At 47.4% G+C, this 142214-nt stretch overlaps 4 protein-coding genes, 1 long non-coding RNA gene and 1 other non-coding gene across 12 annotated transcripts in view; 4 read left to right on the top strand and 2 right to left on the bottom strand.

The window, feature by feature from the left end:
• ror1 (receptor tyrosine kinase-like orphan receptor 1) overlaps positions 1-14042 on the top strand; it is an 80580-nt gene extending 66538 nt beyond the window's left edge. Inside the window, exons 5-9 of the mRNA XM_023794354.2 lie at positions 4476-4603; positions 6018-6335; positions 6733-6978; positions 7904-8118; positions 11167-14042. Of these exons, the coding sequence (XP_023650122.2) occupies positions 4476-4603; positions 6018-6335; positions 6733-6978; positions 7904-8118; positions 11167-12594 (2335 nt within the window). The 3' untranslated portion in view covers positions 12595-14042. The remainder of the gene's footprint in view (positions 1-4475; positions 4604-6017; positions 6336-6732; positions 6979-7903; positions 8119-11166) is intronic.
• A 2721-nt stretch (positions 14043-16763) lies between these two features.
• LOC111834929 (uncharacterized) lies at positions 16764-21345 on the top strand. 5 transcript variants are annotated; one of them, XR_002836106.2, is made up of 4 exons: positions 16764-16882; positions 16977-17240; positions 17373-17511; positions 20723-21345. It is a non-coding gene; the product is annotated as an uncharacterized lncRNA (long non-coding RNA). The 5 variants fall into 5 exon arrangements; XR_002836107.2 differs by lacking the exon at positions 20723-21345 and adding an exon at positions 17668-18640; XR_002836105.2 differs by lacking the exon at positions 20723-21345 and adding an exon at positions 17668-18640 and having other exon boundaries at positions 17373-17580.
• A 13224-nt stretch (positions 21346-34569) lies between these two features.
• On the top strand, positions 34570-87002 carry cachd1 (cache domain containing 1). 3 transcript variants are annotated; one of them, XR_002836111.2, is made up of 27 exons: positions 34570-35229; positions 55128-55190; positions 59243-59391; positions 63448-63554; positions 67708-67834; positions 68791-68935; positions 69689-69911; positions 70539-70688; positions 72306-72539; positions 72938-73087; positions 73851-73974; positions 74300-74417; positions 74643-74811; positions 75502-75644; positions 75887-76068; positions 76417-76527; positions 77258-77380; positions 78600-78699; positions 78843-78959; positions 79307-79467; positions 80159-80245; positions 80616-80732; positions 81202-81353; positions 82025-82186; positions 82614-82691; positions 83197-83294; positions 84968-85108. XR_002836111.2 is itself a non-coding variant. In XM_023794794.2 (27 exons), the coding sequence occupies exons 1-27, from the start codon at positions 35020-35022 to the stop codon at positions 85207-85209; spliced, it is 3840 nt and encodes a 1279-aa protein (XP_023650562.1). In that variant the 5' UTR covers positions 34570-35019; the 3' UTR covers positions 85210-87002. The 3 variants fall into 3 exon arrangements, 2 of the variants coding, with proteins under 2 accessions (XP_023650562.1, XP_023650561.1); XM_023794794.2 differs by having other exon boundaries at positions 69689-69905; positions 83193-83294; positions 84968-87002; XM_023794793.2 differs by having other exon boundaries at positions 34577-35229; positions 83193-83294; positions 84968-87002.
• Positions 87003-88132: 1130 nt separating this feature from the next.
• On the bottom strand, positions 88133-88218 carry trnay-gua (transfer RNA tyrosine (anticodon GUA)). The gene is given in 2 exon segments: positions 88133-88168; positions 88182-88218. It is a non-coding gene; the product is annotated as a tRNA-Tyr (tRNA).
• Positions 88219-89280: 1062 nt separating this feature from the next.
• On the top strand, positions 89281-119806 carry raver2 (ribonucleoprotein, PTB-binding 2). Its single transcript, XM_072700130.1, has 16 exons — positions 89281-90784; positions 98560-98626; positions 104519-104988; positions 108785-108976; positions 110388-110514; positions 111014-111096; positions 111467-111556; positions 112146-112257; positions 112834-113057; positions 113255-113366; positions 113913-114067; positions 114713-114811; positions 114889-114942; positions 115260-115379; positions 115990-116205; positions 117276-119806. Exons 1-16 carry the CDS (start codon positions 90296-90298, stop codon positions 117402-117404), a joined length of 2739 nt encoding a protein of 912 aa, XP_072556231.1. The 5' UTR covers positions 89281-90295; the 3' UTR covers positions 117405-119806.
• jak1 (Janus kinase 1) lies at positions 119633-139140 on the bottom strand. Its single transcript, XM_072700129.1, has 24 exons — positions 138914-139140; positions 132786-132988; positions 132029-132152; positions 129332-129464; positions 129072-129235; positions 128633-128966; positions 128319-128495; positions 127728-127885; positions 127465-127579; positions 126788-126986; positions 125177-125286; positions 124930-125085; positions 124762-124849; positions 124365-124492; positions 124056-124191; positions 123693-123844; positions 123019-123169; positions 122533-122621; positions 122260-122452; positions 122044-122168; positions 121590-121762; positions 121111-121228; positions 120643-120753; positions 119633-120551 (listed from the first exon to the last, which is right to left on the bottom strand). The coding sequence occupies exons 2-24, from the start codon at positions 132961-132963 to the stop codon at positions 120450-120452; spliced, it is 3414 nt and encodes a 1137-aa protein (XP_072556230.1). The 5' UTR covers positions 132964-132988; positions 138914-139140; the 3' UTR covers positions 119633-120449.
• Between the last annotated feature and the right edge of the window lie 3074 nt (positions 139141-142214).

Here is a 142214-nt window from a genome sequence, read left to right as displayed (position 1 = left end):
CCCCCCCCCCCCCCATCAGAACCCATCAGCATACCATTGCACCTCACCTAAATTATACAGCTGTCATGTTTCTACCTCTCCATCGCTGTAATGTTATTTATTTGTTTGTTTATGTTATTTATCTGGTGGGGGGGTATTCTATTGGGGGTAATTTATACTTATAATGTAACTGGACAGTCTCCGGGGGATCAGTAAAGTTTTATCTTGCCTCGTGGTCATCTGAATTTACTGCCCACTCCCCAAGAAAGAAACTCCACACGAAAAGCCTAACCCCCTCCCCCACCCGCTTATATCATCTTCTCAACTCATCCTTTGTTTGCTTAATCAGCACTTCCTTCTGAATTCGTTTCCATGAACTACAACCTGTCGAAAACCAAGACATATTTCCACATCAGTCACTGGAGGCCTGACATTTTGAGATAAAACTGTAAATACGACCAAAAGATGTAAAAGGTTTTTCTCTGTTTTTGTGTGAATAAATTACAGCCATTTCTCATTAGCTGTAGGGGAACTGCAGGCCATAAATTCATTTTTATTGGAAGATCCCAGGCCATATTTTCTGGGTCCCCATTGGATAGATGACATGATACCTACAAAAATGTATTTGTGTCCAGCTGAAGTCAGTTTTTAATAGTTATGGGCTCACAGGCTTGCAGTTTCCTGTTTTTTTGTTTTGTTTTATTAGGATGGTTAATGGTTGAGTCTGTTGGGAATGGGTTGCATCCAGAACTCAGTTTAGAAGCTGACCCACAAATTTCACTCACAGAGGGCTCACTGGTAGGATAAAAGGAATGATTTAGCAGTCCGAGGCTTTGGTGTGACTGTACTCACTCCCGGAACATGCTATGCTAATTGTGGTAGCTATCCAGCTTGAGAACTACTCAAGACAGTGAACCTTCTATAGAAATCAGTGTGTTCCAACTGCAGCCATTGGATGGGCTAACTGAGAGTTGTAGCTCTTGTAGAAGGAATAGCTCCCCATCGAACTGGAACTGATAGGTAATAGCTTGACAGCTTGTGGGAGTTTTAGTTACACAAAAATGTTCTCAGGGCAGAATGAGAAATGGTTCAGAGTAATAGCCAATTAGATCTTGGTAAGATGTCATATCAACCAATCAAATATCTTGGTCCTGCCTCCTCTAGTTGCTTGGACTCACCTCCTCTATAATCTGATTGGTTATCTCTCTGAACCAATCATTTTTCGTTCTGTCCACAGAACATTATTGTGTAAATAAAATTCTCATGAGCAGCTTGACGCTCCTGACCTGTGAATGAATCAGCTTCATGTTTCCAAGGGTGGAGTCACCCAGGTCAGTGGCTCCACAGAGGTGCAGTGCTGTGTGGGAGCTGCTGAGAATGGAGAATATCATCCAACACCATCCATCTGTGAGGGTCTTACTCTACACGAAATCTTAGTGGTCTCAGAGCGTTAAATCCGTTATAATCAGCGTGGTTTTGGTGGTTCATTAGTGTTCACTGCCATTGTCATTAGTGACAAGTGAAAAAGTAAATAGTGTATGGTCAGCATAAATAGTGTATGGTCAGCATAAATAGTGTATGGTCAGCATAAATAGAAGCAGTACATGCAGGGTGAGATTTCAGGAGCAGACGGAACACAAATCATTCCTGTTCTGGGAATTTTAGGGCACCCCAGAGATGACCTCTGCAGGTGAAGCATGCTGGAGCCCCCCACCCCCTTTACATCTCCATTAGGCAGGTCTGCTGCCCGCGCTGCTTTGGGGACATGAGGAACCGCAATTTACACGCCTTCCTTAATGCTTATGGAAGAGTCCAGTCAGCCTGCAGACACCTGACGCGATCTGGCACATGGGGGCCATTGTTCTGAATGCCTGTCATCTGTGATCTCAGGAATATGAGCAGATGAATGCAAAGGAGAGGCAGCTTGGGGGATGTGGCAGGGCTGGTATCTATTATGGATGGGGGTTGAGGGGGGGGCTTGGTGATCTAAATGGGAAAAACAATTACCAAAACAAACCAAAAACAGTGGGGGGGGGGGGGCTGAGGTACAGCTCACTGCCTGGGTGATCGGGACCTGCTAAGCTATTGCCCAGTCTGGGCTTAGTGGGTGGGGGGCCGGGGGGGGCAGTTATATGCATAACTGGAGAAACATGCAGCAGGTGGGAGGATAATCACTGAAAACCACACACTCCTCCCCTCACCCCCGAAGGGAACAATGCCGGCATGGTTTGGAAATGCTAAAAAAACAGCTTTTAAATCCTCATTACTATTTGATTTGTGGTTCCATAGTAAAATGTAATATCACAGCTAAATCGTTCTTAAGGAAAAAATGGTGTAACACACAGGCAGATGCTGGTCTACATTAGTGAGTAATCATGTGACTATTTCTCTATGTGGCCGTTGTTATTTTGCTTCTGTGAATAAGGTGTGAAGCTGTGATGATTGGCTCACACCATGGTGGACGACAGTCAATCATGACTGTCTCCCCGCCCCATTAAGCTTCAGTTGGTTGCTAGGCTCATTCGTCAAATGTGACAGGGCAAATCAGAGTACAGGGGGTGGAGCTCAGTCCCAGGCCCCGGGCCCGTCACCGTGCAGCCCTCTGGGCCCGCCCACCTACCCACAACCCCCTGGAGAGCATGGGCTGTGTTTTCCCCGGATGACGGGATCATAAATCTGCCGAGGTTTATCTTCGGTCCATTAGCAGGGGCCGGGCCTTAAGTGCTCACAGCTGTAGCTTTTATAGAACCCCCTTCCACTACCACCCCAACTAAGGACCAAGGTCAAGGATGGAGACTTTGCTAGAGCTCAGGGAGAAGCTAGACAGGAGGAAGAGTGAGGAGGCTTCTGGGTACGTGGACCTACTGTTTTTTTAATCTGATCCGGAGGGGTTCTTTTCACCTGGTCTACAAAACCCCCCTCCCTAACAGTTGGCCACAACTCTGCATTCACGGGTGACTGTTATCGCCACACCTGTGGCTGTGATGCAGCCTCTGTGGGGCTGTCTGGATGACACTGTCTCTCTCCCTCGATGGCACCCGGCAGAGTGTCCGGGCCGGGTCCCGCCTGCCTGCCGCACAGACTGGCTGCCCAGGTCTCGTTCTCCTCATTTATGAGTGATGAGTCGCACACCGGTGTATTTTCACACCATTTTCTCTACTCATTTTTAGGCAGCGCTTCTATGGGCTGTTGATGTGTGACTCAGCGGGTTAGTGTTGGTGATCGGAAGGTAGCCGGTTCAAATCCCAGCAGCAGTATAGAGTCATTTCTCTGTTGGGACCTTGAGAATGACCCTTAGCTTCAGGCATTGGCTGACTCTGCTTTTGCAAAAGTGTATTTCACTTTGGGGGAAAAAAAACATAAAAAGAGCAACCAGATCTTCTGATTGCAGACACAGACGTCATAGTATCAGAGTGCTGCGGGTGTTTCTGCAGCATGGTGAGACAGATCCAGGCATTGGCTAAGTGATTATAGAAAACGGAATGCCAGATAAAAAGCACCCGGACCCCTATATTAAGTAAGGCAAAATAGAACAAATTAACAGGACCCCAGTGAAAGCTATTGTTTGCTCCTAATTTTTTACCCTTAATCCACTTGCTGTTTGCCCACATCCCTTTTTTCTGCCCTGATGGAAAAGGAGTTTTGTGTTACCTTGTGGATTTTATTTCATTTTGAGATTGCAAGTATCAGGGGTGTCACTGAAGATTTATGAAAAGGGGGGCTTAAGCCTTTACTGGGGGGGGGGTCTGATGAAAACGTATATTAGTGAAAATGAAAGACTTTAAATTAATTAGTGCAGTTTTTTTTTGGGGGGGGGGGGGGGCTAAAGATCATTTTTGGGGGGGTAAAGCTCCATGAAAACAGCCCTAGCAATGGGGCTGGTATGTATGGTTACAGCTCTGACTCATCTATCAAAACACACATGTGCTCGTTTGGAGGTGATCTGTCATAAATAAATCAGACCCCGGCCTGGAGTTTCATTCAGAAAAACCTGCCTGTTCACAGTTTCCCTCGTCTCCAGGGGAATGGGAGTCACGTGATTTCTGAGTGACGCTTCCGATGAGTTCAGTCAGTCGCTGATAAAGGCTCCGGCATGAGTGTTACGGTTGCACATGTATGTTGTGGCATGTTTAATTTGCTGCCCCGCTGCAGAATCTGTGAAATTACAGGTAATGACAAGCTCCTTCGAAAAATCAAAGCAGTCTGTAATTCTGCGCGAATGGTAAGACAGCACAATGGGACCTTGTTTTTTTCGGATCGGAATAATTATATCATTGGGAGGCGTAAGAATGCAGAATGAATCTTCCCTGAGCAGATGGGAGCTGGGCATGCTGATATCTGCTGCGGCAGCCTGTGGAATCGGCAGCTCCAGCCGCACGCAACTAATGTGGCTACACCTACTGCCCTCTAGTGGCCATCTTGTGAATTACAAGCATTCAGCAGCACGAGCTCACTTCTTGACTTCCTCCCCGTCCACCTTTCTGTGCCTCCTCCAGGGACGAGTATGATGAGGAGGGCTTCTGCCAGCCTTACAGGGGCATCGCATGTGCCCGCTTCATTGGCAACCGCAGCATCTTCGTGGACTCTCTGCAGATGCAGGGCGAGATTGAGACTCAGATCACAGGTATCGGTGTTCCAACGTTTCACCCCTCATTCAAACCCCCAGCTTCCATATGGGCTCATTGCCTGACCCTTGACATGCCTTTAATCACGATAAATATAAAATGGCAAGTTAATCAGCTCATGATACTTCTGGAATCATCTTCACCCCAGACACATGTTCATGACGTACCTTCGTATTAACCTTCGGGCAGATGATGTGAACTCTGGCCAGGTTCAGCAGATGGCTGGAGGCGTACTGTCTCATGGTATGGCTCACACATGTGGCCAACATTGTCTGGTAGTGTCTTTGTTCACCAGACGGTGGCTGAAGATTTTGAAAAGAAGATTATAGATTCGTAAACAAACCACACATGCAGGATTCTATCATCTTAACAGTTCCCTCTTGACTGATGTGTGAGGATTTGTTACTGCAGACACACATCCATCCAATATAAACGATGTTGGAAACTGTTTTGATTGGTGAATTTTGGTAAACCACAAGGCAGAGATCTTCACAAGTCACAAAATTAGAGTCCGAGTCAAGTCAGAAGTCTCCTCCGTGGTTCCAGTTTGACATTATTATTTATCAAAAATTTACCCGCCTATTTGTTTTTCTTTCTGTTAGTAACTGAAGCGACTAATCACCACTTGAACAAAAACTGCATGTCTCATAGTTGCTTAGGCTTATATACATGTAATCGCTATTTCATATGTCTTTGAAGCAGTTAAATTTTTGTAAGAACATGTAGGTTTCAAAATTAATACTTTCTGAAAAATAACATTATGATGAAGACTAGTGGCAAAACAGAAAGAGCGTGTTGTTTATTGGTATCGCCTGGCATCACGCTTCTCCGGCTCCAGTTCCTACCCAGATAGCATCATGTTATTGTTTCAACGTTGAATTATAGTTAAATGCGTTGGATTATGGTCAGTGTTAAATTATCAACGTTGAAACCGAATTAATTTTTGGTCAGATTTTCAATATTGAAAAATTGATGGTGGCAAAACCTTGATTCAATGTTCATATAAAGTGAAAGATTGAAGATCAACGTTGTTTCAACCTTTTTGTCTGATATGGAATCAGTGTCATTTCAACATGTGTGTGTTATCTGGGTACGCTTCGTGCACAACTGCACACCCTGATGTGTTTAACAACTTTACACCCTTTGGAGAGAGTTGTGCACTCAATGCTTCATGTGTAGAAATTTCAACAGAGCCTTAAAGACTCTTATTGTTCATGAGTCATTATCAAACAGTAGGAGTCGAGTCTGAGTAAAATAATGACTAGATGCACGTCTAGTCGGAAGTCAATTTAAGAGCAACTGGAGTGCAAGTTGAGTCCGAGTCGCAAACTCGAGAGTCCCCATCTCAGCCACACGGTGAATCCTTGTAACCTGTGAAGCTTGCTCACCTCCTCCCTTCCCTGCATCCCACAGCGGCCTTCACCATGATTGGCTCCCTGAACCACCTATCGGATCGCTGCTCGCAGTTCGCCATCCCCTCGCTGTGTCACTTTGCCTTCCCGGCGTGTGACCGGAGCTCGGGGGTGGACCGGCCGCGTGACCTCTGCCGGGACGAGTGCGAGATCCTGGAGAATGACCTGTGCAAGACGGAGTACATCATCGCCCGCTCGAACCCCGCCATCCTCAAACGGCTCAAGCTGCCCAACTGTGAGGACCTACCCCCCCCCGACAGCCCCGAGGCGGGGCGCTGCATGAGAATCGGCGTCCCGCTTGCCGAGCCCATCAACAAGAGTAAGCCCCACCCCCTCCCCACCCATCTGGTCCAGCAGAAGATCGGAGACATCCCATCTTCGGTGTCCCCCTGATGTGTCCCTTTTGCTGTGTAGGATAGGCTCCATGCCTTCCCTGTTAATCTCTACCAGTAAAGTGGTTGGGAGATGGACGAATGGATAGTTGGTTGGATATAGGCAGTGCCAGTCATCCCAGTAGTTAACATAGGCGGCCGCCTAGAGCAGCGTCTTCTGAGGAGACGTTGACTTTGCCAGCCGATTTCACTTTGTCTCAGATGGTGGTCTGGCTCGCCTTGGGTGTCACATGAGCTTTGAACAGTCCTGGATGTAGCAAAGCGTTTGTTATCCTGTTTACAGAAGCTTATATTTGCTATATGTTTATTTTCTGTTCCTATCAGACCACAAGTGCTTCAACAGCAGCGGTGTGGACTACCGGGGGACGGTCAGTGTGACCAAGTCCGGTCGCCAGTGCCAGCCCTGGAACTCCCAGTATCCCCACAGTCACACGTACCTGGCGGTTCGCTACCCGGAGCTGAACGGAGGCCACTCCTACTGCCGGAACCCGGGCAGCAAGCAGGAGGCGCCCTGGTGCTTCACCCTGGACGAGGGTGTTCTCATGGAGCTCTGTGACATCCCTATGTGTGGTGAGTCCTGCTCATGTTCTCCTGCCAATAACAGCCCATGGCACTGTAGTATCAAGGCCTGAATCAGAGTAGCAGCCAACAGTACTGTAGTTTGGAGGCCTGAATCACAGTACCATAGTATGAAGGCCTGAATCTCAGTTCCAGCCATAAGTACCATAGTATGAAGGCCTGAATCACAGTATCAGCCCCTCGTACCATAGTATCAAGGTCTGAATCACAGTACCAACCCATAGTGCCATAGTATCAAGGTCTGAATCACAGTACCAGCCCACAGTACTGTAGTATGAAGGCCTGAATCATCGTACCAGCCAACCATACTGAAGTTTGAAGGCCTGAATCACAGTACCATAGTATGAAGGCCTGAATCTCAGTTCCAGCCAACAGTGCCATAGTATCAAGGTCTGAATCACAGTACCAGCCCAGAGTACTGTAGTATGAAGGCCTGAATCACAATAACAGTCCACAGTACTGTAATATACAGGTCTTTCTCATTCCACTGACCCATAGATAGTTCAGAATTTGGAGCAGACAGAAACACGTGTAGTTTTAGATTTATTCTGATCACAGTGTGCTGTACCTGCCGGGCCTTCGAAACTCCGTTATAAATTACTGTAACAAGGTAAGGCTCTGTTTAATACATAAACGGCATTGTACATTCCTGTTTCCTTGGCGAAACCCAGCTGATACTCACTACTTCAAATATTTACTTTCTGTATATATAAAAATTGCGAAAAAAATCTGGCAGGAAAATTATTTTTTAAAAAAGGCAGGACAAACTGATTTACTGCGTAGCCTTTCAGAGAATTTGCCAAGTCCCGCAGTAAAATAATCTGTCTGATGGTATCGTAGTTTCCATCATGACTTCTTTCATGTTTCAAGAGAAAAGCACTCAATGACCTAATGCTGTGTTACGTGTCCCGGTCAGACTCAAAGGAGAACCGGGGAAAGGGCAGCATGGAGATCCTCTACATCCTGGTCCCAAGTGTGGCCATCCCCTTGGCCATCGCCCTCCTCTTCTTCTTCATCTGCGTATGCCGTAACAATCAGAAGGCTTCGCGGCCGGCTGCTGCCCGCCAACCCAAGCCTGTCAGGGGCCAGAACGTGGAGATGTCAATGTTCAGCACCGCCTACAAGCCCAAGGTGAGAGTGGTACACTGATCACCGGGGAGAGAACGGTCGATTAACAATCGACGAAGGGTCAAGAGGTGCTCGAATCAATTGACAGCCAGCACAGGGTCAACAGATGGTCCACACAGTCAACAAGCAGTTCCACTCACTGGTAACTTGAGAACTTCTCCCAGATTCATTGGACTAAACGGTGTGGCATTCTATAGGGAATTCCATACTCTTTGTTTAAAAATCATTCTGCATTTTGCAGATGTTACATAGAGCTGGTCAGCCACTCATTAGTTCCATTCACACATAAGACTGATGTGGTTCCATGTCTGACTGGTGTTTTTTTCCATGAGTAATTGGCTGATCCAGAGTATTAAGGAACCAAATGGCTGCACGTCTCATGGTGTCAACATGTGGATATAGCAAAAAAACTCAGGAATCACTGATGCAGTAACCATCCCATAGTGTCTGGGTTCCTTCCACACAGTGGGGCTCGTATGCTGCACCGTCTGACCCTAAATCCCGACCATGGCCGTCCATCCCAACCACAACAAATGACAGGCAGAGAGGAAGAGGAAGGTGCATTCTTCAGTCTCAGACTTCTGCGAGAACCTCTTTGGAGGCTCAGGAGTGTCCTGATCCAGCCCTGTAACCAGCCGCCGGGTCACTAAAGCTCGTTTTAATAACCAGTCGAGGCAAACATCCACCTTATTTACTTGTCAGGTCCATGATGACGTCTATCCATTGCATTTTGCTATTTTTCCCGGAGCATTTTAGAACCGCTGAACCCAACAAGCAGAGGGTGGTCTTATGCCATCAGGGGGCCGGGGGTTTATTTAGGTGAACAGCAATATGAGAAAATGATTCACACAGAGTCCTGCTCGTACTTTCGTTGGTGATCAGTCAGCAGGTACTCCGGCAGCTTCCCGGGCACCGCGGCCTGCTCTTCTCCGGCCCCGTGTCACCTTGATCAAGCGGGCGCCAGCTCCGGGTCATTTGAAGGTCGTCGGTTATGACGGCCGTTTGGCCGAGAGCGAAGGCGGCTCAGCGCAGGGCCCAGGATGCATCCCGTAACGCGAAACATCTGTCCTTCCTCAGAGGGGCCCACTCCGCCAAGCGCCGCTTCTGTCAGGAATTTAATTTCCCCTCCAGGGGTCAGTGCCCCCCCCCATCCCAGGCAACCTTTCATCTCCGGATCCTTCCGTCCATGGCTCCCAGATTACGTCTGCAGATTACCGAGGCGGCTCGCATGAAGGTCCACCTGGAGCCTCCTGGAATGATCAGGACACCAAAAGCTCTGAGATTATGAAGCACCCACAGAGCAGGTTTCATTAACCCTCACGTCATCTTGGTTCATTCTGCTTAAACTCCGGCTAGAAAAACACCCCCAAAAATGCTGAAAACCTCCCCAGTTTTCATGTTTTCTCTGTTAGTCCTACATAGTTAGAACTTTAACAATTAAGCTTGAAATTCAGTTTGTTTTTATATAGAAACAAAACAGTTGTGCCATGGTACTTGACAAGAGTGTGTGGCGATCCATTAGCACATCTTTTACACAAAATGATTCAGTTAAACCTAATTTGAAAAACAAATTCAAAACTCACTCATTCTACCAGGTACATGGACAGGATAGGTTTGTAAATAAGTACTATTTCTGTAGACTTAATGATTTTAGGAAATTTAATGAAAGTTCTTCGTGGAATATATGAAGTATGAGTGAGTTTCGGTTTTTAACACTGTGACATATGAAGAAGCACTGGCAGTCTCAATCTCAAAAACAACAAAAAATGGACTGAGTTTCAGAAATTTGCTCTTCGATTATATGTAAAGTTTTCCAAAAAACAGTTTTTTTGTATGTCTGTTAGCCTCCTAGTCATGTATTCCTCATTTTCCAGTTTGACATATGAAAGAAATGAAGATTTTATACATGAAATTGTCCATCACTGTCTGAGGACATCGTATTAAGGATAGTGCACCACCAAACCTTTGACAAGAAATTAAACTTTCATCTTGAAAGGAGAAATACTGTCTAGTTCAACAATAGAACATTCTGAGCTTAACTGCAATCAAGGAATCATGAAAACAGGAAGTTGGGCTTTTCTTAGGGCGACACAAGGGGGCAGTATAGCTGGACATGCAGTTTGAGAAGGTGCTGCACCAGATGATTTGCTGCCCAGGGGAGGAGAGGCTCAAGCTCTGTTTGAATCTACTCCCAGTTTAGAAGTGCTGGTTTCATGTTTGCCAGCTGCTACTTTTTCCACACCAGTCACTGGAGGAAATTAATGCCTCCTTTTCTTGGAAGCTGAATATGTTTTTGCTTGTGCCTAAGGGCGTTTCGCCCCGCTGGCCTTTTGCGGTGTGTAAACACAGACCCCATCCCCCTGTTATATTAGGCTGCTGTCCGACCTCTTATGCGCACGGGGAGCGTTCGAGGGCCGCGATCCCGCTGCGCCTGCAGTACGTTGACGCCCCTAGGAGAGGCTGGAGCGTGGAGCCGTCAAATGCATGTCAGTCAGAAGACAAATGGTGTCCACCAGTGTTATTCTTCTGAAGTGTGCCTGTAATTCTGTAATGATGATGTATTATTTGTCGCTCCTTGGCAGCGGGGGGCGCCATTAGCACAGTAATGGCGGTGCTCAATAGCGCGGCGCCCAGCGGCGGGCGAGCCGTGCTGTTCAGGCTGGCAGGGGAGCACAGCAAGCCAGAGCCAGAGCCCCCCCCCCCCACTCTCTCACCCTCTCCCACTCTGTATCTCCCTCTCATTCTCATCCATTCTCTCTCTCTGTTTCTCCTTCTCTTGTCTTTCTCCACCTCATTCTGTCTCTTTCCCTCTGTATCACAATCTCCCTCTTTCCCATCCTTTCTACCTCCCTCTTTCACCCCTACTGTTCTCTATCCCTTTCTCCTGCTCATCTCTCTGTCTCTCTCTCTGTCTCTCTCTCTTTCTCTCTCTTCTTCAACCCTACTGGCCCTTTCAGTATCTTCCTCTCTCATTTTCTCCTTCTCTTTCTCACATTCCATGTTTCTCATTCTCATTCTCTCTCTCTCTCTCTCTCTCTCTCCCTCCCTCAGAGCAAAGCCAAAGAGCTCCCCCTGTCGGCTGTGCGGTTCATGGAGGAACTGGGTGAATGCGCCTTCGGCAAGATCTACAAGGGCCACCTGTACCGGCCAGGAATGGAGCATCCACAGCTGGTGGCCATCAAGACCCTGAAGGACTTCTCCAGCCCGCAGCTGTGGGGCGAGTTCCAGCAGGAGGCGTCGGTCCTGTCCGAGCTGCAGCACCCCAACGTGGTGTGCCTGCTGGGCATGGTGACGCAGGACCAGCCTGTCTGCATGCTCTTCGAGTTCCTCAACCAGGGCGACCTGCATGAGTTCCTGGTCATGCGGTCACCGCACTCAGACGTGGGCTGCAGCAGTGATGAAGACGGCACCGTCAGGTCCAGCCTGGACCATGCCGACTTCCTGCACCTGGCCGTCCAGGTGGCCGCGGGGATGGAGTACCTGGCCGGCCACTTCTTCGTCCACAAGGACCTGGCGGCCCGCAACATCCTAGTAGGCGAGCAGCTGCACGTCAAGATCTCCGACCTGGGCCTGTCACGGGAGATGTACGCCTCCGATTACTACCGCGTGCAGCCCAAATCCCTGCTGCCCATCCGCTGGATGTCCCCTGAGGCCGTCGCCTTCGGCAAGTTCACCACCGACGCAGACATCTGGGCCTTTGGCGTGCTGCTCTGGGAGATCTTCAGCTTCGGCCTGCAGCCCTATTACGGCTTCAGCAACCAGGAGGTCATGGAGATGGTGCGGAAACGCCAGCTGCTGCCTTGCCCCGAGGACTGTCCCCCTCGCATGTACGCCCTGATGACCGAGTGCTGGCAGGAGGGTCCTGCTCGCCGGCCTCGCTTCAAAGACATCCACGCCCGCCTACGCGCCTGGGAGGGCCTCTCTTCCCACGGCAGCTCCACGTCACCCTCTGGTGGCAACGCCACCACCCAGACGACCTCCCTGAGCGCCAGCCCCGTCAGCAACCTCAGCAGCCCGCGCTATGCCGGCTACATCTACCCCGCCCAAGGTTTGCCCCCAGGGCAGATTGCCGGATTTGTGGCGGCGCCCATGCCACAGAATCAGAGATTCATCCCGGTGAACGGGTACCCGATCCCTCCAGGCTACGCCGCCTTCCCCGCCGCGCACTTCCAGCCCCAGGGCCCCCCCCGGCTGCTACAACACTGCCCGCCCCCAAAAAGCCGCTCGCCCAGCAGCGCCAGCGGCTCCACCAGCACCGGTCATGTGACCAGCGTGCCGTCCACAGGCTCCGCCCACGATGCTAGCACTCCCCTTCTGTCGCACTGCATGACCCTGTCCGGCATTCCGGCCGCGGGGGCGGTGCCTGTCTTCAGTCACATGACCCAGAAGGCACTTCAGATGGACTCCACACAAGCCAGCCTGCTGGTAGACTCCACCAGACACAAGTACACTGAGTCTGTCATCACGGCCGACCTGTAAATACACCCCATTTTTTTTTAGATATTATAATTATTATTATTATTAACTGTCTTCTGTAAATACAAAGGCTGAATGAAATGCAAAGATTTATATTCAGAAATCTTTTATAATGGAAATAAACCCCAGACTGCCTTGATGGACTCTTCTTCGAGATCTTAGCCCTTCCCGTCGCTGACATGAAATGTAACCCGAGAACCGGGTTATTTACGTGACGAGAAAAAAATCACGCTGATTGCGAGAGTGACCTCTTGGCTCCTATTAAGTGCCTGGGCTTTGGTACGATCGATGAGTCTGGCTGCTCCACCAAAAACACAGAATAGCTCGCTTTTGACGGGTTTTTTTTTTATTTCCACTGGTTATTTCACATTAATGACATTTACAGTTACCGTGTGTTGTTATAATAAGAATGTAAGCAGCTGTTTCCATCCAGAAACAGTGCGAAGGTCACTTATGAGCCTTACACTGACATAAGGGTTGAATTAAGGGGGGCTGGGGGGGAGTGATGGAGATGTTTCAGTGACATGGATGCAGCAGCAATCGTAGGCCTAAATGTGCTTAATCAGCCATTTATCAGACTCTCAGTCTCTCATTCTTCCTTTTCTGGAACCAGATGTTTTATACCACTGATCTCCTTCTTTTGGCTCCATCACAGAGAGTCGAAAAATTGACACAATTCAGAATATTTTTGTTTTTGTTTAATGGTATGACACAGTCTCCTTATCATCCTGTCCACGCCCCCCCCCCCCCCTTGCTGTGTCCCCACTGGCAACTTTGATCAGGATTATAGGTTGGAAGATGGATGGACAGTTGGATGCTTCTTTTTACCTTTTAGGTGTGGGACTGAAAGATTGAACCATTTACAACAAATCCTGTAAATGTGCAAGAGGATCCGTGTAAGAAACTACATTTCATTGGTTGAATGTGTTTGTTGCTATGCAACTATTTAATACAAGGGTACAATAATCACCTGTATAGAAGACAATCATTAATGCAGCCAATTGTGAGACGCGTAACATGAGAATGAAAATATTCACAGGTCAGTCCAGAGTTTTTGGAAGATTAATACTAGGGTGACTGAATGTGTGATGTGCTCAGACAGATGCAGCTCAGTTATTTTAAATTAAAAACTTACTCTTGATGTTTTGATGGGAGCGGTTTCACTTACCCAGGTGTCTGGAGTTTTGTATTGATTTCGTGTGTTTATGCTCTAATGTTCCAGTTCAAAAACCACTCCAATACAAGAATGTGAAGCTTGGCTACTGGATATTATGACTTCTGCGAAATTTTTTTTATAGATATTCTTTAATGGGCAATTGCATAACTTTGTAAAATTCAGTTTACAAAATTACAGGAGGTTTACAGTTTCCATACTGTGTTACATGACCACAGGACTTTGATGTATTTCAGAAGGTATTTGCACAAACCTTTTGTATTGGGAAATAAATTATCAGGACTGAACCAACTGTTCACTGTGTCATTTCTGTGCTTTGATTACCTATATCAGGGTTATTCAACTCGCGGCCCTCGAGGTCCGAGCACTGCTGGTTTTCCAGCCTTCCTTTACCTGTCAGTCAGGTGTGAAGCCAATCAGAATCAGTAATTATTAAACAAATGCCTGGGAGAACTGAAAACAAGGCCTGGATTTGGAATCGAGGCCCAGAGTTGAAGAACCCTGACCTATATAATAACAATGTATACCTTCTTCCACACTGTCACAAAAAGTACCAATTTGTACCTTTGTTCATCACTGGGGCTGGACCCTCAGGGGTCTGCCAGTTGTACCCTTAGCTGTAGGTAAATACACCTTTTAGTCTAATTTAAGGTACAGAAATAGACTCTGAGGAACATACCCAAGGTACGAACAACATTAATGTACCATCAATGGTACAAAACGGTTCATCATAATCTTTATTTTAAAAGGTACAATTACCTACAGCTAAGGGTACAATTGGCAGACCCTTGAGGGTACAGCCCCAGTGACAAGCAAAGGTACAAGGTGATACCCGTTTTTCTGACAGTGTGAATTTAAGGCTCATTCCAAGTGAAAAGACCTAAGATAAGTCACACTTTCAAGGAAACAGAACAATAAATAAATAACTGCATGACAACTACAGAAAATCTTAAAGGGGCCGTGCCCCCAAATAAAATATGATGACTTTTGGGGTGGGGGATGAGCAACAAATATTCTTTTTCTAAGTAATCAGAATAGCTTTTTTGTTTTGATTCCTGTTATAAGAATCACTCTTATTACCAAATTTCAAAGTAATTCCAAAGTAAATATTTCTGGCCTTTTTTTAGGTCACCGCTTTGATTTGTGGAAATCTGAGTACTACTATACATTGGGAAGGAACAAGAGTACCCGCAATAAAATCACATAAAGCAAGAACAAACACAGACTGAACAACCCCGTCACACTGAGAAATAGAAGCGACGTTGTAGCACCTAGACATTAAGACAAAAACGTGTTAAGTGGGGGTGAAACGAGACAAAAAAAAGCAATTTATAATATTGTATTGGTGTCAAAGAAACGGGAGACCGGTAATCTGTAATACAAAGCCCCGACAGTTTAAATTCAGACAAAAAAGGATTTACCAAAGTGACACCTTTTCTTTAAAAATCTTTAAAATTTAATTTCCAAAACTATTTTTGTTGTCAAACACTGGAAATTGCTACACGTGTTGGTGAGATTAAGTGTCTGCATTTTCACAAAAAAAAAGCTTTTTCACATGTTTAATTAATTATACACAAAAATTATACGCTATTCTGCTGAGAAGAGGGCTTAATTATCTATCGCGTATTTGCTGACTTTCAGGCCGCTGAGATATGTAATTAAATATTGCTAATTGTTTGGCAAAAGGCCCTTGAGGGGATTCGTGCATAATTACAATGAAAAATGTAAATGTAACCTATCCGGTATCCAGGTATGATTCAACCTATCCGTACGTGCGGAACACAATGAAGACTAAGGGTAAGTTTAAACTTTATTTCCTAAAAGCTGCATTACTTAACGTTCAGCAGTTCAGATATACAATACTTAAAAAGGAGTTTGTTGTGCTTAATTGGCATTCATTAATAGGGCATTAATGGTGGATGGTAATCGTTGCACTGAAGGTGGGTTTTGGCTAAATAACCGCTTTAAAGACATGGTTTTTCAGTGTTTTGCTTTTTCATTAATGATTGTGTTGTTGTGCTCCTTGACATGTCCACTAGATGTCGGCAAATACTCAGTTTAGAAATCGTTCTGGTCATAGCGCTACATTGCAAATATTTTTCACCATTGTCAATCCTGTGGAAGTTAAAACACCCAAACTCAAAGAACCACTGACATGAGACGGGCCCCGATTCTATTTCACGGTTTTATTTCTTTGATCAAAGGGAGAATCTATCTCCTACATGATTTACACAATTCTTCTTATACAGTTTATTTTGGTTAGTGACGAAATACATTTCAGTGGTTAAATCCGAGTGCAATCTGTTACACCCCTGCCCTGTTCATTTCATTTGATTGGTTCCTTACTCCTTACGCGTCAATAATCGGTCCTTGAGTGCAAGGCAGGCAGTGTTTACTTAACATTTGATTATTCCTTGTTAGTTCTCCCTCAAACACACTACCTTGACCATCTGTTTGTCTAAAACATTTTGTCTCTCTTGGCTCCAACCTTGGACAGTTGCCCTAGCAACTACCATTATCTCTTCTTTCTATGCCTCCTCTGCATCCCATTTGCTCCAGCTGCAAAACATCTTCTTTTCTCAGGCCACTCTAGGTCACAGTACCCACACTTCCCTTCTTTTGCTAAAATATATTCTGGTTAATATTATTAATGGATAATTGAAGTATACATGAGAGTAAATGCAACCTAAACTACTCAAATTAAACTACTAAAGTACTAAAATGAATTTTAACCCCTCCCAGCATGATTTATCTTGCTCACACTCAGGTACAGAACACCACGTATTTCACTCCAATCAGGAAATCCCAACAAACATGCTAAACCTGAAGCACTGTTCCACTGACACCTCTAGCACAGCGTCATGCTCTGTATGCCTGTTCCCCCCGTGCCACACCTGTTCCTCGTTTAACCCTGCCTCATGTGTCAGCCCTCGTGTGGATGATCCCAGGTGCCTCTCGTCTGCTCCTCATCTGTGGTGTATGTAGTGCCTCCTCGTCCTGAGCTCCCCAGTCCAGTCATTGTATTGTTGGGTGTGTGATCCAGCTGCCTGCCTGTGCTACCCCTCTGGTTACCCTGTGCTCCCCCCTGCTCCCCCAGCCTGGTTTTGACCCCTCACGGTCTGTTTCCTTTTGCCCTTTGTATTGTGTTTTGGTTGGAACAAAGTCCCTTCCACTTTCTCTGACATCTGCCTTCGCCTCTCTCCTTCCCCAGTCGTGACACACAGGACTGATTTCTACCTTCACAGGAAGACTGGACACCATCTGCTTTGCTGTTCTGGAATCAAAGTGCTAAGACAGTAGCACAGCTGGCAGACAGCAAACCTACCATCAACGATATAGTCAGCGTGCCTTTGAAGTTGGGGAATAGATCCCCTGACCAAGTATCCCAGCCATGATCAAACAACCAGTCTTCCTTGTGGATATTCTATATTTCAGTGCTGGTCACCTCCTGGAGGTCCTGAACTGCATCGGGAACGTAAGTACTATCGAAGTGCAGACCTTCTCAGTTAACTATGGACACACTCTTAGTGTTTTGGCTCAGTAATGATATACCCAACATATTTGCAGAACCACATTATCCTCAACGTGTCTTTTCATCCTCGGGTAGCATGTCGCAGTGTCCAGGGCAGGTCCCATTCGTCTTCTTGATCAGTGGAGTTCCGGGAACAGAAGGGAAGCCTCCCCGGATGGAGGCTGCCCCAAAATTTTGGGAATGAGCCCGTTCCCTCCCGTCGTCCCAGCAGCTGGTAGGACATCACGTCTGGCCCGGCTTCGTTACAAAGCAACAGATGCACCCAGGAGTCGTTCCCTTCTAGGTTCATGGCCTGCCGCGTGGCTAGCAGAACTTGAACTATATTAAACTACTAAAACTTACTGATTTTAAACTTTTTTTTCTCTCGTAGCTGTTGCCTTCTGCACCGACACTGCGTTTGGTGGCCACAGGTTGTCCGTTCATAAAGGTGTCAACTGTGTGTCAAGCAATGTTTCTTATCGACAGTTTATCTTATCGTTTAACTTGTATATGCCGATAAGTCGATATATCGCTTATAGCCCTAATATGGACAAACTCGATGCGTTTAATATTGCATAAACATTCGCTATTGCGGTGTTGGATTAAGGAAAAGGGGCTCTAGCTGCAGCGCCTTACTGAAAACGCACGGTTATTTGATTGGATTCACAGCGCGGATTAGCATCTTCATCTGCTTCATTTCTTGGGAGATGGAAAAGCCCTAAGGCTCGTTTCACACAGTCTGGGAGTATAAACGACCAATTGTGATCTAAAAGCCGTTGTTGACAGCTGTAAGAAGCAATGGAGGGTGTTACTTTTCTATTATGTGATTGGCGGTTTGATGTGCGTGTTAGCTGGTCCGTTTGCCGCGTATTAACTATTTTGAGATAGGCAATGTGTTAAAATCGGAAATATTACTATATGTCAGTTATTTTTCGGGACACCGGGATACATAACCTGAAATCGGGACTTTCCCGGGATATCTAGTCACCCTACTAATTATATCAAGTTATCATGTCCTTTTACTTGACGTGTCTTTTATATACGTCCTGTGGTTTTTGCAATTATTGTTTCACCATGTTGGTATTCAGAAAAGCAAGGCTGTAGTAAAACTGAAGACTGAAGAAAAGAAATCAGTCTCCTTAAAACACATGACGGATGCGGGGATGCCTGGAATAAAACCGATACAGGAAAATGTCTCTGCATGATTCTGTCACAAGGGGGCAGCATCGTATCATTCAAATCCTGATCAGAATTCGTTACGCTGTTTGTTGGATGTGCGGTCAGAAGGTAATTTTTAGATGACATGAATCGTGCCAGCTAGTGTGCTCCACTTACTAAGTATGGTTATACTCGTACACACATGAATAAATTATATTAAGACAAGTGTTTTGGGTTAACGCGGAGAAAGTAGCGCTTGTTAGTCCTGTTGCTATTGATTATTATATCAATAAATACTAAAACTGAAAAATTAAACCCGCACGGAGAGTGATACATTTTTTTTTTTGCAATGCAAGTAAACATTGTAAGTTGCCCGCAGTTGCTGATAAGAGAACCATTTGATTTTTTTTTGTTGTGTTTTAGCAATTTATGGAGCTTGTTGCCAGGAAAAAAACTATTTTGAAGATGCACCTATTCGTTTATTATCCCACATCTGGAATGTTCTACATATCAGACAGTAAATCATTTCGCTCCGGGGCTGTTTGGGGATCATTGTGTCTCATGCGATCTCTAAGACGAGAATTGTGCTCTTGTAACAATTCAAGGTTGACTTAATTTTTAAAACAAACGTTGATGCCTATAAACAAATCTTGCAGTAAGTTGTGACAAATTATTAAAGATTTATAGTTATTGCAAGCACCAAGTAAACACCTGTTTCTGAACGGAAATCAAGGAAAAAGGAGCCTTCGTTGTGTAATGAGTTTTGTGGGTCACAGAGTTAATGGCTGAAATGCAGATACATGGTTTTTTAACTCTTCCACGGGTGTGCAGCCCCCCGCCGTATGTGTCAGCGCCCCTCCACCGTGACCCGAGGCCTGAGCTACGCGGGTTCTGGTGCCGCCAGGACTCCATGCGTTTCGTTTCGGAACTGGATCGCTGGGAATGGGAACGCTTCACCAACGTCCTCGGTTAGACGAAGTTAGACTTCGTAAAACGATATTGATCCATCACTCATGCGCTTACCCTGGTCAATGGTGAAACAACGTATAATTATTTAGATCTGTATTAGCATTATTTTTTTCACGCAAAATTTCTTGCGCCAAGCCAAATGTGGATTTTACCTATTTGACAGTTCTAGTGTTCCAGCTGTAGATGGCGACAGTTCAAGAGAAAAACACGAACATTTCAGACAATGGAGTGCATGCTTTGGGTGTAAGAAGAGATTGGGTTCACAGATGAGGACGTCTAACCCCCCTCCCAAGCCCCCACTCAAAATGCAGGAAGTGCTCAGACTACCTACCAGGAGTTCTGAAGCCTGAAAAATCTGATATTCCTGGACCTGCAAGCTGTTAGCTCTGGGGTGGTTCTGCACCCCGCGCAGATGTTTTCGTGAACCTTTCATTTTGGAGAGCTGGGGATGTTGGCTCTGTACTTCTTGAAAGGCTTTACTGAGGATGAACAGAAAATCATTTAGATATTAAAGACACCCCCCCCCCCCCTTCAGAGGACTGGGAGACTAATGGTGGACAGTAATGTTCTTGTAAGGTCATTTGTGTATCCATTTGTGTATTTGTCGAGACTCTGCTCAAGACTTGAGAGGGAAAGAACATAAATCCCAAAATTATTCATAAATCTTAAATTGTATACCAGTGATCTCAGGCACGTAGCCAGGCTGTAACGTCACGAATCACAAATCCCCCTTGAAGTTTGCCTCTGGATAGTGGCCCCCTGGCTTCCCCAATTAGCAGAATCTTCGGAAGGGGAGCCCCCCCCCCCGCCCCCACCCCAGCCTGTAAAATCGATATCTGCAAAATACAGCAAGATTTTGCCTTCATTCATGTCTCAGACCAATGAACTACAGTATTGATTTGACTTCGAAATTAACTCTGAACTGACAGTCATGATATTCTGAATTTTACTTTGTGCTTAAAATATTTGTACTTGCCAGTCCTGTGTGTCTCAGTGTGTGGTTTTCTCGCGTATGAGTCTGACTGATGTGGCCCAAAAGAAACCCGTAAGTCTGGCAGAAAGCTGAGTGTCCTCTTTGTCCAGTTTAACTGCATTTGTGGATATTAGTAGTGGATGCCTGGCGATCATGCAGCCTTTTTCTTTTGTGAGTGGTTACAGCACCGTATGTGTTAATGTGATTGGCTGAGAGTATAATATCGCATGGAAGAGAATAGGTGTGGGGAATTTTTTTAGGTTTGAAGGGAGATATTAGAGTTCCCTGGCTGGACTCTGTGCTGCTTTGTATTTTACTTTGATACTTTTTCTTTTGATCCTTTCAGTATTCATGGCTGGTTAACCCTTGGGAGCAGGGCATGCTGGGTATCCAGTCAAAGATGGCTCCCTCTGTATCGTGGAAGCATGGTTTTGAGCGAAGCCTTTCCGGAGAGACTGCGGAGTGGGTGAATGGGACAGCCCTTGGGGACTGGGTCGGCGATGTCAGGGCACCACGCCCAGGCCGACTGTCTCACCAGCAGAGAGTCGTACCGGAATAACTCAAAAAGGACGTAGCTTTTTGAAAGGGCGGGGAACCTAAAACCACAAGGCAAGTAAGTGGCTGTGGACCAGTGTGATTGTGAGGAGCTGGGTGGGGATTTGGGGGCAGCAGGTCGAGCCGCCAAGGATCCTGCCGCAGGCCCCCAGCAAGCCACTTTATCCGAAACCCCCCAGAAGGACACGCAGTTGTACACAAGCCCGGACTGGGCGTCGGGGGTCCTGGGGGGCTTGCCAGTGGCCTGGTCATTCAGGATCGACATTTAAATAAGCAGATAGTGATACAAACTAGATGCTTTACTGAAAAATGCACAGGCAGCCTGGTCCCCCCCCCGTGTGGCATGACATCCCCGTCACCCAAATATCGATATCACACTGACATCATGATAAATAAAACACTGTGTTTAATTTAGCTAAATGGCTCATTTTTGCTGCGTTTCTGAAATGAAATAAGGAAAAGAGAAGCTGGAATATGTTCTGAAATGACTGATATGTTCAGCACAGGGTCAGGTGACGTTAACGATCATGTGGCTTGTCACCGACGCTGCCAGTGAGGGGGGGCCGTCCAGTGTTTTAGCTTGATGTTCTCTATCCAGATGCTGATGCTGATTGGTCTTTCTTTTCACCATCCATTATTATTGGATTATATTATTGCTCATTACAAAGTTTTTGCTGGAAAACAAAAACAGTCCCGTTGCCATTACAGCAACAAAAATGAATGAAGGCTGGATCACTGGATGTTGGGTCTGTTATCAAGATTAGTGGCCTTATAGTAAGGACTGTCATTGACTCGGTGGTGCACCTCTCAAGCAAATGAGCTGCATTTGATCATTGACAAGCACGGCCTCCAAACTCACCACAAAACAAAATTATTTGCAGGGGATGCTCTCCTGGACAAGCCTCCCAATCTGGCCTTGGCTATACACAATGGCCAAAACTGCAAGCTGGTTTGAGGGAGACAAGTGTTAGCGAAAAGGCTAAGATTAATATTAATTAAACATTGATAGATAAGGAGACCTGTCCAACAGACTTCAATGCTGTGACATTTGCAGACTGCTAAATATGACACTGGAAAAACTGGCACAAAGTCTTTCTTGGTTTTTGTAGGTATTTGTAGGTATTTTGAAGATGTTTGTGGAGGAAATGTTTTATAACTTCAACTAGTCACTCTAAGAAGTAACTCTTTTTATGGTCATGTCAATAGAGGAAGTCTTTCTGAACTGAATTGCATTCCCACATTCAATGATTTACAGTGCCTTGAGTTTTCTTTTTGAAATAGCCAAGAAGGCTAAATAGGCTTTTAAAACTGGAGCCTTTCATCTGGCAGCGCGTGACTTCCAACTTTTTGTGCACTGAGTAGCGTTTGATTACTCCCCGTCCTTCGGACGTTGCAAGTGAAGTTGATTTTCCATTCGCAGACAGACCCTCCTTTTTTCAATGCGAAAATACTCATGGCTAGGCTTACGAATACTGGGGGTTAGGCTTACAAATGCTGGGGGTTAGACTTACAAATACTCGGCTATGGCCCTAAGTGATCGGATCTAATGATGCCAATGGTTCAGACCCGGATGTCTGCTGATGAGACACGACATGCAGTTACACTAGTGGCCAAAATTATGGAAACACTTCTGATTTTTAGAGATTGCAGAACTTTATTCAATTGTTGCTCCGTTTACTTATTTAATGTCCAATGTATGATATTTGTAACATTCTTTGTTTATAAACATTACAACCAGTATTTGTGTAGTAATTTTTAAAGCATGATGCCAGAAATGCAGGTGTTTCCACAATTTTGGCCACGAAGGGTAGAAGCAGGAGATGAGAAGGTAAAGGAAAGAATCGCCGGCCGACATTCAGTTTCAGGTTCCTCACACTTAAAATGAGGAAAATGCATGGCAGAGATCCTGAGGGACCTTCAAGTTTGGCAGGTCCACATCAGGTTCCTGTGTGTCCCTGCCGCTCGTAGCTGCTCAGACAATGGTCAGGAGGCAGGTTCCGTGACAGGTGATTGTAAGAGGTCGGATCTCGCAGGAGCCCACGTCCCCCTGAGGCCTGAGGAAAGGCTGGAATGGAGATGAGGGTGGATTTTGAGCTGCGCCACTCACAACTGTGATCACCAGATCCCTACCATCTGGCTGTGAGATCAACACTCATCTGGGGGGGGGGCGGACAAGATGGTTCCCTATGAGCGTCGGTCATTGAGCATGGAAAGTGACACTCAACAGCGCCCCCCTGAGTGCACTGAACTGCAAAGCCTGCTTGGTGGGATGGGGTGGGGTGGGGTCCTTTTTGCAGCTATGGCCAGATGGTTCTTCAGCTGACACTGACCGATTATGGTCAGGCCATAGAAGCAGCAAGAGAGATTAAGCAATGGGATCATGTTTTTAAATATGGAAGCAAGAACACGTTTGCTTTCCTCGTTCCAGTTCCACAGCCAGTGCAATGCAAACCCTTAAGTGCTAAAACTTTAATTAGAATATAATTTAAAGACTGAGAACATCTTAGGTTTTTTTTTTTATTTAATTAAGCATATCTAAATATGCTTGGAATACATTTTCATTAAAGTGAAATAAGTATTCATCACGAAAAATACCACTGGCTAAAAATATATATATAAAATTCACTATTTCTGCACCAGTCTGCATTCAGATATACAGCTCTGGGGAAAAAAATTGAGACCACTCTGTATTGTTGAAAAATCTGCATTTTTAAACCCTGGTTTGATCCTGGTTCTGCTAGCAGAGGCTACAATGAGCAGCAGGCTGCTTCCAGGTTCAAAGTTTCTAAGACAGCAGCACATAAGAACAAGGTGAAGCAGGAGACACTGGGAATGACCAAAATCCAGCCAAGTAGAGGGCAGAAGCAACTTTCTAATGGCAGAGATGGCCGTCAACTTATCTGGCAGTGCATCATGAATCGGAAAATGACATCAAGTGACCTTCAAAAGGAATGGGAAACAGGTGTGCAGGTGTGAATTGCACTGCTAGGATAATTCGTACAGTAACAGGTTCCTAGAAGCAGGACTGAAGTCCCATAAAGCAAGGAAGAAGTCCTTCAGCAATGAGAAACAGGGAAGAGCCAGGCTGCAGTTTGCTATAAAATGGATATTTTACACAGGCGCTTACCCATAACCTGAGAAATAAGTGAAACTAAAAATGTTGTTTTGGTCTCTTAATTTTTTCCAGGGCTGTATGCAAATTGACATCAAAATTGTTACCTTGTATGGTTTCACATCTACCCCAATTACTTAATGATGAAAAAAATTGACATGCAGAACTGCATTCTTGTTTTTTTTTCCCCGAGATTAAATTACTCTGTAAACACTAACATCTTGTTAACATTATAAGTCTGCTGCACTCAGCTTGAGCTACACCGTATGGCAAATTTTTCAGCTGATAAAAAAAATCATCTTTTTCAGAAGTTTGGCTAAATGCAGGTCCCACAATTAGAAGATAAGTTTCACAAATCAATGTGTCTATGCAGATAAAAAATGTACTGCATCCTAATGTAATATCCTGTATTTTTTACATGAAAAGGACGTTAATCAGTCATCCAGTCCTCCCTGTAATCTACTTCCTGCTGTAAAAATTTCTCTCCCCGTAGCTCCAAATCCAATTCCCTAATTTGATTGGCTGCTTGTAAGTCTGTTATGAATTATTAAAAACATGGCATCCCATTTGACTGACCTACCAATACTGTTCAGTCGTTTCTTCTGGAATTTACCAACATGCCGTCCGTAACACTTACAGTTCACTTACCTTAAACAGCGGCCTGTTTATAGTAAGTTAATCCTTTGTATTACATTGAAAACAGCACACTAAACGTGAACAGTCACCCCTTATCTATTGTTGAAATGTCCAGGGTCAGAAGAACAGGCCGACGTTGGGTCAGAAGCAGAGAAGCCGCATCTGCTTGACTATGTCTGAATCTCGAACGAGAGCGTTGACGTAAACACTCTGGTGATCAAGTGACAAGGTGATTATGAGGAGTCCCTCATGGGCTTACAGATAAATATTTATACACAGCCTAAGAACTGTGCTGACTTAACTGTGTGTCAGATGGCGTGCTTCTTCAGGAGAAACTAGATACAGTAAATGTAGAAACTGGAGTTGGTGGGTGTCTTTAATTATGGGGAATTGGGGGTCAGGAGCTTAAATGAAGCTTTGGGGAAATAGATTGGGTAGTTTGAAAAAGAGTTTCTGAGATTTATTGATCTATTTTTCATTCTTCCAAACTTAAATTTGAAAGCAATGGAAAGAAACATCCATTTAGCCTGTGTTGCTGTGGCATTTGGACCTGTTTGAAGATGCTCTGCATGGCCTCTTCAGTACATCTGTTTATCTCAAGTCGAGTGGAACTTGAAAACCACAGCGCTGCACGTTCTTGACAGGCATCAGATCCACGTGCGCAGACTAGAGTGCAAAATAACACGATCGATGGGAAAATTAGCAGAAACTCATCAAAGGAGAGGAGTTTAGACAGACACAGGTGCTCGCAAACATGTATGTTTGTTTAAAGGCATGGCAGCATAACTATACATGAAGCAGACTGAAGATGAGCCATCAATTTAGCAATGCGAGGAAACAGCTGGCCGCGTTGACCTTCCTCTTTACATACATGAATGCCACCCCACTGCCCTGCATGCGAAGAAGACCCTGTGATTGCTCACATGTTCATACCTTCCTGCCACAGAGCGAAGAGACCGCAATCTGAAAATAATGCCGCACAGATGGGCAGTTACCTTCACATCTTACGCTCCAGTCATTATACTTCCTTTTCTAGCCAGACATGCTCAGTTTTACTGTACCCCACCCCTGATCCGGAAGCTTCCTTACAACCCATCTCCATTCAAACCTGGTGCAGTGGCCACCGACACTGAAATGATAGGGGAGGGCTACTTAGCAAATGGCTCAAAAAGGCACGAATTCAACCCTCTGAACTCAGCATGCCTCTGTGTCCGGTATCCCATGATTCCGCTCTGAGACTAATCCATCTTCTGACTTGGAATGTCGGCCTAATGCTTCCCATCTGGGGGGAAAGGGCTCCGTCTCGCACCCCATGTCTGTTTCCACTCATCTCACAGATGCCCCCGTCGGGCTGAGGCCCCCAGTCTGTGGGCTGGGGGGGTCCATACGGCTGGATCACGCTGAGGGGGAGGCCGGCCTTCTGAAAGCCTGCGCTGGGTCAGTTATCCTGAACAGATCCCAGCCGTGTCCCATGTCGTGAGACCGTCACGCTGTGGATTAGCGAATCCTGCCCCTACGCCATTTCTATCTCCTCGTTTTGTCGCCTTGGCAGCAGATAAGCCCATAACCCACTCGCTACAGGGACGAGAACATATATCATACTGTCTCCTACAATGAAGTCCTCTCAGCGCAACACTGTTTATAAACTCTCCAGTACTAATGCCTTCCTTTGTGCAGTTTGGACTGTTGTGTTCTACTCCAGTGGCTCTCAACCATTTGCACCGTGACCTAATTTTTGACCACGCCAGCTCAGTCGCGACCCTCTGTCCAGCATAGGTCTAAATTAATGCTGTGATCAAGCGTGCAGTGCATTCTGCAATTTACACCAGTCAATAACTATCGCACAAATCTGATTGGATGTGCCAGTGAATTTTAAATTAAGCATCTGTGGTTAGGCTTCTTGGGTTGGTTGAATGTTCACTAGTTGTGCATATTTGCCAACCCGAGACCTGTTTATATAGGTTAACTCTAGGATCGGAGCTGGGAAATCTGATCGTGGATCAGCGTGGATCAATGCTTACTCTGTCTCGCGACCCATTCAAGAACTTGCCGCAACCCAAATTTAGGTCGCAACCCATGGGTTGACAATCACTGTTCTACTCAACTGGTTTCCATTTTAAATAGCATAAATAATTCATGCCTTAATTATTCATTATGCCCAAGTGGGCCAATATGAGGTGTTACTGGTATGCGCCGATTCTTTTTCTCCAGCATGAAAATGGGAACAAAGCAAACGAGTTTAATCCCTAAAACCTCTGTGTGAGAAGCGTCTGAATTCATTATTCTACATTCCACAGACATTTCTGCTATATAGATCATATCTAACAGCATCATTAGTGAGACCCGACTTCCATTTAAACCTAAAAGGTTCAAACCAGCCCAGACACAACCACTTTCAACCATCTGCAGGCTAAAGAATCTCTCTGTGAAGAATGACATTATGACAGAACACAAAGACAGAATATAGAATAAATAAATGAATGGATACATTCCATTGTAAGCTCACCAGAAGATATGGGGATATTCGTTTACCCAACAATTTGTAGACGGCTCAACAGGTATAGACAAGTCTTAGAGAACCTGCATCCAAGCTGTTCTGCACAATAAGCCTATTTCTGTACCCGTCATTTAAGGGAATTAAAATGTCATACTTCAGTGAAAATATCTAAAGATTACCCTTTTATTTTTCCCCTATTAATGTACTGTAAATGCCGACAGCTTGCAGCCTGTACATACATATTTTACCCTACTGTATGTTTAATTGAAGTGTTTGAACATTACTGTGTATGGAGTACCAGTCAGAGCTATTTTCCAAAGTTGAACAAACAATCACATACACATGCTCATTTTACTCCAGCTGAATGTTACTCTGTTGTACATTTGCCTTCATCCTAAAGCAGCTGTTGAGTTTGTAGCTAGGGGGGTATTCCATGAAGGAGGATTTCTTGCTTAGCCAGATAACTCCTTGGATTTAAGGCAGTCTGGGCTAAATGGACTTTATTTTCATTCCCTTTCATTTAGCCCAGACTACCTTAAATCCCACAAGTTATCTGGATAAGCAAGAAATCCTGCTTTGTGGAGCAGCCCTCAGTTGATCAATCATAGCCTTTATTATTATTATTATTATTATTATTATTATTATTGTCTTTTAAATGTCATTGCAGTGTCTTTTATTTAAATGTGTTCTTCTGCCTTTGTAAATGCACTTTGAATTGCCTTGTGTCTGAAGTGCTATATAAATGATCTTGCGTTGCCTTAGGTGATATTACCCGAGCTGTGGGTGTCCAGGTGAGTCCCAGACACATTAGGGGACACCAGGGGCAACTATTGACTAATTGACAGTTGTTCAAAGGGACACGCCTGAGGTGGTCAAAAATATGCGGGTGTATTAGACGTTTGCTGCAAATACTGGGCTGACTGGGAGAGGTTTTGAAATCACACACTTTGACAGACAATACTGTGGTTTTACACCAACATGAAGATCATGGAAACATGGTTTTCTTTGACTTTTGCACAGTTACTGCATATTCAGGCTAATCTCCGAGAGGCACTCAGCCTCAGCGCCATAAGAGGGCTGGAACCTATTACTTTATTTTCCTTGTTAATTCCCTACAAACATAAAATCCTGTTAAATGAAAACAGGGCCTTAATATCAAAGTGTGATTAAAAAGGGCCCAACCTCGCGAAGAAGAATCTTAAACAAGGTTTTCATTCCCAACAATAGGCTATTAACTCAGGCAGTGTGAAGTGTTTCAGCTTAATTGAAATGTAACTATAAATTATTCTTGGGGGGGGGGGGTACTACATAAGCTATTCTTATGTGTGAAGGAAACCATCAATGGATTTTTAATGACTTGGAAATAGCTGTGTGAACAGAAATGTTACCAGGTGCCCTGTGATGGAAGAGAAAAACGTTAAATATTTACAGTGGCTGTTTGGCTGAAGTATCCCAGTCAAAGTTAAACTGGTAACATCCTTCTCTGCATTTTAAACTGTGAAATTCTGGCCACAATACGTTCGCTTTATCTTTTAATCACCATAGTTGAGTTAGTTCAGATATGTTTAATGTTGTTCAAAGAAGAAGCTGTCTACAGGCTTTCGGGAACTGTGAAGGACTTTAAAATCGCTTTTAGAAAGAAATTCTGCATCCTCTCAGAATTCTGGTTAGGACTACACGCCCCGCAGCAGGTTCTTCATCCTCGTCCTTCAGGTGAGGCGAGTTTGTCCTGCTTCTCCATCCACCATCACTATGACTCTTGATAGTTTGATGTGCAGATGCTCAATATTAAACTAAACAAGCGCTGCATGGATTTTCAGATATTTAAACCAGGGACCCCCACCAGAGTGATCACACAAGTAAGAACAAAAGACCAGAGGGTGACTTTAATATTTTCCCCTTGCGTCCCCCTTGGGCCTCTCTCTCTTCGAATGGAGGCAGGGGGGGTAACTTTAATATTTTTCCAATGCATTAACTGGCTGGAAATTGTGACATTTTGCAAAACATCTCAACAGACCCCCTACAACTGTTCTGTGGACACTGTTGAAAACCTCAGTCAATGAGATCAGTTATCAGCGGTTCATGTTTTTCTTGTTACATTTTATTCGTAAATGAAGGCAATTGTAGCCACATTTCATATAGGCTTCTAAAGCCGAACACATTTGTTTGGTCGACTAAACTGCGAAACGTGTCCTATTCTGATGTAGCTGCGCATTGTTGACATTTTCAGGCGACCACAGGAATAATTCATCAAAGCCATTTTGCTGTTTATAAAGAATAAGCTTCGTCGCCACGCTAAATCATACCAATGTTTGTATAAAGTACATCCATCCACTCATTGCTTATGGGGAATTTTGATTCTCACTGACATTCACATTCACGGTTTTCTGTTGCCATTTATATTCTGCACGCTGATTGCTTTTAGCAATCTCTCTTTCCATTCGTTCATTTATTTATATAACATGTCAGGTACTCTTTTATGAAGACATATGATAGGAAGAACAAAACGGCCATGTGACATGGGCGTGGCCAGCTTGAGGGCCCCTGCCATCCAGAAGGGCCTGCCATCAGGGCTGGCCCAACCTTTTTTGGGGCCCTAAGCAAAATTTGAATTGGGGGCCCTTGCCCTAACACACAACACAAAGCAGATCAGATGGAGTGGCCCCTGGTGGCTGGTGGACCCTAAGCAGCTGTTTAGTTCTCTTTAGCTTTGGGTCGACCCCGCCTGCGATCATCGTCAGTGCTGGGAGGGAAAGCCAGCGGACCCCGGGCTGCAGATACGCCGCCGGCCCAGCTGCCCAGCTGAGCTCGGCGTGACCTTTCCTGTGTGCCAGGCTGCCCTAGAGGTGTAAACGTGGCTGCAGATAAACCGAGGGATGAAACCCAACGCCGGCACAGAACTGCAGCCAAAAGGACAGCTGGACGTCCGTCTGAGGATGGCGTCCATAGAGCGCCCCCTGTTGGCCTGAGATTTTGAAAAGTTTTGCGAGGCGTGAAGGTCAGCAAGGCAGGAATCGCGGTGACTCTCGAGCTGCTTCAGTGAGACTGATCAACCAGTGCCGGTTAACCGGTGATCACCAGTGTCATCTAGAGCAGCATCTTCTGAGGGGGTCCCCCCCCCCCACCACCTCAGCAGGGAGCACGTGAAGCAGCGACCAGCATCTGGCAGACACAATTAAATCTGTACAGCATAACTGATCCCTCCGCCTCCCGTAAATTTTTTCATCATGGGGGGGAGAAACACCTGGTCACTGGGATCGACTAAACACTGATCCACCGGGTGGGTGAGCGCTATCTGGAAGTTCTCGATAAAATCCTGAAGGGAAATGGATGCTTCCAGACTGGAGGGGCTCCTTGGTGCCTCAGTGGGACTGAGGACAAAACTAGGCCTGTTTGGAGGGGAATGAGGAACGAGTCCATTCTGAGGCTGCTCTCTGCTTTCTGGGTTCAAAGCTTGCAGGGGCCACTAGTGTGAGGCTCTGCTCTATTGTATCCTGCCTTATCAGCGCTGTTCAGAATGAAATGACGATTAGGGCGGCGGCATCACCCAGCTCCTCTGTCTCAGATCTTGGGCAATGTATTCCCAGTGCTGGGTTCTGTCCAAACACTCATCTTCCCATGACCCATTTATCTTCCAGAACCAGGTTGCATTTGTAGACTCACGGTTTAATTAAAATTATGCAAATGAAATAATCCTATAATTCAGACCCTTCCGCCGCTGGGCCCAGAATCAGCTCGTTGCGTGTAATTACATATTTTCTCCAGCGTGTGAAATGGCGGGCAACCCGCCTTAACGTGGCCCGTGTGAGGGCAAAGACCAGAATAATGATGACGCGTAAATATATGGCCGCATCACCTGGACGTGACGCGCACCATTTCAAATTCAAGTTTCGAGTTTTAGTCAAGACGTGCACAAACATGCACTGTAAGCCTCTGCAGTGAAATGCTTTTTTCCACCTGCTTCCTGGATAGTACCTGAAAGGAAATACGTACTACAAAAAAATGTATAAAAGACAAATAATAATTAATAAGGTGAAACTAACAATAAAAAATGTAAAATAAGACAATAAAATAAAAAGCAATGATATCAGTAACAGTAAAATGAAGATGTATATGGGATGGTATAAAGGATCCTGTTCCTTCCTTCCTGTTCCGTGATCATCAAATGGTTTTAAAATTACTTTGATATTCAATAAAGGCAAGGGTGCCATAAAGAGGGGAAATCCAGGACGATTCCGAAAAAACTCTAGCATACCTTGTAGTTGGACTGGTCTGGATTAGGGGCCTAATATGTTGTGCTTTCATAGAACCCCTGATCGGAAGTGGCACCCCTGGATAAAATGGTATATTCCTGCTTCCTGTTAAATGCAAGGAGTTACACACGAATTCAGAATTTCTTTGTATCAGCCCAGGATTGAACCTCTATACTTTCGCTGCCAGCTGTGTCCATTCCGGGGGGCGGGGCAGAATCCCGGGGGTGGGCGGGTGCAGAGGCGTCTGGGGGGGTTCATTATGGGGCAGAAGAACAGAGGGACAGATGAGAAAAATGTTGTTTGATATGGCACAGCTTCTGAAAATCCCTCCCGCTAATTAGTGTTGGGTTGGTGTGTGTGTGTGTGTGTGTGTGTGTGTGTAGGGGGGGGTGGGGGGGGTATCGTATCGAGACCATTTTAATGAGGCCTGTGAAGCGAAAGTGAGCCACAAGCTTCAGTCCAAACACACTGAGCTCTGAAGCTCAGGGAAGCTGCGCAGCTTTTTTATACAGTGTCGACCTGGCAACGAGATAATTTCCCCGTTTCTGTTCACACCGGCCCCGATAGTGGATTCCCTGGGAATAGAGCAGAGAAGGGATGTTTGGAAGTGTTTTGAAATAAAGGAGGCTTGGTGCCCCATAGCTAACCAGGCCGTTTATGCCCGCTACCCGTCACTGGTCAGTGTTTAATCCCAGTTAAAGTCAGCTTTCACCACGCTGCCGGGGACGTGAGACAGGACTGGGGAGTCCGCATTGCGTCTCAATTCTGCCATTTTCGTCCTCCTGCTCCCCCCCCCCAAATCATACTGCTACCCCTCATCCCTCTTCTGAGCCGGGGCGGAGCGGCGAGCGAGGCGAATCCCTGACGTGGAGGCGGAGCCAAGCTGCATGCATCTCTGTGGGGCTGAGTGGGGGCTAATCCCCTCATTACGGCAGCACGGCCCTGATGTGGTTCGCTAGCAGTCAGCGTCGCTCGGTCTGGCTACGCGCCGCTTAATTAGGCTGTTAACGCGTCTCTCTGAATCAGACACGGTCCTGAACGACGGACCGCTCTGAGTTTCCTCAACACCGGAGCGGGCGGCCCGGCGGCCCTCAGCTTCGCCGTCGACAGCCAGCTTCAGAAAGATGCTCCTTGTGGCACCACCTTGGCCACGCCGCTTCGCTGGCTGGCGTGCTTGAGGGTTCTGGCGGTCCAGACCCCCCCCCCAATACTGTAGCATGTGGGCCGCCTTCAGAAGCAGCTGTATGAGATCAGACACAGAGGCCCGATGGGGTGTCGGGGGCGTTGGCGGCAAGGGGGGGGGGGGGTCACGCACCGTTCAGCCAGAGCCCACATTCGAACAGTGGCTCTTTCAACTGCCCTCCTCTAAGACAGGGTGAGCGACACCCCCACTGCACACAGGTGCCCCCGGGTCTTCTGGGGGTTTGCCCCAGACACACCTCGTACTTCCTATATACCCTGCAGGCAGCGGGGGGGCTGCGTCTGCGCATCTCGCCAGCGGAGACTCTGCGTGGGATCCGCCGTGGAGGTGAAGTCGGGCTCCGAGGCAGAACCCAAAAGCCCACGTGTGACAGGAGCAGCATCCGGGTCCAGAAAAGGCATAAAAACACATGGTGTAGAAGAACAGAAGGACGAGCCGCCATCCGACACCCAGAGAGTCGCATTTTGATGCCGATTTAATCCCGCAAATTATTTCCTGTCCTGGGGGGGGAATATTTATAGCGACCCCGGTGTAAATGCAGAGTGCATGAGTCACGTAGCCGAGAATCCCGTGAAGTGACAGAGTACGGTTGGGGGGCTATGTGACTGCCGCGTGGGGGGTAAGGTCACCCCCCCCCCCCCCCCAAGGGTGCTGGATGGACGCTGGGCCTCACCATGGTTTGGATGATGCGTGCTGTCCCCCCTGCCTGGACTCTGCCCTGCAAGTCAGCTGCCCCCCCCCCCCCAGTGCATGCAATTTCCCCCATCTGTGCAGGACGTCCCTCCAGTTACTGGGCTTCTTTCTAAGAAATGAAACAGAGCTAAGAGATGTTCCACACAAACACTGCATGGTAAAAACACACTAAAGTCACTCTATTTTATGGGCCCTGGGCTACAGACCCCCTCCCGCCCTCCATGTCTTTAAACATTCAATTTAAATAAAATATATTTTACTGCGACAAATGTTTTTTCAAACATAAACATACTAGGATTACAGCAGATACCTCTTGCACATCTTAGATGTAAGAGAAATGCCAGTTTAAATGTCATATTAAACCAGTTTGACAAAGAAAGAGTGTCTGATGCCTACACAATTGAGATTATAATACCCTCACTGCTGTGTTTGAGTGATTTAAGTGGGCGGTATCTTCTGTGGGTGGGACTGGCCTGGTCTGAATCTAGGACAGAGTGACCCTTGTTGGCATCCAAGCAAAAGTCACCAGAATACAGTTTTGGCAAACACATAACCTGTTGTTTGTTACTGAGTGCTAGGTGTGTCAGAGCAATGCTAATGAGCGTCATTATACATCTCTAAATATATCCACATACAGTACATGCACAGGGCTGCTGTTTATTTTGTGTGGTTTTCCATCTGTAGCCTAAATGATCAAACACGGCATTGTGGGAATAGGATGTCATTAAGGACGACTCTAAAACACTGAAGGATCAACTTCTTCTGACATTTCATTTGGCTACCTTGAGGTTATAGAACCGGTTAGACAGAATACAGTCATTTTAAAAAAATAAATAAGGCTATTCACTGAAGTAAACTTTCTCCAGAGAATACAGTGCATAGATACAGGTCAATTAAGTTATCATGTTTTGCAGAAACAAGTTACCACTCTCAAAAACAACCTAAACTTCCCTGCTATAATTATAGGCCTATATGTGCAGAAAAAATCATTACAACTCATTATAACGCCTGTAGATAGCCTTGCGTAGTATAACTGATTACGAATCATACATCTATATTGCACTTAAAGGACGTAATATATAAAAAAATCAAAATATTCTTCAGTATCGTTTCAATACGATGCCCTCCAAAGACCTTCACCCGAGGTGTATTGTTAATCTTTCAAAGTAACAATAAGTGGTTCTGTCGTTCTTGTTAATTATTTTCCACCGTCTTCGTTGTTGTTTTATCGCAATGAAGCCGAAAATCAAGAATATCAGAGGCCATTATTTTGACTTTATACGTGGGGTCAGTAGGTGGGAAGGAGCGCGGTGAGTTTTTCTTCTTCTTGTTAAATCCCCGAGTTAAATCCCAATCCAGGTCCGGCGCGGTGTTTCGCTGCCGCGCCCCCTTTGTGATGCTCCGGGTCTGCCTGCGCTCCGAGCCGCCGCTGCCAGGGGGGTTCTCTCCTCCGTGCTTTCGCTCTCTTACGCCGCTTTAAATCATCGCTATCATTCCCCCCCCTACAATAAATGGACAACAGGAGGACGCGTTAATGCCCGCTCTCCAGCGCAAGGGAAGCAGCGCTTCGGATACCTGCTGGATTTTAGCTACAAAGTTTACAAATAGTTCGCAAGTTCCCCCCCCCCCCGCTTTCTTTCTTTTTTTTCCCAGGGCTGCCGAATTGCCAGGTTAGCCTTTAAGTGGCCGAGCCGTCATGGCGAGCCCGGCGTCGGAGGGCTCCGCGATCGCGGGCTGCAGTCGGCGGCGGAGCGGCGCCCTTCGGAGCCTCGTCGCCGTCTGCGCTCTGACCTGCTGCGGCTTTCGCTGCACGGGCGCCGCGTTTTCCATCCCGGAAGAAGCGCAAGTTTTAGCGGCGCAGATGAAGAGGCTTTCGGCGCAGGAGCTGGGGGTGTTCGCCATGCAGGTGAGGGACATGCGGCGAAACGGGAGGCTGCTTTTCTTGGGCGACAGGGACGATCACTTTTCTTGATTTTTTTTTTTTTTTTTTTTTTTTTTTAAGCAGTGGGTTATTTTATTTTAACTTTTGTTGGTCGATATCAAGATACCTGTCCGTACCTGTTTTCCTGGCTATTATAATGCAGTGGGGAAACATGCAGCAAAAGTACAAAAAGTGAAAGGGAAAGTCCATATGTAACTGTTCTTATTTTATTGATGTTTCCCACGAATAGCTATAATACTGTTCGAACCACAGGAGATCTGATATAGTGTGACGGATGGGTTTTTACTCTATTTTTTGTACTGGTGGTAATGTACCCAGCCTTTTACTGACTATAATAGGCGGCTATCAATACTGGTGATGCGATCGATGGTGTTTGATTTTTCTGGGATTCGATCCTGTAATCCCCTTTCTGCTTGTGAGATGTGGATATGTGTGTTAAACCTACCCTGTGGATTTGTCCCCTTTTGATTTTTAATTTTTAAAAATGTATTTGAGTTTTTGAATTTTTTTTCCTTAAATTTTACATTTTGACTTAAAGTGGTAAAAAATTTCAACCGCTGAATAAATCAAGGCCAATAAACGGTGCGGCTCAGAATAGACCTGTAATTTTAAAATAAAATAAAAATTTGTATACTTCAGCCTGGTCGTGTTTCACCGCAATGTTATCCCATTCATTGCTCTACACAGTGCGCTTATTGTGTGTGTGTGTGTGTGTGTGTGTGTGTGTGTTTGTGTGTGTGTGTGTGTGTGCGCGCGCGCGCGTTTTAATCCAGTACTTTTAAAAACGTGATTAACTGAACAGTACCTTTATTGTATAAGTGAGCGATTGTTTAGAAAATAAGGGAATTGTTCATTTGAACTGTAAACAGCCATAGAAGGACAAAGCAGGTAGTGTAAGATACATAAATTAGAGCAGGTATCCGAAAAGCAGTTTGCAGTGTAAACCTTCTGAGCCTGGGAAATATCTGTGTGTGTAAGGCCTCTGCAGAAAAAAAGCAGAAAGGACGATTAGAATATGAACAATATTATTTAATCGGAATCATCTGAATTTTTAGAACATTTAAAATATATTTATTTTTGCAGGACCAATAAACAAGACATGTTGCCTGTCAGTATAAGGCCTGCTTCTCCAAGTTTGGTTAGACTGCTATAATTTTAATACTTTTAATTTTTGGAAAGCAGGGCTGCTTTTAAGGTGTCAGTGGATCATCAGTGGCTTGGTTGCTATAAAATGACTGAGTCGGTAACAGAACCTTTGGCGATTCTGATGGTTCTTTGGGAGGCTTTTCCTCTCCCCTTCTGTCACTGGTTCTGAGGTTCTCCAGGCAAACGGCACTTTTTGTTATTTAGCGTTATGCGTTGTAGCTGTCTTCACACATCACGGAGATTGTGTATGCGGGGGGCGGAGGGGATGTGTGTGCAAATGGTGTTTCATCTGGAGTCTTTATCCTGCACCAGCGCTCTCTCAGAGGCCTACCCTCCTCCGTAACCTCTCTTTGTCACACTGTTGTGTCAATTCCTCCTTTTCTCGGAGGCAGGGAATGTCGTCTTCAGTGACTTATTTTTGGTTTAATTTTATTTTTCTGTGAACCAATCTGATCCCTTTTTTTGGGAAAGCAAAATATTGAAAATTGGTCATTCTCAAAGCAGACATTTTTCGAAGCGAGTGCGGAAGTGTAGTCTGTTCTGGTCAGATTTTAGGTACATCTGAAGGATTCTCTTGTTATGGTTTTAATACTGGGATCTGTGGTGTGGTGTGATGTTGTTATTTCAAGTAGCTTTTTAGTGGCGCTGGCTCGTGGTGGTTCAGTTAACTGGGCAAACTGGGAGGTGTATGTGTTTTGAATTAAATCCTGGATAATCCTTTGGATGTGACAGCCACATCATGCAGCGTTACGGGTTTCTAAAAAAAAATTTCGGGTGGATGTATGACGAGTTTCTGAGATGAAAACATACAGACCTGCGTGATCAGTTTGGCTATGAACAATTAACAAGCAAGGTGTTTTTACAGGGTAATGTGTCTCTGTTTTGCTGCTCAGTTCATGGTGCCAGGAGGTAACATTTACAGTGCTGGTTACTCATTTTGATATCTCATTTGACATTATAATTAACCAGAAAATGAAATTCTCTATGACGACGCTTAAAGCAGTGACTAAATCTCCTTCAGCTAATCTGATAGCTTGAGGTAACCAGTGTCAAGAGTGGCATGGACTGATCCTGTCTCTAATCTTTACTTTACAGTAATTCGGTTATTTTAATCGAAAGTGGAGTCTGGTTCGTCATTAGAACCGAGCTGAGGTCTCATATTTCAGCAGTAATGGTGTCTGCTATGGGATCTGTGCAGTTTTAGGCAGATCTAACTGGTGAAGAGGACCAGCCATCTTCTCATCTTCACCGTGTGACTGGTTGGTTTTGCCCCAATCACAGCAGTCTTCAGAGGCTGTCTAAATCATTTTTTTTTCTGCAGTATTATTTTGTTTTTATTAATCTTGGAAGAGCTTGACCTAAATTTTTGTAATCCCTCTCTCCCTTTCATGGTCTGGAAGTGAACCATTTGTTGGATTCGTTGCTAGGCTCGTGGCTGATGTTGCTGGTATTACATATTGTAATATTTACTCATGAATACAACTCAGATTAAATTATAGGAGTCATTTATATTTTCTAGTCTGGAACATTGCAAACTGATTGTGCTGTTTCTAGAATGGTTTATGGGATTGTCTTTACATAGTTGACTTAGTTGATGATGCATATTGTTCAATTCATTGACTATGGGAATCATCTGTTGGTTTATTTGGGTTGGTCTTTGATCTTGTGTAGGATCAGTGCTAATGGGGCTTTCCGTTGCCATGGCATTTGCTAAAATGGAGCCAAACGATTGGCCCACTTCTGAAGCTGTGGAGGGATGTGTGCTCCTTCATGGATGTTGATGGACATCCTCTCCTCCTGCTCGAAGGCCTTCCCTCCTGCTTTTTGCTGTCACTTGGCATTTCTCCTGCTGAATTTCTGCTCCCCTCAAGCAGCCCATCAACCTTCTTATGACCTTATCTTCCTGGGATTGTTCCAAGGTGTGATGACAGATGAAGTTGGGAGATCCTAGTGTTTGATCTGACTCGCTAGGTGCAGATGGCCTTTTTTAACCTTCAGCTGGACAACTGACAATTTCTGAAATTTGCTGCAGACTATGATTCTGTTTTCAGGCTGACGTTGGGACAGTGTCGTCTTGGCAAAAAGAGAGGTTCCAGTTTAATGCTGAAATGATGCATGTTTCAGTATATCTAAAGTATATCTGTTTGTGTGTGTTCAGAATTGAGTTTGAATTATATTGCCTTATAAACTGATTTAGATATAACGTTCCCTGATTGAATTGCCAACTAATTATAAAAAACAAATTATAGCTTTTTAAAACATTAAAGATTTCAGCCAGTAGAACTATTTATTGCATGATCTTTCCTTGGGAGTTTGCTTTAAGGCATGAAATGTGTCTCTGTCACAGCATGATTTACCGCTGTTTGTATAAAAAAATAATTGCAACTGAAAAAAAACTCAGCTGGGAAATTAATTCTCTTGCATGGCAAGGGTGAGAGAGGCATGTTTTCATAAGATGGCAAGGTAGTGTGGGGCAGACCTCCAGATCGTGAGGGTGTGGAGTGGCCTCGGGGCCTTCCTATTGGTTAAGGACGTGAAAGAGGAATAATGCAGTGAATACCGTTGCTCCAGATGTGCGCAAACTCTGAGATACTTCACTGTTGTCCTGCAGCTGTTTGACCTAAGTCATTGGTGGTCTGTGAGGTGATCCTCATCTCTGTCTTTGTTCCATGTTCTTCCACACCGTCACACCTTCTTCAACCTTCCTGGCTTTTTTTCTGGCAAACTTGAAATTTTTTATTTATTTCCATTTTGGCGAATCGCTGTGCAAACATGTCTTCGGCGTGCTGTTCCGGAGTTAACGATCTACGGATAACTTGCCCGTTAATCTCCTGAAAACACCCCACTTTGTAGTGATTTCGGCTGCCTCACAAAGCAAGTGGTTTCATTTTTTTTCTCTCTCTCTCCTGTGATCACTGGTAAACTTTGGAGTATGAGACACAATCCAGATTTTTCAAACTGAAATTTCCTCGTGCTGTGATCTGCCCAAACCTCTTTAAGACAAGTCTGCTTATATTTCGTGGTTCTTCTATTTGCATACGGTTTGTGTGAAATCGGAGAACAGATCGTTCTGGATGCTGACTGTATGGACGGAGTTTGTAGACGCGTGTATCTGTAACTTCCTTAATTAAACTGCCTGTGTAATTAACACAATCGGATGGCTCACTTATTTCCACGTGTTTGGGGTTGCTGATGAAGGGAGGTTTTGAGCAAATCGGGCCTTGTCTGGTCTCGGGATCTCCCTACAGGACCTTCAGCTGGGCTCAACAAGGGCTGGTATGAGCCCTTGGGGGGTTTGGTTGGTTCATAAGGCGAGCCTCTGTTTTGAAAGCAACTTGGGGAGGGGGGGGGGAATCAGTGGCTTTCGTGCTTGATTATCTGTGTTTTTTAACCCAATGAGCCCCAATCTCGCCACCCCACTGCCTTGGAGCTGGGCTGCCTGAGGCCTTCTCTCCCCTTCTGTCTCTTTCAGACCATATATATTATTTTTTACAAATATGATGTAAAGTGTAAATTTTAAACTCTGCAGTGTAAGCATGTGTAGCTAACAACTGTAAAATGACTTATTTTAATGATCAGGCCTTTGCTTTGGTGTGTGCGTGTGTGTGTGTGTATGTGTGTGTGTGTATGTGTGTGTGTGTGTGTGTGTGTGTGTGTGTGTGTGTGTGCGTGTGTGTGTTTGTGTGTGTGTGTGTGTGCGTGCGTGCGAGCGGGTTTACCTATCCTTATGGGGACATAATGTCCCCATAACGTGATAAATATCCGTTTTTTTTCCCTTATGGGGACCGGATTCCTGGTCCCCATAAGGGAAAACTCTATTTTATAAAAATCGGTGACTGCTATGAAAAAACTAAAAATGCAAAAACTCTTCTATTTTGTTAGGTTACTTATGGTTATGGTTAGGGCAAGGTGGGGGTTAAGGTTGTCATAGTTAGCGTTAGCATTTTTCCAATTGAAATGAATGAGCGGTCCCCATAAGGATATGTTTACCCTACATGTGCGTGCGTGTGTGTGTGTGGATTTGTGTCTGACACTTGTGAGTGATGTCATTGGAGGCACGCGGCCTTTAGGGTGAAGCGCTATGGTGAAGGGGTGCCGTGTTTTTATTGTCATGAATGAATGACTGGATGAATGACCAGCCCCACTGTTGGGATTCCTGGCTCTCGGAGTTTGGGCTCGGGGAGTTTTACGTGAAAGTGACGCACCCTTGTCCGAGCTTCTCATGCAATCCGAGAAGCCTTAAGAGAATCCGGAATCTTCATCCCCTTCCACTGTAAGTTCCCCCTTCCTGCTTCCACTAGCACTTCTGTAAAAACATGTGAGACTTGTGCTGCTGTTTATCCAGGAATTAATTTCTCCACATTACTTGTCTGCATTGTGGCTTTTGTGGGGGGGCAGGGGGGGGCTCTGTATGTTTCTCAGAAGTATGTTTCTTCTGCATGGCCTGCTCCTGTCGGGCCCATGCCACGCCCTGCGTTTGGAGATTTCTGGTGAAACACACATCTCCGTCTGGTGGTACCGTGTGTCTGTTTGCATTCGTTCGATCACAAACGCTAGATTCTAAATTTAAAAAATGTATCTTGAAGGTGAATATTTAGTCTGAAACTGGATCGTGTTGCGTCAACTTGATCTGCGTCTCTGGAAGGAATTCTGTTTATCCTTGGATGAAGCATGGATTCATACATGCTGATGTTAGGGTACCGCAATCAGAACTCGCTTGTTGTTTCCTCAGGGTTATGTTCTAAAGGTCTTCTGAGATGAGGACTTTTAATTAAATATATTGTTTTGACAGAAAGAGGGTCTCTTACGGCAGCCTCTGTCAGATAATTGCTATAAAGCTGAGTTGTTTTCTTTCTGGGGAATTCTGCTCTCTGGCTCACACAAAGCCTTTGTGTTTTACTTGAGCTAAAGGGCCTTTTTTTTTTTTTTTTTTTTAAATCTGAGCTGGGATCATGGCCCTTGAGGAAATGTGGGGGTGGGGGGGGGGTTCTGTCAGCAGTAACCAACTTGGGTGGCTTTGCAATGGTGGTTTGGTGGCACGAAGCTCCCTGAAACACTCCTGGCAGGTGCAAACTCGTCTCCTTCTCCCAGGCATGGGGACGTCACTCCTGTGGAGAGATCTTCCTGGAACATTCTGGAAATGTGCAGCATTTTCATTCAGAAAGTCTATTGCCTGTTCATTGGTAATGGTTGAAAAATAGTGCTAAATGTTAACCCCCCCAGTAGAAAAAAACTAAAATGGAAGTGCAAGCTACGTAGCTGTTTTAAAAACAAAGTTCCATTAGATTATTCTAGATGTGAGGTTTTTCTGTCTTGCATGTAATAATTTGATCATAGAATACTAACAAGCTGCCATGTTTTTGGTTACAAGGCTTCTGGTTCATATACTGAAACCGTCAATTCAGAGACATTGTTTGTAACTATGAATGTAAACCTGCAGATTGTCTTTTGTGCTAATGGGTAGAATTTTTCTTCCGCCACACTATTGTTTGTGCTGAAAAGTGTTTCTGGTTTTATGGACATGTGAGCTGGTATAGTGTTTGAGTTACCGAACCAGCTCTTAAAATGTCCAGGCTAGTTTTCTGCTATACTTGCTGTTGAGATCTTGCTGTGCAGAGATATATAAATTAAAGTTTGCTTGCTGAGAGATGAAACAGGAAGTCGTCTTGGGTGACCTTTGATCCGTGGCCCCTTTCGGCTGGCGGAGGGCTGTTTCGGAAGATGAAAGGAGGTCCGGGGCTTTTGAAAAGGAGCCACTAATTGGGGGCCAGAGAGGACTGGGCTCGCTCTGCGTGCGATAGGGAGACAGAAATGTTCTCCAGCTGTCTGTGTAGCTGTGGCCGTGTGCTTTTTTATTTTTTAAATTCTCCATCTTCGTGTCATTCTGACAAAGCTGACCATGGATTCTGCCGAGTCTCCCTTTGACAGAGGGCCTCTCTTTTTTTGAGGCAGTGCTCGTTAAACGCTGGAGCGATTTCGTGCCGAGACCGGAGTCCTCGCCGTGGTTTATTAGGAGGACCGGATCTCTGAAGATTCACAGCGAACGTTACAGACTTCATTCGCGATCCTAGTCTGTCCCATTTCGCACTGCTGCTGTGCCGAGATGGCGTGCCGGCAAATTCCTGCATGTGAATATGTGCTTCAATATGTCCTGGTTTGACAGGCTTTGATTGGCAGGGGCTTCTTCAAGGTAATTTCATCTTTGGAATCGTTTAATATGCAGTTCTATTTAGGAAATTAAGGATTCTTCTCCATATCAAGAACTACTGAAACAAGATGTGTTTTTTTTTTTTTTTTTAAACTATATATTTCTTTTTATTTTGTGACCCTTTAAATATGCTTGAAAGGAGAGGCCTTTTCCATGGGTTGGAGCATTATACAGATGCTCCCCGGATTATGATGGTCCGTGTTACAATATTTCGTCTTTAAGATGGCTAAAGATGGCTTATTCACTTTCCACACGTTCAGTAAATGACATGAGATATTAAACACTTTTAAAAATATATTAGTCTTTGTGTTGATTAGCTGCAGGCTAGTGTAAGTGTTCTGAGCATGCTAGGCTAGGCTAGGCTAATATGTTTGTTAGGGTTAGGTGTACTGCATTAACATGCATTTTCGACTTACGATAGGTTTATCGGAACGTAACCCCATTGTAATCTGGGGAGCGGTTGTATTCTGTAATGGTTTGGTCTTGTAATGTAGACTGTAATCCCTGCCGTCTGGTATAGGATTTCCCAGTTGGCTTGTGGCCTGTTTGAGCCCTAAATGAATTATCTCTGATTGAGCTGTTGATTTGAATTGTGCTGCTCATGTCCGGCTAAGCTGAACCTCTGAGGACTGTAAGAATTCCTAACTACCTATATTGCTGAATTAAATAAAATGTTTTTATCGAATGGTACCTGTTTGTGATTTTAATGAATGGCTTTAGATTTAACCATTCAAAGTTGGGAATTAAAGTGACTGAAAGCCTCTCTAAATACTTTTATAACACAGTACAAGGCATCCTTAATTCTTATACCGACCATTATAATGCATTATGAAGGTATCTATAGTTACCGTTACGGGTGAAAGCTTCATAAAGCATTCATAATACATAATAAACATGGCTATAATGTGTTATGTCTTTTTAAAAATAGTTATAGCTGTGTTTATAATGCTTCATGAACGCATTATAATGCATTATACATGACTGCTTTAAGTAAAGTGTTACCCTAATTTTTCTTAGCAGACACTTTTATCCAAAGCAACATACAATTGAGGATTCAGGGTCAGGTGGTTCCTAGAGCCAATGGGGGTTAAAGTTCTTATTCAAGGGCCCAATGGTGACTTTACCCTGCCGTCCACATGATTGCGAGCCGGCGACCTTCCATAGACAGGCCAGGCGTCCAGTGCTACTGAATCACACACCAGCCCAAAGACAGAGCATCTCTCTGTCTCCTGGATGGCAGCCAGGGACATTCACCACTGTACTAACGAGGTGAAATGTTTCACAGCCTTTGACCTTCTCACTGTTTCAGGGGCAGCTTTTCTGCAGTGATATAAGGTGAGCTCACAAACAGTTTGTGTTGGAGGTTAAAGGCTGTGGAGGAGAACAGGAGGTTCATGACAAACCTAACACACTTAAAGGATCAGCCAAGGTTAGCTGCCAGTTTTGCAGAGCAGCCCTCCAGTGTCCTACTGAGCCGTTCCCACCAACCTCCGCTGCAGCTTATCAGAGCCAATAGGAAACTTGCTCTGGGTGAGGGGTGTGGCCTGTAGTCATCTTGGGAACCACAGGTCAGCTGACTGAGGTTTCGCATGTTTGTTAGTACCATCTGCCCCTCATTCTATGCCCATATTTTATTTACTTTTTGCACCTAGTAACTTAAAGCCAAAGGTTCCTCTCACGCTCCCTATAACAGCTTTACTGTCCCCATGTATCTCCCAGTATCTTTAGAACGTGGGTTACGCTTGGCATTTTGGGAAGGTGAAGTTGAGCCGCCGCGATGAGCTGGAACAAGCCCAACGGTCTCATTGGTGAGGCTCGTTAGGGACTGACAGAGGTCACGGTGACCGTGTGCCTGAGGGGGAGGTAGTTGGGGAATGCTGCTTGCATGTCTGAAGCATGTTCTGCGCATTTGTTCATTCCAGGATGTTATTTATATTTTGCCTGGGTAATTGTATAGGGCATCCATACGGATATTAGAATGATCTACTTAGAATCAATGAAGTAGGGCTAGATCTGCCTATTAATAAACACATATTAGTACCTGCAAACAGGTCTTTGGCACCTGGTCCCTCAGGATTATCACAAGACAGACAGTGGTGTTAATTTTGAGGCTTTTAATCTCGAAACTAAAATTTTAATTTATTCCCTTGTCATATGTAAAGACCCATTTGTTACTCTTTATTAATTTACTGACAAAGGGCCATTCTCTGTGGAGATGCGGGGGGGCACGTGATTTATTTGGTTTGTTTATTTGACTCGGATTAATGGATGACATATTGCACCCCCCCCCCACCCCCCCTTCCCAATGGAGCGTTAATTCCATCAAAGGTCTCCCCGTCTGTGCACCTCCCTTATGTTGACAGATCTGATGTGTGCACTGTTAACCAATCTCATCTTCTTGCTTTATGGGCTGAGGGCTGTGCCTGGTAATGGGGGCTTGACAAGATCATATGATTAGGTTGATTTCACCAGCTAGCCGAAGTACATATCTCCAAGAACAAAGGTAAGAGCTGTTCAGTGTATGGGAGCAGGATTTGAGGATCATCAATGCCTTTGAACTTCAGTGTGGGTGAAAGCTTTAAGAATACCACAGACTGCAAGGAAAACAAACAAGTGGATTCTTGATCAGATCAAACCTGAACTTTCATTTGAAGCTAAAATTAATGACTGAAGCTGTCCTATTTTTGCAATTTTATAATTTAGTACTTTTGGGGGGAAAAACACACAATACCCGTAAAGTAATGTAAGGTAAAAGATAAGAGGATGATTTGCAACAAGATACGGCCTTTGGAAAGCTGGAAGGACCAGGACAGAAGATGTTTACATTCATTTTATTTAGCTGAACCTTTTGTCCGAAGTGACGTACAAACGAGAGATTGCTCTGATATCATGGTACCCACATGGTCACCAGGGGTCTACATGGACTTGGTGGCACCTAATAATAATAATCATATGTCATGTAATACAACCACAGGAAGTAATAAAAGAAGGTTTCAAAGATTAGAATTTAGGAAAATGACACTAAACTCATCCTTTTTTTTAGAATGGTGGTAATACTGATATTACCTTTCGTTAGGTTGGGTGATGTTTTATTCTGGGGGGAACCAGCATAAAAATACCAGTGCCCCAGTATATCTGAGAGGTGCTCAGCTGCTTGACAGACCTACATGTAAATTACAGGAGGGGGGGGATTGGAGAGAGAGTGGGAGGGTGGGGGTTAGTGAGGTATGGCGATGAAGGTGTGCGTGTGGCATATCTCCTTATAGATATGGAGCGCTGTGTGGTTGATGGATGATGCTCTTCAGAGTGTCATTAGTGTCAGGCGGCTGTTTTTCAGGGTAACGTATCGAAGGTGCTGGTGTGTTAATCCCTTTTAAAGAGACGTCACTACCTGATAGGATTCCAGAGCTTGGAAAAAAAGCTTCCTGGAGCTTACCTGCATTTTCCCCCTTTGTCACTTTATCCCTCAGAACAAGCCTTCACTGTTTCCTCACTGGATGGGGGGGGGGGGGCTTGCATCTGACATGTGTTCACCGGCCAATCAGCTCGGTCGTTCCAGCGGCAACATGAAAGAGGCCCATCTCCACTCTCTCTTAGAGTGCAGGCGTGTTTATAATATTTCAGCGTGTTGGACGCTGTTTATCTACAGAAGGCTCGCGTCCAGCCGCACTCTGCAGTCGTCACTTTTAGCACCATCTGCCTCCACACTCAGCTCTTACGCATTAATTATCAGTGTAGTTCAAGCAATCTGCGGCCATCAGCCAATGCTTACAACTGCATCCAGAACAATGTCATGCACCTCTTTTTTATTTTAAAACACCTCGGGCAGCAAATTCATTATACCATTTTTGGTATGTGTTGGAAGACTTTTAAAGAAATAGGTGCTGTCAGATTCGGCTAAACAATCTTGTGCAGAGACGGTGTAGAAATTGTGTGAGACGTAAAAGCCTCAACGGCTGGGAAATCCAGCAGATGTTGGGTTATAAGATTCTTCTGGAGTCTCATGCATATAAAAATAAAGTCATTAACGAAAGCTCATTAGTCTTTTATTTCTTTATTTTTAATTTTGCTGTTCATAAAATATGTTGTTCAGTGATCTGATTAAATTCAGCAATGGGGGGCCTTTTCTACTCCCAAAATAGTGTTTATGATTATAGTTTAACATTTATGAGTAGTTTAATGCCTAAAACTGATGAATTTTTTTAATGAACGAGAAATTGAGATGTAATTCATGATATAAAAAGATTTTTTTTTATTTTTTTTATTTCCTTCTCCTGTTGGATTATTTTGCAAACTGGGACTTTGATGACCGTAGCTGTAGATTGTGTGTGTTGTTCTGCTTTGTGTGTGAGCTGGATAAAGGCTGGTCCTGGACGAGCATGAAGGTGTCGACATTTACATGTGACTGGATGATTTGATGTGAAAATCGGAGTTTGCGGGTTGCAAGTGTGTGTGACTCTTGTGTTGTTGGAGAGCTGGTGTACATGGAAACGGAATTCCACAGAAGTATGGATTAACCTGTGAACATCCATTGCCATGAATTCTGTTGGAGTTTGCTGGCTGTTCTGGGCATTTTAACTTGGGTTACTCGCAGTGCTAAAATTGGCATTTCGCATGTGTGATCAAAGGAAGTGTTTTATTATGGATTTCTTGCTCTAAATTGGCCTCCTAGCTGGCTTGGTAGTCTTTTAATTATGTGGATGATGATGATGGTTGTTAGTAAGTCATTACTGGAGACCATCTCATTGTATGATTAATGTTCAGAGTGCACTCTTTGTAGGTTTGCTTAAGAAGGCCGCGTCTGTCTTTTCCGACCCAGTGTGACCCTCCTTGCCTCTGACAGTGCTGTTTACCCTTCTCCTAGATCTCTCGTAATGAACCTAAAAACAGCAGTGTGCCAAATTATTGCTCTAGATGGCCTGTGGACTGTGATATTCAGCAGGTGCCGTGGGTAATTTCTCAAAGTAATGGTGGGTGAATCTGGTTGAATGAGCTGCATACGGATTCTTTGCTACAGAGTTGAGTGCCCTTATTGTGGGTCTCTGTTGCTGGGGGGGGGGGGGTGTTCAGGTTTTCATGTGCGGGGGTAAAGAGCTGCATTCCGTATCTTCCAGGCTCATGGTGAGATACCTGTATGGTCCATGCAGAGGTGATTGTGCAGGTGGATTGAGGCTACGTACACCTCGCTACGTTTTAATTTAAAAATGCAGACATTAGTCTTTGTTTTAGCCTTTCATCCACACTACTCAGAGGTTTCAGGGCAGAAAAATAGAGACTTCTGTAAATGCTCTCATAGCCGTAATATTTTGAAAACTCTGTCTTAATGTTGTGATATGGATGAGTGAAAACAGACTTTTGAAAATGGACTCTAAAAGCGCCTTGATTGGTCCCTACTCATCACATGGCCCTTGCCTGATTTGATCCCTCTCATGGTCTGATTGGTCACCTGGCCACCTTACACAGAAGTAAGGCGGCCAGGAATTACATGTGTCGAACCTGCCGTCCGACTGCAGGTTCTGGCAATTGGGGATGTGGTACAATAGCCCATCGGCAGCGTTGACCCAGTCTTGGTGAACTTTTCTTGAGGTGAACCTTGTTTTCTTGGAGATGCCAGTGCTTTTCTGCTTTGCTTGGTCGGCTACCCTATAAGGGGGAAATGCTGGCTTCCAGTCAAGTGCTACGGCTCTGATTTACAGCCCACACCATTAAAAAATGTGGACACTTCAAATTTGATTGTACTCTGAAAGAACGCTTGACGAACCTCGATTGCACCCCCTGTGCTGAGAAAGGGCTTGGTTGACTTTGCTTTGTTACCTTATCCAGACAAAGGAAATAAAAAAAAAAAAAACTGAAGCTAATCCTAGCCGCGGAGCTGAATGGGCGAAGTGTCAGCAATAACCTGGATTGGTAGAGCTGGGGGGTGATTAAAATGCTCCTCTTAGCTTTTGGTGTCAGAAGAACTGAGATGCCACCAGGGGCACGATCTGACGATGGCGCTCCTCTCAGAGGGGGTTGTTAAGCGTGATCTGTTTTGTGAGGAGGAGCATGTGTGACATCTCCGTGCTTCAGAAGTGTCTTGGGCTCAGGCTGTGGGGGTGGGGGGGGGGTGGGGGCGACACACATGTCTGGTACTGTTCCCTGATAAATCAACATGCTAGGACTGGTCAGCTTTTAGGGGAGCGATCTTTGAAATCACTTTGCATGCACTTGTTGAGAGTATCAGCTTGGACAAGCTTAGCTTAGTCGTCGTACTGTTATTTTGGAGGTTAGGCTTTAGAGGAACGAGCGTTCCGCTCTCACGGTTCTTTGTGTTCCGCTCTCACACTCACTCTCACGGTTCTTTGTGTTCCGCTCTCACACTCACTCTCACGGTTCTTTGTGTTCCGCTCTCACACTCACTCTCACGGTTCTTTGTGTTCTGCTCCCACACTCACTCTCTCTTGGTTCTTTGTGTTCCGCTCTCACACTCACTCTCTCACGGTTCTTTGTGTTCCGCTCCCACACTCACTCTCTCACGGTTCTTTGTGTTCCGCTCTCACACTCACTCTCTCACGGTTCTTTGTGTTCCGCTCTCACACTCACTCTCTCACGGTTCTTTGTGTTCCGCTCTCACACTCACTCTCTCACGGTTCTTTGTGTTCCGCTGGCACACCCTGCATTTCCTTTGGTCACGGACCTGTGTCTCCTTGGCTCTGTGTCGGTAGGACACTGTTCCCAAGCCCAGTGCCAGCGCCTCTGGCGTGCCTGTCTGGGCCGCCCAGGCAAAGAGCTCGGATCTTGGCGGGACGCTCTGCCGTGGGAGGTGTCGCTGTGTGGCCCGGAGCCTCTTCTCTCCTTTGATCTGCCCCCAGGGGCCTCAACCAAGGGCCTACATCTGTCTGCCTGGTGTGTCCCAAAGGCTCTGGGTTCACGCCTCGCATACAAAGTCCTTCTGCTTTTTTGAAATCTGCTCTTAGGACTTTGACTTTCTCATACAAGAGAATAAGGTGAACAGTTTTCGGAGATGACTCCTTTTTGCGGGCCTGCATGGTGGAACGGCATTTAGCATGGTTGCCCCTCACTTCCGGAGACCAGGGTTCACCTCTCTGCTCCGGCTCTGTGTGCGTGGAGCTTTGAATAAGGAGGACTCCTTCATTTGCCCTGTGTATATACACGAGATACATAGACAAGAGAAATGTGCTTAGACCTCCACTGTTTTTATTATCGAATGGCGTTTGGTCTGTCCTTACTAATTTCCTGTTATTTCTCTTAAAACATGCTTAACGGCCTATTTGTTTAGGCTGCTTTCTTCACTTAGAATTAAACTTTATTTTTTAGGTTCGTTTTGGTTTTGCAGAACATGGGTACACTAGGATGCAGCGGTATAAAGTTTCTTCTGCACATCTTTCTATTGATGGGGCATCAGCACCCTGTATCCTCGAGGGCTTCGCCCGTTATGCTGCAGTAATGTCACCTCTGCTGTGGTCGGCATCTCTGGTTTCCCGGACGATGTAGGCGGTGCCAAGCGTTGGCCAATGGGTATCAGTCGGCAGTGGCCCCACCCCCCATGTCACCCCAGGCTGGCCTTCTGAGGCTTCCAGCAGGAAAACCCCCGCTTGCTGTCTTCTGTTTTCATTCAGTGTTGTCTGATTACCTTTTGTTGGGAACAGAGGGGACTCCATCAGTGGGTACTGCTTAGTTGCGCTTAATTGCTGAAGTGAAGTGAGCATTAGGGCAGGCGGCGGGCGCTAAACTCTCCTGTGTGAGAGAAAGGCATCTCCAGTATGTTTGTGGGGCTGGGTTTCTCCAAGCTTGGGTTTAGGACATCAGACTGTGGGTCATGGAGAAATGGCCCAGGAGGGTTCGTCAGGGGTTGAGGGATGTCATCCAGCCGATCCTGCTTCAGATGATGGTCCTGGACAATGTCTGCCTGCTTACTGCAGTCCTTCCCAACCTTTTCCCTGCCACAGCACACTGTCCTTAAGGTAACTACCCCAGGGCACGCCATTGATTAACACACACCGCCGACTGGCTCTTACCAGTCCCGCGGATCACATTGCTCTTAACGGCTGGTTCAGCACCAGGTACGTTTTCAGAAAGTTGTCCATCTTGTCTTTTTACTACAGGGCGGTTTGCAGATTGTTGAACATGCAATTATAAAGCGGCCTTATTCTCAGCTGCATTTTATTACATCGTAAGTGCACTGAAAGCCTATTGGACAATTAAATGAATTAAAAGTTGCATATACACAAAGCTTTTTCTTTGTATAAGCCACCTAAAATACCTTCATAATTAAACTATTAGTACATAAGCTTTTCTGTAGTTATAAATATACACACTCCAAAGCGAAATTGCACAACATTAAGCCTGTTTTTTTTTTGCCCAGGAGAGAGTGTGTGCGCGTGTGTATGTACAGTATTCACAGCACACCTGACCGGTTCTAATAGCACAACTGATGAATATACCACCATTGCGCATTCTGACAAGAGGATATTCACAGCCTGGTCGGGGCGTGCAGTGCTGCTGTGCTTGGGATCATTGTCCTGTTGCATGACCCAGCTTTAGCTGTTATACAGATGGCCTCACATTTGACTACGGTACTTTGGTTCATGGTCAGACTCATTGACTGCAAGGTGCCCAGGTCCGGTGGCTGCAGAACAAGCCCAAATCTTCCCTCCACCACTGTGCTTGACAGGTGTTTATGCTGATATTCTACGCTTGGGTTTCGCCAAACGTGACGCTGTGCATCATGGCCAAACATCTCCACTTTGGTCTCATCTGTCCAAAGGACATTGTTGCAGAAGTCTTGCGGTTTGTTCAGATGCAACTTTACAAACCGAAGCCGTGCTACCATGTTCTTTGTAGAGAGAAGAGTCTTTCTTCTGGCAACCCTTCCAAACAAGCCATACTTGTTCAGTCTTTTTCTAATTGTACTGTCATGAACTTCAACATTTAGCATTCTATCTGAGGCCTGTAGAGTCTGAGATGCAGCTCTTGGGTTTTTTGCGGTTTCTCTGAGCATTGCCTGGTCTGACCTTGGGGTGAATTTGCTGGAACATCCACTAATGGGAAGATCGGTAACTGTCTTAATTGTGTTCCACTTATGAATAATCTTTCTCACTGTAGAATGACTAACTTCAAGTTGTTTGGAAATGGCCTTATAACCCTTCCCAGATTGATGGGCAGCAGCTGATGCTTCTCTAAGATCATTGCTGATGTCTTTCCTCCTTGGCATTGTGGTGTAACACACACCTGACTGCTCCAGGCCAGCAATCTGCCAAAACCTCTGCTTTTATAGAGGTTGTCACACATGTTGATGATCAGTTAATCAGGTGCCTTTGATTAGCAGCCTCTGGCTGATACTTACCCACTTAATTCCTATGGAAGCAGTGAAGCTGTGTTCAATTTTTCACACACTGCTTCTGCATTTTGGCTTAGTTTTTATTGAATAACGACATGGTGTAATATGTCATTTGTTGTTGTTCATCTGAGGTTGTATTTACCTAATGTTAAGACCTGCAAAGGACCAGCTTTTTAATGATGTCCTGATAACTAAAGCCTTAGACCTGACGGAGGGTCTGCTTGGCTTACGGTGAAGATTTGGGTCTAAGCACAGGGTCAGCGGTCCTTTCGGCGGGTGAAAAGTGAAATGGAGGCGTGGGGTTAGGAAAACAATAAATGCCTCCATACAAACACCTGTAAGCCATTACGGCCTGTGGCTGGTCTTTAAATGCATGCGGAACCTTTTTTCTTACCCCCAGTCAAAAGTGAACCTATGGGCGTAACCCTCTCTATTTCACTGTCTTCCCCAAACCTTGCCTGTGGCTCAGCGGGTTAGGACGCTGTGCTTGTGATCGGAAAGTTGCTGTTCAAATCCCAGGGTCGGCAGAGTGATGTCACAGTTGGGTCCTTGAGCAAGGCCCTTTAATCTTAACTGCATCAGGGACTGTCCAACTCTGCTTTCTCAAATTTTGGTGGTTCTGTAGTAAACAGTTTCCTTGCTCTTGAAGGTAAATGTACTATGTAAGTATTATTAGCATTCCCTCCCCCACCCTAGGTGAACAAAACCTTGAGTCTATTATTGTTAAGAACCCAAGTGATATGACAACTGTCACACGCATTTATGCAAACTGTTGTTTCTCAGTGTTTTTCTTCTCCTGGTCTCCCAGAATGCTCTCTCCTGTTTCCCTGCCTCACTCGACCTCTCCACTATTCTGACGGTTTATTTTCCTGTCTAAATGGGGGGGGGGGGGGTACTACATCAGCTGTACCATACCAAATACCATCTTCAAAGACCTGTCTGCTCGCCTGAGACAGCTTCCCGGATTTAGAAATGTCAGTGAGATTTCCAATTTGCACTGGGCTTTGGGCAAAAAGTGATTTAATAACCAAACTACAAATGGGCTGTGTTACTTTTTGTGGCGGGGGGCTGGCTTATTTTTATGGCAGAAGATTCTGCATGAAGTGGGGTTAAAACCATTTTTATATAGTGCAGGATGTTCCCCTCTGTTTTGGAGTGGTTCTCACAGATGGAGGCTGCTTTGTGTTGTCCTCTTTGCCGGGCCTAAGTGGGTTTGGAAAGAGAAGGGTGGCGGGTGAAGGGGGTGGGGGGCATCAGAGACAAAACAAAGATGCCTGCTTCTGACTGAGCACATGCAAAAGGGGGGGGGGGGGTACCTGCCTGCTCCACGGCTTCCTATCTGCCGCCTGGCCTTTCATCTCCAGGGCCGAGACCCCATCTCCGCCTGGCCCTCTGGGCCCAGGGTCTCCGTGGCGACAGGTTGGCTTTTTAATGTTTTTTTTTCCTAAGCTACCAGTCGTGCCTGGAGATGGAAGCCTGGCTGCCTGGGTCCCAGCGGTGGGTGCTGAGCTCCGTCTCGCGGGTCTGCGCCTCTGCCGAGCCTGACGGCCATGGGGTTTCGGTGGGCCGGGTGGTGCTGACCTCGCGGCCCGAAGAGAGGATTAGGGAACTTCATCTGAAAGCTGCTTTCACACGATTGTGTCCTTTCAGTCGGCTGTAAAATCCCGAATTAATATGGTTTGCAGCTTGCCGGCCACTTTTTGAAGACGCCCGAATTGCTAATAGGTTTATCCTCGGACGGCGGGATTTTAACGGGGAAGAGCGTTGCTCTGCTGCCTGACACAGATCTCGTTTCTCACCCGCATACGAGAGCTCGTAGCCGAAATGGCATTTAGCGGCGGATTTATCAAGGCCTGAGTCGCACAATGGCTGTTAACAAGACCCATCAGAATGTCTGAGTGTCTAGATGTCCCTCCACATTTCCGGAGTGGTCACTATTATTTCACAATTTTGGTGGTCATGTGAAGGGTTTGTCACACGTCTTTGGCTACAAGGATGGCACTGAGGCAGGCTCACTTTTGTGCCATTGTCCTTTTAGGAGGTGGGGGTAGCGATGGGGGAAATGAGACTGAGAGCTTAGGAGGGTGGGGTTTACCTAACGCTGTCAATCACTGTCCAGTTTAAGCCAATAGGAAGTTTACTGGGGTGCAGTTTCACACTGCATAATAATCCCAGCCAATTCACTGCCTTCTTCCTCCCATCCCTAGGCAAACTGGAGGGGGTACAGCTTTATGGCATTGGCATGAACCTTACCTGGACTGAAGTGCACTTTCTGACCAGTTGGAGGCAGTGCTGAGCCTGAGCCGGCTTCTGTTTTATTAATATTCGTCTTGGGGGGGGAGTTGAGTGCATGCTGCCTTTGAGAATGGTCTCCTCAGATGTTATACGTAGATAAACGTATGACTGAATGGATTTGGACTGTCTCCACCCTGTTTTCAGAGATACAGCAGGACCGTCCTTGGACAGTCAACACCTTACGATAGGCTGCCGAGTTTGCAATAACCTGCGTCGAACATATGGTCCCAGCTGGGGGGGGGGGGGGCGAAAGGCCTGTACATGATCCCTGACCCGTGTATTTCAGCCAGAAGTGTTTGGCCTGTATTTGGTTCTGGGGAGTTTGAGTTATGATAGGGGGGTAGTTTACGTAATTTAAGTCTAACATAGTGTCTTTTTTCGGGGATTAGAACTGTGATGGAGTGGGACGCTTATGGATGTGTGAGGTCTTGGGCGTTTCTTTGAAGCGCATGAAAACATGCAAGGGATTGCGGAGGGATTGCGAAGGCAGGCAGTCGCGCTGCCTGTCGGCATGCTCCGAGCGAGACCGTGAAGACCTGTGGTTTCGGGGGCGTAGGAATAATGTTTGTGAAGAGATGTCAAAATGGTGGTATGTTATTGTATTTTTTTTTGTATATTCCTTACTTGCCCGTGACGTTGCCTTGCCTCAGTGCTCGTCAGAACTGTGTTCGCGCTCTTTCCCTTCGGCCTGTTCCTTGTGCCACGTCGTCTGAATGCCGTGTCTTAAATGAGGAATGTCCCAATTCTCTTTGCTGTGTGAGCGTGAGGGATGGAGTGTGACTCGCAACATTCATGCAGAATGTCACCCTGAAATGATCTTCTGTTGAATCGCTTCAGATCGACCCCTAATGCTTTTCTCTCGCCTCTTCACAGAGAATATTCAACTCCTTCGTCTACTCTGAGAAGATTTCCAACGGAGAGACTGAAGTCCAGCAGGTGAGCCCCCTCCTAATCTCCAGCCTGTGGGGGGGGGGAAGGGGTCCTAGCCAGCTCGCCATTCACCCTAACCCACATACACCTTAAATACCTGCCTTCGTTTTCCGAAATGTTAATCTTGTAAACCACCTGTCACACATTTAAATGTCTTGCTAAATCTCCTTTCGCCAAGCGAGAAAAATGACTAAGACTCTAAAATGTTTCTCTAACCTAAAGTTTCTCAGTTGTTTGAGCAATATGGCGGAAACACGCGTGTCATCCTGTCCGTAACCTTGATCAAAAGGAAGAAGCTTCCGGAAAAACAATGCTCTGTATCTGTTGAAAACCATACCCACCGCCCTACCCCCTTCCCGCCTTTGCTGTCTGTTAATGCGTCCATGGTCTCTTGTTCGAGAAGCAGCCACTACTGTGTGTAGAATGAGGGGGGTTGGGGTTTGAGTACAGCTCTAACCAAACTGTAATTAGAAGAATCCTGACAGACATTCTCTCTGGGCCCCTGTCAGAGATGAGCTGCTCTTCCCAGCTTCGCTTGCATGTTGTTAGCATGGTAATGGCTGCTGTCCCCAGAGCTGTCAAGTCCCCCCCCCCATTTTTCCAAGTACCCTAGAGCAGCACTGCCTGTGTATCTGCCTCGCAGGCATTCATCAGCCGCAAATGGGGATTTTCCAAACGCGGCTTGCTACTTTTTGTTCTTGCTGGTGATTGGTTGCCTGGAGAGGCAGCCTTTCCAGGGTGACTTTGATTACAGCCTCCTTAGGCTTCGTTCTGCACCCGGCTTGAGAGGCTTCTGAGCTGCATTTGGTTTTGAGCCACGTGGAACGTCATGGACGGCAGTTCTGGCTGCTCTGCTCCTCGTGGTCGGTTTGGTTCCGCTGGGTAGCCTTGTTGTCTCTCACCTCCAGGTCGGGGGTTTGTTCTGCCGCAGTTGGCGCGGGGATTCCTCTGGGTACTCAGGTTTCTCCCTACTGTCCAAAAATAGGCGACAGTAGTTTGGTTCCTCAATAATTGGCCATAATGTGTGTGCCTTACGAAGGGCTGGCACCAGAGGTCCATAGTTCAGGTCCAGAAAGTAAAAATCCAGACCAAGACTTTGCTTTAATCAACCAGTTGAGTACTTTGTGGCTGTGACTCTTTATACTCAACCGGTTGAGTACTTTGTGGCTGTGACTCTTTATACTCAACCGGTTGAGTACTTTGTGGCTGTGACTCTTTATACTCAACCGGTTGAGTACTTTGTGGCTGTGACTCTTTATACTCAACCGGTTGAGTACTTTGTGGCTGTGACTCTTTATACTCAACCGGTTGAGTACTTTGTGGCTGTGACTCTTTATACTCAACCGGTTGAGTACTTTGTGGCTGTGACTCTTTATACTCAACCGGTTGAGTACTTTGTGGCTGTGACTCTTTATACTCAACCGGTTGAGTACTTTGTGGCTGTGACTCTTTATACTCAACCGGTTGAGTACTTTGTGGCTGTGACTCTTTATACTCAACCGGTTGAGTAGACGCTATAATGGATTCATTCTGGCTAACCCTTTTCTCCTTAAAATATAGGAAAAAAACTAAAACCCAGTAGAAATACCACACTAGTCAGTTATGGTGGGACCTTCAAATGGGGGGAGGGGCAAATAAAAGTTAATAAGTGTAACGCCTATAAAAGTCATTGTTCGAACTGAAATGGGCCGGCGTGCTAATTAGCTGGATGCATTTGCTGGGATGCATTTGAGCACCAGTCCTCCCCGATGTGTAGCCGTATGAGTTTGGCTGGCACTGCTGGTTAGCGTGCCGACGAAGGCATTTGGTTATTGTCCTTTTCTTTTCAGAAGGTGACTTTCCGATAAAACCGTTTTGTTTTACCTTTTTGGAGTCCAAGAACAACATCCTGTGTGTTTTACCATTTTGGGCAGGGGTGAGCAGGAGCTATACAACAGCTACACAACTACATGTATAATTGTTAAGAAAGGAGGAACCTAATAAGACTATTCAGGGGGCAGTAAGTGCAACATAAGGGCATTTAAAGAATCGTAGGCGTGAGGCACTCTGGTACATTGGCACGGCCGCTGCTGACCGATATCTGTCAGCTTGGTGGCGTTTCAGGGCTCTATGGAGCACTAAGGTAAGGGGGGGTGACCTGAACTGCTTCTATTCTTCTGGTAACGGCGATGCTTTTATTTTGACTCTTTAAAGTGACAGATTTCATACTGCAGTTAGCAGGAGCTATTGAAACATTAACCATTAAAACTGAATAGAGCTTCAGAGACAGCCTGTCTTCCATGGAAGGTAACCCTCATCTCTCCCATTGCTGCCCTTGTTGAGTCTGACGGAAGCTTCCGGATCAATTCAGTTCATTTTCTTTTTATGTGGTGCATTTTCACAATATTACATTGTCTCAAAGTGCGTTACATTATCCTGCCCAAAGCCCCCAGTGAGCAAACCAGAGGCGACAGTGGCAAGGAAAAACTCCCTGAAGGAAGAAACCTTGCGAGGAACCAGACTCAAAAGGGGGAGCCCATCCTCCTGGGACCAGCAGAGACGTCCAAAGTAACATAGTCCTGATCTAAACAGAATTGTAAATAGTCCAGGAATAAATGCGGAAGATCCAGTGGAGTTATTGAAGCCGAAGACAGGCGACTGACCACCATCAGGAGCTCCAAGACAGAGAGTTAAAGAGGGCATTAATGACACTGTGAGACAAATGGGATTATATGGAGGCTGTCCCAGGCAGCACAGGGCACCAGGATGGGGTACGCCCTGGATGGTGGATGGGGTACACCCTGTATGGGGTACGCCCTGGATGGTGGATGGGGTACACCCTGTATGGGGTACGCCCTGGATGGTGGATGGGGTACACCCTGTATGGGGTACACCCTGGATGGTGGATGGGGTACGCCCTGGATGGTGGATGGGGTACGCCCTGGATGGTGGATGGGGTACACCCTGTATGGTGGATGGGGTACACCCTGTATGGTGGTTGGGGTACACCCTGGATGGTGGATGGGGTACACCCTGGATGGTGGATGGGGTACGCCCTGGATGCTGGATGGGGTACACCCTGTATGGTGGTTGGGGTACGCCCTGGTTGGGGTACGCCCTGGATGGGGTACGCCCTGGATGGTGGATGGGGTACACCCTGGATGGGGTACACCTTGTATGGTGGATGGGGTACGCCCTGGTTGAGGTACGCCCTGGTTGAGGTACGCCCTGGATGGGGTACGCCCTGGATGGGGTGCCAGGTCATCACAGGACACATACCTGCATTGTAACATGCATGTTTCCCATTTACTCCAGGCATACAGAGCTGGGGAGGGACTCAGACTCCCGCTGCAGTGCTACCCTGCAAACCGCCACGCTGACATAATTTTGTGTCATTTTATTTAAAAATCTGAAAGCGCCCATCAAGGACTAATTTTTGTCAAAATAACTAAAATAGTGTTGATTGCATGACTGTTCTGATCCCTGCCCTCTGGCTGAAAACACTGAGCAGATGTTAAGGCTTTCAGAGTTTGTTTTTCTTTTTTTTCCCCCCTTCCTTGTAGTTTTTGGCAGCTTTCTCTAAACGCTCTGCTTTGCCGTGGCTTTGGGATCGCTCTGGGACACCGTGTCTGTCCACAGACCCTTGGTAGTATTTTTAGTCGAGCCCCCAATCGGGTCACTTAAGGTCACTCGTAACAGTGGCGAGTAAGTGTGTAACTTTAACTTTAACTTTCAGAGCTGAAAAGTGTCGAAACTGCTCTTACTCTATTATTTGCTTTTACTGGAGGGAGATGTGTTTTTGCGTCGGCAAAGGTCTGCCGAACACTCGATATGCGAGGGGGAGACATCCGTCACACGATTGCACCTCAGTTTCTCACACGTCCTGGCAGATTTCAAAGGAAGCTGTTTCACATTGATCCCGGGAACCGGTTGGCTTCCCTGTCCCGCTTGGGATACTTCATTATCATTTTTATACGTCCTTTTTGCGATAAATCACATGTAACGGCTGCAGATTTCCCAGCAGCACCAATGCCACGCGTCTTTGCTGTCTATTTACACTTTTGCCACTTTGTCCCCAGCTGGCGAAGAAGATCCGCGAGAAGTTCAACCGCTACCTGGATGTGGTGAACCGCAACAAGCAGGTGGTGGAGGCCTCCTATACGGCCCACCTGACCTCGCCGCTGACCGCCGTGCAGGACTGCTGCACCATCCCACCCTCCATGATGGAGTGAGTCACATGACTCTGTCCTTTGGTCGTCGCTTCGCATGCAGTGGCTCGCGCCATAAATGCCGACTTCCGGTCTCTGGTCGCATAGCAAAATGTCTGACAGGTTGGTAGCGTTGGGGAACCGTTTATCGTAGTCAGACGCGCCTGTGGAATGTGGGGTCTTCAAAGAAAGTGTGGATGGAGATCTGGGTGGGGGGGATTGGCTGAGGGGGGGCCGCTTTTAACTTAATCTCCAGAGGAGCAGCTTGTGGTAGATCAACTCGCACGGGGACCAGCGGCGTCTCCGTTTCCTTATCGCCGTGTGACGGCCGCCATCGGGATTAGCCGGGAGTTGGAGCCGCAGATGGGGGGGGCGGATGGCACTAAACGGGTCTGCAGTCCGGTCCGTGCTTTTGCTCCTGCTGCCGCAGTCTCCGGTGGATCTTTCGGGAAGGTAGGCTGGGTTATATAAGACTCTGGTCTGGGAGTGAGGAGGCAGAAAGCTGAAGATGTCTTTTGAAGAAGCCCTGTGTGATAATGCGCAACCGGCTCCAAGACTTCAAAGACCTTAGAAACTCAGACATGCAGCTCATTTTGAGACCCGGTATTTAGTCTCAGGACGGGACTGGCTTTAGAACATGAAAAGTGGTTCCCCCCCAATACCCACACCCCAGCTCAAGGGCAGGAGGGAAAAAGTGAAAAGTGTTCTCTGGGTTTAGCATAACCAGAGTCAATCTTCTGGTCTTCTGGGTTTAGCATAACCATGGAGGATCTCATGATCAGGTTCCCAGGCATAGCTGGTTCCGTCTCCAGCTGTCTCATAAGATAAGCTAAGATATAACAGAACCTTATTAATCCCTGTGAGGGGAAATTTCTTTGTCCAGCATGACGAAATGGATAAATGCAACAACGGAAAACTTACGTAGAAATAAATACAGCAGATCATTTAATATTTATTTAGCAGATGCGCATCATTTTGAAATAAAAGGATTTTGTTTGAGATATCAGGCTCAATCAGGGGTTAAGGGCCCCGTCTCAAAGGCCCGCTGATGACATCACTCTGCTGACCCTGGGCCTTGAACCAGCAACCTTCTGATCACAGCCACAGCAACCTTACCTGCTGAGCCACACCACCCCTGCAGATGACATTACTAAAAGTAGGCAATAAAAATAGACAATAATAAAATTAAACTCCAAACAGAAGTGAACAGTGTAACCAATATACCGCTACAGTAATGACAATGCAATGCAAGATGGCTGCAAATAGGCTTATGTCCATTGGCAATGCAGGTGCCTTTAGAAGAGGCAGCATTGTATGAGCACACGGCAGGAGGTGAGGGGTGTCTGTGGCACTTAGCTTTGCCTTTGGGGGAGATGATCATGTGACTGAATGAATCTGCTCCTTACATACGATACCCCCTGTCGACAGCCTGGTCTTTATTGTACGTCACCGAATCTCATTTGTGCACCAATCCCCCCCCCCCAGCCCCCTTCTCTCCACTACAAACTCAACTCATGGGCCTGAAGAAACTTTTCCCTGTATTACCTCATCAGCAGATCTGGCTTTGCCGTAATCAGAGCCCAGCTACGGGCTGACTTTGTGCCATCAGTATGTCTAGCACGTTGCCATCATGAGCGACTAAACCACCGAATCCCCTGCCCTTTGGAGCCTAACGCACAGCCTTCGTGATGATATTTTTCAACTGGAATAATTCCAGACTCCTGCGGTGAGAGACATCAGCTGCCTGTAGTAAAGTAACAGATGTATGAGTCTGTGGCTGCTTGTTTTCTTAAAAAGAGGGAAAATCAGTCGTTTGTGATGGAAATATAGAAAAATAGTATAGCCAGGTACTCTACCCGTCTCTGGATTTTTATTGGTTGGCTCCCCCTTCGCTCACATTGTTTGTGTTTAATCCCCTCTAACCGTCAGAAGAGTAGGGATTAATTTGCCCCGTAACCAAATTAATGAAGTGTGTGTCTCGGGACGGAGCTGGAGAGGGCTTAAGCGACCTTTAAGGGGTTTATCGCGGGGCTGATAAGGAGCGCCCCCTCTGGCTGCCGTCTGCGCCGTTCCCTGGAATGCGCGTAGCCGCGTTTAGACGGACGTGCGGGATTAAACCGCTCTGCAGGCATGGGTGGGGGGTGGGGGGTGGGGGGGGGGCAGCAGCACCACTGCTGCATCTTAAATTTCCAACTGCGTCTCTGCTATGCGGCGCAGAAAGGAAGCCGGGGGACCCCCCCTCGCTCGGATCAGCGCCCATGTCCGCCAGGTCATCCCGGGTCACCCTGAGTGTTCTATGCAGACGCAGCTTCATGCTTCCAGTCACATAAAACACGGGCACGGCTCTTAAGTCATCGAACTTCTGTTTTTCTTTTTCCCGTGTTTGAAACATAAAAATAACGTGCTGGGCTCATTGGTCTTTAAATGCACCTGATTTGCCCAGTTTCAGGGGCTGCTGTTGAATTTAGAATCAGTACCACCTCCCCCCCAGCCTGAAATGTTTCCCTAGACCTTCATTTACATGGTGAATCCAAACTAACGCTGGAATAAACATAAAATGCTTCAAGGTTTTTTTTTATCTTCCTCTGTCTCTCCTCTCCTTTTTTTTTTGATGTAAAATTCAAAGCGCTTGCAAATATATATTTTTTTTTATCTTCCCAGTTTGCTTAGCCCCCACATGTAAAGTGTGCTGAAGGGGAATAGTAATGACTGTGGCCTGATGGGAATTAAATCTCTGAAGTTCAAAGCGGCTTGTACATCAGAGCGGCCGTCAATCAAGAGAGAGTGAGAGAGAGAGAGGGAGAGAGAGAGCATCCTCTCACTTGCCTGGGTTTTTTTGTGTGTGTGTGTGTGTGTGTGTGTGTGTGTGTGTGTGTGTGTGTGTGTGTGTGTGTGTGTGCGAACTGGTATACCTATCCTTATGGGGACAAAATGTCCCCATAATGTGATAAATATCTGTTTTTTTTTCTTGGTTTCCTGGTCCTTGTACGTGAAAACTCTATTTTATAAAAATTGGTGACTGCTGTGAAAAAACTAAAATCGCAAAAACTCTTGTATTTTGTTTGGTTACTTATGGTTATGGTTAGGGCTGGGTGGGGGTTAAGGTTGTCATAGTTAGTGTTAGCATTTTTCCCATAGAAATGAAGGAGTGGTCCCCATAAGGATATGTTTACCCGACGTATGAGTGCGTCTGTGTGTGTGTGTGTGTGTGTGTGTGTGCGTGTGCGTGTGTGTGTGCGTGTGTGTGTGCGTGTGTGTGTGTGTGTGTGTGTGTGTGTGTGTGTGTGTGTGCGTGTGTGCACATGTGTGGGGCTTGGAGCCCTGACTGGTTGAGTCACTCGGGGTGGAGGGGGGGTTGTCATCAAAGCCCAATGCATGGAGTGGGTTTTTTCCCTCCGGGGCGGGGGGGGGGGGGGCGTCACTTTTGAGCAGCCGTTCGTTAAAGGGAAACTGAGGCGGCCTGGAAACAATGCCGTTTCCCCGGAAACGCGGGGGTCTGGGCCGCCATCTGAGCCAGCGCTCGAGGCTCCGCGTGACCCGCAAGCAACTCGATACGCACGGGCTCCACGGTCAAGGTCGCTTCTAAGGTGGCCTTTGGGTTCGCTTCAAGGCCAAAATAGGCTCTGGGCATGTAAATGCTTTCCCCAACACAGACTGGTGTCCAACCACCCCTCAAAACCTACCCCATTACTGCTGCCACACCCTTCTCGATTATTTTTGCTTGTATTACCTTGAAATTCTACCCCCCTCCCCCAAATTTTTTCATCATAATGCAACAGGACTGGATTTCACAGCGTTGGGGGCCCTCCTGTCAAATTGCTGCTTGTTGAATGTCTGCAAAATTGCGAGTCCTTCCGGCTTCCGAAGTTTCCATGCGCAAGGGGATCATGTGATGGGGGTCATGTGATGGGGGTCATGTGATGGGGGTCATGTGATGTTGCCAAACAGAGTGGGCTCTGCAAATGTTAAATTGCATTGTCCATTGGGATTGTTTTGGGTTCTAGGGCCCATAAAGCTCCACCCACACAGCGCTGAACGTGTCATGTGATTGGTTCTTCTCTGGTCCTCTTTCTCAGTTTCGACGGCAATTTCAACACGAACGTCTCCAAAACCATCTGCTGTGACCGCCTGTCGCCCACCGTCAACAGCCGAGCCTTTAATCCCGGCCGGGACCTCAATTCAGGTGCGATCTCTCCTCTCTCCCTTCTCTCCATCACCATTCTCCCCATTGCTCGCGCACCACGACGGAGTTGGTTAAAGCTAGGGGAGCGTTTCCATGGCAACTAACTTCAGAGAACTAAATATTCCCTGTGTGTCATTAAATTTTAAATTGAAAGGTTTTGATATGATGGGAGACTTGGGTGGCGCAGTCTGTCGGAGTCTCTCTCTCACATAGAGGCTGGGTTTTCATAAACCAAATGCATTACATGCCGAATCCTTGATCTTGTCGTTCTTTTTTCCATTTCTGTTCTTTTTGGTTTGTGTTCTTTTTTTTTCAGATTCTCCCGCTCTCTTTCCTCTCGGTCATATTCAGTGTGGTGCATCGTGCATATTGTTCAGTCCTTTTCTGTTGCAATGAGTTGTACAACATGGGGAAAAAACATATATATTTAACATATTTATCAGATGCTTTTGTCCAAAGCAAAATACAAGTGAGGCAACTAGCATATTGCTAAACTACATGTTGTGAATACTTTCCTGGGATAATACCGACAGTTAAGCTCAATTTTTCGATTATTTTACGTGTATTTGGCCAGTTTTTTAATTTAAAAAATGCTTTTGTATCCTTAAGCAGCATGAATGATTCACTTGTAATGATTCCCACAGACCTGGGAATGTTAGTGATCATTTCATTAACTGATTTATTTATTGTTTGTTTATGGTCTTTTGACCTCTGTGTTATGTGTCCCCTTTTACTTTAAGTGTAAAGCCAGTATCCTTGCATGGTATGTTTGTGTTTTTTGGCAGTACACCATAAGCAAGTATCCCCCCTGGCTGTCTGAGATTTCCCAGCAGTAAATGAACTATTTAATAACGGGTTACAGTTGGAACATTGACACTCATTTGCATGAAAAACATTGAACTTGATTCCAATTTGCCAAGATTAAATTTGGCAGCAGTTGCATGTGTTCATGTAATTATGATGATATAATTACCAACGATAGGCCATGTTTGCAGAATTTGCCTGTTTTAATTATTTTTATTGATGGTACTCCATCCATAAGTCAGGACCTGGGAGAGAGCAAAAATATGGACAGATGGGATTCCTCAAGGACTGGGATGGGAAACACTGATATATGCTATTCACATAGTCTTGTATATACCTTAAGTCTGGCAAAGTGTTTCTCTATCCCCTGTAATTGAAGGTGAAGTTCATGTAAATTCTCTGCAGCCTCACTTATGCCACCAAGAACTGAGCTGTACTGTAAACAGATGGTTTTCCTTTATAAATTTTGCGAGCCGTACCCAATCAGTAACTGCGCTGACTGGGCCCTGCTTACAAACTGAGCTGGTTGCATTGGAATGTAGGGAGGTAGTGGTGTTCTGCATTGACTAGGCCTGGATTATCTGACATAATAATTTGGAACTAGAAAATTTCCAACCTCCTACCCGGAAAAAGTATTGTATGGTATGGCTGACTGGAATGGATTCCTAATGCAGATTTACACAAGTAAATGCTAATTCCATTAGCATTTGATGACAATATAGCATGCCGATTCTCACAGACTTGCCAGTAGAAGTTAGCACATAGTAAATTACAATGTACACCATGTGAACAGTAAATAAACGTCTCTTAACTTCTACGTCACTATTGCTCTCTAAACCCGACAGCACCTTTACCGGGCCGACCCTTCTGCAATGGAAAACCAAAGTGAGCGGGAACCGCTCTGTAACTAGTCTCTTTGCAGTACATTTCAGGTACGGGTTGGTTCCATGATATGTCAGTATGTTGATATGCCAGTGGAAAAGTGCCATTTGTGTCACTCATTTTCACAAAGCTTTTCTCAAAGGTGTGGAAAACAGCACCATCAGACCTCCTAGTCATACCTTTTGTTCTGTACTGGAGAAAGTGTGAAATGCTTCTCTGCCAATGGCTTCCTTTACCTGAGACAGATATCAGTCTCATTAAACACGTATTGACATCGGCGTAAAGGAATTGCCTCGTCTCGTAATTCAGAGCTTAATAGTGTTAGCGTTTTTCTGTATGTTGTTTGTTCTCCCTTGGAATCTGTATGGACCTCACAAATAGGAAATGCATTTATAAATCAGGCTACTTGGTATTAGCCTCAGAAATTCAGCCGTAGCATTTTCCACGGTATTGTTTGTTTATATAGTTTAATTAGTTAATTAACAAGTATGGTGAAAAGGCCCCATTGTGGTCTGAATGGGATATTCACTAATGCTGTGAAGTCAGGTAACCATGTTCAGTCACTTAACTCCGGAGACGTGCTGAAGATGTACGGAAAACATTTGGCTTATCTCACCAGCCAGCCCCACATCGTCAGCTTCTCCCAGTACGCCTTTGCGCCTTTGGGCTGCTTGCTATTGGTGTGGTCCTTCTCTTGCCCTATCGGTCATCCTCTGCAGAAGGGTGCTGAACTTAAGTGGTCTGAGGAACCTTCTAGGCCTGTTTGTTTATACCTGATCCTTTCCCCTAGAGGCACTTATGTGTCTGTTTACAGTCCGCCTGTCCGCTGGAGGGGGCGGCCCCTCGTGCAAATGGGGGGGGGGGGGGTGCAGCTGTGAGGAGGGTCCTCTGCATTGTCGAAACAAAGTCACATTAATATTCATCGGCTCATTTCAGTATCACACTAAGACTTGCAGCAGTAATTGATAGTTAACTGGAATGTAAGTAAAAACAGGTCACTTGTGAAAAGGCCCTTTTAAGTCAAGTCTGATAGCTGGTCTTGTCTTATTCCACTTATCTGCAGTTCAAAATACATATAAGTGTTCACAATAGCATAAATAAGCAAGAAACACGGATTTAAAACTGATTTTGTTTTGATTTTTTAAAACACTTATTTAGCAGAAGTTTTTGATTAGATCGGCATGCAAGTGAGGGCCAAACAGCATAGTTGGCCAGCATCCCTGAAATTGTTGGGATTATGGGTCCAACATTGACATAATTGCTCTGCGAACCATAGGAATTAAACCTGTAACCTTTCTAACCCTCCAAGCTATACACAATATAGTCATTAGCCATACTTGGTAGAAGTTTCAGCACCTCTGTCATGCTTTTGCCTTCCTGGTTTAGAATTAAAACTTGGTGATCAGTGGTCATTGTTGACACACCACAGCACACAGTGCACAACAACGAAATGTGTCCTCTGCATTTAAACCATATGTGACATAGCAGGGGGCAGCTAATTCAGCGCCCAGGGAGCAGTGCTAGGGGGCGGTACCTTGCTCAGGGTACCTCAGTGGAGCTTGTGTGAAATTGCCACCTGGTGAGTGAGGAGGTGCCTTATCTTTATGGAGAACGCAGCACTATAGGAGCACAGGAATGAAAAAGGTTTATCCGAAAGACAACTGCAGCAGAACACGGGGAGATACATGCATTACATACCTTCTATACAACAGCTCATAGAATCCAGGCACTTGTCTGGGTCTCTGTACTCACACTAGGGAAGACGCAATTAATTAATCCCAAAAAGCCCTTTATTAACGTTGTGGCTCCCTACGGTTGCCTGGGAGACCAAACAAAGGCCGCCGGCACAGAGAGGGATGCATGGAGATGGAGCCCTCGAGAGCCGTCTGGCCTGAGCGCCGTCTGGCCGCTCCGCTGAGTGCCGGCTCCCGCAGTGTCCCCAGCTGTTCGCAGCTTTCCCGCGTTCCACGGACTCCAGCTGCCCGAGCTCATAAGCTCTCCAGCTCAGAGTCGCCTTCCGTTTGGCCTCATCCTCCGAGGGTTACAAAGGATCGTCCTGTCTGATTATAATCACCAGGACTCTGCGTGATACCGTCAAACTGGAACACAGATAAAGCACAAAGGGACACCATGTCTGTCATAATGGAGGTTAACTGCCTGGAACAGCTGGGCCCGCAATACCATCTTTTTGGTTCTGTCGGCTGTAGGTTCAGTTCATCACGCTATTTTGCGTGGCCGAGGTTGACTAAGAGAAGAACCACCACTGTAGTTGTAGTTTGGAAGGCTGTTTTTCCAGCTTTCCTACGCTAATGGTTCCATACCAAGTTTCTGGACCTCTGGACATTTCATTTTCCAAGAGTTTTTTATGTTTCTGGCACATTCCCGTGGTGGACTTCTGTTGAGCAGAGGAGTGGGCAGACTCTCCCACCAGAAAGACTCACGACAAGCCCTGTGTCTCGTCCTCCAGTTCTTGCAGACAACCTCAAGTCCAACCTTGGGATCAAGTGGCAGTACTTCAGCTCGGAGGAGGGGATCTTCACTGTGTTCCCCGCTCACAAGTTCCACTGCAAGGGGACCTACGAGCATCGGAGCAGGTGCTGTGAAAGTCCTCCATAGCTCAGCCCAAGTAGTAGGAACCTTGAAGTTCTTCAGCTGAACGCAAGGTAGTACTTTAGGCATTTAGGATGTTTTTCTAAGGGGAAAATAGTAATCCAGCCAAGACGGTAAATCTGTCTACATGTTATCAGAAGTAGTTGACAAGCTGTCATTTCTGACTGCGTTAAAAACAATGCAGAGGGAGATTATCATGGCTTGTTGATATTCTCTCAAAGGCACCTGTTTGCTGCACTGAGTAGAATTGCAGATAAATAGCTGGTTTTCTCAGCAACAACACTGTGACCACACAGCCTACGCTGGAACGTCGACAGGGCCCAGCAAAGCCCGCTGGAATCTTGCACCCTGTGTTGTGGTTTCAGTGGTCTCTGCGATGAATGATGTCCCCTTAAGACCCGATACTGAATAGAAAATCCGACCGCAGCCGACAGCTGCCTTAGTGCTCGTCTGGCGAAGCCTCGCTTGCGTGTTCTTGAGGGGCCAAGTTTGCACAACTGCGAATTAGCATGGCACCAATGGGAATTTGCCTGGGGGTGATTTGAGCGGCACGGGCAAACCGGTGCCGAATGTGATGCCTCCACCGGCCAACGACATTCGCTCGGTCAGCGAATGTAGACCAGTACCATCGCCGTGGGAACCGTGGGGGGTGGGGTGGTGGGAGCGTGCACAGCCCAAGATCAACAGCGCCGAGAGGGCAGATGAAGGTAAAGTAAACTTAGTCAAGAACCCCCCCGCACCCCACCCCCCTCACTCAGCAGAAGGGAGTTCAGAGTACAGAGAAGTGCCAGCCCATCAAGGAAGCCCTGGATATGAGGAAAGATCAGGTTACTGGCTGAAGAAGATAAGATGAACTGATGGCGCACGGTGCCTCAACAGCCTGGCCCGTTTGAAGGCTCACCCCGGGGTCACAGGTCACGTTTACCTTGGTGTCCTGCAGGCCGGTGTACGTGTCAGCAGTGCGACCTCAGCCCAAGCACGTGGTGGTGCTGATCGACCACGGAGCATCCCTGACTGAAACCCAGCTCCAGATCGCCAGAGACTCTGCCCTCATCATCCTTAATTCCATCGATGAGCACGACAGGGTGAGAGAAACATGCTTTCCTTATTATAATCGCTTTTTGTTTTATTTAATGCAAGCAATATATGATGATACAGTTAGTTACAAACTTTATCCACTTTTAATATTGAGTAGATACAGTACCAGTCAAATTTCTGGACACACCTACTGAAAATCATTTCTTTTTCAACATAACGACCCTAAACACACCTTGCAGTTACGTAAGTACTGTATTATCTTTTGAACAAGGAAAAAGAGAGAGTGTTGTGACAGATGACCTGACCCCCATAATCCCCTGACCTAAACCCTTCAGAGCTCATTTGGGATGAGTTTGATCAAAGAGTGAGAGCAAGGTGGCCAAGTTGTGCCTAAAACTTGTGGAAACTCCTTCAGGACTGTTGGAGAAGCGTTCCAGGTGTCTACATCTGGAAGCTGGTTGAAGGAACGCCAAGAGTCTGCAATGCTGTCATCAAAGCAAAAGGGGGCTGTTTTGGAGAGTCCAAAATATGAGAAAATTTTGAGATGCGATGACTAAAATAAGTGTTCAACAATACCCTGAGGCCTTTTACTCTAAGGTGAATAACAGCTAAAATAGAGCCAGATATATTAAAAGCAGGTGTGTCCAGACTGGTACTATATGAAGTAATCAATATTTCCCACAGTCCACAATGAGTATATTTGAAGTAAGCATTATTTCCCACAATGCACCTTGATTTCAGAGTGTTCTCCCCTCACTTGTGTACACCGTACCCCTTCACCTATCTGCCATTTTCCTCAGATCTCTGTGCTGACGGTGGCTGACATGGTCCGCTCTTGCTCCCTGGACCAGTGCTATAAGAGCTTCTTGTCCCCCGCCACCAGTGAGACCAAGAGGAAGATGGCCTCCTTCATCAGTAGCATCAAGGCCTCGGATAGCCCTACCCAGCATGCACTGGGTTTTCAGAAGGCCTTCCACCTTCTGAGGAACACTAACAATGTCACCCGGCAGCAGACCAGTGAGGGTGACATTTCTCTTATTATTATTTATCTCACTTTTTTTTTTTTTAGTTTTCGTGATTTTTATTGCGTCTTTGACAAATTTTATGAATCATCAATTATTTCAGCATAATAGGTAGTAAGGTAGAAGTTGTTAACTGCTGTCTACAATACAACAGGTTTCTTATCCTATGTACAATTAATCATATATGTGAATATGAATGTTTTGATTGCAAATTGAAAGGATTAATTTAAAAATGCTGGTTAGTTTCCACTTTGAAGGACAGTTTTCCATAATTTAGTACCTGCTAAAAATCCAAAAAATGAAAGAACAATAACACTGAACTGAAGCAGTTTCTCTTATGTAATGTTACTCAAATTAGTTAAGGTTAAGCATAGTTTTACTTAATTTTATTATTCTTATTCCATGGTCACATGCATTTACGGTAAAATACATTCATGTATAACTGAAGCAAAATCCATTACAAGTACCACAGGAGCAAGCAATGCAGAAATTTCATTTATAAAGAGAAGCATGACTAAAGAGATGCAAAACTGTGGAGGAATTCTGGGTGAATTGCTGGTAATTTATAGCTGCACCCGCATACAGGAGATGCCCCTGTGCACTGACTGGCTGTCCTGGCTCCCCACAGACACAGATATGGTGGTCATCTACCTGTCCTCGGGCATGACGTCCAAGGACTCCTCCGAGACCGAGAAGAGGGCCACCCTCGGCATGGTGAAGGAAGAGAACCAGTACCTCAACAACTCCGTCATGATCCTCACCTATGCTCTCATGAACGGTGAGGTTCTCTCACAACAATGGGAAATAGCTTCTTCTGGCATGTTCCACTGTGCCTATGTTCACTGGTTATGGTTATACGGTGCTGATTAAGACCAGTGCTTATTTTGGTAGAGCTACTATGTCACATGGAGCATCATTATCAAGTTGGAGCTTTCTGGAACTGTAAGGCAGTGTGAGATTCCCGCAGTGTGAGATTCCCGCAGGCTTGACTGGACCTGCTGTTCCTTCCAATGTAGGGCTGACAGGAATGTTTTCTGTGCAGTTCTGTTTAGTTTTTTATTTAATTTTTTTTGCTGTAATATGATTTAATATGCGATACCCCCACAACCCCACCCAGAATAAAAGGATGGATGGATGGATGGAAGAATATGTGAATGATATGTAATATGTATGTGCCTCATTCTAACACAGAACTAAGTCTGATAATTACATAACGTGACCCAAGATATAATCTATCCTTTCATTCTATATATTCACTGACGTTGCCCCAGTCCTCTGAGGCCCCCAGATAGTCCACATTTTTTATCCTCCCCAGCTAACAACACAACTGTACAAAGTGCTAGGTGTTCCTGATTGTTTGGTTCAGGTGTGTCGGTAACTGGGAGGGAGCAAAAATGTGGATTGTCTGGGCTCCCCTGAGGACTGGGCTGCATCCCTTAACAGTAAGCATTAGGATGTCCATGGTGCCCGTATGAACACTGGCATAGGGGCACGGCAGGGTCCGTAACGTTTCAGCATCTCGTGTAAACCCCAAAATCCTCAGACTTCGGTATGAGTGGTATTTGCACGGGGCGGGGGGGAGCACTCGGCTTGTGTCTGACTGCTCATCATCATTCTGGAATATGCTGACAGTCTGGCTGGCCTTCCTCTGGATCTCTCGCTGGTTGGCACGGTCCCAGGCCCAGCTGTGCGTATGATCCGTTGGGTGCACATGGGGCTGAGTGAAGATCCACACACACACACACACACACCCCCCCCACCCCCCAGCTCACCCCCACCTCCCGGTGTGCTCACTGCTTTTGTTGCAGCCCCGGTATACAGTGTTATTTACAAGAACCCGCTGAGAGGGCGAGCTCAGTCTCACAAAAGGAGCTCCTTTACAGGGATTTTCTGCAAAATGTTTACCCGTCTATTCATTTGTCTGCCCGGCCCACCGTCCCTTTAAGTGTTAACCCTTCCAGCACCGTTCGTAAAAGGCCCTTTGCTTTCAGAATCCAAAATCAGGACATTCACTTTTTTTTGCCACCTGTTATTTCTGACGATTTTATAGGCTAATGGGGATGTGGTTAGGAGCTAGCGAAAATGAAATGTGTCGGAGCTCAGCCAAACCACAAGGCCTGCCTTCCTGTGTAAATGCCGAAGGAGCGATTTTTAGCACTAATTAGCATTTCATTGCTCGTCTTCGTTTTTCTGACGTTGGAGTCCTTGTAGTTTGTGGAAAGGCCGCTTTATTCTAGAAAAGTCTCGTCTTAGTCTTAGAAGCCTTTTTTTTCCCAGCTGAATGTAACAATATCATGATGCACAGGAGCATGAATATAAAATAAATCTGGCAGAGGCCTGTTAGAGAGCTGAGAGGCTGCGCTCTGTGGAATGAGTGGTTGCTTGTCCCCTGCAGAGGGTGTTACTGGGCTGAAGGAGCTGGCCTTCCTAAGGGATCTGGCAGAACAGAACTCGGTCAAGTACGGGGTTCCGGACCGTTCCGCCCTGCCGGTGGTCAAGGGGAGCATGATGGTTCTGAACCAGCTGAGTAACCTGGAGACGACAGTGGGCCGCTTCTACATAAACCTGCCCAATCGTATGATCGACAAGGCCAGCTTCAGCCTGCCCTACGCAGACCCCATGGGGGACAGTAAGTATCTGGTACCTCTGCACTGTCATTTGGTCTACAGTCCTGGAATAAAGCTGCACTTTCCTTTCAGATGGAAACAATTACCTTTATTATGGATTTTTTAAATAGTAATTTTATTATTGCAAAGCTATTAGTCAAGCTAATGAATCTGAACTAACGTTACTCATGCTAACGATATCTAGGATGTGCTCCAGCTTGGAAGGGGAGCTGAATTTATTTAATGAATAGATTTATTGGTTTAATTAGGTGATTCAGTGGCCGAGTGGAACAGAACCATTCTGGGCTTGTCCCTCCAGGACCGTACTTGAGTAGCTGTAACTTGAAATATGTCCTCCTGTGTGTGTGAGAGCATGCCGGCGTGACACTGAAACTTGGACATCTCGCCCTTCCCTGTCCAGGTTTCATTATGACTGTCAGCCGGCCGTGTTACTTTGGCAACCTGTTGCTAGGCGTCGTGGGTGTCGATGTCAACCTGGCCTACATCCTGGAAGATGTCACTTACTACCAGGATTCTCTGGCATCCTACACTTTTCTCATAGATCAGAAAGGTAGGTTCCACCTGAGACAGCACTCCCGTTGTACCCCGTGTCCTCGTCGTCAACCGGCAAGCTCTGAGCTCTGAACTGAGAGGAGATACTCTTCATGGCTGAACTTATTAGAGAATGAGGGGGCCGGGCGTCAAGTTCGCCTGTACTGAAGGGAAAAGCTAAGTCCAAAATGCTAACCCTCAGGTCCTCGCTGGTGACATCACCGCAGCTGAATCAAGCAGCTTCCTCGTTTCCCACGGCGTTTTCTTACGGCCCGTTTCCGTCTCACTTTCCCTTAAGCCTGCTCTGACCCACATGCCGTCATTTTTGGTGACGCTGAAATATTGGAAGGGGGGGTGGTATACCCTCAGAAGGGTTAGGGAGTTTTACTTAGGGGTGTAGATTAAGACTAGTGTGACTGAAATGTTTGACTGGAGAAGTGTACTTTTATCGTAAATGGAGTGTTGTGGAGAAGCAGAACGGGATGCGGTGAATCTGGTCGAATGGCTGCTGCAGTCTCTGAAACATAGGCTGCCTCAGAGGTTCTCACCAGACCTGAAGGTCCAGATCCTGCTGCCTGTCTGAGACTCATAGGCACTGCAGTTTAGTCTGTCCACCATCCACCCCCCACCCTCCACCCCACAATATGGTTGACCTGAATCTGTCAGGCTAATTGTTTTACTAAGTTGAGTAAACACAAATCCTTCATTAGTGCAGGAATAATAAACCAAGGTGTTTAAGATAATAATTTTTGGGTTGTTCTCTTTCCCTCCCTTTTTCTTAGGCTACACCCTCATGCACCCGTCTCTCACCAGGCCTTACCTCATGGCCGAACCCCCCCTGCACACGGACATCATCCACTACGAGAACATCCCAGGCTTCCAGGAGGTCCAGCAGAACATTCTGAGGTGGGTTCTCCAGAGCCCCCGCGTGGGCCTCCCTGGGATGGACAGACTGGACAGACGGTGCCCGACTTGGTGGGATACGATGCTGTGCCCATGATTGGAAGGTCGCTGGTTCAAATGCCAGTTGGCGCCCCTCAGCCCAAGACCCCTAAGCCCCCCAGTTGCTCCTGGGAATTTGTGACTCTGCTTTCTCTCAAAAAATATTGTATGTCTATTTGGTTAAGTGTCTGCTAAGTAAATTAAGATGTTTAAAAAAATGAAATCTGCCTTGTTGGTGGTCTGCATGGGAGGTTCTCAAGTTTGCAGTGATTCTCTTTTGTCCTCCCAGCCTCCCCCTGGGCAGCCAGGTCATCACCGTCCCGATGAACTCGTCCCTCTCCTGGCACATGAACCGTCTGCGGGACACCAGCAAGGGTTCCTACAATGTCAGCTATGCCTGGAAACTGGTACTGCCACTGGCTGTTTTACAACCCTAATTGTTCTGTAAATATGCTTAAAGCTCTAATCTGTTTGATGACTAGTGCATGAAATCATACTTATCAATGGAAACTTTGTGAATAAACGGGAATTCCAGACTTTAGGGAAGTCAGCCTTGTTTGGTTTTTCTCTCTGGCAGGTCAGGAAACTCCCAAACTGTCCTTTATCTCTCTCGAATCTCTTTGACCCTCCAGGTCCAGGACACGGCATTCATCCTGTGCATCGTCTACATTCAGCCAGAGATCCCCGTGAAGAACCTGAAGAACCTCAACACGGTGCCCAGCAGCAAGCTTCTCTACCACCGCCTGGACCTCCTAGGCCAGCCCGGCTCCTGCCTGCACTTCAAGCAGCTCGCCACAGTCGGTATGCTCCAGAGCAGAACCTTGCGGGCCCGTGGTAGTCACTAGTCCTGCTCTGAACTCCTCGAGGTTTCACAGAAACCATTCCCTGAGAAACTGGGAAGGGTTTGTTTTTTCTGGGGCCCCACTCAAAAAGTTGCTTTGGGACCCCCCCCAGCCCCCACGCCCCAACCCCGGTGGTTACTTGTAATGTTCACAGTAACGTCAGCTACCATCAGAAGATCATAGCTAGCTAGCTAGTTAGCAGTGCATGCTGCTTCAGCATCTCCTAAATAAATGGTGGTAAATCATTATTACAGTAAGTCAGAGCACTCATTATAAAATATCGTATTTGGCGACATCTCCATTTTTTTGTCTAGACGCCAAATATAAGACGACAGCAGTTTTTCGGGCATATTTTGAGGAAATACAACCCTGTCTTATATTCAGGTCAACATGGTACCTTCACTGCCCCCTAGAGGTTTAGGGGCGTCTGATGGCGTCTGCTGTAGACGATCCATTTGGAACCCTTGTTTATGCCACACATGCTCTCGAAGACACATTTCCCCCAGACTAGCGCTGTTTGTGGTGTCTGGGCAATTTAACGAGGCAAAGAGGTGCGGCAACAGGAACCACTTCTTGAGCTGGTTAGCATTTTATTTCGTTAGCATCTTGTGATTACTGATTGCTGCCCCCCTTCCCTCTTTTTCTACAGAGAGCCCGACTGTCATGCTGTCTGCCGGGAGCTTCTCCTCCCCCTACGAGCACCTGAGCCAGCCGGAGACTAAGCGCATGGTGGAGCACTACACCGCCTACCTGAGCGACAACACGCGCCTCATCGCCAACCCCGGCCTCAAGGTCAGCCTGCTAACCATGCCATTCCCTCGGGTTAGTTAGGGGCTTGGCTTATCTGTTTACAGTACCGGGGAGCCAGCCCTCACTCTGGCAAAACTCACTCTTAAAGCCAACTGTGTTCAAGGTGGTTTTTGGCAGTTTACCTCGTTCTTGGCCAGCTCTTTAAGAAAAGCGGGCCTTCGGCTTAAGATCTTCTCAGTCTGGCCCTAAAGGGAACCCTGCTATGTGCTCTCATTGTCTTCCAGTCGTCTGTCAGGAACGAAGTAATGGCTACCAGTCACATAACCGATGAATGGATGACACAAATGGAAATGAGTAGCCTGAACTGTTACATTGTGCGCCGTTACATAGCAACGCCCAATGGGGTGCTGCGGATTTTCCCCGGCTCCCTCATGGACAAAGCTTTCGACCCAACCAGAAGACAATGGTGAGTTTTTTTTTTTTTGGGTAGAGGGGTACTCTGTGAAATAATTCCAGATTCCTTGTGTGCAGTAGGGAACAAACTCATCATCCATGTTCCTCAGTCTAGTCGGGTCTTTTTATAGTGGATTTAATAGCAGGCTGCCAAGTTACAGACTTTCTGTTTCAAAGAGAAATACCTGCTCCTGTGGAAGTTTTGAAATTAAAATTCAGTGAATTAGTCATAACGTGGAAGTTGCATACAGAACATTGCTGCTTCAGTTCTTTCAGGGTTCCTGGGAGTTTGAGACCAGAACCATAAACCAGCTATCGGCTCTGATGGCCACTGTTTGACGTTGTGGCTTGTTCTCCTCAGGTACCTTCATGCTGTGGCCAATCCGGGCCTCATCACCTTCACGGGCCCTTATCTGGATGTGGGCGGGGCTGGATACGTGGTCACAATCAGCCACACCATTCATGCCTCCAGGTATCCCGTCAGTGCTGGGGAGCTCTCGCTGACAGACTCAGCCTCCCTTTGATGCTGAGGCCTGCAGAATAACCCTTTTTCGCTTTAGACATGCCACCTGTGTCCTACCGTTAGTGGGGGGGGGGGGTCTGTCCCCTACCTTCCTGTTTAAGTATTGAGATCACATCCTTTTCTCCTTTTGATTAATATTTGATAGGTGTTATGAATATTGTATTAATAAGGTGCTTTGTTAATGATGACTTGGGAACATTCGAGGTACATTTCATCAGCACATTCTGCTGATTGACCCCCCCCCAGCCCCCCCTGGATTTTCACCTTGAAGCCGCATGGCTGTTGTGTCCCGCTCACGATTTGCACCGTCTCGCCAACCTGTGGCGTTCGCAGCATGACGGTGACCCTCCTCTGAAAGGGTGCGCCGAGCTCTCGGGGTTTTGGGGGTGGGTTGGGGGGGAGGGGGAAACAGACCATCCCGCTCGGTTCAGCACGGCTCGGCTGGCACCCTGGTGGGGGGGGAGATTTGCTGCTTTGGTGCACTTTGAAATGCACGGCACAATGGCTGCTCCCACGGTATGAGGAATGGGCCCCAGCCTGGCTGGCTAGGACCACCAGGAACCCCCCCCCCCCCCCCCATGAGCCTGTGGTGTTTGAGCCTGAAGGATCCGTGTGTCGTTAACTCTCTGCATCCATCTCTCCTCCTGTCCCACCCCCACCCCCACCCCCACCCCCCTAGCTCTCAGATGGTCCCCGGCAGTGTGGTGGCTGTTATGGGAATCGACTTCACTCTGCGCTACTTCTACAAGGTTCTGCTGGACCTGCTCCCCGTCTGCAACCAGGACAAGGGCAACAAAATTCGGTAAAAAGCAGACGGGCTTTCCCTGCTGCCACGGTCGCGCCTGAAAGGGTTACTGAATCGCGCCCCCGTCAAGGCCATTAAAGGCCCTTTAAATGTAACTAATCTGATTTGCCCCCTCTTGAATGGTGCATTCTTACGCCCCCCCCGTGTCCTCCAAAAGCTCTCCGCCACAGAGGGAGCCCCAAAGAATGACACGGCAGAAATAAACACCGACCTTCTCCGTGCAGAAAGACGTAAACAAAGGGAGATAAGCTGATTATGATGGAATTCCAGAGGCATCCTCTTAGAAGGTGGTGCCGCGGGGCTGGTCTCTGGAGAGCGTCCAAGCGGGGCGCTGAATGGGGCCTTCATGCGCTGGATATTTATACCAGCTTACCTCCTCTGGAGTTTGTGGCAGCAGAGCTGATGGGAGTGCAGGCCGGGAAAAGCGGATGACCAGGCCTGCCTCTCTCACCGGGCAGAGCTGATGGGAGTGCAGGCCGGGAAAAGCGGATGACCAGGCCTGCCTCTCTCACCGGGCAGAGCTGATGGGAGTGCAGGCCGGGAAAAGCGGATGACCAGGCCTGCCTCTCTCACCGGGCAGAGCTGATGGGAGTGCAGGCCGGGAAAAGCGGATGACCAGGCCTGCCTCTCTCACCGGGCAGAGCTGATGGGAGTGCAGGCCGGGAAAAGCGGATGACCAGGCCTGCCTCTCTCACCGGGCAGAGCTGATGGGAGTGCAGGCCGGGAAAAGCGGATGACCAGGCCTGCCTCTCTCACCGGGTAGAACTGATGGGAGTGCAGGCCGGGAAAAGCGGATGACCAGGCCTGCCTCTCTCACCGGGCAGAGCTGAGCTCTCTGCCTTGTTGTTTTCCAGTATTTATCATAACTGTCTAATTAGCTTTAAATATACACTAAATATGTTCTAAGTTCTTCAGCGACGGTTCAGCTGTTGTGATCGATATATCATCAGAAGGTCACCAGTTCAAATCCCAAAGTCTGCAGACATCATTGTTGGGCCCTTGAACAAGGCCCTTAATGCTAAACGCTAAAGTCCTGCCTGGCACTGCTCCCTCACAAAATATGAATGACTCTGAATAAAAGTGTCTGTTAAATAAATGGAATCAAATATAATTTTTAAAGCGTTTAGTGATGTTTTACAGGCAGTTATGTATGTTGTCTGTGTCACACAAACACTTTAACGCCGTCTGTGTGTCGTTCCTGTGTTTTGTGTTCCAGCTGCTTCATCATGGAGGATAGAGGCTACCTTGTTGCTCATCCCACTCTGATTGACCCCAAAGGTCATGCCCCGGCTGAACAGCAACACATCACACACAAGGTAGGGCCTACAGTAACTATTGTTGGGTTAATGTCCCTTTGTCCTGACCATAACCACTTCCTCATTTCTGATTGGTTATCTCAATACCATGTGTTTTTTCCACTGGTTGTCTAGTCTGTCATTTGTCCCCCTTATGATTGCAGGAGCCGCTTGTTGCCAATGACATCCTCAACCACCCCAATTTCGTGAAGAAGAATTTGTGCAACAGTTTCAGTGACCGCACTGTGCAGAGATTTTACAAGTTCAACACCAGCATTGTGGTGAGTGTAAACAGCAAGCAGCATAATAGTAGCCAGTCACTCTTTGAATGCTCGCTGTTTGCGATGCTTGCTGTCTGATCGGCGGACTTTTCAAATGCTTAGCTGTGTTATAGCGCCACCATGTGGCGTTTTTGTAGAACTTCACTCTTGGGTGAAACTTTGAATTTTTTTTACATTACCTGCCATAGTCTTGGTTGACAGAAAGCAGCAGTTTGTTGAGCATATACAGGTCAGTGTGTCGTTATCAATATCTTTTTGTTTTTATTCTGTTCCGCCTTATTTGGCATCACGGTCGTATGAAACCAGGCCTCTTCTGCTCCTCCCCCCCCCCCCCCCGCCCCCCCCAGGGTGACCTGACTAACCTAGTCCACGGCAGCCATTGCTCCAAGTACCGGCTGACCCGAATCCCCGGCACCAACGCCTTCGCCGGCATCCTGAACGAGACGTGCGACTCGCTGGCCTTTTGCGCCTGCAGCACCGTGGACCGGCTCTGTCTCAACTGTCACAGGTCCGTTTGGGTCACGGTGTGTGTGGTACAGTATGTGGTATAGTATGTGGTATAGTATGTGGTACAGTATGTGGTACAGTATATGGTACAGTATGTGGTATAGTATGTGGTATAGTATGCAGGGCCACATACGTTTTGTGTCCTTTTGTCAGCTTCTTCCTTTTTTTTTTAATTCCCTGTTATTGCCCAACATTACTTGTCCCTATTCCAGTGTAGCTTAATACCAGTATGGGCTGGGTGCTTGGCCGGGGAAAATCAAGGCTGTCATATCAGTCCGTCACAGGGGACGCATTCATACAAGATCACACACTATGGGGAAACTGAGAGACACCCAGGCTTTTAATTTGGAGTGTGGGAGGAAGGTGCAGGGTGTCAGCGGATTCCGACGCCGTGTCTAAGATCAGAAGGTCGTCGGTTCGAATCCCAAGGTCAATGGAGTGGGTTTGTCATTGGATTCCCGAAAAGGCCCTTAGGGACTGTCTCTGCTTCCCAAAAAGTATATATCGCTAGGGAGAAAAGGTGAATAAAAATGTGGAATGTTAACCAGAGTAGCTGGTTAAGGGGGGAGCTCAAACTGCAGGAGAAGTAGCCCTGACCGCTGTTAAGCTGAAGTGCTACCTTTGGAACCATTGTATTATCTATCCAGATCACATTCAATATGCGAAAAAACCCCACGTTGTTTCCCCCACAGGATGGAGCAGAATGAGTGCGAGTGCCCGTGTGAGTGCCCCCTGGAGGTGAACGAGTGCACCGGCAACCTCACCAACACCGAGAACAGGTGAGCCTGCGCTGCTCCCTCCCCCTCCAGTCAGGAGGGGCCAGTCACATCAAGCTGAAAACCTGAGTCCGTCAGGCGGTGTGGGCGGACGCTTTTTAAGCTGTGCAGATCGAATAATTAGCGCAGTTAGTCATCCCCCAACCACATGTGGCTTTATCAAGCCCAGTTTGTCATGATAATCAGACATTCAGTTCCCCCCCCCTCCTGAGCTCTTAATTGGCAGTTCATTCTGATCCCCCCATAATGCACTAGCTTTTCTTATAAAGTTAATAATTGTATAGGATTAGACGTGTGCTGCGTGTGGGGCGTTCTTCCAGCCTCCCACGCTCTCGCCGTTTTCGGACCGTCGTTACGGCTGTTTCCTGCTCAGGAACCCCAGCTGTGAGGTGCACCAGGAACCCCTGTCATTCACCACCACGGAGCCCAGTCTGCAGGATACGCTGCCCCAGTGCATCAACACCCGCTGCAGCCAGCGCTACACCAGCAGGTTAGGTCCGTCTGCGGCGGGGGGGGGGGTTTGCCTGGGGTCAAAGGCCACTAAGCTCTCATCTCGGACGACGGCGTTCCAGACCTGACACTAGAAGACGTGAGCTGTGCGGCCACAGATCTCCACGGTGACCTTTCTTTGATTCAGTCATGTCAGGGAACGACAGAGGGGCGGGGTCACAGGGACACTGGCCCCGAGCTGACTGTCACTCACCCATTCCAAACATTTCATTGGCTAGCGATAAGGTCAGCCCCTCTGCATGAATTATGGCCCCTCTTAGGGCCCAGCCAAAGAGCAGCACAGCTCCAGAATCACGTTACGTAAATCGGTTCCGTGTTCACGCCGTCATGAGAAGCGTCTGCATTAGCGAAATATGAGAGAAGACTGTTGAATGAAAGTTGTCTTCGGGGTGTCGGAGCCCCAGGCCCCGGCATGCTGGCGCCATAACGAGGTGTCGCCGTTTCCGCAGCGACTGCTTCGGGGTGTTGGACTGTGAGTGGTGCACCATGGACAGCGATGGGAAGACCCACCTGGACAAGCCCTACTGTGCCCTGCAGAAGGAGTGTTTCGGGGGTATTGTGGGAGCCAAGAGCCCCTACGTGGATAGCATGGGGCACATAGGTATGTGGAGATCTCCAGCAGGGGGTGCCGTTCTCTAATGTGTTTTGGGCATGGCTTTTAGAGCAAAAATGACTCTGATTGGTGACTCGTAGTGGGCGGGGTGGCACTAGTGGGCGTAGAGCAGTTTCCTGCTCCATTAGTACTGCCATTAAATCCCATGTTTTTCCACAGTGAAACACACAAGAGAGTGAGAGTGTGAAGCAGTTCGGCATTTTAATTGCGCTGGACTGGTGCTGAGGCTGGCTTTAACCCATGATTGTCTGAATAGGCTTTGTACCCAAAGGAAGCTGATTGGGTGAGCTGGTCTTGAAAATGACTGGACGATCAGTGATTGGACTAGACAAAACACAGATTAGTACATAATTATGGAGGACTGGTGACATATGGCTGGATGCAGGTTCTGTGCAGCTCAATAGCTGTGTCTTTTTGTAAAGGTTGTGGGTTCAAATCCCACGGCCGGTAGAGCAGTCATATTACTGTGGTGTCCTTCAGCAAAGCCCTTGACCCTGTATGTTGGCTGACCTCATGCTTTTGGAGAAGTGTCCGGTAAATAAGTGTAAATGTACTAAATGCTGACAAGATTGCTGTCTGGACTTCAGAATGACTGAAGATCACTGGTAAACAAGATGCTGTTCTGAAGGCCTGGGTTTGAACAGCGGGTCTTTCCACAGAGGATGAGGTGGCATCCCTCAGCATGATAAAGAGCGCCCCCGTGGGGCCGGTGGCAGGCGGTATCATGGGCTGCATCATGGTTCTGGTTCTGGCCGTCTACGCCTACCGTCACCAGATCCACCGGCGCAGTCACCAGCACATGTCGCCCCTGGCTGCCCAGGGTGAGTGCCGGCGGGGGGGGTGGGGCTCTGTGGCTGGAGAATCACTTCCACCCAGGTCAGACCTGCATTCATCAGCCAGGACCTCCTGCAAGGTCATTCAGCAGCGCAGTCAGCAAACCCCTCCAGACATGGAGACTCATAACGAAGCGAATCGGTCGCTTAATCGTAGCTTTTTTTTCTACTTAAGACTCACTCCGCGTTTCATAATAGTGATCCAACTGCTGTCAAGCGGTCGGCTGTGAAAATTTATGGAGACTGACGTCGTCAGTCTGTTGCCTGTCGAACATTCCCTGGGCTCTGATTTTTAGTACGTTTGTTGTGTGATACCTTAGATACATAATAACATTCACTTCCTATTTTTCTGCTGATTTAATGCAAAATAAAGTGTCCTTGGTCTGCCTAAGCCAAAGGTCTTCTCTCCCTGCAGAGATGTCGGTTCGGATGTCCAACCTAGACAATGATCGTGATGACCGAGACGAGGACAGTCATGAAGATCGGGGAATAAGTAAGTTGGCCTGATGCGTTGAGTGTCCTGCTCTTGATTTTGGGATTGGGGGAACTGAAGTAGGGGTGAGAAGAGAAGGCCTTTAAATGACTCAAGATACCAGTTTAGCATTTCAGCATTTAGCATCTCATAATGAATGAATGAATGAATGGTGAAGGTGTGAATGCTAATGTCACATTCTGACTTTGATTTTCAGTGGGTCTTGGGTTGTTTTTTTTTCAGGGCAAAATGGTTCAGTGTTCACGCCTCATAGAGAAATTGTTTAATCTTTACCTCCGACTTTTAGTGATTGTCACTAGTGCAAAATGTGATGTGTATTTGTGTATTTGTGATGTCGGTGTGTGTTTACAAAATTGCACAGCAGCAGAATGGATTTGAATGGAAAGTCGAAGGGGGCGGAACGACGCCACGGTATTCCTCGGAAAACCCAGACCGACACCGCCGGTCTAGCGAAGGTCTCCGGCTTCCGGAACTAACAATGCCTCTTGTGACCCTGGGCAGTTAGCAACACACGATTCATCGCCGCGGTGATCGAGCGGCACACGTACAGCCCTGAGCGGAGGCAGCGCTACTGGGGGAGGTCCGGCACGGAGAGCGACCACGGTAAGGGCAACCACCAGGGGGCGCCTATGTTCACTGTGTCGCTGAGATTTGTGTGTGTGTGTGTGTGCGCGCAGGCGTTGGGGGAGCATGATGGATTCTCTTTTCTTTTTTGCCTTTCATTTTTGTATGATATCCCTTCATTTGTTCCTCTCAAGTCCGCCCACCCACTTCGCTTGCACGGCCGGCTGTTAGTCACCGGCTGTGCACCGCCAACGGCTGTTTCCGTGAAGGTTTGTGCTGCTGAGCCGAGCACAGAGCGAGCGGGGAAACAACCTTTTGTGGGGGAGGGTTCACGCTTTCATCTGCCGGTGCCCGCCACCGTGCCGGATCCGGTGCTAGCATTGCTGCCCTCACCCCCCTCTCAGCGCCGGAGGACACTCCACCCCAATCCCAGCCCGTGGGAGTGATGTTTCAGAAGCGCGCGCTGCCTGTTTGAGAGAGCGGAACCCGAACTCCGCCGAGCGGAGAAAAGTTTGCTGTCGGAGGTGACCTTCTGTGGCCCGCGCTCCTCACGCCGACGGGGGTCACCGTCGCGGAATCGATGGAGCCCATGCGTGGTGGAGAAGCTGCCCGAGTCCCCCCTGACCTCCACCAACACGGCTTTGGGAATTCGGGGGGCCGGCTTCTGTGAGGGGGGGGCTTCTGGTTGGGCTGCATTCCGTGCTTGATGCTACGGCCACAGCCACAAATGCGCTGCAACATTGCAGCACCACGGGACATGAGACTGAGACGGAGATGCTTGTTTGTTCTATTCGTTTTGATTTAGCCTCAGCATTTCCATCACCTTTCCCTGATCAAACAGAACAATGGGGAGGTTGCATCTCCAGCTTTCATGTGCAGCTCAATAGATTACTGATTTGTGTCTGTGTCTGTTTGTGAAGGTTGTGGGTTCAAATCTCATGACCAACAGAACAGTCATATTACTGCTAAAGTCCCACATTCCCGCTCCCAGAGAGTCGAGGTCTGCTTGCCGTCCCCGAAGGGAAGAAGCATTTCTTTTTTGTTTTTTCACTAATGCTTAGTCGTATTTGCTTTGAAGAAAATGTAGCGGGCAGTCAGACTAATTAATGGACTTGGGAAATGTAGCATGGCGTGTGTTAATGGATTATGCCATTAGCGGCCGGCTTAACTTCACCTGCCTGTTAAATTGCTCAACCTCATCCTCCGAACGAAACTGAACACGTACCGTTCAGTTTCCGTGCGGCTGAACATTAAAACAGCTAAGCTGTGCGATCTACGTGATTTAATTTTTTTTTTTTTAAAGTGTGGTTTGACTGCTGGTACCAGACCTGATGGTTCCAGTGTCTCAGAAATGGCCACCTTCCAGGGATTTTCACACACTCCAGTGTCTAGAGTTTACACAAGACGACGCGATAAACAAGGAGCTTCCAGTTGGCGGCAGTTCTATGGGTGAAAACACCTTGTTAATGAGAGGTCAGAGGAGAACTGCCGGGCTCGTTAAGGCTAACGGTAAAAATACCAGCCTGGTATAACAGAGGCGTGCATAATGGCTACTCTGAGCACACAGCTTATCTACTCTTGAAATGGTTCTGGCGGAGAAAAGTGGGTCCTTACTTGTACTAGCTAGGTGTGTCTGATGAAGAGGGCATTGGGTGTGTAATTGTCATGATTCTCTGTGTTTCTAGCATGTTGTCGTGCATGTGTTTGCACAGGGTACAGCACCATGAGCCCACAGGAGGACAGCGAGAACCCGCCCGGCAACAACGACCCCCTGACAGCAGGCGTGGATGTGGGTAACCATGACGATGACCTGGAACTGGACACGCCCCCGCAGACGGCGGCGCTGCTGAGTCACAAGTTCCAGCCTTACCGGCACATGCACCACCGGCCGATGCACCACGCGCGCCACCTACAGGCCGCTGTGACCGTGCACAGTGTGGATGCTGAGTGCTGACCTGCCCGGGGAACGAAGCAGAGGCCTGCCATTTAAGCCCACTAGGGGGCGACTTCTGAGATGGAATCAATCGACCTTTAGAGGACGGACACAGAGGGAGAAGCTGAGAGGTCTGGGGCGCAGGGAAGGAGGAGACTCAATAAACACTATAACAATGCATTTGAGATTTCTAAGAAAGAATATTAGAGAGATATTTTTCTACTATTTATTGAAGAGGACTTGAATCATATGGACAGTTAAGACTGAATTGACTTTAAAAGTGAGTTCAGAAGGCTGTACACCTATACGGACACACTGGCTGGATATTCAACACATCTGTGAGCCATTTCGTCATATAAAGAACATTGTTTTCTATTTTTTTTTTTGAGGTAAGCATAGAAAGAATATCCGTAGACAGACAGTACCAAAATGGTACCTGTTTTGTGGGCAGAACGACTGCAGAAATTAGACGCTTCAATTCCTGGCCTTGTCGATTGCAGATCTGAAGGTCTTACATGCCACTCAAAGTACATCGTGATGTCGCTTATGCCCTGAAGGGCGTGGGATCCCCAGACATCCCATCTCCTTTGGTTGGGGTCATGTGAGGTGCGGCGCCTCCCTGTGGCCACACACACAGACGCAGGCTATGGAGCTGCAGCAAGATGGGAAACTCAATTGCCTTTCATAAGAATTCTGTCCTCTGTGGCCATTACTCTGGCTGCTGTGAATTGTGGACATTTTACATGAAGTCTAGCTGTGTGCGTGTGTGTGTGTGTGTGTGTGTGTGTGTGTGTGTGTGTGTGTGTGTGTGTGTGTGTGTGTGTCTGTATGTGTTCATGCATGTTAGAGAAATGGGTTCTGTGTCCATATAAGGGATATGGCCTCTTAAACCTATCAGCTGACAGTAATATTGCACGATTTTATTTTTTTAAGTACTGAGGAGCAAAAGGCACACTTTCAAATGTCTATACAATGCACTGTTAATGTTTAACAGACCATCGGAAAAAATGCTTCTAATCGTCATTTGTTGCATAAACAGAATCAATGACAATTACTGCTAATCTCTTAAAAGGTGTATTATTGTTTTGTGTTCCAATCCCGACCGATATTGTGTGTATGTATAAATGTTTAGACAAATGACATAGCTATCAGTGTGAATCTTTGATTCAAAATTCTCGAATGTGTGTAAAGTGTATACATCGTACGATATCAGTAATCTTCAGTTTTGAAGCTATTTTTACACAGAAATCTTTGTCCTTGTTATAGCTCTGGACAAAACAATCTTCTGGTTTCATTGTCCATATTGGAATGGAGGATGTGTTCTATCTGTCTCACGTCAAAGCAGTGGAGACAGAATAATTGTTAAACAGTTTGTCAGGTTTGACTCCATAGCATCTGAAAATGTATCCTAATGTTTCAATAACATTCATTTTTGGGATTGACCATATTGAAGTGGCAGATATCGGCCAGGAATGTAACATGACATCCAGTGAAATGCTCTTAATTAAACATCTGTGTATTCTTTACCTTGTAAATGAACTTTGTCATCTTAAAACAAGATGCGTTTTACATTTGTGGCCTCCTGTTAAACACAGCTGATATAAGCTTCTTTTGATTTAATTTGCGACGATTAAGTATTTACTGGCCAACGTAAACAAGCATAATCTTGTGTATACTGGACATTAAGAATTATATTGTTACCGAAAGAATCCTGGTTTCACGTCATTCCTTTTCCTTATGTCGATGTATGATATTGTTTAAAAAAAAAAAGATGTTTCAAAATGAATGTTATAAAAGTCCCACTTTTACAGAAATCTTGTCTTCGAATGTGTCTCCTGTGTCAGTCAAGGGTGTTTGACTAATGTGCAGTAGTGAGACTGACTGCATGTCTTACTGCACAGACAGTAAGGCATGCATTACTCCGCAGTTACTTAACAGTTACTTAGTCTTGGTGTGATACAAAGCCTGAGAAGTTGCTGGTATATCAGAGAATTACCTTTTGTCTAGAACAGGGGTCTCCAACTCCGGTCCTGGAGAGCTACCGTCCAGTAGGTTTTCGATCATACCCGGCTTCTGATGAGCTACACCTGTTCTCAGGTAAATACCAGGAGCAGGTGTGGCTCATCAGAAGCCAAGAGGGACAGAAAACCTACTGGATAGTAGCTCTCTAGGACCGGAGTTGGAGACCCCTGGTCTAGAACATCTGCACCGCAAACCACATACATGTAAACATCATTAAGCTGCAATGATTTGTTTTTAATGTAATATATTTTACTGGAGTTGTAATTAACAAAAGTTTTTTTTTTTTTTTTTTTTTTGACCGGTTCGTCCCTTTGATTTAAAGTGTAAAATGGCGCACATTTTTAAATATGGAAATGAAAATGATCTGGGAGTATTTTTAAAATTAATTTAGTAGCAGAAATGTTTTTTAATGTTATTCTGCACATTAGCAAGATGGTGTGGCTCGCTGGCTCTGGGTCCTCCAGGATTGGGGGGGTTGAACCCTAACCCACTTCCCTCTGTGTTCAGCTTGTATGGTCTCCCTGCCACGCATAGATCTCTTCCCACAGTCCAAAGAACTGGCATCTCAAAATCGCCTGTAGAATATGTTTGTGTGTGGGTGTATGCGGTAATGCATGCCTTCTATACTGTTCTTCCTAGGATATTGTCTAGGCTCTCTGTAGCCATGTTCTGGACAAGTGGTTGGAGGATGGATGGATTAGTGTCCCAGGTTGTCATATACATACTTCATTAACTCCGTGTAATTACATTTATTCATTTATCAGATGCTTATATCTAAAATTACATTTTTTGTTTTAAGAAGGGTTGGTCAGTCCCCAGAACGATTGGTGGTTAAGGGCTTTCTTTAAGGATCATGGTGAAATAGTAAGAACGCGATTTGAACTGGTGACCTTCTATGCACCGCCCCCAAAAACACTCATTTTCCTTCGAGCCGGATTCGAACCAGCGGCCTAAGGATCACCGTCTAACCTCTACAGTCCTCCGCTCTACCAACTGAGCTATCGAAGGACACAAATGTATAAATTATAAATGATGAAAACGGAACACCGCCACTCTGGCTCTAATTATAGGGAGGGATTTTTCTGACGCCAGTAGGCTACGTTATTAAAAGTAGCCTTCGTTTATTTTGATAAATATTGGAATAACGTCCTAAGCGCTAGCTAATTTCTCTCAGCATATATTGATGACAAAGTGACGTGGTAGATAGCCTGTGTAGAAAATCGGAAATGCAAACGAAGACGTCAGTGTTCAGCTCAGTTGGACGAGTTTTTTTGGGACTGGGACTAAAGCAGGGTGGCGTGATGGAGACCGTCATGGCGCTGGGGAAAATCGATGAATGAGCGTTCAGCAGGCGGCCTCTCTCGCTTTCTACACTATGTAAAGTTTTATGATTTTCTTTTTAAGTTTGAGTAGACCGTTTATGGGGATTTGAAAACTCCTGGCAAGTAAGACATAGATAGAGTACATAAAATAGATTTTATTAATTACCTTGTAATAATTATTAGTGAGAAGTGTGGCAGCTATTCCCAAGCAGGGCCGTCGGGGAGATGTGAGCTCGGATCGCTGTGCCAAAGCTCGCCTGGGCATCCAGCGCCCACTCCGTGCTCTGCAGGTTGTAGGTGTGCGGGAGCGTCTCCCCACAGCCCTCGGATTCTCCTCCCGCCTGCTCTCCCCCCCCATAAACTCGCCTCTCTGCGTATTTACATTTAGATTCCGATGCTGGGGAAAAGTGTAAATATGAGGTGCGAAGCGTCCAGGCTGCTAAATGAATGAATACATGAATAAATCGCGCCGATGTAGCGGCGCCGGCACCCGCGTACGGTCCCCCTTCCCTGCGCCCACGCAGCCACTTATCCCGGCTCGCAGGCGCGGGTTCAAGGCTCGCGCCGCCTTACATAAACACGCTCGTCCCCCCCCCCCAGGTGTTCAATTAGCCTGCGCTGCCACTCACCGACACCCACGCGCCGCTTCTCTGCATTGAATTTTTCCTCTTCTTCAACACCCACGCGCCCGTCTTCCCCCCCCCTCCCTCGTCCGTTTAGCAATAACCATTTTTTGCGCTCATTTCTAACCATGCTCTTTTTGAAACTGCTTTTATTACGTGCATAAACCTTTCGCTCTCCTTCTATTTCCAGCATATTGTTTAGCCTACTTGGTTTTATTACTTCCAGTCCTCCGGGGCGGGTCACCTGTCTTGTACCTTCGTTTAATTACATTTTAAATAGACCTAACTGAATAGGGGTTACATTTATACTGTGTATACTGTATACTGTACAGTCAGATTATGAGTAAATGGTAAAGACAGTCACCGAACGGTCCAGATTTTATGAAACAATGCAGAATTTATCTGGGAGCAATACTAAATTGCAAAATTCACTTCTGCACTTCTAAAGATGTAATGACTCTGTTGTATTTAAATTGCAAATGACATGAATGTACAGCTTAAAATGTCTAAATCTGGATGGATGATCGTATTGAAATCAGTCTAAATGTTTCCGCCACGGCTGTCGAATGTCTGTCGGCAATGTATTATGATCTTAAAAGCCATATTTTGAACAGTGGGACTGTTTGTCACACTTCAGTAATGCACTTCAGTGATACACGGTGGTAATAGGCATTCCCTCCCCAGCATAGTGCATGCTAAATATTACTTAGGTGGGCTGTAATGTGTAGGGATTCCGAGTCGTAGCTACTTGTGAGTATGTGTACGCCTCTCGGGGAAGCTGCCAAAGCAGACATTTACTGCTCAGCCTGCCGAACACCCACGGGAGACGGGCGGAGCGGCTCGGAAAGCGGCCGCCATTCAGTGCCTCGTTCCCCGAAACCTTGCGCCTCGCATCTCGCGTTTCATTCCGAGTAGCCCCTTAATTTGGTGCCGGTCTGTCACTTGTCTTTTCATCGCACTGTAATGCGATACGTGGATGGATGAAGGGCAAAGGCTAGTTTTGCACTTTGGTTATAATTAGATATTTGTTATTTACGCAAGACTGACACCCCCGTGTCTAGAGCATCACGTACATTCTGGATTGATTATGGGGCACAAAAACAGGCGTTGGCATCACTAAACGAAGATGGCGTTAATATAATGTATCCTTTCCCATCCATCCTGTGCCCCCTCTGCCACTTCGTCCTTACTCTGGTCCACCCTCGCATCCCTTCTCCCCGTCCCTCCCTCTCCCCGTTCGCCTTTTCCAGCCCCTTTCCGACCGGTAGGGGTCGCCAAGCGCACATCGCAGCCTACCTCGCACCCTCCTTTTTTCCCACCCCCCCAGCTCGGACGCCCACCCGGCGCTGCCTGCGCTCAGTCGCCGCAGAGCTGCGCAAAATGGCGGCAGCGTCCTCCGTCCGGCCGCCGGGCTCGCACGCCCTGAAGCGGCACAACTCGCCCTTCCCGGACTCGGACAGCCCCGAGAGCCGCCAGGACGAGGAAGCGTCCTCCGAGGGGACCAGTCTGCGAGCCTTGCCGGACTTGGAGCCGGATGAAATCGAGAGGAGGCTGGAAAAAACTCGTAGGGAGCTGAGCAACAGGAGGAAAATCCTCATTAAGAACCTCCCTCAAGACATAAGCAGCCAGGTAATGCGATGCAGCGCAAACTACCCGCTGACACCTGCCACTCTCACCATCAACTTCCCAAACCTGCACCTTTAATCCTCCGCTCCTACCGTATCGTTGCCCGTGCTCCACGTATAAGTTGGCACACTTTTCCGTATCTTTATCATCTTGTTATAATAAACGAGCGATCCGAGCGCGTGTGGCATCGGCAGCCGGGATCTCCGCGTTATATCTGCGCCGAGCCCCGCTTTACCACATTTGGCATTTTACACCAACGGTTAGTTCTGGTGCCGCTTACCATCCGCGAAAGGGGATGCAAAGCTTTAATTAGCAAAATAGTTGCAAGACAACTTCGGTTTTGTTACTTTGCTATTGAAGTTATAAAGCTGTAAGTTCACCGACGGTGTCGCGCAAATAATCATAGCGTTTATGAACAGAAATGAGCCAGTGTGTAAACCGGCGATGCTGTAGCGTGTCATCGGTACAGTTTCTTTTTTTTTTTTACCACCGGTTTCCCAAAGCAATTGGCATCCCCGTATCTTCCCCCGTCCTTTTCCTCCCCTTCCCCATCATGTGCGTTTTGTACGCCACATCAGTCCCAATTAACGGCCGCCTAACGATCGGACGCGATGCGGCAGCGCCGCTCCTCCGGCGGGCTCCGGCCCAGCACTTAGCTCACTCTCGCCGGTCCTTTTAAGTTCATTGCGCGCATCGACGGGCGATGACAGCACGCAGACCAACCCTGTCCTATTGAACACGTTTCAGAATCCCTTTTAACAGGCACTAAAAGGCGCATCCAGTCTGTATTCGGAGTTGATGCAGACCATGCAGCATTTTGAAGTGATTCCTTCCAATCATATAATAACAATAATAATCTAATAATAATAATACAAATAACAACAACAATTATTATTATTATTATTATTATTATTATTATTATTATTATTATTATTATTATTATTATGTCATGTAACTGTGTCCCTTTAGACCGGCAGGTCTAGGCTGAAATGCCCTTGTATGCCTCCGGTGAGTAAATATTGCCGTTTCTGCGGGCATGAATGACTGCATTTCTTGTTAAAATCCAGAACCCTGTACCCGGGGTCCTGCGCCTGGGAGTCTGAGGCACCGGAGCAGAAGAGTGTCCCTCTTCGTGTGAATGGGGGGATTATTTTTGTGAATGAGGGAATGCAGGAGGACGTGTTGGTAAACACGCAGGCGAAATGGCTTTGGAGTTTTCTCTCAATATTTCTGGTCGCATTTTAAACCTGCGTTTTGTGCATTCACTTATATAACTGCAAGTTAAATATATGTTGCCCGTGTGCCCGTACCTGTTTGTGATATATTCACTGTCTTGTTCTGATCTTGCTGCAATTAAGACCTATTATGTATAATTTTGGTCTTAAGGAAATTGAACAATTTTGCATATATGTGTCCGCACTCTGTGTAGCTTCTGTGCACATGAATTAACCAAGGTGGTGTGTTAATTGTAGTCTTTGCAGGTGCCGGGCTAACTTGTCAACAGCACGCTTATGGTGCGAGTATATGTGTGGATTGTGCATGTGTTCTTGAGTGTAAAATACTGATATGTAGACTTTGTACATGTTTGACTACAGTTTGTTTCTGTCTGGGCTGTACTGTGTGTGTGTGTGTGTGTCTGAGAATGTATCCTGTGTTCCCCTGTCGGCTGTAATGTGTATGATTGTACCCTTTGTTCTCTGGTGGTTCGTACTGTGTGTGACTGTACCCTGTGCTCCCCTGTAGGCTGTACTGTGTGTGACTGTACCCTGTGTTCCCCTGTAGGTTGAACCGTGTGTGTGACTGTGCCTTTTGTTTCTCTGTGGTTCGTACTGTGTGTGACTGTACCCTGTGTTCTCCTGTAGGCTGTACTGTGTGCGACTGTACCCTGTGTTCCCCTGTAGGCTGTACTGTGTGTGACTGTACCCTGTGTTCTCCTGTAGGCTGTACTGTGTGCGACTGTACCCTGTGTTCCCCTGTAGGCTGTACTGTGTGTGACTGTACCCTGTGTTCTCCTGTAGGCTGTACTGTGTGCGACTGTACCCTGTGTTCTCCTGTAGGCTGTACTGTGTGTGACTGTACCCTGTGTTCCCCTGTAGGCTGTACTGTGTGCGACTGTACCCTGTGTTCTCCTGTAGGCTGTACTGTGTGTGACTGTACCCTGTGTTCTCCTGTAGGCGGTACTGTGTGTGACTGTACCCTGTGTTCCCCTGTAGGCTGTACTGTGTGTGACTGTACCCTGTGTTCTCCTGTAGGCTGTACTGTGTGTGACTGTACCCTGTGTTCTCCTGTAGGCGGTACTGTGTGTGACTGTACCCAGTGTTCCCCTGTAGGCTGTACTGTGTGTGACTGTACCCTGTGTTCTCCTGTAGGCGGTACTGTGTGTGACTGTACCCTGTGTTCTCCTGTAGGCGGTACTGTGTGTGACTGTACCCTGTGTTCCCCTGTAGGCTGTACTGTGTGTGATTGTACCCTGTGTTCCCCTGTAGGCTGTACTGTGTGTGACTGTACCCTGTGTTCCCCTGTAGGCTGTACTGTGTGTGACTGTAACCTGTGTTCCCCTGTAGGCTGTACTGTGTGTGACTGTACCCTGTGTTCCCCTGTAGGCTGTACTGTGTGTGACTGTAACCTGTGTTCCCCTGTAGGCTGTACTGTGTGTGACTGTAACCTGTGTTCCCCTGTAGGCTGTTATGTGTGTGATTGCAGGGTTCCCCCTGGAGTTTGATTTCAATTCTTCACTTTTCTTTGTTTTTGCTTCTACTAATCAAATTCTTCACTTTTTTTCAGCATCCGTTTTTTTTAGTCACTCTCTCGCCGCTTCTTAATAAATTAATCATTAAACTCACTGAATATACATCTCTTCTGACAATCACACTGTGATTGGTCAACTAACGGCATGGGCGAGTCACGAGTCTACTTGATAAGGTTGGGAGAATCGTGAATACTGTGTAAAAATTTGCGTGCTGGCGTGCTGAAAACATGAAGTATATTACGCATTTCGGAAATAATGTTCTAATTACTATATATATAAGGTAAGCTAATACTTTCCCGGTGTTTCATAGTATCTTTGAGAGGGACATTCTAAACCGCTTAATGTGAAAACGCTTATTGTGGTTTAATGTACCAAAATAGCGACCAATAATCACCAAATTTCGCACACACACATCTGGTCATAAAGACTTTCACCTGACAAAAAATCAAAACCGAAATACAAGGAATATGGACTTTATTTTACGTTAAGCGTTTTTCCCTCCATTGACGCCCATTATAAGGAAAAGGCTTAATGTAACTTAAAGTACCAAGACAGCAACCAAAAATCACTATATTTCTCACACATATATCTGGTCATAAACATTTTCACCTGACAAAAAAATCAAAACCGAAATACAAGGAATATGGACTTTATTTTACATTAAGCCTTTTCCTTATAATGGGCGTCAATGACCATTTATGGCCAGATGTGTGTGTGTGTGTGTGAAATTTGGTGATTATTGGTCGCTATTTTGGTACATTAAACCACATTAAGCGTTTTCACATTAAGCGTTTTAGAATGTCCCCACACCGATCGATAACATTTGCTACTTTTAGAACGGCCCATGCTCATTTGACATGGATGATCGACGATCGTGTGTCTGGGGCGCCGGGCCAGTTTTGATTAGGCGCTACGGGTGCTACGGTTGAAAATTGGGAAAAAATGAAATTCGACTTTTCAAAAATTCAAAATTCGTCATTTGAAAATTGAATTCGCCAGAGTGACGATTTGATGCCGTTTTTCTTCGTCACCATGGGTTTCGTTTTCGTCAATGACGAGAGTGACGAGCGGCAGCGGGAACCCTGGATTGTACCCGGTGTTCCTCTGTGGCTTTTACTGTGTATGACTGTACCCTTTGTTCCCTTGTGGTTCGTACTGTGTGTGAATGTACTCTGCGTTCCCCTGTAGCCTGAACTGTGTATGTGGCTGTACCTTGTGTTCCCTTCTAGGGTTGTATTGTGTGTGTGACTGTGCCCTGTTTTCCCCTGTAGGCTGAACTGTGTGTGTGACTGTACCCTTGGTTCCCCTGTTGTTCGTTCTGTGCGTGAATGTACTCTGTGTTCTCTTATAGCCTGAACTGTGTATGTGACTGTACCTTGTGTTCCCCTGTAGCCTGAACTGTGTGTGTGGCTGGACCTTGTGTTCCCTTATAGGTTGTATCGTGTGTGTGTGTGTGTGTGTGTGTGTGTGACTGTACCTGAATTATACTGTGTCTGTCTGTCTGTGGGTGTGTGGGTTAGGTTTATATTACTTCGTGGGGACCAAGTGTCCCCCACAATGTAATAAAACCCAGTTTTTTTTATGTTGTGGGGACCTGTGAATGCAATCAAAAAAGTAAAAATGCCAAAAGTCTCGTATTTTGTTTGGTTAAGGTTAGGGCTGGGTAGGGGTTAAGGTTGTCATTGCTGGTATAAGGGATTTTCCTATAGAAATGAATAGAGAGTACCCAGAAAGATAATTACAAAGCTGTGTGTGTCTGTCTGTCTGTCTGTGAGTTGTACTGTGAGTTACTGTACCCTGTGTTTTCCTGTAGGCTGTACTATATGTGTGACTGTACCCTATGTTGCCCTGTGGGTTGTACATTGTATGTGTGACTGTACTCTGCATTCCCCTGTAGGTTGTAATATTTGTGTGTGACTGTATCCTCTATTCCCCTGTCGACTGTACTTTGTGTGTCTGTGTGAATGTGTTTGTGTGTGTGTGAGAGAGAGAGACTCTGCTATCCGTTTCCTTGTGAGTTGTACTGTGAGTTACTGTACCCTGTGTTTTCCTGTAGGCTGTACTATATGTGTGACTGTACCCTATGTTGCCCTGTGGGTTGTACTGTGTGTGTGACTGTACTCTATGTTTTCCTGTTGGTTGTACATTGTATGTCTGACTGTACTCTGCGTTCCCCCAAGATTTGTACTGTCTGTCACTGTACTCTGCGTTCCCTTGTGGGTTGTAATGCATGTGTGACTCTACCCTCTGTTCCCCTGTGGGGGGTTCTGTGTGTGACTGTACCCTCTGGCTGTGTGTGACTATTTGTTTTACCAAACCCTAGATGTGTTTCCTGTTTCCATACTAAGATTCTGTTTGTCTTTCTGGATTGTCTTGGAAGCACAATCAGGTTTCTGGCCTGCCTTTCACTGTCCTGCTTTTAAATGCCCCACTTATGACTTGAGGATCAGAATGGTGATTTTTGGACAAAGGTCAAGGTAGAGGGTTGTGTGTGTTGGGGGGGGAGGGTAGTTTTTTTTTGTCTTGGGGCATCTTTGAAGCAAGTGGGATGCTGTGGAGTTTGGGAGAGCATCCATTTCATGCTCATCTGCCGATCCACAAGGCGCTGATGCTGCCTGTGTGGGTTAATGACAGACACTCACTGAGCTCTCTCTCAGAAGCTGTAACGATGTTTCATCCTTTTCCCGAAGACCACTCTCCGCTTATAAATGTCAACGCTCCTGTTTAATGAGTGAGCGTCTTGTGCTAATAAATTTTCCTTCCGACTCTCAAGAGCGTGAGCGAGTTCGGTGCTCGCCATGGAGAGGCGTAATCTGTATTTCTTTAAAACGCGAAGTTGTTTGCATTTATTTGTGTGATCGCCTCAGTCAAACTCCGGAGAGTTCAGAAGTCGGGCCCCGACGTGTGAAAAGATGACAGGGGAATATGTTGTGGAAGGTTCTCCTCTTTCCTCCTTTAATAGCTGACATTTAAAGTTATGGTGGGGTGTGTGGGGGGTGCCCTTTATACATCGGCGGGCATTGAAGCGGCCCGTGTGTGGCGGCACCTCACTGGGGGCCGTTTGTGGTATTTTGGATCAGTGTGGGTGGAGCCAGCAGGGTCCTCTTCACCTGTGCCTCTAGAGGCACTACCAGTGCTCTTTGAGGACAAACAGAGCAAACCTGTGGGCATGGTTGGTTTCGGGCCTGTCTTGGGCCAGTGGGAAACCCCTTGTGGTGGTCGGGGGTTGTGCGTTTAGAGAATGGCAGTATCCTGTGGTACGTTGGAGCCTTGTTTACCTGGCAATGAAAGGAGAGCATGTCCAGTAGGGCAATTAAAAAGGTAAGTCGGAGTTGTGCCGGTCTCCAGTCCCAAGTCGGCCCGCCCCGTAACCGTGGGGGTGTGATCCATATAGCTCGCTCCACCTGCCACAGGCCGCCGAGGGAACTCCACTTCCAGGAAGCTGGTTCACTTTGTGCACTTGGGGGTGGGTCAGGGATGGGTAGCAGCCCAGGTCTTGATGGTTGTCATGTATTCACCCTACCGGTGTGACATTTTTGGAGAGGGAGGGGTTGGAGACATCTGAAGATGTTCTGTGGCTTTGTGGATCTACTGTCCCATTTTTTTTCTGCTGTCTTGCAGATGCTCTTTATGGGATCTTGCGGGGGGGGGGGTCTTTAACATGGATGGGTAAGCAGATAAGTGACACAGGCGTGCTGGGCACGTCACGGAATCCACTGTTGTCTCCCGTGTCGTTCCAGATGTTTGCCTTTGAAATGATTCCCAGGAGATTAAAATTTCATGGCATTTGTGCTCAAGGCAGCTTGGAAAGAAAATGTCAAACCCCCCCCCCCCCCCCCCCTAGCCCAGCTGAAGAGCCTGGTAGTGAGGAGCGCGTGATGTCTGGGCTGGGCCGGGCTTTCTGCTCAATTAGCGGCCATTAAGCCTTGTCTAGAAGAAAGTGCATTACGGGGGTGTCTGTGTGGGCTGAGTGCCCGCACCTCCGAGAGAGGGAGGGGGGCAGCCACTCTCCACATGCGGTCCGGGAAACCTGGAAAAACCCAGACGAGATGGACAACCGCATAGGTGAGGGTGGGGACTCTGGCGGGGGGGGGGTGGGTTTCAAATGGCGCATATGTAAGGTTGGACATCTTCATGGGGTTTTACCTTCTGTATCTTTTTGGACTATCCCCCCCCCCCACCGCCATGGGATGTTTCTCGGACAGTCGTGTCCCTACCAGGAAAGCTGTTCATGTGGATCTGACTCTGAAGTCGACCTGGAGTTAACCTGCATGTTACAAGAATGCAAAGGGAAATGAAGAGATTATATACTGAATTTTCTATTGTTTACGTATTTAAATACCTGGATGTGTTTTTATTTGTGCGGCTCAGTTTTACATTGGCTGACCGCTCTGTGCCCCCACCTGCTTCAGCAACACCTCCCCCCCCACGACAGTCAAACTGAAGCACTGTCGCTGTGTCCGTCTGGCTTGCGTCATTTCAAAAAGACAGTGACGAAGTGACATTTTCTGTTTTCCTAATGAAAAGCAAGGGGGGGTTATATTGTGGGGGCTGCACATCCCTACTGCACATCCCTGCTCCATATTACAGAGCTTGGAGGTTAAACAAGCCCCCCTCCAATTTATATGTGAGCTAAGGATGTGTTCACGGTGACTGCTGCTGTTTCCCAGGTCCTCTCAACCTCCAAATGGGAGCCCCCCCTTCCCATATCGGCTGAGAGTGGCTGATTCATTCCGGTAAAAGCAGGAACTCAAAGCTTCTGCTGCATCTCAGAAGAACCAACAGCTGGAAGCTCTCCACGATTGGTCGACCTTTTCGCATCACTTCAAACAGATGCATCACGATGTTCTGAGATCTTCGGGTGGGGGGGGACAACGTTTCATCCATATGGGTGTTAGTTTTTAGTATATTTTGTTATTTGTGTGTAATTGCGTAGCTGAATCACTTCCTGGTGTGCTGATGTCGTTCTGCTGTTTAAACCTGCAGATTTAAGACCATTGATTCCGATTGTCTTCTCCTCTGCTGACAGGAAGTCCACGACATCCTGAGAGAATATGAACTGAAGTATTGTTACGTGGACAGGAACAAAGGAACAGGTAATGATCTCCATATCTATAGTCCGAATCATGTCTTACCTTTGTAAGTACCAGGATGTCTGAATAGAAACTCTTCATGAGGATTTACGTAGTTGCTTACTTACATGACTTGTTTGACTGTTTTGTTTTGTGGGAACATTTCTGTGATTCTTTGCCCTCGTGTTTATCCTTGGAAACAGGTGGCATCTGTCATTTTACCCACAAGCTAAACTGCGACGCAGGCGAATGTGCTGTGTGGCTCAGTTGGTTAGGATGCTCTGTGTGTAACCGGAAGGTCGCTGGTTCAAGTCCTGTGGTCCCTTAACCCCGAATTGTTCCAGGGAGTGGCTGACCTGCTTTCCCAAAAAAAATGTATGTTTTTTAATCTGTTGAACTGAAACTTTCGTATTTTGATAGAATTGTGTTGAGTTCTGTTCTCAGTCTTGACCCTTTGGTCCTGGGCTGTTGACCCTTTGGTCCTGGGCTGTTGACCCTTTGGTCCTGGGCTGTTGACCCTTTGGTCCGGGGCTGTTGACCCTTTGGTCCTGGGCTGTTGGCCCTTTGGTCCTGGGCTGTTGACCCTTTGGTCCTGGGCTGTTGGCCCTTTGGTCCTGGGCTGTTGACCCTTTGGTCCTGGGCTGTTGACCCTTTGGTCCTGCCTCTGTGGAGGTGCTTGCAGGAGCTGGTGACTGAGTGATTGTCATTTCACGCCCGATTTGGATCCCTGCTTTGTGTGAGGCTCTTATTGTTTTGTGCTGGGTTGGGCCCATCTTAACCCTGGCTGCTGTCTTGTGTGTTTTATTATACAATAATGACCCGATTAATTTTTAATTAGCCTCTGATTGATTGAGGGTGGTGCAGTAACTCAGGACCTCATCTGGCCTTCAGATCCTGGGCAGGGCCCGGACTGTACTCTGCCATCTGGGCTGATCGTATGGGTGACAGCTGGCCCGCATAGGTGACCCGGGCTAGGTGGGGCTGTCACTGCGACCGGGCTTGGCTGTGCAGAACCTGCCCCCAGACCCGTTCTGCTGACTAGCCTGTAAAAAAGAAGCTTCTTCCCTCTTTGATATTTCGGCAGCACGGGATGCAGATTCCGTCAGCTGCTTCTGATTGGTTAATTTGACCCCCCCTCCCACACACCCACCCCAGGTGCGATTCTCTACAGAAGATTCAGAAGCCATCTGCTTGTTGCTGGCCCCGAGGCTACTTTTAAATCAGCCCAACGTTGCTGTTTACTGGAGCAGTTCAGTTTGATCACATTATCCAAAGGCACAACAGCATCGCCCCCCCTGGCTCGGATAGACAGGGCTCAGTGCCTCCAGCCCTGTGCTGACTGCTGCGCTTCATGCATTACGTAAGTGTGTGCCATTTTTGGGGGGTGGAGAAGTCCCTCTGCCCCCCTCCCCCAGCACCCCTCCCACTCAGGCGCACACACACACACACACACACACACACGAGTTCCGCCTTGTGGCCTTACAGACTGCGTCTTACAGACCGCCTGGCACCCTCAGCGACTCAAGTGGCTCATTCATGCCTCCAGTAAAGGATCCCCTGCTGCTAGCGATGCTGATGCGGGATGCCGTTGCGGGTCGTCGTCGTGTCGTGGTCTGTGTTCAGCCACCAGCAGGAGGCGCCCTTCAGCTGGTCGCTGAGCCATACTGGCGCGGTTTTCCTTTCCTGTATAAGCTTTATATTCTGGCTCCCTGCGTTTTCTTCTCCCTCCAGTAACAGACTTCATCCCTCCTCCGTGGCGACGGTGCACCAGGGAGTCCCGACCTCTGCTGTCTTTGCATCTGGGGATCCCCGCTTTCAGGAAAGGTTCAAGACCCCAATTTTAGTGATGAGAACTCAAAACCACTTGTTCTGATTCACGAGTTAAAGATTACTTGTTAATATGGTAACCTGTGTTTTTTGTTGCTTTTTGTCATTTAATGGCGCGAGTAGGGTTTGGATTGGCAGTGGGTAGAGTTTTGGCCTCATGCCTGGAGGGCTGTAGGTTCGATTCCCGCCCCCGCTCGCTCTGTGTGGAGTTTACATGCCTTCCCCACATTTGCGTGGGTGTCCTCTGGGAACTCCTGTTTTCTCCCACAGTCCAAAAACAAGTGAATATTATCTTGATAAACTGTCCACAGTGTGTGATTGTGTGTGCGCTGTGACGGACTGGCATCCCGTCCCTGACGGCACCCGCTCCTTCCTGGGGTGATGGATATGGATCTAAATCCTTTTCCTAATATATAGTTTTTTTCTTTCGGTGTAGTGACACATGATTCCATCCATCCATTCTCCAGGCTTCTTATCCTGGGGAGGGGCTGGTCTGGAGCCTGTCCCATGCAAACTTAGAGATGCCTGTCAGCCTGACTGTACGTCTTGGGTCTCGGACAGCAGGAGTAAATCCATGTGACGGGGGGGGGGGGGGGGGGGGGCGGGGGGGTGCAACCTCCACACACACAGAGTAGAGCCCCCCTGCCAGGAATGCAAAAAGTCAGAGGATTTTATAGAAGCTTCTATATAGAAAAAACTAAGAGACCACAGCACAATTTTTTGTTTCTAAATTTATGGGTGTGCATCTGTGAATAAGATAATTTTTTAGCAAACTCCAGCCTGGTTCTTCCCTGCTTCTCATTGATGAAGCGCTTCTTCCTTGCTTTATGGGGATTCAGTCCTACTTCTAGGAGTCTGATACACAATGTCCTAGCAGTGCACTTCACATCTTCACTTAATATTCCCCATTCCTTTTGAAGGTCACCTAATGTCATCCTCCGATTCATGATGCACTGCCGGATAAGTTAACCGTCATCTCTGGCATTAGAAAGACGCTTCCGCCTTTTACCTGGCTGGTTTCTGGTCGTTCCCAGTGTCTCCTGCTTCACCTTATTCTTATGTGCTGCTGTCTTATAAATTTTGAGCCTGGAAGCAGCCTGCTGCTCAGTGTAGCCTCTGCCAGGAGAACCAGGATTAAACCAGGGTTTAACAATGCAGATTTGTTTAAAAATATAGAGTGGTCTCAATTTTTTTCCTGGCTATATTTTAACCCACCTCCCAGTTTCCAGACAGAAAGGCCTTTCATGAAGTGCATCCCCTGTTCAGTTGTCTGGCCTCTTCTCTCCAGCAGTTTTAACTAAAGCCCTGTTTTGATTGGACGTTTTTCCCAGTAGCTTGAAGGCTTCACACTTGCTTCTCCATCCGCCATATAATACAGCTGGATGTCTAATTTAATGATGGTTTATCACATCAGTTTCCTGCCTATTAGTTATATTTTACCTTTTAATGTGACAAGTGTACTTTCCTGTTGTTACTCTCTAACCCTCCCTGAAATGTGCACTCAGGCTGGTCACTGTCATGTTGGGGTTTTTATTTAAAATGCTGCTTAAGAATCTAGTTAAAGCTTTCTAACTGATTTTCTGGCTTTGGGAGTGAGCTGGCATTTCATTGGGCTGATCACACACAGTCATCTCTCTCAGGCATGTTTACCTCCTCCAGAGTGATGGGATTATGGCACTTTGCCAGTACTCTCTTATAAAACATCCTTGCCAGGTAGTGGGATGGAGGTCTGACAGATGGCAGGACTTTGGTTCAGGTTAGCCAGGCTCAGGCGAATGAAATATATTGTTGGGTCGAATCCCTCCAATTCCACCCAGCTGACTCTGTACTTAGCAAGGATCTTGGGCTAATCAGGGTCAGTCCATGGAGCAATTGGGGCTTAAGTGAAATCACTCTGCCCACCCTGGGATTTGAACCTTGCGATCACAGTCGCTGCCTCCAAACCCACTGAGCCACTCGCTACCCCATATGCCAGGGGTGGGGATCCTGTTCCATGAAGGGCTGGTGTGGGTGTGGGTTTTTGGGATAGCCTCTCAGTCAGCCAATCACAGTGGGTCCCCAGGACTGGAGTTGAGAAATACTGTTTTATTATTGGTTGATTGAGAGGTCTTCTGAAAAACTCACACCCAGACTGGCCCTCCATGGAACAGGTGCCCCACCACTGCCATATACCTTTAAGAAGCAGGTGAGTATCCAACTGGGTTAACAGACCTGTAACTGCACTGGCAGGGGGGGGTCTGCGGGTCAGGTCCCACCATCCACTCAGCTCTCTCTCTGCTGTGTGGGAGGCCAGCTTCTCCATGCCTGCCGCCCGCTCAGGATGACTGACGCTCCAGAGCGGGGAGAGTTCGCTGTTAATTAATATGGAGACAGGTGTGGGTGGCTATGAAGGGTGGGGGGTGTGTCCGTGACACCCAGAGGGTCGCGTGTGCGTGTGGGTTTTAAGAACCCAACTGGGCGGCCCCAGTCCGCCCCCTGCTGGCCACACACTAGCGTGACGCTGTCACCCCGTGCTCCGTGGCAGCGGGGGTGGTGGGGGTCCAGCTGGTCGTTGTTCCTCCACGGCAGCCTGAGTGTTGTAAGCAGCAGGTGGGGGCCTGTTGGTCCGTCCCCCCCCCCCTTCCCGTGACACACACACACATACATCCCAGTGTTACATCAGCACTGTGGAGCTCGACACGCTCTGCATGCTAATGCGGCGTGTCCATCTGGTACACGCACACAGGAAAGGCAGTGCGCAGCCAGGGCGTGCGCACAAGGCGTGTCACACGCATGTCACATGCTGTGTGACACGCGTGTCGGTCAGGGGCCTGGACTCACACTGGGGGCTTAGCTGGGTTAATGATAAATTATTACCGCCAGATGAATTGTAACCCGGCCTTAAAGCTTAACACTCCTGCTGCTACGGCCATTTGCGTTTTCACTAGAGCTAGTAATGAAACGGTATGAAAATGCATCTAAAAAAGTTGGTCGTCGTGTTTAAAAATACTGCAGCTTGTCACCGTTGAATTATTTTTGAAGTTTATTATTATTCAACAAATGTATCCCATTTTTTTTGGCAAGAAAGTATCACTAATACATCTTTTTGACTGTTAGGTATTATGCTTTATGTAAGAGGATGTAAGCTTACTTCGTATTCCCCGGCTGTGAACAGCGCAGTCCTCGTTCCCCGGCCGGCACTGGCCACACGGGCAGATGGCGTGAATGTCTCAGCTTCAAAGAAGCTTTTATCGTAATTTTGATTTAATAATCAATGCTCTCCGCTCATAATCTGTCCCCTTTCTACTCTCATGTTGCCTGCTTGAATATTTATAAAAGTAGCCGCTTCAGTCATGGTCTCAATTTTAACCCCCCCCAGGCAGTACATTGGGGGAATATTCATAAAACTTGATGTCATACTCATTGCATTATTAACTAGCTTAGCCGGCAGGCTTGGTTGCCAAGGAGACGGGGTGTTTACAGAGTGAATTCGAAGGACTTCTCCTGGGTCAGTGGGTGTCCCCTTCGAGAGTTTCCAGTGCGCTAAGCTGCACTTTTGACCGGGTGGGCTTCCCTGCATTCTACACCTCACTGTGTCGAGATGGTTAGTTAAATTTACATTTTAGCAGATGGTGTTGTCCACACTGTGATGACATCCAGAGTCAGACAGTCCCTGGAGCAACTGGGGCTTAGGGGCGTCACTCTAGGGCCCAACTTGTGAAATTATCCTGAGATTTGACCTGGCGACCTTCCGATCAGGGGTAAAGTGACCTAAGCCACTGTGCCACACCCCCCCACTGGTTGCTATCATTTCAATGTAAGACGATGACATATTGTGTGTGTGTGTGTGTGTGTGTGTGTGTGCGTACAGTTTGGCTAAGATGGGGTTACAGTGTGAAACTAGGAGCTTCACAAGGTCTCCATGGACCCACCTCAGTCATTTTCGAGTTTCGTCTTTAATTAGCATGGCAGTTCATCTCGATCAGCCGTGATGAGGCCCCTTGTTTTGTTAATTACTCTGTTCCGGGGCACAGTTTATTCATTGCTGCATGCTTTGTGGGGGGGCTTCCCAGCGCGTATGGGATGGTGACAGCACCCCCTGTCTTGCAGCCTTCGTGACTCTCCTGAATGGCGAGCAGGCCCAGGATGCCATCCGCTCCTTCCACCAGACCTCCATCCGCGGGCGTGAGATCACGGTGCTGCTGCAGCCCACCGACTCGCTGCTGTGCGTCACCAACCTGCCGCACTCCTTCGGCGCCGCCCAGTTCGAGGAGCTGGTTCGCAGCCACGGCAACACGGAGCGCTGCTTCCTGGTGTACAGCGAGCGCACGGGCCACTCCAAAGGCTATGGCTTCGTGGAGTACATGAAGAAGGACTCGGCGTCGCGGGCACGGGCTGAGCTGCTGGGCCGGCCCCTGGGGGAGTGCTCGCTTGTGGTCCAGTGGACCGACGTCAACCAGCTGACGGCTGAGCTCCTCCACTCCAAGTGCCTCTGTGTGGACAGGCTGCCGGCCGACTTCAGCGATACCGATGAGCTTGCCCGCGTCTTCTCCGAGCACTACAAGCCCATCTTCTGCCAAGTGAGTTCACAAGCATGCTACTCTGTCCCCATCACTACGGGATTGTTTTAACCTTTAAATTGTCATTACTGTTGGGGGGGGGCGGGGGCATTTTGTGAGGCCTTGTGTGTCGAACATCACCCCTCCCTTGTGGTGAGTCATGGACCGAGTCCTTGCGGCATCGCCAGACTCCGCGACCGAGGTTATCGCCGTGATTCATCGTGGCTTCTCCTCTCTCACGGTACAGCGTCCAGATGCTCCTGTGAAAGCCAGATTCTAGTGCTACAAATACCCACAATGCATTGCTGCCAGACTGTTTTTGAACTCTTGGAAGCCGTTTTGGCTTTGGGGTGGTTCATTTTTTTTTTGGGGGGGGGGGGAGCAGTGTTTGTTGCTTTTTTCTTATAAAAAAGCATAATATTATATTTGGATGTAGCCATACTCTCCTTCCTTCTCAGAGGTGTTCAGGATGCTTATTCGTTTTGGTCTCCTGAAGCTGGTGCTCCTGACTTCAGAGAAAATCCTCCAATGGTGTCTGCCTCGCGATCAGCTCCATCTCCGGCTACCCCTTCGCTAATGCGGAGGGAGAAGGTACCCCTCCTGCTTCTGGGCCAGCCGACAGGACGGATCTCTGAAGCGTTTAGCGCATTAGATGACTCATTTTTGGAGCGCAGACTATGTGGAAAAGTGCAAAGTTTTTGAAGTTGGGTATCCAATGGTAACCAGACCCAGCTTCACTTCATCTGAATTGTAGATTTTGTTCGGGCCGTCATGTACCCGCTTCTCTGTCCGTTCAGAGGAATCAAATGGGCCAGTTTGACGTCGCCTAGTGTGTAGGGGGTCATCCAGGACCCCGCTTGGAATTCTAACCTAGGACATATGCTCTGTGGATCCACTTGTCTGTCATGGCTGGACACTGATTGACAACCCTGCCTCCTCAGCGCCATCTCTAGGTCAGCAAAGGGGTTCACAAGAGTCCAGGCCTGTCAGAGTGCCCCCCCCCCCCAGATGCCCTGGAGAGTCTTGAATTTTTACGGTGTAACGGCCTGACACCCCCGTGTTTGTCAGCATCTCTTATGAGGTGTCGCAGAATCCTTGACTCTCCTTTTTTTTCGCCTCCTGTCTTCGGTTGTTTTGATGAGTAATTTTCATTCTATCGCTTGCGGCGCCGCTTGAGCTAACCCACGCACAGCTCGCTGGAGCGACTACCCCCGCCCCCACCCGGACGGATGAGCGCGACCCGCACCGTGTGTAACAGAGGGGTGTCTGGAGTCCCTAAAAACATCCCAAAAAAACCAGTACAAATGGCAATTTAGCTTGGGCAGTGTGGGAGTAACGCGTGCGCCAAAGGGAGACATCAGGAAGGGAGCAGTGTCTGTTTAACGTTGTTCACAACGTTAGGCTGGTTGTCATAGAAATACAGTTTAAGATAGAGAAGCTCTGCTGGCCGACTGTTATAGCTTGTGATGATCTGTGATGCATCGGAGTGAAAGATCTGCGTCGTCTTTGCCGAGAGCCGGCTCTTATGAGTACTTGTGGATGCTTTCGGATTTCCCGGCGTTTATGTGACGGGCTTAAACGCAGCATTTCATCGATTCGCGTAAACATGGGAGCAGCCTGGACAGATGGCCTGGTTCGATGGCAAGCTTTGCCCTTGCAGCGTGGAGACAGTAGGCCCAGCAGGGGGGGGAGGGGAGCATTATTGTCACAGCTTGGCAAGGGGAGCAGGTAGCTTCAGGTGGGGGTGAAGGTCATATGGCTCGGTCTCTAAAGGACCTCCCACCCACTTCCTGCCCACCCCCCGTTCTCCAGCTGGGGAAGTGGCCTCCCTCTGGCAGCACTGGCATGCAGTGCATATGCATGGCCTGAGTGGTTTTGGTGTCTGACTGTGTTGCTGTTCTGTTGTGAGTATCTGTGTAAGTTTGGTGCGCATTTGGAGGTTAGCCAGACAGGTTTAAAACCACCTACTGTGTAGAAATCCCCCCCCCCCCCATCCTTCTCTTTCTCTTTGTTGACCCATCTGCCATCCCTCCACTTTCTTCTGCTCTTCACTTGAATCCCAGCAGCATCCTCTCTGCCCTTCTCTTGTATCACAGCTGGCTCCTCTACTCTCCTCTTGGATCAAAGCTGGATCCACTCCGCTCTTCTCTCTGATCCTGACTGGCTTCGCTCTGCTCTTCTCTCGGATCATGATTAGCTTTGGTCCGCTCTTCTGTCGGATCCTGACTGGCTTCACTCTGCTCTTCTCTTGGATCCTGACTGGCTTCGCTCTGCTCTTCTCTCGGATCATCATTAGCTTTGGTCCGCTCTTCTCTCGGATCATGATTAGCTTCGGTCCGCTCTTCTGTCGGATCCTGACTGGCTTCACTCTGCTCTTCTCTCGGATCCTGACTGGCTTCACTCTGCTCTTCTCTCGGATCCTGACTGGCTTCGGTCCGCTCTTCTCTCGGATCCTGACTGGCTTCGGTCCGCTCTTCTCTCGGATCCTGACTGGCTTCGCTCTGCTCTTCTCTCGGATCATCATTAGCTTTGGTCCGCTCTTCTCTCGGATCATGATTAGCTTCCCTCCGCTCTTCTCTCGGATCCTGACTGGCTTTGCTCCGCTCTCCTCTCAGATCCCCAGCAGGACGCTCTCCACTTTTCTGTCAGATCGTCGCTGGCCTTTCTCCACTTTTCTGTCGGATCCTCGGCTGGCTCCTACTCAGCCTCTCTGAATCTGCTCTCCACCCCAGCTGGTGACAGATACTTACTCCGCTCTGGCACAGGCTGCTTTATAAACTCCAAGTGCATTATCCTGGTGTCCGGAGTGAGCCGTCACAGGCCTGAACCAGAGATGCGGCCTGTAGGAGGGGGACTGAGCCGCATTAGCGCGCCGCGAATGCCGTGTTTCACGGACTGTTTCCACTCGCGCTGATGTACCCTGATTACATTAGCATTCAAAAGCGGTGCCTCCCAGCCCACGTACCAAGAGGGGGCGTCTCACTGGCACTGAGGTCACAGTCTGCCAGTGGCCCCCCAGGCTCAATGCTGCCCAGAGGGCTGTCGTCTGACCGCCGTCTTCCCCCACAGGGCTGAGAAGCCGCCCAGAAGGTATAATACAGAAAAGGAGGGTGGGGGTAGGAATTAATCCTGATCACCATGTGGGGTGGAAAACTGGAAGCTGTTCCCAGACACCCAGGAGCGTATCTGCAAACACCTGAAGGTGTGTTACTTACAAATTTCACAGCATGGGAGTGCGATCATGCTTACTCTCGCTGCAGAAACGGTCTTCAGGTAACATGTTAATCACCAGGGAAATGATGTCACCAGTGAGGAGTTTCGTGCATCTTAGAAGGTTTGTCTGTGAGATGATCCGGCCGGTTCTGACAGGTTTCGTGCTCTTATGTGTGTTCCGGTCCCTCTGGGGTGATTACTTGCTCGTCATGTGACCATTCTACAACACACCGCCCCCCCCCCCCCCCCACCATGGCAGCATGTCCCTTGGTCATGGGCTTCGCTGAAACACTTTTCTGCTCCCCCCACATTTTTGTTGGATTAACACTAAATAGTAGATAGTAGGACATGCTGATAAATTTAATATGTTATGTTGTACAATAAAACATGATATAATTTAGAAACCATTGATGTAAAGGGGCAATTGCTCCCCTCCCTCCCCCAGACACCCCCCCCCCTTTTAAAAAGGTTGATTCGCGTCATTCCTTGGTGATGTTTGCGTCCGTGAGCCTTTTTCCCATGTTCCTCTGCGGCTCCTGATCCCTGGGGGGGTGTTTGGAAGTGCGAATGGCGTCTGATGATGCGTCTCTCCCGCCCCCGTCAGCTGGCCCAGGACGAGGACAGCCACGCGCGCGGCTTCGCGGTGGTGGAGTACGAGAGCGCCGAGCAGGCCGAGGCCGTCCTCATGGAGACTGACCGGCAGCCGATCGGTGGCCGGGAGATCCGGGTATCCTTCTGCACGCCGGGAACCTCGGGGAGGAGCACGCTGGCGGCCCTGATCGCTGCACAGGGGGCGGTGAGTGAGCCCCCCTACCGTCAGGCACGTGGCGGCAACGGCTCATGCCCTTTCCGGACACTTCCGGCTCTGCTGACGTTCCTTTAGAGGGTTTTCCTTGATGGCATCTACGGCACGCTGGGGAAACACGCTTGAACATGCTCACGCATAGGGGCGGGGACTGAGCACACTGGCAGCTTAATTACAGTACTCAGAGGCCTGCCTCGCTATACATAGGCCCGGATAAAAATGGATAATACGCCGTTTAAAGCGTGTATTCCATGGGCTGTGGTTATTTTTGCCCCAAGACGCAGAAGATGATGCGAATTAGCCCATGAAACGGAGCTAATTGTGTTTGTATTGGCAGTGAACATTAGGGAAGGTTCCGGAAGGAAGAAATTCTGGTTTTAAAATGTAAAATCTATCTGGGAGTGTGGCAGGTATTAGAACCATTGCCTGTGAATATATAGCCACACTGAGAGAGGGCCTCGCAAAACCACTCCTTGGATTTACCGGCGGGGGGGGGGGGGGGGAGGATGATGACAGAATCAGGAGGTGCTTCTGGAATTCCTCCCCGATCAGGATGACTGGGCATAGGAGCAGATGGGCTCTCCTCTCCGGTCCGATGGCGCTGAGGGGAGCGGGAGGTGGCGGCCAATCGGATGGAGTGATGCAAATTGACAGCTTTCCCTGTCAGAGCCACCGGGGGGCAGTGCGTTTCACGCATCCGCTTATGAATGTCGGGTCTGAGTGAGCGACATGCATGTCAGTGTGGCTCTCAAACCCTAATCACCCCTCTTCAAGAAGGCGTGTGCTCCGAATTCAGGCAGGCTTGTTTTTCATGACTGCTAGTGGGGGGGGAGGGGGGGGCTTGTTTTCTGCTCCAGGGACGTCACATTTATATGCGCGGTACGGAGGACTCCGATCCCATCGAATCGCAGAAAGAAAATCCAGAAAAAAAACTAGGTCATACTCTGCTGATGAGGACTGACCTGCAGGGGCCCCAAGCTGGCAGCCCCCCCTCGAGGCAGCAGCACACCGTGCGTAGACAGCACAGCCCCTCCCCCCCCCCCCCCCCAAACTCTCGCTGTAGGACTATTCTCCTCCGTGGTGACAGATGGAGTCCAGCTCGCCAGCAAGCTGCCGGTCTGGAGCAGTGACAGCCTTAACGAGGCTGATCAGAGCTTCCAAAACGGGCTTAGGCGGGGGGGGGGGGGGGGGGGCTATTGATCTACTTTCTATTGCCACGCCGAGCGGTAATAATCTTTAATTATCGTGGATGAGGCCATCGAGGTCTGGGGGCACCGCCAAACCCAAACGGAAATCTTAAAAACGCGGGACAGAGCGACTAGGAGATAGAGGGCTGTCGTGAACTTGTCATCACCAGGGGGCGCTGTATAAATATCTGTGTGTGCCTGTCTCCTGGGGGCAGATGTCCAGCGGTAAGAAGGGTCTACTCCCGGAACCCAGTCTGGCACAGCTGCTGAGCAGTCTGGGCAATCCGGCCGCCCTGCAGGTTCTGCTGAGGCCATACCAGGCTGGCGCCAGCAAGAGAGGAGGTGAGAGAGCCCCTTTCCTGCCCCCCACCCAATGCCCGGGTCAGGCCCAGTTTGGTTGTCTGGCTAAGTGTCATATCAGCCTTATGAAAGAATCTTGACCCAATAAGAGATTAACATCCAATCTGGCTGTGAGAGATTTCCACTCTGTAAATACACATATCATTGGCTTATTTGTTTTACAGTCCTACATCTGAACTATTTCCTTTGGTCCCCACCGTCCATTTCTAATGTCTGTTTCCATCCGCTCGCCCCAGCTTCTCTGCCACTTGATGAACATCTCATCATATATTAAAATGAACTCTTCAGACACGGGGAGAACGAATGATTTCAGGCAGCCGACGAGGCTGGCCTTCTTAAAGGGGCGTACGATTATCCGGCTAAATTTAGGAGGCCATTAAACGTTAAAATCTCCTACCTATTTCCGGTATAATAAGTCATGGGCAAAGCCGAATCCCACTGCCGTGCTAAGGTCTGGCGCCTCTCTGCTGTCCCTCCCCAGGGAAATTTGGGTGTCCCCAGGGTTTGCCATTCCTGCGCCCCCCCCTCGCCTCGGCTCTGCTGCAGTTGGGAAAGGTGCAACAGGTGAGACTGTGTGTGTGTACGTGTGTGCGTGCCGAGGTGGGGGTGGGGGGGGGGAGGTAGGAGGGCTTGAAGGTCATACGCTTGGAAACATGTTTCCGGGAGTTTTGTTATTTAAATGTTTAACTGCCCCCAGCTTTTTAATATTCCACAAGACAGCAGTGCCAGGTGACACAGCAGTTAGGGTGATGGGTTAGTAGGGAGCGTTTACACAGCCGGTTACAGTCCCTGGACGATACGCATGAATACGTCACTGCACAGTGGGATTCAGACCCACTGCTAAACAGGATCAGGATAGATAGTGATTGTTACTGTTGTTATTGTATTTATTATTGATGATTAAATAGTGGCTCTTTGATGGGTGGCTTTCCAGAGTGCCATGTTGGGCAACGGACTCGTCCTCCAGAACCTTCTTCAGATGCAACTGGCCCAGCAGCAGCTACTGCAGATCAAAGAGAAGCATGTGAGCAACGTGTGTGTGTGTGTGTGTGTGTGTGTGTGTCCCTACACACATGTAAGAATTATGCCTGCCGGTCTCCCCGCCTCCTCAAAGATCCCCGGCTCTCAGATTGGCATCGTTCTCTGGTACTTTCCCGCCAACCCTCCCGCGCCGATCGCTCCCTGAGACGCAGCCAACCTTGGTTTCTGCTCGTCTCCTCGCCCCGCGGTGGACGGCGCCCGATGCGATTCCTGCCGCATCTGCATTGCGTGGGCCTCTCGCGGTTATTTGCATAGCGATAAGGAACGATCACATATAGGGATGTGACTCTCCAACGCCGCAGAATCGTGTCTGTCTAGGTCGACCAAAACGCTCGCAGCTTTAAAGACGATATCCGGCTCAAACGTAATTCTTCTCCCTGAAATATCGGGAGATTACATTTGCTCATACACCTCTGAACCATCTTTTCAAATGCTTAATATTCTGTAAAAAGAGATTGTTGAATCATTTGCATAATGTAAAGTGCTGCTTTAAATGCCGTACCCTCCCTGCCGGCGTGAGTCTGTGAGCGGCTCAGGATCAGCACCCCCCCGGGGGCCTTCTCTCCCGCCAGGTTCCCAGCCTCCTGGGTGACCCCTCCAGGATGCTCCTGCAGAAAGCCATGGGCCTGAGGGCCACGGGGCCCCTCTCGCTGGGGAAGGGGCTGCTGGGAGACTCCCCAAACGGTGAGCGGCATGTGGGGTGGGGGGGGCGACCCCTGCAGCGCCTTCGCGACTCACGTTGGCGGCACAGGGGGGGGCTGTACGTGTCTCCGAGCCAAAGCCACCGGGTCTCGACGCCTTCATAAGGAAATGGAGCCTTTCTGCTTTCGAACAGAAAGCTTATCTATCAAATGAGATGCTCATCTTGACGGCCTGAATTCTCACCAAAAGGAGGCGTTTCGCCATGTAAATTTTGAATGGAGCCGTTTCTTGGGATTGATGCTCGGTCTCCAAAAGAGACATATACAGGGATGGGCCCAGTGGTCCCAGCTGAAATCTGATTGGCTGACCCCCTGTCACTCACTGATTCAAAACGTGATTGGCTAATAATAATGCTGGCCTCTCTGTATTAATTATGACCCTTATGCCCCTTAAAAAATCCTAAAATTACCTCTGGTCTCCAAGAAGTAGCTGAGGATGAGAGATGAACTGAGAGGCAGAAGTCTGGGATTTTAATGCATTGGGGGGGGGGGGGCACTTGGCAAGTGGATGAAGCTGCACCCTCTCCCTGCCACGTCTAAAAATCTCCCACCCCCACAGAGCTGCCTCAGGATGCCTCCCAGGCCCCCGGCCAGGCACCATACCTGCCGGGGCGGACGCATCTGGGCCCCAGCGGGGGGGAGCAGAACGGTGTTCCAGCTGGGGACAAGCAGCAGGGGGCGCCGGCATCCGGCTTCCTGCAGGGTGTGGCCAGCCCCATAGTGAGCGCCCTGCTGGCGGGCCCCAAGTCGCGGCCAGGCAGCAAAGCAGGAGGCCTGGGCAGGGTGAGCTGGCGACTGGCGGGCGGCGCGTGTGGCACAGTTTCAGCCGACGGCCAGTCTGACGCATCGTGTTTTTGTCGTTAACAGGACTTGCTTTTAATGCCTTATTAAAACTCACATCCCATAATTTTACTGTAGATAGGCGCCCCAAGGGCAAGGCCCAATGTCATTAATGGGGAATGCCGCCTTCTTTCCTGCAGACTCTGACCAGCAACCAGACCTCGCTGCTGGGGGAGCCACCGAAAGACGTGAAGGTGTCCTCCAACCCCTACCTGAACCTGGCCAGCGTGCTGCCCGGCGTTGTCATCCAGGGTGCGAGTCTCGGTGGCTGGGCTGGGCTGGGGTGGGCGAGGTGGGGTGTGTCATCCAGGGTGCGAGGCTCGGTGGCTGGGCTGGGCTGGGGGAGGTGGGGTGTGTCATCCAGGGTGCGAGGCTCGGTGGCTGGGCTGGGCTGGGCTGGGCTGGGGGAGGTGGGGTGTGTCATCCAGGGTGCGAGGCTCGGTGGCTGGGCTGGGCTGGGCTGGGGGAGGTGGGGTGTGTCATCCAGGGTGCGAGGCTCGGTGGCTGGGCTGGGCTGGGCTGGGCTGGGGTGGGCGAGGTGGGGTGTGTCATCCAGGGTGCGAGGCTCGGTGGCTGGGCTGGGCTGGGGTGAGGGAGGTGGGGTGTGTCATCCAGGGTGCGAGGCTCGGTGGCTGGGCTGGGGTGGGCTGGGGGAGGTGGGGTGTACGCTTTGTCCCATTTAGTCTTCAGTTCACGGTTATAGGATGGACCGGTTCACCTTGTATGTTAGCTTGCTAGTTGCGGTAAGAATAGGGTCCGAACCCGAACCGGCTCACACCAGGTGTCTGTGCTCCGCAGCTCCCAGCAGCAAGGCCCAAAGCATCCAGCCGGCCGGGGGGGTTTATAGCGCCGTGCTGCCCAGTGCCCCACAGACGACCCCGCAGCCAGCCCCCCCGTATACCACGGAGACCACCACCGACTACGCGCAGCAGTACACGCAGTCATACTCACAGGTAAGCACGCAGCTGCAGTCACTCATCCTCACCGGCGCACGCGGTAAACGTGGGTAACATTACAGTGCCCTCCTTACCCGCCTTTCTAGAACTTTCTCTGGGCTGTCTTCTTACCCGCAGCCAGCTGTCACATGTGCCGAAATGAGCAGCCAGCGCCCCCTAATGGCGTAAATGGGTATGACAATGCCAGGCTGACACCGCCCTTGAACTCGGCATGCAGCGGGGGAGGTGGGGTGGGGGGGTAGCATTTCTGCCACGCCTGGCGCGTTGCCGGGCTCCATGGGTGGAGGACATTAATTAAGATTAATTAATGAATTAATGAATTAATTAGCCGGGCTCTGGGTGTTCCGGCCCATCTGGTACCCAGCAACCCCGCGGTCCTCAACCCCCAGCAGCACGACACATGGCGTACTCTCACCGGCGGCCGCTGGCTGGCCCTTCTTCCACTGGGGGGCGCTAAGACTGGCTGCATGTACTGCAAACAGGCAGGTGGGCAAGCCAGAGAGAGAGAGAGACAGAGGCAGAGGATGAATAAGCGAGAACGGGGAGGTTCAGAGGAGCCGGGAGGCAGGAGAGCAAACTGGGATTGGGAGTAGGGGGCGACCTCTGACCTCTGACCCCACCAGTCATGTTGCCGCCTGGCAGGAGGCCATACAGCAGTGGTATCAGCACTACCAGGCCCAAGGCTACAGCGGTCCCACCCAGGAGCCGGCCCCCAGCGACTACACCAAGGAGCAAGCCCAGGTGAGCACATGAGCCCCCCCTCCCGAGATGCTCCTGCTGGGGGCGGCCACTGACCCTAAGCCTCTGCTCCTCTGAAGGTTACTGCCTACACACAACCCACCTCCAGCAACTCAGAGACTTACTACCACCAGGTGAGCGACCCGAGCCCGCAGCCACAGCCAGTAGTTGTCCTGGAGGTATTTAAGGCATCCTGTACATGCTACCTTACTCACACAAATGGCCTGTATGTTCTGGAAAGCCGTTGGAGTGGTGACGAGTAGCTGTGGTCCCAGTACAAGCCCATCTGTCTCACATGTCAGTCCCAAGGATGGCCACACCCCCTGTTGCTTTTGGCCACGCCCCCTGTTGTTGTTGGTCATGACCCTGGTTGTGGCCACGCCCCCTGTTGTTGTTGGTCATGACCCTGGTTGTGGCCACGCCTCGGCGTAACTGCAAGCTCTGTTTTCAGGGAAGTACGACCTCTTATGGTGATTACAGCTCCTACATGCAGGCTGTCAGTCAGTATTACTCTCAGACGCAGATGTCCCAGACAGCAATACAGTCGTACCAGCAAAGGGACGTCAACAAGGTACCCCCCCGCCGCTCCAGCACTGTTTTCTTACACATCTCTGCCCCCTGCAGTGCAGTTCTGCTCAGTGCTCGGTCCTCCATCAGTACGTGTTCAGTCCTCGTGTTTCTCTCACTTCCTGTTAATTTGTACATGCTGAGATCTGAGAGGCTTCTGTTGGTCTGTTTTGCTTACCTTGCGTGTGGCTCAGCAGGCTAGGATGCTGTGCCTGCGAGCAGAAGGTCACCGGTTCACATCCCAGAGTGAATTCTCTGTTGGACCCTTGAGCAAGGCCTTCAAGCCCCAGTCGCTCAGGCTGTCTGGCCCTTTCTCAAATAACAGATGTTGCTTTGGATAAACGTTCCTGGTTTTTGGGAGGCCATGTTCTGTCACCCTCAGCACCATGGATGGATATTAAAATAGTTTTTAACTTGTTAGCAATTTCCTCATTTTAGCCATAACTTGTGCTTCAGTCATATGCTTATGTCTACAGTGGGCCTCCAGCGATAGATCAGTGAGACTGGACTTTGGGGGCAGGACTATGGGGGCGTGGCTGTGGGAGTCACCCTGCCCTGTCAGTTCTGCATGCCTACCAGTAGGGGGTGTGTCAGGTCCTGTGTGCTTCCCGCAGGATGCCGACGCCAACAAGGCAACCTTGGGTGGAGCTCTTCATGCGGCCAGCAATGGCAGCACCCAGAGTGCCCCCCCCGCGTCCGTGGTCACTGCCTACAGCTCTGTGCCCCTGGTACCAGGGTACATCGGGCCTCAGCACGTTCCTGCCACTCCTGCAGCGCCCACTGGTGGCCAGGCCCCTACCACGACCACTGACTGGAGCCAGTACTACTACGTGAGTGCCCTCAGATCGGGGGCTGGTCTTTGTTTTTTGTTAGAGACGCCACTTATCCGATATTCATCATTATCAAACTGACACTGGAGGGAAATGTGGACTGGATAGCAGGGGGGCGGGGGAGCAAGAAACCGATCGGAGTTTCCATCAAAATTAGGTCTAGGTCTACCCTGAAAAACCTGCGAAAATGCTTGTAGCCTTAGTGGGACACACCGTGATCAGAAGTGTTCAGTGACACGTGTGCATGGGAGCTGTCATGTCTCTGGTGTGAAAATGCAGTGACCCCTTCACGGCCAATTCGGAAATAACCGAAACTGTCAACTGTCAAATGCGTGAATGTGGAGGGGAAAAAGTGAAACTGCAGAGTTCAGTAAAGGCTAGTGCTGATTTTTCTTAGGTCTGAACACAGTAAAATTTAAACAAACTAGATGTCTTTTGACTTGTACTCTTTCTAAAGTTTTGTTAATTACTATTTAAAAGTTTTATTTGTACTCTGCTATATATTTTGTACTGGAGACCTATGTACGTTTTGGCAGAAATGGTTAGTTTGGGTATACAGTGATATTTTTATGATTCCTTTATTATATTTAATTAGGGAGCCGATTGCACAATTTGCATTTTCAGAAAATGTTTCTGTTCATTTTTGTGAAAGTTGCTATGAATAAAACAAAGAAGCAGACTTGTGTAAATCCTGCTGCCTGTGGATTTCTTCCTGTAGCACAGCGGCGCAGCTTTGGAGCAACATGACCAACATATTTTCATATTCTAAGCAAACTCAAACAAAGCCACTGCAACAGTGCATGCAGAATGTTTACCGTGCTCATTGAAATATATTGATACAAATATCTAATTTAATGATTAGTAGTTGCTAAAGGGGAAAAAATATCACATTGGTATTGTATCGACATACTCAGAATTTTACTATTGGGATCAGACCAGAAAAAATTATATCTTGTCATCTCTATTTTTAATATTTACCATTTGTATATCATCGTTCCTTATAAGGAATGTGCCAGTTACTCTGCGGACACGTGTTTACCCATCTGCCCCCTTTTCTGTGCCCACTCCAGAATCCTGCGCGAGGGCAGAAGCGAGAGTACCCCCTGCCGGCCCCCCAGGACGTGGCAGGGGAGGGGGCGTACGCAGGCCAGCACACCCAGAGCCAGTACACAGAATACTTCAAGAAGAAGAGGATTTAAGCCCCCTACCCCGACACCCGTGCTCTCGTCCTCCGTGCTCTCGGTATGCCCCCCCCCCCCCCCGCGCAGCCCCCGCGTCCCGTCCATGCCTTAACTTCCAGCCCCTCTCGCTTATCGCTCGATGTTTAAATGGTTCTCGTTTACACGGGGGAGGGACGTACATCTTTGTAATGTATGAGACTCTTTTTGTATTTGCATATTCCAAGACCTCTCTGTGGGCTTGTGTGTTGTAACTTATATCTGTATAAATCCGTCTTTTCTCAGTGTGAGAAAAAAGCCCTTTTTATCCATAATCTTTGAAAAGGTGATGTAGTTTTAACCACCCCCCCCCCCCACATCCCCCACCCCTTTGTCGTTTTTCTAACTGACTCATGCCATTACGCACCATCACGGCCTCTCGACGCACTCCGCGTTCGCTTACGTTATCTTCTTGCCACTACCTTTAACCGTAGGAGTGACTATAGCCATTTGTAGGACTGCTTCTGTCTGCCACCGAAAGCACAGGGGCCCCCGGCTCGTAATCCTTAAGGGCAGAAGCTTCCTAGCAATCCGACGGCCATGTCTTAAACGCAATAATGTTCGCTGCCGCGTGACGTCGTTCTGTATTAACCCGCCTGTCGCTCTGGAGTCTTAAGCTTCGTGAATTAATTACTTTTCTCCCCTCCTGCCTCCGTGGAGTGCATTTTCAGTTTAGAATTACAGGGATTCAATACTGGAGGTCTGAGATAGGTGCTGTTTATCCCTCATTATGGGGATGTTACATGATTTTGAATTTTTCTAAGCCCCTGAATGTCTCTTGGAATCTGACGTGGCCTAGGTCTGGCGTCTTCCACGCAGGAAGCCCTTGCCGGCTACTACGCTCAGGCCGTGTTGTTCCAGGCCTAGCTGAGGTGTGACCTCTAGCCCCGCCCCTTCTGCAGCTGGCAGTAAGGCCACACCCCTAACCTTGGGGACTGGCCTATGGGGAAACAGCCTATCTGCTGGATGCGGGAGCGGTGATGTCATTACCAAGCAGTGCTGGCATGCGGTTACCGTCGGAAAGCGATTTGTCAGCGCCCCCCCCCCCCCAACCGTGTTCAGTGTGTTGCGTTCAGTTGGGTTTCAAGCACCCAGCTGCTCATTTGCCTTCACAAAGGCAGCTCTGAACCTGCAGCTCTCTTTCTAATAACCTTTATAATATAACGATGGAATAAAGCTATTTGTTTCCCTGGCTGACGTGCAAACTGCCGTCTGCTGGTTCTTCAGGACTTTTTAGGAGGCCGGTATTTCTGCCGTTCAGGTGATCTGTGTTTTAAATCCAGTCTCCCCATGACAGCTGTTACCCACAGCGGCCTCGACACCCCCAACCCCCTTCCAGGACCAGACTGGGGCCTCCTCCCTGGTTTGTTTTCATTCTGAGACAGTAAGATAAACAGTGCCGGCCGTGGTGCTGATCCTGGATCAGTGGGGGCAGGCCCGCTTCCCTTCGTGGCATTCTGCTTGCTGTCAAGGGGTTTACCCCACTGTCACAGTGACATCATCCCACAGGCATTTTACTAAGAATATTTTACCTCCTGTCAAATTTAGCATTGTTCAGTCCAGAGCCCACTCAGTGGGGTATCAGGGTAATTCTCTGCCCCCCGGGTCCTAAGGGGCGGCCCTGCCGTTGTTCGCTGGCCGACAAACCATTTCGAAAAGCCCTCGGACCCTCTTTAAAACCCAGTGTTGTGGCAGAAGGGCGCCCCCTGCTGTCATTGTGGTGCCTCTCTTGCATGTTGCCAATCAGGTGTATAACTCGTATTGATTGTAAACAAGCTCTCCTCCCTGAACCCTTACAGGTTATGGTGGTGGTGGAAGAGTGGGGGGGGCAGCCCTTGTTAAGAAATGAAAGGTGTTTTGGTTCCTCACAGGATCAATATAGCTTGTAAATATGGAGTCTAAGCCTTCAATCACTACATTAGTTTTTCTGTTTTCCCTACTGAAGCTTTGCAATATTGAAACTTTCGGAGATGAGGAATGTCTTGATGCCTTTAGTGTAGGGAAGAGCACAGCTCTGTGACTTTGTACATGAAAATGAAATCACAGATTTCGCAAGCCATTCGTTTGAAGTTTATCTAGGTTTTCTGACCATTTAGATTTTGCAATATTTTATATCCAGAATAGGTTGATATTGCTTTACTGTGAATAAGCTATTTTTAGGCAAATTGTAATTTTAGCATGCATATTCACAAATCAATGTTTAATAGTGCTTTTCATTTTGATTACTTTTATTTAATTGGATTAAATGTGTATTTATGTACATTTTATTTTATTTTTTGCCCAGCTGATCACCATCTTCCTTGTCGAAATTTATTTTCCTCTCTCAAACGGAGAGGCATTTTTCTTTTACGTTCTGGAATAAAAATGGCGGAAATGGAGTCGCAGTCACGTTTCCTGGTGTCGTGCTTTTCTCGCCGGCGTGCGTCTCCCTCGGCTCTCCCCGGCGTGCGTCTCCCTCGGCTCTCCCACTCGTGGTGCCCTTTAATGCAGCCTGTAGTCCCTCCTCAGCTTCTCAGCTCTGCTGGCCGCCGTCCTGCATCTCACATCATCAGCACCATCGCCGCCGCCCCGCTGCTGCTCCTGGTAAGTCCTGATCATCCCAGTTTCATCGCTCACAACGTTCTGTACACGGCGGAATGTTCCCAATCTCCCGGATAAGACCGGCACAAACTTTGGACCCATAATCACCTGCGCCCTGCCTTTTAGTTTTAATTTGGATTTGCGAGTCTGGGGGCTTGAGGTGAGTGTTTGTTTTTCCCTTCTGTGAATTGGTGGGATTTGCTGCCATCTTGTGTCCATGGGTGGTCACCGATATATGCAGCTGAATGCAATGTGAGCAGTTTCAAATAGCATGTCTGTCTGGAAGGGCTGCTTCGTCCACACTGTCGCGAGCCTTAATGCCATTGGCAGCAAATCCCGTAGAAGCTGCTCTATTTACGAAGACGTGGTTATTTAAAAAGGAGCGAGGAGTCTGTCGCTGTGCAGAGTTCAGTCCCCTTTAGAGCTTAATGAGGCTCCGCTGTCTTTTTATTGCCTGTCCGCCAGCGGCTGAAAAACCTCGATCAGCTCCCTGAAAGTGACCCGCTGCTCCGGGCAATTATCCCAGCACCTCCTCATCTGGGTGTAGACCTGGCCAAAGAAGAGAGAGGGATCAGGCAAGTGCGGGATGGCATTCCCACCTCCTCCTTTAATTCCCCTATGGCGAATTCCCCCGCTGTACCGTTTCTGGGCAGCCGGGGGGGCACGGCAATCTCTTCCCCTCTTCCAACACCCTCACTAGCCTGGTGACGGTCATCTGACCATGGGTTGGACCAATCATCTTCAGGAACATCTGAAACCCATGAGGACAGGGCATCTAAGCATCAGAACAGCCAAGAAATGGGGGAGGGGGTTCTGGGAATCATACTGGTGGTAGCTATCTTTAAGGGGAGATGTGGCTCTGGGGAAGGGGGCGTGTCTCTCCGTCAGGCACAAGTACAACCAGACACACTCTTTGGCTGAGTCACCCGTCACCCTCGGCCGTGACCAGGACCATCTGCCGCCTGAACAGAGCAGCCCCACCCGCCCCCCTGTGCCTCACCAGTCTGACATTTGGAGCAGAATCATCGCAAAATGGGTTGAAAGAAACCGCAAGCCCTTCCCTCCCCCCGCCATTGCGTTCGGGTCAGGGACGACAGGGGCAGCATACCACCATGGGGCTGGAGCAGTTCTCGCAGTAGGTGAGCAGCTCATACAAGGTGACACCGAAGGACCACACGTCCGATGCGCGGTAGAACTTGCAGTGGACCAGACATTCTGGGGCGTACCTGGGGAGAGCGGGAAGAGGAAGGGTCAGGCCCAAAACGTGATGCAGCTGCCGCCGCCTTGATTTTGGCACCAGGGACACGAGGCCACAGATACAACATGGGGCACTGAGGGGGTCTTGTTGGTGGCGGTATATTTCTGGAGGCTCCATCATGAACACCAGGGGGTGCTGTGAGATTTGCAGGCTCTTGTGGATAAATTGTCGGGGCTGGTAAAAATCGGCGTCCCAGATAGACCTTGCAGGTACGGGATGCCAAAGATCGCACATAATCCACGAGGGCTCTTAGTGCGATTCAGCCGAACCTCCATCAGTAGATTCGCATAACGATTTTAAGGCTGGGTACCGTTAGCGATGACTCTCACCAGAAGACGGGGCTATCCAGGTCATCCTTGACCGTGTAGTAGCCCTCCCCGTCCTTGATGGTCTTAGTCAGGCCGAAGTCCCCGATCTTGACGTTGTGCTCATTCTCCACCAGCACGTTCCGGGCGGCCAGGTCCCTGTGGATGTAGTTCCGGGATCCCAGATAATCCATTCCCTAGTGGGAAACACCACATTAAGCCTAAAGGAAAAGCAGCTCACTCACGCCCCTCTGTTGGGGCGATGATCAAGGAACTTCTGCCCTCTGGTGTTTAACTACCGGTACTTAATTTAGTGTGACAGCTGTGCAAATGAGTTAGCTGTACTGAATAATTATTTGTTAAATTCTTTTTTAATGCACACAGCATGGCTGCTGGCTTCTTTCCTTGCATGGCGCTGTGTTCTCATGTGACCCGTGGCACCCGGGGACGCCCGGCAGCACAAACACGGCCCACATACCTTGCATATCTGCACTGCATACGTTAGCAGCTGCTGCAGGTCCGTCTGCGCCTTCCTCCGAGGCAGGTACTCCTTGAGGCTACCGGCAGGGAGGTACTCCATGATGAGTTTGATGGACAGCCCTCCTAAACAGGAAGTGACACGGGGAAGTCCGTGTGAGTGGGGGTGTGTGTGTGCCTTCCTCCTGTAGCTGTAGCTGTAGCTGTAGCTACCAACCCTGCTCGCTGCAGATGCCCTTGTACTTGACGATGTTCTCATGGTAGAGCTCCTTGAGAATGTCAACCTCGCGCTGCAGATTGCAGCTCTGCTCCTCCGTGGTCTCTGGCTTCAGGGACTTGACAGCCACCAGCTCGCCGGTGCGGTCGCTCTGGGGGTCGTACATGCACAGCTCCACCTTGCCGAAGTGGCCCTGCAGTCAGCCGTTCAAGAGACCGAACCTAAGCTTTGTCGCTCATCGCTTTCTGTGGCACGAAGTAAAATAGAAATTACCTCGCCCAGATCTCGGATCTTCTTCAGGAACCTCCTCTCGAAGACGGTGGGGTCCACCTCCAGAGTCGGTACTGGCTGGATTAGTGGGTCTGCATGATACGACAGCATGTCCGCATGAAGATCAACACTTAGCAGTTAGCATAGCGGCTAAGGAGCTGGAACATGCAGCTGTAAGATCCAACTAGCATTAACGTGTTTATTCATTTTCACTTAAAGTAACAAGTTTCCTCCATAAAATGTGGAATATAAAAACAAACAGTTAAACATGCACAGCGGTTTAGGCTGTTGCTGTTCTGCTTGTTTTGGTAGATATAATTTTTAATAACTGCAGTACTCCTGACAGTCACAAGGTGGGGTATTGAGAATAGTGACAAGGGGAAACGGTAGGAAACAACAGTAACTTTCAGTAGCAGAGACCAGCCTTGGGGAAACTAATACTGCCATTTCTATAGTGGAGATACATTGAAAAAGAGAATTTCCCCTCACTCTGCTCCTCGAGCATCTCGATGTCCCTCACGATGGCTCTGAAGAAGGGCCTCTTGCGGGGGTCGTAGTTCATGCAGTGTATCATGAGCTCGGCCAGCTCCTTGCAGTTGGGTGTAGCCAGAGAGCACTCAGCCGTGTAGAAGCGTTCCTTCTGCCAGAGGAGGCGGGGGCAGTCATGAGGGAATTCATCACAGGACGCTCCCCCCTCCCTTCTTTAGATTTCCATGTTGGCATAAACAGGAACAGCTATTGTTTACAGTACTCAGGAAGGTCCACAAACCTCCTGAAAGGAGATCTTGGAAAAATTCCTTTTACATTCCAAGTATTTGCCATGACTCACTGTTAGTTTAATAATTAATCCACAGTTGGCCAGCTTGTAAGATCTAAGCACATTGAATGTTAATGGAGCTGAACTTCTGAGGTGAACATGCAGCAGAGATTGACACCTTCCACCCCTGAAGGTCACTGCATGATCGCATGCACTGTCTAGCCCATAGCGCAAAGCGTCCACGATCACCACCAGTGTGCTAGTAGCTATGCTATTGCTCTGGTTACCATGCCAACGGCACCAGCTGTGCCTGCGCGGTTGAAGTCTGAACAAACATGCAACCTCACAAACTTGGGCCATCGCGCCCGTCTCCTAGCAGGACGCGTTGAGATGCGGCCTTTCAAACCTCGGTGAGCTTCTTGTCCTTCAGTGGCACCTCGCCGTCATAGCAGATCTCCCACAGGGTGGTTCCAAAGCCCCACTTGTCTGCTGCCACACTCAGGTCTGTCGGGTTCCTCATGCACTCCGGGGCAATCCAGGGGATTCGGTCCACACACTCTGCAAGAACCCAACATGGACCTTGGTCACCATGCTGCCCACATATCTCCTTGATCTCTTAAAGTCTACCAATGACCAGAATCTTGCTTGAGACCTCTATTGGTGGTTCTAGTTACACAAGTTCTCAGATATGGGATGTCCTTCAACTTCTTCCTGCATGAAACAGTACTGAAATGTCCTGAACGCGGAATGTTGAAAAAGTCCACGAGACCTTCTCTGGTGAGCACGGTGACAGGGATGCCCGGGTCGCTGAGCTTGACAAAAGGTCCACCCTTGCTTTCCAGGCCATCCCGAGCCAGCAGAACGTTCTTGGTGCAGACATAACCATGGACCAGCTTTTTGTCCTCCTAGAAGGAGAGAGATCCAGAATCACGGAGAACAAATCCAACAATCAGAAGCCTGACTTGATTCTTTCCAAAAAGTTTTCAAACTGTGCCATGTTGAATATTTCAACTGGGGAGGGATGACAAGAGGCAAATACCCCCCAGCACCCCATCATGTGTGCATCGAGTCCTCTCACCAGGTAGCTGAGCGCGCTGGCCAGCTGCTTGGCCACCTGGAACTTCCACGGCGTGGCTAGGTGGCTGCGGTGCTTCCGCATGAAGAGGTCCAGGGGCCCTAGCTGCACAAACTCCTCCACTATGATGTCTGCATGTGAAGCGAGAGCACAGACACATCAAAATAGGGAAAGTCCATCCTACAAACTGAAAGGAAAACGCTGCGGAACCAGAACATCCACCGCAAAAACTCGGCACACACAGAGCTAGCCTGGATTTCTACAGGCGCTACCAAGATCTTGAGTGAGGAAATATTAGGGTATGTATGGTAAAGATCTGTAACAGTTAAAAATAACAAAAAATAAAACAGGAGACCAATCATGGGGTTTGGCATGGAGAAAGCCCTCAGATCTCACTTACTCTCCAGGTCTCTCACACAGATGCCGTGCAGCAGGACGATGTGTTTGTGGGAGACCTGTTGCATCATGCTGGCTGCCTCAAAGAAGGCCTGTGGACAGGGAAGCTTAGCGTTAGGGGACATGGAGGCGGAGGGGGTACACTGATGGATTCTGGGAGAGGAAAGCTCACCAGGGAGATGTCTCTGTGACCAGACCCCAGCACCTTCAGGACCACCTTCACCTCCTGGGAGGAGTAGCCGCCGACATCGATCTCATCTTCATCGAGTTTCCTCTTCAGGAGGCCCATGTAGATGTTTGTCCTCGTCCCTCGGCCCAGATGCTCTCCCTAGCAGGTGTGATGGGGGGGGGGGGGGGGGAGTTAAGCCTTCCGCACCCTTGCAAAGGGCCGCAGCAGAAGATCATGCACAGCATAGTACCTGAACGATCTCCTCTTTGAGGATCCGGTGAAAGCTCAGCTGACTGACTTCTAAGTGGGGCGGAGAGTCATGAACTCTGTTCCTAGTCATCACCAATAGGTTGGAGATTTCTGGAAAAAAAATAAATAGTAGGTTTAACTTATAACAATATAAGGATCAAGTACCATCAACAAACATGCATCAACAAAATCAGCATGTGTACAATTCGCATGAAGTGATACTATGTAAAATCTGATTTGTTTTCAGTTTTGATATTGCATGTAAACATTGGTTACAAGTGAGCGATTTTTTTAAAAGCCACATTGTTCTGTGATTAAAAAAAAAAAAAAAAACCTTCCTAGTCACTAAGACTCGGAAGCCCTGAAACGCGACATGTCAGCACAACAGCAGACAATGAAAAATCAGGGGTATTTTCGGAGCTGATCCCCGACACCACAGCAGAAAAAGGTGCATTTTAACGGGGGAATGCTAATGTAAGCAAACAAGTGCGTAAACTTCCTGGCTTCTATCGCAGGTACGGGATCGTTTCACAAGCCCCGTCTCTGAGGCAAACAGATATGAGTTGTGAGCTGGAGGGAAACCGCATTTACTACACATGCTTCCTGCTAGCACTGGTGCTGACAGGATGGGCGTATGAGGAGTGGGGCTCGGGGGGGGGGGTGTCGGAGTGCCTGCGACACGGCAGTGTGTGAAAATATCTGGCCCGCAACGCGGCACACATAAACAATATAAAGGTCAGGGGGCAGGACCCTAGTGAAGCAGCTCCGACTCCCCCGCACACACCTCACACTCCTGTGCAGAGTGCCCATGAGCAGAGAGGAAGGATGCAGAATATGCGCGTCGCCTTTAGCGGCCCGTTCGGGTGACATGTGGTCAACATGAGGAGCTGAGTAAGGTAAACAAACACTGAAAATAGGAACCGCCCCCTCCCCCCCCCCCCCGTGCTCCCCCCCCCCACCCCCGTGCAAACCCCCCCCACCCCCGCTCCCCTCCCACCTCTAAACGTGAGGGTTTTCAGAGGACAGCGGATGCAAAGTGGGTAGCAGCAACAGAACAAGATCACTAAAGCAAATTGTCACGCCGACGAGGCCTACAGCTCATAAAAAATAGTCTAGAGTTTTCTGGAAAGGATTCATTGAAACAAGCACAACTTCTACCCAAAACCAATACAGTCAGCAGTTGGACTGCATTGCACTAGAGCACTAACTACAGCAGTTTTGTGTTGTTGCCTTTCACTGTAAACGCAACAACAGAAAGGTCAGATTAGTCACTCTTATCAGGGAGAGTGTACTCTCTTTGAAATGTGACCCATAAGGGGAGATACCGCAGGACTTCTGAACGTGGTGCATAACGGTTTCCCCCAGCAACGCCCATTACCCGCCACTCTAACCTTCTGGGATGTCGTCATTCGAATGGCCTCTTTGAATCTGTTTGCGTTTCTCTCTTTCCCACACTGATATTTTGTGCATTTCACTGGGTAGTTTTTGACTGGATGGAAACAACTTGCTGGGAACTACTTGCCGGGAATTGGTCTGAGAGCGGTGTATGGTTTTGGGAACCTTCCCAGAGCTGCCAGCACTCGGGGTTGGGGGGTACAGTCCCGGCACATACCTCGGGGCTGGGGGGGGGAGCACCTCTTCAGCTGGAAGCTGATGTCGTCGGTCCGTAGGCACTGTAGCGCCAGGTGCTCCATGAGCTCCGGGAGGGTAGGCCACATGGCGTCAGTCCCGCACAGCCCGTAGCCCTGCTTCCCCACCTCAATCTGAAAGTTCTTGTACTGCCGTCCATTCCTGGACATGACCGGGTCAGCCTGGGGGGGTAGGGGGAAAGCAAAGGATAGCAACTGACCAAGGCTGACCCGACTCACGATATTCACAACCATATTCACAAATCTTTTCTAAATGTAATGTATGTGTATATGTATAATGTTGTGCATGCAACACATTCACCTCCACTTACTCGCGTGTAGTTGTCTCATATACAACCTTTTGTGATTTGCATGAGTCCAAGAACATATAACCGACTTGTGTTGCACTACGGAGCTGGTGGAAGATCATCCTGGGCCACTGTACACCACTACATTAATGATCTAACATTTAACACTAAAGCCCCACCTGACTTTTTCCTCCTTGAAAAATTGTGTGCACCCAGTCCCACCTATTTGTATATTCACAGTCAATTTTTTGCATGTAATTTGCAACGAGGTATGGCACATGTCTCTGGATAGAGCGGCGAGCACATGGGGCGAGCGGAGCTTCGCCACGAGGCCTCTCAGGCAGAGACTTTACCTCGACGCAGATGACCGTCATGAGGATGTGGTCGTAGCTAGTGCAGCTCCAGCGCATGAGATACATGCCCTCCTGGTTGCCTTCCTGCCGCAGCTTGTGGACGGCATACTCCGTGCTGGAGGAGCGGGTAGATTAAGGCCATGGAAAACAGAGGGACGGGGTGGCACTGGGTCAGAATTGCTACATGCTAATCATTACAAACTCCTTTGATGTGGCCCTTGATGGAGAAGAGGCCAGTAGAAGCGTGGTCACCATGCTGTTACCTGATGGGGCCATGGCAGCCATTCTGCAGGTTCCTCACCACGGAGGACGGCGCCACATCCGTGCACAGGTAGTGATGGGCATCCACAGTCAGACGGAAATAGCCATCCACCAGGGCTGCCAGGGCCCGCGCCTCGTCCCTAGAGACCATCTGGAGCTCCTGGGGGGAGGGGAGAGGGTTGGACAGGAGCAGTCGTCACTGCGCCACAGCCTGCAAAACCACTGCCAGCGTCAGGACACAATGACCGCTCTGTTTTGACGGGCAGCACCGTGACTGCAAAGCGCCTGCTGGCAGCCAGCCACACCTCCCATTATCTCAGCTCACGATCTAGCATGCGACATGTGTGTGCTCGTCCGCGCTGTTTACGAGCCCAGCCATCTGAAAACAGCACGAGAAGCACGCTGCCCTACCAAGCACGGCGATCTTAAACTGCAGCGGCCTCCAACTGCAAAGTTACGTAAAACAGATGAAGGCCAAAAATCAAGAATTCATAACAACAACAACCGAGTAAGTGGGGCCAGAAGGAACCCAGAGTGCATGTGGAGAAGGGGATTCTGGGAATCCACAGCCAACGATCTGCCCAAAAATTTACCATCTTTTTGTTTTCCTGTTTGTAGACAGTGAGGGCCCCCTCCTTGATGACGATGTGCGTTATCTCATGGAAGTCCGAAAACAAAATCCAGCCATCACTGTCATTTTCCTCATTTTTCAGTTGTCTGTCCAGTCCCTTGTTCTTTAATTTCCTTTTTCCTTTGGCTGTCTGTATGCTCTGTGTATTTAAGGAGGGAAAAAAAATTAACGTCTTAACCTGTGTTAACATTTAACGTAGGCAAATTAAATTTAGCTAGATGTTTAATTTATTGAAAACAGACTAATACCTTCACACCTCAATCCACAGAGTCTTACCTTGGTTGGCTTCCTTCGCCACATGATTCCCAAGTTTCCAGAAACCTTCACCTCGTACCCCAGAGGCACTCCGTCCTGGAGACACTTCTCGCTCTCGGCAGAGATGTGCAGCCCGTGGGTCTCGTAAACCTCACAGCCAAAGCCGACGGTCAGCGTCTCCAGCGTGGCCAGGTACTTGATCTTCAGGTCGTGCGCGGTCACACTGCTGTCCAGGATGGTCTTGGTGTTGAACTCATTGAGGAAGTTCTTGAATACGTCATTGATGCGGACGCGGGTGAGGATATTGCGCTGCTTGATGGACTTGTTGAGGCTCTCTGGGATGTGCTTCTTATAGCTGAGGATAGATGGCACTTGTACATTAAGAATCATTGTAATTATTCCAATACAATTTTTGACAAATGGAAAATGCATGTTGCCCAGCAACGGAATAGCCACCCACCTGGCGTCTCCCACCTTCCCCGACTGCGGCAGGTCCTGACTGAGGGCGCGGTGCGAGATCGCCAGCACCGCCATGCCAAGGCACTCGTTCTCGATGTCGTGAGCATCTGCGTCGCTACTGGGGCTCCGCACCGGCACCAGGCCTTTCAGGAAGTCATACTGGCCCTAGAAAAGGCATATCGGTACAAAATCCCTGTGATTATGGGCCACAGCGTGTTTCAGCACGGTGCTTCAAACTGCCTTCCCGTCTCCTGCATTCACCTGTGCAAACAGGTACTCCAGCGAAGCAGCATCGAGCAGCGGCGTTCCTCCGGGGCTCCTCTGCTTGCTGAGAGAGTGCCTCCACACCAGGGTCTCGCTGTCGTTTGTGCCGTGCCAGTTGCAAAAGTAGAACCTGGAAAATAGACGAGAGCGACCAGAATGAGGCCGTTGCTCGTCGGGGTCAAGCAGGGGCTACATCTCGCTTGTACAACAGCACAGCACGGCTTTTCAGGTGAGAGGCATGCAAGATGTGGATCCCCGGGACATGAAAGCGCATAACTTGACTTGTCTGCATAGCTGTGACTTTGTACACGCGGAGCCAAACGTCGTTTTTAGTTCCACTGTGTGCTACAGACACCATAAACAGGAAGTTCAGCATCATAAAATCATAAAAAAGAAAATGCACGCCAGATCAGACCGACCCTCAGACGTGCGACCGACCCTACACTGATGACAGAGCAGGGCCTGCGGGGGATCAATGCGTTCCTTCTGAAGCTTACAACTCAATGCCTCCCACATACTTATAGAGATGAACTTGTTCATCCTTGTACACGTTTGGATAAAAATTAACATGCGTGTTTAGCTGTGCAAATCCCAACAATCCAATTGTCATTGGGGCCGAGTCCCAAAACCCCCAACGATACCGTACTGGATCGAAACAGTGCAGGCAGACTGGCCCAAGAGGAGTTAAGGACCCCAGCTATCAGTGGCCAGAAGTTCATCTGTATCCTCTGTGACCCTCCTCTTAGAGCTGAAACACACAGGACATCACAGGCCTCACAAAGATTTCCTGTCCCTTACCACGTTTCTCCATGAACAGAGAAGTGACCTGCACCTCATTCCAGCAGTTCCATAAAGACAAGAGGAGACCACTCCTGCTGTAAGTTGGATTCATTCACAATCTCCAATAAGCTCTATCTAAACCCATCGAAGAGGATGATCATCTACCCTGACGAGTCTTTGATCCATGGGGCAAATTATTTAGTTTACTTATTCTTATGACACCGTCTTGTCCTGCACTGCACTGCTGTCTGTCCTGCACTGCACTGCTGTCCTGCACCAAAATGTCCTGCATTGCACTGCTGTCTGTCCTCCACTGTCATGTCCTGCACTGCACTGCTTTCTGTCCTGTACTGTCATGTCCTGCACTGCACTGCTGTCTGTCCTGCACCATCTTGTCCTGCATTGTCATGCCCTGCACTGCACTGCTGTCCTTCACCATCTTGTCCTGCATTGCACTGCTGTCTGTCCTGCACTGCACTGCTGTCCTGCACCATCTTGTCCTGTATTGCACTGCTGTCTGTCTTCCACTGCACTGCTGTCCTGCACCATCTTGTCCTGTATTGCACTGCTGTCTGTCCTCCACTGTCATGTCCTGCACTGCACTGCTGTCCTTCACCATCTTGTCCTGCATTGCACTGCTGTCTGTCCTGCACTGCACTGCTGTCCTGCGCCATCTTGCCCTGTATTGCACTGCTGTCCACCCTGTCCTCTCATGCACCTGTCCCCTACCATGCAACTGTGGTATAAGAGTGTCCTCAGACCTCTTTTGGAAGAGGGTAAACATGACGAGCTCCTTGCAGAAGGCGACGCCAGCATCCAGCACAGCATTTCTTGAACTTGATTACAAATCAATTAACAGGCTCACATTTAAGCCTTGCATTTATCCTCTGCCCTAAATTCACATTGTTTTACTGGCCAAGTGCAACAAGTGCACTGGAATGCTCACTCGTTCAGCCACACCCAGTACAAGGAAGAACAATGTGCAATAATAAAAACATGCAAACACACTAGATGGTTAGATCTGCAAGACGAGTGACACTTAGACACTATTCACCTCAGGTGCAGAGTTTAGTAATATTGAAGTGATGCCTGCAGTTTGGGGTAAGAAGTCACTCTTGAATCTGGAAGTCGGTGCTTTGATGCTGCAAAGCCTTTAGAGATGATAACAGAGTGCTGCAACGCACTCAGGTTTTGTTGTGGCTGTGATACACGTACATCCGGTCAATGAGTGACACAGGTGTGTTTTTAAACGATCAGTGGAAATCCACAAAGGACTGTGCCACATGTCAGAATTTTGCTTTATGGTTCAGGGGAGAAAAGGCATCTGTTTTCAGTACAGGCGTCTCCTACCGGTGGAGGCAGTCAGGTGGACAGACACACCCACATGCAAATGTTTAATGGCACGAACCACACCTTGGAACTGCTGAAGAAAACCGTCGAACACAAGGGCAGGACCAGAGTAAAAGTCACATGATAAGCAGCGGAGCTACCGGCGGGGCAGCAGACCCACCCTTCGGGGAAAATATGCAGTGTGATATGACATTGACGGGGATTAGCTCGTCAGCGCGACTCACAATGGCACGTCAACGATACACACGCACACAAGCTTGAGGAAACATACCAGCGGTGACACGCTTTGAATAAGCTCCAGCAGTTTAATTGTCATTGCCAGTTTATAGCTGGGGGGTAGGGTGGGACCACAATGTCAACCTCATCATGTAACACCTGATGTTCGATATACTCTCAATAATAGTCACATTTACATCTTATTTTACTGTGGTTGCCTTTTCCGTGTACTGTCACAATGAGACCACAGTCATAATTTTCACATATTTCATGTTTGACGTGTTTATCACCCAATGAGGGAGTTTGATGTTTTGCCCCCCCCCCCCAGCCCCCCCCCCCCCAGCTTACCTCATACGGTAGTGCAGCTTCAGTGAGGTTCCCTCGTCGACTTCAAACTCATGATTGGGAGGGTGCCACACGTTTCTGATCTCATCATACAGGGCAAATAGGTTGTGACACAAAGGAGAAATACCTGGACAGGTGGGGGGGGGGGGGGGGGGGCAGGGGGGGTCCACCAGACAGTAGAGTATTTATATCTGTATGGCACATCAGTTTCTAGGCAGCTGCCAGTCTGTGGAAGTGAACACCACACCCCCCACTACAATAAAGTCGCTGGCAAATTTAACGTCGACTGACAGCCTGGCAACGCAAATTTCACTTCTCCTTTTTGTGGAAAAAAAACAATCTGAAGAGATTTATCATATGACAGGCTCACACTATCCAAAGCATCTCTGAATCTCATAGATGGTTGAAAATCTTCTACCTCTGGCTTACTCTTTGATATGGAGATTTTGCTCGAATAACTCAGAAGTGGCTCGCCTTCATTCCTAGCCGCTCTCCAGCCACGAGACAGAAGGAAATCTGTCTCATGTCAACAGTCATGTTGTCTCCACCTCCAGCCACACTCACTCATCTCAGCACCAATTCTTCAGCATAAGTTTTACACACCTGTGCCACAAGTCTAACAGTATCAATTTATGCAATTCCGAGATTTCCCAGTTTGATTTGATGCCAAACTGCCCATGTTCTCAAATAAAAGTTCTCAAATAAACATTTTGTGTGTGTTTTGTTTCGAAAAGCTGTAGACCACGAGAAAGTGACTTACCACATTTCTTAGCCGCCTCAACACACAGGTCTTCAGCGGAATAACAGACCTTGGAGTATTCCAGGGGAAGTTTGTCTAGTAAGTAGAAATGTATTTCCAGGCCTCTTGAAGTCGTCGGCCCATTGATGTCGCTCCTCCGGGTCCTCATCTTTCTGCAGAGTTGCTGGCCCAGTTCCATCGCAACTAGCCGTGATGTTCAGACCCTGGCCAATAAGAAAGAGAGCGGTGCGTCATCCTCACTTGGGTCAAAAGGGGGGCTTTGCTGCTCAGCTACTTTTCCCAGATGAGAGCTCCAGCGTAACCCAACAGCAAATTAAAATGCGCTAATGAGATGAAACGCCCTGTGACTAAGCACGTTACTGTGATTTCCTAGATCGCCAGTCTCATAGCTGCGTCTTCCTGCTGGCAAACTCATTCACAGGCAGTGGTTTTCCAGTGATGCTCAGTGGAACTTAGCATGTAGGCCTAAATATAAAATTAAAGTGAAGCAACTTGATCTGCAAACCTACAGCCAACCAATACAAGGAAAATGCAGGAACAATGCAAATGTTCGTGGCCAAAACTGTTATTATAATCACTTAAAAAGGCGTCAAGTGCTTACAAATCTGCTCTCTTTATATCGATTGTACTGCAAGCTTTTTCAAATCCCAAAACATCTACCCAAGGCTTCCAACATCAATACAAAATGCTGTTTATCAAGCTCATTATATTAAGAGTGTAAATCGTATGATTTGCCATGATACAATTCAATTTCAATTCTGCAAGGCAGCAATTCGATATCTGGCAATATTTTAAATGTTACCACAATACAATACAATTCTATTCAGTAATGCATGATCAATATTTTCAATACAGTGAAATATAAGCTTTTTAGTGGAATTAATTTGAATTCAAGAAGATTTATGTTTAATTTTTCATTTTGACAACAGAATATGTTGAAAAACTATACATGATCCAAAAACACAAAAAAAGTCTGCACAAGAAACATTCTGTCTTGTATTTGTACTTTAACAACAAAAGACTGTTTCTGGATATGTATAGCTTACTCTCTAGATAAGAAGGAACATAGATGTACTAAACTATACACATTGTACTGTAATGTACTGGTCTCTACTCTCTGCTAAGGTGAGCCTCTAGATTACTTTGTGAAAGATTTTTTGTTTTCACTGATTTGTTTTCTGTTTTGGTTTAATGATATGAATTGATATTTGTCAATTAAATCATATTGTGGCCTTAAGAAATCAATGTATCTTTTAGAATTGATTAATTGTTACACCCTTTATTAGGTTTTTATATCCACCTGATGGTACATTCTTATAAACTTTGCTAAACCCCCAAATGCCTAAGGATCCAAATGAAACAGATAAGCACAGTGAATATTACATATAACATTCCGCCAAAATACACTATATGGACGACAGTATTGGGGCACACCTCTCATCATTGAATTTAGGTGTTTCATTCAGACTCATTGCCACAGGTGTATAAAATCAAGCACTCAGCCATGCAGTCAGGTTTACAAACATTTCTGAAAGAATGGGTCCTTCTGAAGAGCTCAGTGAATTCAAGTGCAGTGCTGTCATAGGATGCCACCTTTGCAGTAAGTCAGTTTGTAAAATTTCTTCCCTGCTAGATATTCCACGGTCAACTGTAAGTAGTATTATTGCAAAGTGGAAGAGTTTAGGAGCAACAGAAACTCAGCCATGAAGTGGCAGACCATGTAATGTAACAGAGTGGGATCTCTGGGTGCTGAGGCATATAGTGCGTAAAAGTTGCCAATAGTCTGTTGACTCAATACCTGCAGAGTTACTCTGGCATTAACCCCACCGCAAATACTATGCACCACAAATTTCATTGAATGGGCTTCCATGGCCGAGCAGCTGCATGCAAGCCTCCCATCACCAAGTGCAATGCTAAGGATCGGATGGAGTGGTGTAAAACACGCTACCATTGGATTCTGGAGCAGTGGGAAAAATTCTGTGGAGTGATGAATCACGCTTCTCTGGCAGTTTGATGGATGAGTCTGGGTTTGCCGGTTGCCTGGAGAAAATTACCTGTCTGACTGCATTGTGCCAACTGTAAAGTTGGCTGGAGGAGGGATGATGGTATGGGGTTGCTTTTCAGGGGCTGGGGGGGGGGGCCTTAGATCACTTCAGCATACCAAGACATTTTGGACAATTCTATGCTTTCAGCTTTGTGGGAACAGTCTGGGGAAGGTCCTTGTCTGTTCCTGCATGACCGTACCCCAGTGCACAAAGCAAGGTCCATAAAGATATGGTTGAGTGAGTTTGTTGTGGAAGAACTTCTCTGACCTGCACAGAGCCCTGATTTCAATCCCATTGAACACCCTGTGATAAACTAAATCGTAGACTGCGAGCCAGGCCTTCACATCGAACAGCAGGGCATGACCTCACAAAAGCTCTTTAGAATGAATGGGCAAAAATTCCCAGACACATTCCATTGTAGGTGTAATGGCCAGGTGTCCCAATAATTTTGTCGATACTGTGTACATGCCAACTCTCATTAGATAAAATGTGCCAAATCAGTTACTAAAAATCAATTTAGTATTAAATACCTAATCATTTCAATTATATATTTGAAAAAATTAGATCCACGTGGTCAACTGGTGTAAGCATACAAAACATCTGCATCAACGCACATTTTCTCACGTTCTGCTGCAGGGCAGGACTGGGTTAAGCAGAGCTTTAAATTCATTCACTGATGTGCATAAACACATAACAGAAAGGTCATATTAAAACAGTTATATTTTGTTTTTATGCTTCTCTGTACAATGCAAACGACTGCTGGATTTTCCATTTGAAGCATGTAATCTGAAGTTAAACCATTCAAGGGCAGCAAGTAACAATCACATCAATCATATCTCAATGGTTGATCGTAAGTTTGCTCTGTTATCGTTACGGTCTTCCTTCCCCTCGAGCTGACCACCTCCTGCCAAGAAGCGAGCACCAAGGGCTTCTCTGAATCATGCTCCAGAATGACCCCCTGACATCATTCTGTAGGGATTCAGCTGTAGGTGAAACTGGGACATACAAACCCAGTGCGTTGGTGTTGGTTGCTCTCCTCTGTTGAGGAGCAGTGAGCATGATTCAAATGAGCAGAACAGAAGTGCCCTGGTGTCCCAGAAACATGACTTAGCAGTAGCTGGCTGGGAGACCTCAGCCCATTAGTTCCCATTTTCCTGCCCATTATTCATTATTTTGTCACCAGGGGGCTCTAGGTTACAACTGAATAATCACACAATAGAGCATTTATTGAGATATACACATACACACACACACACACACACACACATACATACATACACATATATATGATTATTTTTTTATTGACCTGGGTCAAATATATAACTCAAATATATAACTCAAATAAGTAAAATGCAGCATGACTTTCCACTGTGTATTTACACAAAGAAGGAAAAGGTCAAAAACAATGATCCAGGAAGAAGTGACTGATCACTCAAAATTTCCCCAAGAGAATAAAAAAAAATTAAATATAACCAGTCTTTGGGACAACAAACACCAGCTTTGTACTCTCAATCAAACATGGTCCACTAGTTCTTGATTTTATGTGTTAAAGGGGAACAGATTGCTTTTTATGAAATAAATTGGTTGCATGATAATTGCTGATGTATAGCTTAGCTGATATATTAACTGAAGCTAACCTTTATAGATGGGCTTTCCCCGAGAAACACAAACCATAGCACATGCGTGAAAAACAACGGAACAAGGTACAGCGTGTCTCTGTGGTTCTTATGTGAAAACCATAAATAACAGGACAAAAGGTCTGAACTACGTTCACACTGCTTCCTTTTTCTGTAATAACTGAGATAAGTCTGTGTTTTCGCCTTTATCCCTCACTACTCTGCATTTTCAACCCCCCCCCCCCCCCCCCCCAAACTGAGATTTTTGTAAATGCTCTCTGAAGCTTGCGTCCATTTCTCAAAATACTTCTTCAGAGGATGTTAACACTCCTTTCAACCTCTTTACTTATTACTTATCAATTCCAATGCGCTCCTGATCAAGCTACCTAACGCGATGCAGAGCGCGCAATGTCATCAGGCGGTACAACAAAAGCCACATTTCTTGTACTTGAAAACAATAACTTTTGGTACAGCGTATCCAAATAAAATAGTATGTTTCATGCAGGTATGATTTCAATTTATTAAACCATTTGTTTCACATATACAAATTCCAAATATGTTACATAAAGACTGCAAATACTTTTCACGTTACGGTCACTGTAGTCACAAGTTTAAGTGTGTAACCACTACAATTTATTTTTAAAGCAGGCTACCTAAACAACATTCATAAATTATGTATGAATTAGGCTATACAATATCCGACATCTGTCAAATGTATTAAATAGTTAATATTACTTGACAATGTATAAATCAATCAAACAGGCAGGTACCTAAAGTTGCACTCTGAATGTGGAATAACCGAAATGTGGGTATTTAGTTATTTAAAATATTTACATTTAAAACGGATATTTTCGAAAATCAGAATTTTTAGTGTTTCATTGTGATCGATTTTCAGACAAGGTAGATTTGCCTTAAAGTGTAAAATTGTTTTGAATTAATAAACCAGAATTATACTGGCGGGGAAACTTAAGGGAATTCACCGAGCCTCAATAAAACACATGAGACGCCTACCAGCTCCATGTTGATTTTGTCTCACCATTTCTTCTTAAAGCTTTATTGTTTATTTTGCATTCTTAGTTGCAGAGTAATTCTGTAATAGCAGTTTTTTTTTTCAGACCATAACCTGCTCTCTATATTTAAGATATTTACTGTAGTCGATTCTCCATTTAACTTAAATATACTAAATAGACTGCCTTCTCACTCCAACTGCTAAGAGAGTCGGGCCCTTCGCAAGAAACGCTGAAAAATAGCACAGATCTACCTCAACTAGATACGGTGACTGAAATATACGCATTGCTATTCGGGGGAGAAAGAACAAGTCAGTTATACCGCCTGTTTCACCTCCGTCTGCTGCAGCCGTGCAAGTCAACAGGTACGTCCGATGGTTGGAAAAGGAGCACAAAATACCAGGCTGACAACTTAAAGAAGCATCCTGATATAATTATGTACGTTATAATACTGTAAACCATTTGTATGAAAATGGAGGCAATGCATTTAAAGGAGCAATTAAAAAAAATCAAATCCCCCAAAGATCGGTGATTCCCCTTGTTTTTCTTTCAAATCGCACGCATGAGTCGAGTCTGAAATCAGGCTACAGCGACCCAACTCACTGCGCTGCAATATATTACGTAACCCTGAAGTTTTGTTTGCGAGAGGTTTTATTTAAATAAACTTTTCATGGTTATAAAGTTCATTTAGCAGACCTCCGTTGTATAGCCGCAGTGGTGAACTGTCTTAAAAAGCACGGCACACATCTTTCAGTAATTTAAGCTAATTATCAGTTATACAACACGACTGCACGTCTCATCAACCAGAACGAGGCGAAAGTTTATATTCCACCGATTTCTCTGCTCATTTATGACAGATTCAGCCGGTAGAGCAGTCGAATCACCAAACTCTATCAAGCTGATTTCATAAGCGTTTGGAGAGACAGGGTGGACTTCGAGCGCGCCGCCAAACCTTAGCAGAGCGATTAATCGCCATTACAGTGACGGCCCGAAGCGCAGTGACAGCCCGAAGCGCAGTGACAGCCCAGCGCCTCTGCCCCCACCGGGACCGATCGCTCCCGGGACACTTATACAAGAGTAAAGGCTGTGAGAGCAGAAAGAAAACTCACAGCTCACACCGGGTCCCTTCTTACGCGTTTACCGCCGGATGAATACGCTAACTTTATTCAAAATGTAATTGGGGATTTTACAGCAACAATTACATGAAATTGAGATCATGTTGTATAAAAGGAATTCGTCCGTGCGCGTAAATGCAGGTGTTTATTTTGATATCACCTCATTTATAAGTGAAACATGTTCGCCTTCAGCCCCGACATGCTGCCCTGTAGCCTACTTTCGTTATCCTGTTAAACGCGCTGAATTCGCGCTGCACAAAACTCCGCTACGAGGACAGTGATGATATGTTTTTGTTTTTTTTTTACTTTTTACAAAATAACGATCATCTCCCTAAAACAGCTTACCTCGCATACTGAGTAAGCGCCATTTCCGCGTCGCTTTAAACGTCGATACCCTGTATCAGAATAGGCACCTCAGAATAACTGGTATAAAGTGCTGATATTTCCGACGGTCGCCTCCGCTGACGGCCGAGGAGTTTTGCTGAAACCGCCGCCTAATGCGCTCACTTCCAAATAAGCCGACGGGCATCGCGAAGCTGATTGGCGTTTTTCGTCTTTCTTCTGCTGCGGCTTCAGCCCATTCACTTTAACCCTTTCAAAGCTACAGCGCCGGACCCACGGGCCCGGAAAAAAACAAGAACTTGCTTATGCTGCCGCTGATAAATGTGTTAATGAAGCTATTTTTATGCGCCATAATCAAATGTGTAATCCTACCCGGGATTCAAACAAGTAATCATTTGCTTACTGTAGCTACTTTTAACAACCATTGTGCCAACTTTCTCTTTCCCTTTAGGCTATATAGTTACAACTGTATAGTATTTCATTTATTTTCGCGTTGTTCTAATATTTTTAAATTAAAATATTAAATGCCACATGTACCATGTACAAATGCAACTTAGTAATAAAACACAAGACTCCATCTTGTGTGACGTGTTCGGTTCTGTTAATGTTCGTAAGTGTTGTCTTATCAGAAAGAGGTTTTGATTAATGGATCCCGGCAGTGTAATGCAGTGCTGTTTTCACAATCCATTATGGCCGAATACGACATCCGTAAAAAGCTAAATCTAGCGTTATGCACAAAGTGCTGCCCGCCCAGAGCGGCGGCGTTTCCCCGCGTGTGGCAGCGCTGGCTCGTAACTCACAGGGAGAAATACCGCCTGTTACATCCACCACCTAAATGTAATCTCTGACAGATCTCTCCTTTGAATGCCTATGCCATACTATCACTATTACGAATTGTATGTATACGATGACGAAAATAGTCATTAATATATTTACACAAAACATAAATGGTTTTGTTTTAAAATTGGCATTTTATCTAGACTGGAAAGTGAGCCAAATGGTCCTAAATACGGTCGACGATTGGCAGTGTCCAGGTGTAGGGGAGACCAAGCTGGTTGGCACAATTTCCATTAAGTACTATTTATCTCAGACATATATTACATTATAATAACCAAGCTACATGCATATTAATGCTTAAGATCTCAGCTAAAAATCAGACTCATTACATTACAGAAAACGGTTACTGTAAATAGTTTATTCAGTTATAAACATGTTGTGCACTTGTACCAACCAGCCCCAACACGGGGTTGGTTGACACACATTATGGGACCGATTGGCATAACATTAATATAGGCTACTATGAATTCTGTAACAATCAGCATCACACAAAAATAAGCAGAACTTTTGCTGTAATCCAAAGTAAGACCAAACACAGTGTCAGTGAAATAATGCTTTTGAATCTGCACTCAAAATATCTAGCCAACTGAAACATTGTCCAGTAGACTGCCAAGAACAGTAATACTAACAGTACACTTTTAAAACACGTCATCTTCTTAACTTTCATTCTCCAGACGATTTTTCAAATAAACAATAATAAGAAGAAAAATATAATATCAAGTATGAGATCGGGAGACAAATCTGCGGAGAAGAAGCAGATTCAAAAACCTTTCGTGTTACTTTAAATGTTAAGATTAATAGGCAGCCAGTTCCTATGCATTCCTAAACAACGATCTTATCCTACATTGGCAAACACATATTTGCTTTGCTTTGCCAAGCTCTTAGAACAACAGAAGACTACTTTAACGCGCAGTTCCAAATGGTGATCGGATGAGTGGAGTTGTTCCTACTCTTCCGCTTTTCCGGAATCAACAGCAACGATGACACTGGTGTGCGAAAACAAATACCAGTCAAATGAGTACTGTAGGCATTATAAAAAATGTGCCCGACAGCTATCAGCGCATTAGGGGGAAATCGTTCTTAAACTAAACCAAAAATGCACAGTACTACCATCGGTTGAGCAATGTAATAATCAGACACCAGTAAAATGTTCACAACACATTTTTATTCATCAGAACAGTAAATGAAAATTCCATGAATGGTGCTATATGATTGAAACAAACAGATGTTTATCTGCATAAGTGTGCATGATAGGAATTCCTAAGTGTCTCTGCACGTCATGAATTTCCCTTGACTTCTGGGGTCCCTGTCGCCTCACATCTCTTGGAGCAGCAGTGGAATCCCTGACATCGCTCTGTGGAGTTTGCATTGCTGGGGATGACATGGGGGAGTAAATGTGCCCTGTAATGGTTGGCACACCAGCCTGGGTTGTTCCTGCCTCGTGCCCCTAGATTTCAGGATAGGCTTTGGACCCTCCCTGACCCTGAACAGGACAAGCAGGTGCAGAAAAAGGAGAGGGTTTGGGTCTGATACCTTTATAATGTTTTTATGATGTAACCACATCTGGGATAGGATACCCAAAAACTTTCTCATAAATTTCATTGGTTGGCAGATTTTTTTTGTCCAAAGTGAGTGAACAGTAATTATAATACTGTATGTTAATTTTGAAAACACAAACTGAATCAACACAATCATCCACAAGTCTTCGGAAGCACTGGTACCTAGTTAAGATATTATTTGTTTTTAATACAGAAATATGAAACACTGCACAGCCAATGAAGTTAGATATTCTACTTCAAAGTGTATAAACTCTAATTTCATTATACAGCCTACAACAACAAATAATTCACAAAGAAATCTACACTCCAGGCATTAATGTGATCAAAATAAGTGCCTTAAAATGCATGTGTACTTGGATGTGAGGTGAATTGTACCCATATAAAATACCTTCCTGTGAAGGTACCTACCTTTCTGTCGAATATCTATCACCAGAAGGGAGCTGCTAGGGATGTCATGGGTTGTGATCCCCACCCAACATCAGAAGCTGGGTTGTCAACGTTCTCAGCCATATCCCTCAACTATTTTACCAGAGGGTTTCTATTGCAGATTTTCTTGATCGCTTTGGCACATATCATGAAACATACTTAACATTCTCACAACTATAAGAGCATTTCTCAGAGGAGTCCATGCATATAGCACAACACTATTGTTTTGCTGCATAAGGCTGTAAATTACCCAAAACAATTAACTCATTTCACAAAAGGACAATGAATTAGTCAGTGCCACTAAAATGACAAGTACAACCTGCATTGTTTTAACCATGAAAGTCAAACTACGTAGATATAATAATGTCATTGTCATTATGATCCTGAGCTCCAAAATTCTGAATGAAAGTTGTTTTCCACTTTCTCCTTGCCAATGTCTGATCATTCTTCACTTGTTGATTTGCAAATGTTTAGTTATGTAA

This window comes from Paramormyrops kingsleyae, chromosome 15 (genome assembly GCF_048594095.1).
Source record: "Paramormyrops kingsleyae isolate MSU_618 chromosome 15, PKINGS_0.4, whole genome shotgun sequence".
NCBI classification, from domain to species: Eukaryota; Metazoa; Chordata; class Actinopteri; order Osteoglossiformes; family Mormyridae; genus Paramormyrops; species Paramormyrops kingsleyae.
This window is presented reverse-complemented; position numbering and strand designations above follow the sequence as displayed.

Bases quoted from the DNA above. Each gene is read 5' to 3' on its own strand.
- jak1 (XM_072700129.1), bottom strand. From the start codon at position 132,963: ATGGAACTGGGCCAGCAACTCTGCAGAAAGATGAGGACCCGGAGGAGC. The intron at 125,086-125,176 runs GTACTATGCTGT...CACACCTGCTAG, and splicing joins TCAAAGAGGAGATCGTTCAG to GGAGAGCATCTGGGCCGAGG. The intron at 122,622-123,018 runs GTGAGGGGAAAT...CGTATCATGCAG, and splicing joins CGAGATGCTCGAGGAGCAGA to ACCCACTAATCCAGCCAGTA.
- raver2 (XM_072700130.1), top strand. From the start codon at position 90,296: ATGTATCCTTTCCCATCCATCCTGTGCCCCCTCTGCCACTTCGTCCTT. The intron at 108,977-110,387 runs GTGAGTGAGCCC...TCCTGGGGGCAG, and splicing joins TGATCGCTGCACAGGGGGCG to ATGTCCAGCGGTAAGAAGGG. The intron at 112,258-112,833 runs GTGAGCGGCATG...CCACCCCCACAG, and splicing joins GCTGGGAGACTCCCCAAACG to AGCTGCCTCAGGATGCCTCC.
- cachd1 (XM_023794793.2), top strand. From the start codon at position 35,020: ATGGCGAGCCCGGCGTCGGAGGGCTCCGCGATCGCGGGCTGCAGTCGG. The intron at 63,555-67,707 runs GTGCGATCTCTC...CTCGTCCTCCAG, and splicing joins CGGCCGGGACCTCAATTCAG to TTCTTGCAGACAACCTCAAG. The intron at 73,088-73,850 runs GTAGGTTCCACC...CCTTTTTCTTAG, and splicing joins TTTTCTCATAGATCAGAAAG to GCTACACCCTCATGCACCCG.